This window comes from Mytilus edulis, chromosome 3 (genome assembly GCF_963676685.1).
Source record: "Mytilus edulis chromosome 3, xbMytEdul2.2, whole genome shotgun sequence".
Classification (NCBI taxonomy): domain Eukaryota; kingdom Metazoa; phylum Mollusca; class Bivalvia; order Mytilida; family Mytilidae; genus Mytilus; species Mytilus edulis.
Window position 1 is genome coordinate 96,951,100 of NC_092346.1, and position 144,179 is coordinate 97,095,278.

General features: G+C 32.2%; 4 protein-coding genes and 1 long non-coding RNA gene across 21 annotated transcripts; 2 read left to right on the forward strand and 3 right to left on the reverse strand.

Moving 5' to 3' along the window:
- Positions 1 to 5,070: 5,070 nt before the first annotated feature.
- Positions 5,071 to 79,471, forward strand: LOC139517869 (mediator of RNA polymerase II transcription subunit 12-like protein). Of its 12 annotated transcripts, none has more exons than XM_071309340.1 (43): positions 5,103 to 5,267; positions 6,268 to 6,333; positions 7,398 to 7,436; positions 9,886 to 9,990; positions 11,799 to 11,879; positions 13,085 to 13,244; positions 14,255 to 14,448; positions 16,298 to 16,408; positions 16,733 to 16,875; positions 17,412 to 17,782; positions 18,287 to 18,304; positions 18,647 to 18,783; positions 19,161 to 19,292; positions 20,057 to 20,183; positions 20,577 to 20,791; positions 21,058 to 21,096; positions 22,495 to 22,603; positions 25,185 to 25,753; positions 27,455 to 27,618; positions 28,046 to 28,154; positions 28,498 to 28,628; positions 29,288 to 29,404; positions 29,926 to 30,067; positions 30,802 to 30,928; positions 31,742 to 31,966; positions 32,643 to 32,769; positions 33,178 to 33,340; positions 35,174 to 35,350; positions 37,755 to 37,817; positions 41,888 to 42,006; positions 42,416 to 42,577; positions 49,715 to 49,847; positions 50,227 to 50,295; positions 50,778 to 50,887; positions 54,582 to 54,705; positions 55,371 to 55,526; positions 56,039 to 56,178; positions 60,439 to 60,541; positions 60,801 to 60,905; positions 68,254 to 68,374; positions 68,743 to 68,991; positions 74,332 to 74,530; positions 77,595 to 79,471. In XM_071309340.1, exons 1-43 carry the CDS (start codon positions 5,157 to 5,159, stop codon positions 77,914 to 77,916), a joined length of 6,384 nt encoding a protein of 2,127 aa, XP_071165441.1. In that variant the 5' UTR covers positions 5,103 to 5,156; the 3' UTR covers positions 77,917 to 79,471. The 12 variants fall into 12 exon arrangements, with proteins under 12 accessions (XP_071165452.1, XP_071165453.1, XP_071165441.1 ...); XM_071309343.1 differs by having other exon boundaries at positions 77,598 to 79,471; XM_071309342.1 differs by having other exon boundaries at positions 37,758 to 37,817.
- Positions 79,472 to 81,651: 2,180 nt separating this feature from the next.
- LOC139517871 (uncharacterized) lies at positions 81,652 to 85,465 on the forward strand. 3 transcript variants are annotated; one of them, XR_011663219.1, is made up of 4 exons: positions 81,671 to 81,818; positions 82,746 to 82,853; positions 83,871 to 85,246; positions 85,331 to 85,465. XR_011663219.1 is itself a non-coding variant. In XM_071309353.1 (2 exons), exon 2 carries the CDS (start codon positions 83,904 to 83,906, stop codon positions 84,915 to 84,917), a length of 1,014 nt encoding a protein of 337 aa, XP_071165454.1. In that variant the 5' UTR covers positions 82,534 to 82,650; positions 83,871 to 83,903; the 3' UTR covers positions 84,918 to 85,067. The 3 variants fall into 3 exon arrangements, 1 of the variants encoding a protein (XP_071165454.1); XR_011663220.1 differs by lacking the exon at positions 82,746 to 82,853 and having other exon boundaries at positions 81,652 to 81,818; XM_071309353.1 differs by lacking the exons at positions 81,671 to 81,818; positions 82,746 to 82,853; positions 85,331 to 85,465 and adding an exon at positions 82,534 to 82,650 and having other exon boundaries at positions 83,871 to 85,067.
- Positions 85,466 to 102,248: 16,783 nt separating this feature from the next.
- LOC139517872 (uncharacterized) lies at positions 102,249 to 117,186 on the reverse strand. 4 transcript variants are annotated; one of them, XR_011663221.1, is made up of 4 exons: positions 117,108 to 117,185; positions 107,370 to 107,452; positions 103,035 to 105,068; positions 102,249 to 102,999 (listed from the first exon to the last, which is right to left on the reverse strand). XR_011663221.1 is itself a non-coding variant. In XM_071309356.1 (3 exons), exon 3 carries the CDS (start codon positions 105,065 to 105,067, stop codon positions 104,063 to 104,065), a length of 1,005 nt encoding a protein of 334 aa, XP_071165457.1. In that variant the 5' UTR covers position 105,068; positions 107,370 to 107,452; positions 117,108 to 117,186; the 3' UTR covers positions 102,249 to 104,062. The 4 variants fall into 4 exon arrangements, 3 of the variants coding, with proteins under 3 accessions (XP_071165457.1, XP_071165455.1, XP_071165458.1); XM_071309356.1 differs by having other exon boundaries at positions 102,249 to 105,068; positions 117,108 to 117,186; XM_071309354.1 differs by having other exon boundaries at positions 102,249 to 105,068; positions 117,057 to 117,177.
- An 11,450-nt stretch (positions 117,187 to 128,636) lies between these two features.
- Positions 128,637 to 131,240, reverse strand: LOC139515523 (uncharacterized). The gene is made up of 2 exons (XM_071305099.1): positions 131,221 to 131,240; positions 128,637 to 130,914 (listed from the first exon to the last, which is right to left on the reverse strand). Exons 1-2 carry the CDS (start codon positions 131,238 to 131,240, stop codon positions 128,637 to 128,639), a joined length of 2,298 nt encoding a protein of 765 aa, XP_071161200.1.
- Positions 131,241 to 131,574: 334 nt separating this feature from the next.
- LOC139515000 (uncharacterized) lies at positions 131,575 to 135,646 on the reverse strand. The gene is made up of 2 exons (XR_011662793.1): positions 135,477 to 135,646; positions 131,575 to 132,197 (listed from the first exon to the last, which is right to left on the reverse strand). It is a non-coding gene; the product is annotated as an uncharacterized lncRNA (long non-coding RNA).
- Positions 135,647 to 144,179: the final 8,533 nt, after the last annotated feature.

Here is a 144,179-nt window from a genome sequence, read left to right on the forward strand (position 1 = left end):
GATTTCCTCTAAATGATTTGGTTTCAGAGTTGTAAGCAAAAAACTACATTTTACCCCTGTTCTATTTTTAGCCGTGGTGGCCATCTTGGTTGGATGGCCAGGTCATCGGACACATTTTTCAAACAAGGTACCTCAAAGATGATTGTGGCCAAGTTTGAATTAATTTGGCCCAGTAGTTTCAGAGGAGAAGATTTTTGTAAAAGATAACTAAGATTTACGAAAAATGGTTAAAAATTGACTATAAAGGGCAATAACTCCTAAAGGGGTCAACTGACCATTTTCGTCATGTTGACTTATTTGTAAATCTTACTTTGCTGAACATTATTGCTGTTTACAGTTTATCTCTATCTATAATAATATTCAAGATAATAACCAAAAACGGCAAAATTTCCTCAAAATTACCAATTCAGGGGCAGCAACCCAACAACAGGTTGACCAATTCATCTGAAAATTTCAGGGCAGATAGATCTTGACCTGATAAACATTTTTACCCCACTTCAGATTTGCTCTAAATGCTTTGGTTTTTGAGTTATAAGCCAAAAACTGCATTTTACCCCTATGTTCTATTTTTAGCCGTGGCGGCCATCTTGGTTGGTTGACCGGGTCACGCCACACATTTTTTTAACTAGATACCCCAAAGATGATTGTGGCCAAGTTTGGATTAATTTGGCCCAGTAGTTTCAGAGGAGAAGATTTTTGTAAAAGATTACTTAGATTTATGAAAAATGGTTAAAAATTGACTATAAAGGGCAATAACTCCTAAAGGGGTCAACTGACCATTTCGGTCATGTTGACTTACTTGTAAATCTAACTTTGCCAAACATTATTGCTGTTTACAGCTTATCTCTATCTATAATAATATTCAAGATAATAACCAAAAACAGCAAAATTTCCTCAAAATGACCAATTCAGGGGCAGCAACCCAACAACGGGTTGACCGATTCATCTGAAAATTTCAGGGCAGATAGATCTTGACCTGATAAACATATTTACCCCATGTCAGATTTGCTCTAAATGCTTTGGTTTTTGAGTTATAAGCCAAAAACTGCATTTTACCCCTATGTTCTATTTTTAGCCGTGGCGGCCATCTTGGTTGGTTGACCGGGTCACGCCACACATTTTTTAAACTAGATACCCCAATGATGATTTTGGTCAAGTTTGGTTAAATTTGGCCCAGTAGTTTCAGAGGAGAAGATTTTTGTAAAAGTTAACGACGACGGACGACGGACGACGACGGACGACGGACGACGGACGACGACGACGGACGCCGGACGCAAAGTGATGGGAATAGCTCACTTGGCCCTTCGGGCCAGGTGAGCTAAAAAGGAACAAAAAGCAATATGTCACACATCAACAAAAGACAACCACTGAATTACGGGCTCCTGACTTGGGACAGGCACATCCATACATAATGTGGTTTGGTTAAACATGTTAGCGGGATCCCAACCCTCCCTGAGAGTACTCGCATTTACTGACAGCTAGTTCCAAGCCACAAAAAACTGATAAAAAATCATGCATCTAAGACTAACTTATCAATCAGTACACATCCAACATCCAATGAATCAGAGAAAAATATGACCATACGCAATGCCAAGATACAGGTATTGACAGATTGTAGATCCATAAGTAGATCTTTTATACCTTATCAAATGCTATTTGTATATCTACGAAGCCAACGTTACTTTCTTGGGTTGGAAGGCATCTTGTACTACCTGCAATAGATGTAAAGTCTGGTCTTCTGTGCTTTTGTATTGTCTAAAACCACTTGTTCTCCGACTCTAAGTACATGTGCATGCGCTTGTTTATTATGTGCTCCAACAACTGACAACAGCTGCTTGTTATGCTTATAGGACGATAACTTGAGGCTTTTGACTAGTTTCTTTCCTTTCTTTAGTATTGGCATCATTATTGCTTCCTTCCAGCATTGTGGGACTATAATTGTCTGCAGCTAAGATTGAAGATGTCCAGCAAAGTATATAGTGTTGAGTTCCCTATAGGTGGTGAAGCATCTCATTTGTGATGTTATCTGGACCTGGAGACTTTTTCATCTTTAGCATTCTTATCGATTGTTTCATCTCACACATTGTGATGTCAATTTGCATGCATGATCTCATGTACAGGTGTTTTCTGTCTAACTCTTATTTCTGCTCTTACTTCTTTTTTACATAAAGTTGGGATGTTGGTATTGTTTTCTACCTCACAGCCTTTTGCAGATGCATTTGCAGCAGCTTTTCCTGTCTGTAGTTGTTCTTCCTTCAACTTCTAGAGTTATCTTTTGGCCTTTACTTCCCTCATAATTTAGTGCTTTTGTCAATCCACAGCTTTGTTGTATCTTTCTCCATTTTTAAAGATGATGTTTTTTGTCTCTCCATCCTTTTCACTGTCTCTCATGTTTTGTTCTAAGGTGTTTTACCTTGCTTTGTTAGAGTTTGATGTTATTCTCCTGGCTGGGGTTTCATTCAGCCTCTTTTCTTGCTCTTGTGAGTGCATCATGTGTTTCCTGAATTTCATTGGATCAGTATGGCTTGTAGTTCTTTCTCACACCCATTGGTAAACTTTCTTTTGCCGCTTGCATTGAATATCTTGTCTTGACAACATTGTCGATGTTCTTTCCTTCAATAAGTATGTCCTTTGTAAGTTCATTTGCTCTTGTTTCAAAATTTCCTTAAATTGTCTTCTTGGTAATTGAGTGAAAAAAATTATTTGAAAGAAAAAATCATTGTATCGACATCTTTCGAAACAAAAAGCTTGGCAAGCAACAAACCCTAAAGGTCTGTCAACTGGAAAAGAAGGAAAATTTAATAATCAAACATAATCAAAAGGTCTTTCCACGGAGAATCTATCTATGTATGTTAAAGTTTATATATTTACACAAATGAACATGAGTGAAAAGGTGTCTATAATGATTGGTTCAATACTGATATAAGATATAGTGTATTATGTAGATTAATAAGGTTAAATAAAATATGATATTGAAAGACTTATATCGGCACAACAAATGGCAATCGTCAGTGTTGATTTTAAGAAATAATTTTATCTACTTGTAGAAGGAAGATTTTGTCGATAAATATGCGGCTTGGTAAGAACTAAACTAGCATAGTCGGGTACAAAACTCTTATCAAATTTGTATGCAATAGTGTTTACGAAATCATCGGCTTATGACTCAGAGATCTTCCATAAGGGATCATGTTAGCTAGCTTGTGACCGGATTTACTCAATAACACGAATTCAATACCTCATATTGTCTTCCAAAATTCACATCAGCGGTCACCACAGTGTCGACCTTTTGCAAATGAGGATATGTAGTATTACTGCCACTGAGACAACTATCCACCAGATTTCGAATGATGTGGATGTTAGTAATCATATGTAGACGTCCGATCTTCATTAAAGAGAAAACCACAATCCATAAAGACCGCTAAACAGAAGCCCCCTTTTCATGTTAAAATAGTCCTCGTGTTAATATATGGATCTGAATGTTTCACTCATCACCCCTTTTTTTTGTTAGCTCTGGTGTTTTCTGTAGAAAGTGTAAGCAATTAAAACAAATAAAAATCATTGCAACTTTTCCTCATTTTCACTATAATTAGTGTAGTCAGCTTCATGTTCCTTCCTTAACTGAAGAAAAAGATGTTTTGTTTAAAACTAAAATTTAACATAAAGAAATTATGATCCATTCTTTTCACCATTGTCAGCCTTCAATTGCTATGTGGCGAAGTGTCGTATTTTCTGAGTTCAAGATCAGCGGCTTTCCTCGATAGGGAGTTATCTACAATTAAATTAAAATATAGAACGTTGATTTCGTTGTACTCTCATGTGCCATAGTTTCATGCTGCAGTAGAGATGCTATGTTTACTGAATTTTGTCTGTACCTTTGAAGTGCATTAGATGTTTAAAATTATAGGCTCTTTGTCAACATTTTGTTTTAAAAACTTAGATTGTTCTCAATATTATTTTTTTTTATCTCATATTGTTTGAATTGTATTGTGAAAACTATTGATGTTGTGATGTTACGGGTCCATAATTTGAAATAAAACTTCTCCTTCTTAGCCGATAATTTAAGATTATCTTTAATAGTTTAAGATTATCTTTAAATAAGGAATACATAATTATTAATATTATGACCAGTATTATGCATATCATTAATATTATAACTTTTATCATTAATATCTTTATACTGAATCATACAGCATATCCTTATTGTTGTGTTGTTAACTATTACAGCACTGAGACTTCACGATCAAATAATCTATTAAGTTGTTATTCTGTTTATAATTTTCTTAAGCTTCATTCCTGATAGTCTGGGGACTTCGTGTAATAAATATATACATTTGTTAAAAAAAAATCATTTGAAAATGAGAGATTGCTAATTATGAGGAATATATATATGAGGTATCACTGAGACTACTACCGGTATAACACATGTGTTATAGAAGTCTTGGGTATTATCAAAGAGTTGGGTATCAATAATACTATACAAATCCTTGGTAGTATTAAAAAAAAAGTTGAACATGAAATTGATGAATAAGCTTAATATTGTAAGCAAACCGATCCGTGCGCAGTCGACCCTGAACCTGTTTAAAAGTATGATCAACAACTGGAATGGCAACTCATGCAGATGTGGCACCTGCAGATCTTAGAGCTTTTATTTTTTTTATGTTTTCCATGCTACTTTTATTTTTACAATTTGCTTTATCTATTTCGTCTGCTTTGCATGTGCTTATCTAGTTTAGTGCTTTACTTGTTTGTGGTTGCTTTTTGTCAAGGATTTGTATACTATACAAATCCTTGCTTTTATATATCTTATTATGAACATTATAGTACTATTATTGCTTTTGGAATCATAGCTGTCTTACTTTGTGTATGTTTTATATGTCCTATATGTCTTACTATTGTATGTGTGGTTGTTGTTATTAAGGTTGGCAAAAACTCTACACAGCTTATGTTTGTAATGTTCATGTAACCCGATTAAAAATAAAATTTTCCATTTTATTCTATTAGATTTATATAAAGTAATTTGTCACGGCCTAAGAAAGATAACTCTTTATTTTAAGCGAGATCAATTGGGCGTTTCAATTACCAGCTGCAAAGAATACTACGGAAAAGACGCCGATCAACCCAGAAAATGTAAATTTCCCCAATCTGACAAATTTACGATGCAGATGCAGATGCAGATGTCTGCATATCCTTCACAGGAATTTAGACCTTTAAAAAAGCCAAGATTGGGACCGCCAGATGTATATCCACAAGAACCTAAACAGAAAGAGGTATTTATTTAAAGAAAGGAAGTAAATTATAAGGTTTTACACCCGATGAGCTACCGTCCATTATAGCAAATTATGAATGCGATTCATTGTTTACTTTAAAAGATTCCTGCATCACATCGAAGTTATCCACCGAAGGTCGCCGGTTTTTACCTGGAACTTCCTCAACCTATTAAAACTAACCGCACAAAATAATAAAAATGCTGAAAATGTCCAATCAAAAACAATGAACACAGAAAACTTAATTTACTATATCATATGTCATAATCCTGTGTCTAACAAATTAACCATAAGTACCGTGTTACGGAGAAATTTAGTACCAGGATGAAATAATCCAGCACAAAGAGAACAGTTGTGTCATAATATTGACATCAGGATTAGGTCAGATCATATATTTTCGTTTGTCACAGGAATTCGTGCTAATGCTTTTATGATGGAAAGTGTGGAGCCACTGCATTCTTATGAGATGAATATATATTTCATATTTTTCATGATTCCTGACAAGAACATTAAAATTATATTTTGGTATACAACTGACCAATGTACTATAAAATAACATTGAATTGCAAATCAATCTAATAAAAATTCATTGGTGTGAACAAAATCCAGGTATGCACATGTTATGGGAAAGAATGGACATGATACTCCTTTGGACTTTAGAATAGGTAAAACTGTATTGGCTTGTATTGATTGGCATAGACATAAAGAGCAGTCTGCAAAGAAACACTAGCCCTTTACCTTTTACTAACTGGTACACAAATGTAAATAGTGGTCCAGCATAAGTCACAAGGCAGATTGGTTCTTGTTGACTGGAAGGGCAATCATTTTCATTAAACCTTGATCAATGGACTTGTGAAAGTTACATCACAGAACAATACAAAAACAATATGAAAATTATTATATTTGAATATATAATTTATTAATATTTCGGGAGTTGTTTGCAGCAGTTACACTGTGTTTACAACCATGAAGTGGTTCATAATAATATTTTTTTATAATTTAGGATGAACTTACAGAGAAAAGTGTTAAACATGGCTTCAACAACACACAGATGTATAACATGGACGAGGTTAGTGTTAATTAAGTGATAATCAGTCACATGGATTATGTAGATGTCATGGGTATAGCATTTTCTTTCCAGTTGTTTATCAAGGACATTTTATGTGACTGATTACCTCCTGTCCCTTTTTTATAAGATAAAAAGTCCGGTTGCAAATATTACATTTATGTAAGGATTAGAAACTGTTTATGTGAAATGATATCAACCCTGGCTGATTATAACTAGACTGACATACTGAGTCACAACTAGTTAGACACACTTTTGCTAAAGTAAATGATACATTTCTGATCTAATACCTGCCAACTTTTCAAAATCTTTATGTTGGGTTTTAACAATGTTTAAGCACAATAGGAACAAATCTATCTCTAAGGGAGATGGATTTATATAAGTTCTTCTTGTCTCCAAATCCCTGTATTTCTATTGTATAATTGTATTTTGTGCACTTTCGAAAATGTAACAGTGTTTAAACTCAAACTAAAACCTATCTCCTGTATTAAGTGATTTAATCTTCATGTACTAGTATATTCTATTGTATCTCCTTTGAATGCTTGTTATGAGGTATTTAATGAAGGGAATGGAGAATATATAGAGGTTGGTCAACATATTCAATGGGGAAAATCGGCATAATTCTGTGATCCACAGTCAGTAGTGATAGTTTATTTTGAAATACATTGAACAAATTGTGTAAATTCTTTAGCTGGCTAGTTACCCATTAAAAAAAGATTTTTATGGAGTAACAGACTTAAAGTTGCTATTGTGAACAATGGGAACTACTCCGTCATTCTTTTTATTAATGCTTTGACATAAGCGAAAAAAAATTAATAGTTGTTTATGGTAAAAGTATATTTGTAAGATTTAAATAATAAGCTATATTTCAGTATTTGTTTTTAGTGTTTGGTCCAGAATTTCATTTTCTACATTATAAACCTGACAGGTAAATTTACTATTCAAGATCTATTTAAAAGTGTTCAAATAATAACAAAAATGTGTAACCCACTTTTGGGATTTATAATTTTGACTCCTTCTTTAATTCTGCAAAGATTAATCTAATAATTGATGTTATTTTGTTGTAGTATGGATCAGCAAGAAGAGAGAACATCAGTGAAGAAAAGGTTTGTTAATAAACTGAAGAAAATAACACTTTACTATGAATTATGGATATGTCATGTATATATAACATACATCTTCTTCAGTCACATAAATGCAGGGTTTCCCCTGGGTCAATTATTTTTTTCGCCACCTCTTTCGCCAAAACAATATATTTTTCGCCACTTTATTATTTTTTTCGCCAAGTAACATAACTATATTCATTGAATGTATTTTAAACAACTTTTCTAAATGAGGGGGCCACTTTACTTTTAATAATAAAGAAGATATAAGTCCTGGAATATAACAAAATTAATGGCCATGTTTTGATTATATAATACCAGTATAGTTCGTAGGGAAAGTTTCTTTAAAAGAAAAATACTGATGTGGCTTTTTGTACTAAGAAGCGGTTTTTACAACAAAAGAAAAGCTTTTATCACATGAAATTGATCCCTCATTTTATGTGGTCATAAAATTTAAGAGCTACTCTCATTCAAGGGGTTGTTCCCAACCTTTTGGATAGATTTCTTCATAACCACAGTTTTCTTTTCTTGACCATCGTAAATGAAAAAGTTGAGACGTAAAACTATGCTTGAAACACGTGTCACTCAAACGACTTTAAAGTAGTCTCCCTGATCAATTACCTATATTAAAGTCAAAGGATAATTAAAGTTTTAAATCGGAGATTTTTCTTGCTTTTGAACATTTTTCGTCACAACAACTGCTTTCTTTTATTTATAAAACTATCTTTAAAAGGAGAGGAGACGTCAAAAGAGTTCTTCAAACACGTGCATCGCAAAGTGGTAAATAAATTCTGTATGTGACATTTAGCGGAAGCCATTTAACCATATCATTTTGTCAATCAATTCAATCAACACCTTTATTAATTAGTCCTTTGTTGTCGATAGCTATAAAATGCAATCAGCTGATTATTGATTTTCTGTCCAAATCTTAATGAGGTCAAGGTGAATTCCGAGTATTGTCTGATAAGGTAAAGTCCGAGAAATTCGAAAAAAGTAAATAAACAAGATGGAGGAAAATAAATCGTTCTATATATTTCTTTCGCCAAATTCTTTCGCAAATGACGAATTTTTATCGCCACAACTATTATTTTTTCGCAAATTGCGAAAATGGCGACCGCCAGCAGAAACCCTGTAAATGTATGAAAATTGGTACTTTAAACAGTTACAAATTATTTTTTTAGAAGAAGCCAATGTAATACGTTCTCAAAGTAGATATTAGCCAATTTTATCAAGATACATATCAAAAATACTGTAGAGATTCCATTGATAAAAATCTAATTGACTAGTTCATTGATGTTTTTTTTTAATCGTCAATATAAGGATCTAATTCTTGCAATTATTACAAAATAACTGATTCAACTTTAGTATATGCTTGTTCCATTCTTGTTAAAATGTCGAACCAAATTCATCCAGTCTTTATTTTATTTATTTTTTATCAAATTAAAAATATGTTATTCCTGCCATTTTAAAATAAAGTTTACGATACTTTAATGATACATGTAATGATATTTATAGGAAAATTTGAATACAATGTTCAATAAATTTACTCATTTCTTTTATTGATCTTGGTTGTGGATGTCCCTCAATACAAATATAGGAACAACAAATGACATTTTACTTATTACAAATATAGGACCAACAAATGACATTTTAGTTATTACAAATATAGGACCAACAAATGACATTTTAGTTATTTAATACAAATATAGGAACAACAAATGACATTTTAGTTATTTAATACATATATAGGAACAACAAATGACATTTTAGTTATTACAAATATAGGACCAACAAATGACATTTTAGTTATTTAATACAAATATAGGAACAACAAATGACATTTTAGTTATTTAATACAAATATATAGGAACAACAAATGACATTTTAGTTATTTAATACAAATATATAGGAACAACAAATGACATTTTAGTTATTACAAATATAGGACCAACAAATGACATTTTAGTTATTTAATACAAATATAGGAACAACAAATGACATTTTAGTTATTTAATACAAATATATAGGAACAACAAATGACATTTTAGTTATTACAAATATAGGACCAACAAATGACATTTTAGTTATTTAATACAAATATAGGAACAACAAATGACATTTTAGTTATTACAAATATAGGACCAACAAATGACATTTTAGTTATTTAATACAAATATATAGGAACAACAAATGACATTTTAGTTATTACAAATATAGGACCAACAAATGACATTTTAGTTATTTAATACAAATATAGGAACAACAAATGACATTTTAGTTATTACAAATATAGGAACAACAAATGACATTTTAGTTATTTAATACAAATATATAGGAACAACAAATGACATTTTAGTTATTACAAATATAGGACCAACAAATGACATTTTATTTATTAATTATATCATGTATGTATTAGAAATAGCTTATCTTACTTTGTTATACTTAACAGTTTGGATCAGAATTTATTGCTCTACTTAACAAGAAGAAAGAATTCAACACATTTCAAGATACCTCCAAAAAGAAACAACAGCCATCCAAAGATAATTTCTGGCCAGTAAGTTCATTACATTACTCACATTATATTGGAACTTGTGGAAATTGAGTCAAAGTGTTTATTGATGTAAAATCCTAAATTTGGATATGAGACTATGCTAATGCATCAATGTTTCTGATAAGTTTTTCAAGAAAATATCAAGTTAATCTAAGTCACAATATGAGTTGTGAACCTTCAGATAGAGATTACTATGTAATACAAAGATAGAGATCACTATGAAACAAGGCTTCCAAAACGGTCATATATTCCGGTCATTTGTATAATGTCCGGTAAAAGACCGGCTGGGCAAAGCATGAAACGGTCATATACTTTTTAGTTTTCTAGGCTTTTTCGGTCATTTTATACACGATCTTTTTGACCCAACCTTTTGCAATAAACATCAACACATTTCCGGTCATAAACGTGACATGATGATTAATTACTATCAAAACAACACCTAATCCAATACTTTCTAATTTTAATCAAGGCTAATCAGTAGTTGGACAGCTGAAATCTACCTGTTCAGGTGACAGGTGAACTATGTTCAGTACCGGACATCGTATAAATTGATCGGTCTATTCACATTTTTTTTCCTTACTTTTCAGCGGTTTGTTTCTTATTGATTCAGTCCAAAAGATTTAAATTATTAGAAATTAGTTTATCAACATGATTTGATGAAAAATTTAAAAAGGTTTTAAATGAAAAATCGTCAGAACTACGTCGTATGAACTAGAACACGTGTGCGCATGTGCACAGGTGGGAAATTTAATTATGCATCCTACATTTCTTCAAAAATGCTAAAATTATCATTGATACCTGTATCTAACGTTCATTTCAAGTATTTTGTTGAAGAAATAACGCGGAAAGAGCTTCTTCACTCAGTCGTGCTTTGTAAACATTCACGGATTTTACGTATCCGTTTATGGTCCATGTTTTACCATTGTCAAGTCAACATCCGGTTAGAACAATGTGAAAACGAAACTAAAGATTTGATAATGTCATTTTGCACAAATAAAAAGTCTAAGGCAGATATGAGCATGCTAATGTGCACACTTTGAATGATGCACTGCCAATTTAACAGTTTCATCCGAACATCAAATTCATATCATATCAAAGTAAAGTTTAAAATCGTTTTTTTTATGCAATGTCATTCATTGGAATGGCCATCTGATTACCATAATTGCCTTTTGTGACTAAGTCTTAAGGAACTAAAATCGGAATCAGATATGAAATGTCCGGCTGGCTCAAATATTTTTTGGAAGCCCTGCTATGAAATACATATTAAATCTAGATTTTCATTTGTTTTCATATTCATTGTTGTGACATTGTCACAATAAGCATGTGCAGTAATGGATGTTGAATTCCATTAAAAAAATTATACATTATATACAATGTAGTTTTTGAATGCCTAATGAGTTTTGTCAGTCAATCAAAAGTACAGATTCTTATGAAATGTAGTGTAATTATTTCAGCATGCAACATGCACATTCTAGTACAGGTCAGGAGAACCAATCATTAATCAGCTTTGTCATATAACTACTAGGGATGCTTTAGGAATCCTTTACCTACCCATGAGATTCTTCTATAGTTAGATATAACAGAAATGTTGACAAAGTGGAAAATATTATATAGTGCCATGTTAAAAAAAGATAGTGTTAGTTGGGTGCTATGTTGTTTGAAAACACTACTAAATTGTTATTTGAAATATGCCTATGCTAGTTTGGAGAATTAATGCAAATTTGTCATACTCCTGTCTGTTTAAAATTAAAATAAATGTTATGTATTAATCTACTTGAAATATGATCTAATTTGTCTATGACTACTTTTAGGCTGCAAAAAACAAGAGTGCGATGGAAGCATGGTTCAAAGATTTAGCAGGAAATAAACCCTTACATCAACTTGGTAAAAAGGTATGATCAGATACATTACTTCAATTCTCTCATAACAAGATATTTCTCAGAGAAAACCCACACCCCTCCCGATGGTTCAAAATTTAGCAGGAAATATACATCAACTTGGTAAAAAGATATGAGAGGATATATTACTTCTTAAACCAACACAATTTCTTTATTAATTTTGCATGTATCAAAATGTACTAACTACCCCAAGGCAACCATAAATGAAACACAGTTTACGTCCAATTAGAAAATTTCTTTTCCTACATTTCTAACATTCAATTTAGTTGAGTTATTAATAATCATAGAAAATTTTCTTCTTTTGAATTCCATATAACATCAGTTATTCAGTAGGAAGTAAAAATTGAATATTATATGAAACCAGGAGCAAACCTTTTTGTTTCTTTTATTTTTATTTACAAATTTTAGAATGGATCTCAATTCCAGAATAAGAAGATCTTTAGGAAGAACCAATCATACTATGTTTAACTAATATAAAAAAAGAAGATGTGGTATGATTACCAATGAGACAACTGTCCACAAGAGACCAAAATGACACAGACATTAACAACTATAGGTCACTGTACGGCCTTCAATGAGCAAAGCCCATACCGCATAGTCTGCTATAAAATGCCCCGATAAGACAATGTAAAACAATTCAAAAGAGAAAACTAACGGCCTTATTTATATGAAAAAATGAACGAAAAACAAATATGTAACACATAAACAAACGACAACCACTGAATTACAGGCTCCTCACTTGGGTCAGGCACATACATAAATAATGTGGCGGGGTTAAACATGTTAGCAAGATCCCAACCCTTCCCCTAACCTGGGACAGTGGTATAACAGTACAACATAAGAGCGAACTATAAAAATCAGCTGAAAAAGGCTTAACTCATCAGATGGACAAAAATACAAGTGGACGTGGCCGGGTACTTATACATCCCGACACAAAAAAACACAATGAACAGATCAGAGAGTACTCGCAGTTATCTGACAGCTAGTTCAAAGCCACTAACAACTAATAAAAAAATCATGCATCTAAGACTAAACTATCAATCCGTACACATCCAACATCCAATGGATTTAGTGTAAATACGTCATAAACAGCCGAGAAAAACATGACCTTGTGCAATGCCAAGTTACAGGTATCGACAGAAACTGCTTTGAAACAACTTATTTTGATTTGCATGTATAATTATAGAGTTGCTTTGTAGGTGCCAACATTTAACAAGAAAGAAGAGATTTTCTCCACACTGTGTGAATACAACATACCCAATTATAAATGTGCCTGGTTTATAAAAATGACGGGAGCTTACAACGTCGCCATGCAGGAAAATAAAACAAAAAAGAGGCAGGCAGTTGACCAGTCTGTTGGTAAGGAAGTCATGTTTCAATTTACATTACAGTAACATGTATTTGAACAATTGAAAAATACTAGAATTGAGATGGACATTGGGAATGTGTCAAAGAGACAACAACCCGACCAAAGGGCAGATAACATCTCAAGGCCACCAATGAGTCTTCAATGTAGTGAGAAAATATGACCCCGTCTAGCCGCTAAACAATAATGTACACTAGTTCAGCGAATTGGACACCACACTTTAAAAACTTGAAGCACATAGAATAACCAAAATTAAAAGACAAGCAAAGGTTAAAGGTTTTGACTTGGGACAGACTAATAAGTGCAATATGTTTTGTGAGATCTCCCCCTCTACCTCTAGCTAGTGTTGAATAAACAAACATACAACAAAATGCACAGTAAAACTCAGTTTAAAAAAAGTCTGAGTACGATATTAGAATAGGTAACAGAAGAAACTAAGTAAAAGGACCATGATCAACATAAATTGATATGTAGTTTATATCATAATATTCACCTTACAAAAGATATGGTTTTTTTTGTGTGAATATTTATCCTAAGTAGATTAAAACATGTTCTTTTTCCCTAAAAAGAGCAGTACCATATGAGACTTTAGCTGAAGGTTTATATAGATTGCTAAGGGTCGGTGTGGATAATGATATCTTTTATTTGTTTTGAACACCCAATAAAGAGCTTTGCAGGTCAGTCCTGGAGACATTCTATGATCAGATTTAATATCCTTGGTAACGCTCTCTTTTGGGATTTTATATTCTAGGTAACTCACTGGGTCTGATTTGGGGTTCTTCAGAGAGATAAAAATGTCAAAGAATAAGCAAATACCATTACACTTTGTTCAAAATTTAATATATACAGCATGATGTTTCACAATATATGAAATAAGAATTGCTACTATGCAGTTTCATTCAAGTAGTTTGAATATGATATTAATTGTATGGCATAAAGTAGAATGATTGTTTCACAATACTTGCTTGTGTAGAAAAGCTTGACTATTTTATTGTGTATTTAGAATGGTCCCATTCCATGATGAAATATCTGAATGATCAGCTACAGAAAATAAACGAGCCTCATCACAGTGCTCCTGGTGGACCAACATCAGGGTTCCTAACAGTCCAGTCAGTACAGCCAGCTTATAAAGTGGACCAAGATCTAGCACAGAAACAGTGGCAGTTTGGTTGTAAATTGGCCAGACATTTGTGTGATGTAAATATGTGCAAATTGAATAAATGGATTATAATTATACCCCATGCAACGAAGTTGCGGAGGGTATAATGTTTTTGACCCGTCCGTCAGTCCTGTTTCTTGTCATCGCAACTCCTCTCAAACCACACAACAGAAATTCACGAAACCTTTTCAGATAATAAGGACATACTATGTAGTTGTGCATATCGACGGGAAATTGCGATTCAATTTTTTTTCTAGGAGTTACGCCCCTTTGAACTTATTTACTTTAATGTACTACTGCAACAGTTTGTCATCGCAACTCCTCTCAAACCACACAACAGAATTTCACGAAACCTTTTCAGATAATAAGGACATACTATGTAGTTGTGCATATCGACGGGAAATTGCGATTCAATTTTTTTTCTAGGAGTTACGCCCCTTTGAACTTATTTACTTTAATGTACTACTGCAACAGTTTGTCATCACAACTCCTCTCAAACCACACAACAGAATTTCACGAAACCTTTTCAGATAATAAGGACATACTATGTAGTTGTGCATGTCGATGGGAAATTGTGATTCAATTTTTTTTCTAGGAGTTACGCCCCTTTGAACTTATTTACTTTAATGTACTACTGCAACAGTTTGTCATCGCAACTCCTCTCAAACCACACAACAGAATTTCACGAAACCTTTTCAGATAATAAGGACATACTATGTAGTTGTGCATATCGACTGGAAATTGCGATTCAATTTTTTTTCTAGGAGTTACGCCCCTTTGAACTTATTTACTTTAATGTACTACTGCAACAGTTTGTCATCGCAACTCCTCTCAAACCACACAACAGAATTTCACGAAACCTTTTCAGATAATAAGGACATACTATGTAGTTGTGCATATCGACGGGAAACTGCGATTCAATTTTTTTTCTAGGAGTTACGCCCCTTTGAACTTATTTACTTTAATGTACTACTGCAACAGTTTGTCATCGCAACTCCTCTCAAACCACACAACAGAATTTCACGAAACCTTTTCAGATAATAAGGACATACTATGTAGTTGTGCATATCGACGGGAAATTGTGATTCAATTTTTTTTCTAGGAGTTACGCCCCTTTGAACTTATTTACTTTAATGTACTACTGCAACAGTTTGTCATCGCAACTCCTCTCAAACCACACAACAGAATTTCACGAAACCTTTTCAGATAATAAGGACATACTTTGTAGATGTGCATATCGACAGGAAATTACGGTTCAACTTTTTTTCTAGGAGTTATGCCCCTTTGAACTTATTTGCTTCAATGTACTTCTGCAACAGTTTGTCATCTCAACTCCTCTGAAAACACACAACAAAATTTCATGAAATTTTGTAGATAATAAGGACATACTATGTATATTGACAGGAAATTATTATTCAATATTTTTTCTTATACAATTTTTTTTCTTATACTTATTTAATTTCTCCAATGACAATGTGGGGACATGGGGTATGTGAGCGTGCTCACTAAGGTTCTTTAATTTATAGATGTAATGTTACCATTTAGATATGATTGAATGCTTGCCAATTTAACATTTGTCTACCAAACATGGCTGAAAAAATACAAATCACTTGTATTGCTTTCAATAATGGGCAAAACCTATACCTCAAAGTTTTTATACAACCGCAAAAATCTTTGTGGTCGTATATTGGTATGAACCTCCCCTCAAATAAAAAATATAAATATATATCTGTATAAAGTCATCACTAACACTAATTTACAAAACAGAAAATGAAATGATGGCAGGCAAATAGAAATTTCATATTTTCTAAAGATAAAAACTGTTTTGCATGCATAGGGTATTTTGTAATACAAGTGTGTAACATAAGAATTATTTGATATTTTCAGGAAGGATTACTAGACAGACATGAATTTCTAACATGGATAATTGACAGCCTTGAGAAACTAAAACAACCTGATGATACAGTTATAAAAATGATCCTTACACAAGTGTTAGAGGTAATATCTCATTATTCAGCTTCCAAGAATATTCAGCTTCCAAGAAAATTATCTAAAACAAAAGTGTAACAAACAATTATTTACAATTCATGGTCTAAAAATTCTAAAGAATCAACATTTATTGAGTATTTTCACGAGACAAGAAAAAAGATTTTTTTTCATTTTGGTAAAAAAGTTAAGATCTGCCAGTATTGAAATAAAAAAACAACATTACAGCAAATACATAGAAATGGGCTTATTTCAGAGAAAAGAAATCCATCTGATTAAAAAAATGTTAGATACTGTTTGAAAATTGTTTTGCTAATTTTTCTCATCATTTTTCAGTATTTAGATGAGATAACAATGTCAGTTCTACTGTCCAGGAAGTTAGCCCATTATTCCTGTAAAAAGATTGCCACTCTTTGTAGTGAATCAGAGTTGTCTGTCCCTAGAACAGATTCACCTATGTTGGCTGCAAATGGACAAGGGTATATTCAAAATAATGTTAATAGTCTGCTGATTTAGATGTAAGAAACTCATTCAAGAATAATTTTGAAACATATAACAAGAGTCTTGCACATAATAAATTTGAAAATCATTATTATAGGAATTTGTTTGCTTATATCTCAATAAGACTGTAAAATTGGTACTTGCATGTGAACTAGCAGGTTGAAACTCCGGCTCAACATGTCAGTCTAGTACAAAGCAGAGATATTCATATCACACTAACATAATTTTATTTTCCAATGGACATTAAACAATCATCCGAGAATCAAATCAATGAGACTTGGTACATCCACTCCTATGCATGCATCACTCACCATGCTAATCTAGACTCTGTCCAATTGTCACAATCTTGAAAAAGAACACAGTTGATAAATTCAATATTTAGATGACAAATTCTGTAAAGATAGTTCATAACACATAAATTTATGTTTTTTGTTAAAATTGTATATATTGTCTCAGTAATTTTCTCTGATAAATTGATTATATTTATGATTTTAATTGATGACTTGTATTTCAGGATGACCTCAGCCAATAATGGACAGATACTTCCACAACCCAATCCTCTAAATGCTGTATTCCAGCAGTATATCAACTGTCCACAACACCGTGGCATCATGCTGAGTCTCGGTGCTATTATACAATACATCACTCTACTCTGTCCTACTGCATTGGTGTGGAATAACCTTGGGGAGGGTCGTAGTACACATATCATGTGTGCATCCCCATTAGACTTGTTACCTTGTCCCCCATCAGCCCTTCCAATGCCAGATAATCCACAGCGTTCACAGATAAGGGCCCAGTTGAGGACAGCAGAAAACCAGATCAGGGTACGAGGAAGAGGTGCTGAGATGAAATGGTCCTCTGATAAATGTCAACAATCTACCAGGGGTAAGATATTAAAACTTTATCCACCAGGGGTAAGAAATTATAACTTTATATCTGGTGTACATAGATACTGTGCTCCCATTGTCTTGTTACCTTTCCTTGGCATTGTCCAGTAGATTTTATTTTTGGAATCTTATATGAAATAGGTCTAATAGTTTTCTACTAAATTAACATATGAATAAATAAGACAGCAACCCTATAAACCATTGTAATACTTTATCAGTTATCTTGGTTTAAATGTGAAGATTGAAGATAAAAAGTCTATATACAATTTTATAAATTCTCATACTATTTTTATTTTTGCTTATTTTTTAAGTGAATCCAATTTTATCATTCAAAATATACCAATTACCAAGAGAAGTTGCCATTTTTGTCACAAGGTTGACAATAAAAAACTTTTTTTGAAGTTCAGAAGGAGACCTTTAGTAGGTATATCCATATCATTTCAATATTTGGGGATTGTTGTCTCATTTGCAATCCTTATTTTTATATTTATTTGAATTTCAGGATGTGTGTATATTTGTGGTATGGACAAATTTACTTTGAATCTTTATTGTTTCTGTTGATTTGATCTGGTTTTTAGATTATTGTTTTCCTAGTTTTTTGCTGTATTTGATACTTTGAACTTTTGAATTAGTTAATATTATTTCTACAGATATTTGCGTTTTTAGAGAGTTGTAGGTGAATATTGATTTGTAATGATATGTACATCTGATCTCTTAACTTACAACTGTAAATTACAGATTTTAAACTGAAACAGTCTTTACATACAAAAAACAATGTCAAAAATTTTCATTTTACTTTGCTTTTTCATTAATGCTGTAATTAAATATGTAAATAGATAAGTTTGAGATATTTTACCTTTAGGTCATACTATTGCCAAAGTATTAGATGTTCTGGATACCTTGGATAGACATAATTTCCACAAAGTACAAACTGACAGCTCCTTAGACACATTGTATGATCAAATATTTACTGCAAACTTACACAAAGATGGAAACGAGGTAAATAGGATGGTAATGTTATGTGACACTTATTTTGGATAAGTTAAAACAAATATGACATTAGAAATTTCAATTAAATGTAATTGCTGTAACAGATATAGAACTACATGTACTTTAAAGTATGATTTTACTAATAGTTTATGATACAAGTGATATATGTACTGTGGCTTCATTGATTTTTGTGGTGTTAATTTTCATGAATTTAAGAAAAAACAGTATTATTGGTGTTATTTAATTTCTGGGATTTACCAGCATACTCGCCTGTAGAAAAGTGTTCCTCGTTCAACATTTAAATTCATGGTTTACCTATACCCACAAATGTTGTACAAGTCCACAGTTAAATTAATTTAGTTGCATTAAATATAAATATTTTTCAGACATTTGGTAGTTTGGAACCAATAATAAACCTTCTAATAGACTGGGCTGTCAGTACTCAAAGGAGTGGGAACTATAGGGCTGTTGTGGTAGCTAAACTGATGGAGAAATTACAGAATGAACTCAGGAGTGAGGTAAACCCAATGTTCTCTCCAGGAGAACATTTAATAGTAGCTTAATTAGAAGAAAATTTACAAAATGAACAATGGTTGTATGTTCAGTTTTCCCTCAGTACAATATTTTATAGATCTGGTAAATCATACGACTGACACTCTAGATCTTCATACCTGGAGATATAGTGTCAAGTCTGTAATCATATGACCTATCTTCATGGCTTCATGCTCTAAACCCAATTTAAGCAGAATTTTGTTTTTTAAATCTATGTTTATCAAAAATTGGGTTGATATATAGCTTTAACCCAGTTTTAATCATAATGCATTTGGAAATTAGCTCTTAATATTGGCAAGATTTCTACACAACAATACTTTTTTTAAATATATTATGCTATTTTCAAGTTCCTATATGAGCAAATGGGTGAAAAAATACCAAGTAGCTAAGTCAGTTCTCCCCAGATATTTCATTTAGCATCCTGGTAAACAGGGGAAATTAAAATACCATCTTGTTTCTAAAAATTATAGCATCACATCCATAACATAATCTTTAAGAAAACCATTTCAGATAGCATCACATTTAAGATTATAGCATCACATTACCCTAATGCTAAAAGGCCCTTGGGAGAACACTGAGCTTCTTAAATGCATATTACAATTCAAATATTATATCCTCACATTAATATAATAATGCCAGGTTTCCATAAGGTCATGTTTTAAATGTATAGTATCTTGCTTTGAATATCTGGCTTTTTATTAGGAAGTGACCGCTGATTTTTTTATTGTAGAAATATGGTGAATCTGATATGTTAACTGATAAGGATTCAGTAGCATCTGATACATTAGTTCCCATGGAAACACCTGTCTTCCAGAATATTCTGTTCCAGTTTCTGGATGAAAGAGCATCTTGTTTAGGTAACTAATTGAACTAGAGGATAATAGTGGGAGTCATTATAGAGAGAGGTCTGTTTGAATAAGACATAGTCTGATGTAATTTTAGAGGTTATTAGTGGGTTTCACATAACTTAAACTTATGAAAGGAAGAAATTTTACAAATCACCTCCTTATTTAGCTTGTAACGGAATGTTGTATATATGCAAGCATGGGTTAATTGAACTGAAATGTTTTACCATAACTTTTCTATATTGGAAGTTTTCTGACTTGTAAAAGGCACAGCTTCTGGTAGTTATGCTTATTACTGGAAATTTTTAATTTTCAAACTACAATTGTTTTAAAGTAAAAAAAATTGATAAGAAAAATCTTTCTGGTTATCTGATTGAAAGTGCATTTAACTTATTTTTTTTTCAGATGAGAATCCAAATGAGGAAAACAAACAAGGTTTTGCTAATTTGATAATGTTGTTTTGTGAACTGATTCGCCATGATGTATTTTCCCATGATTCTTACATGTGCACTTTGATATCACGAGGAGATCTATCTTCGTCACCTGACCTTATGTCGTCTATGGCAGAAAGTATAGATTTATCCAGTGTTAAAAGTCAAAATGAAAGCATCAGGAACGAGGTGAATAGTTATTATTTTATTTTTAATCTTAGCAGTATTTGGATCAGGTTACCTTAAGTAAATTGATTGATTGATTGTTGATTGCGTAATGTCCAGTGTAAGAAGTATATGAAGTCCAGATATAATGTTTATTGATGAAATTATTTTGATTTTGAGAAACTTCTTTAAAGTTAAAGAATCCTATGATGTGATGCTATATTGATGTAAATTGTGAATTGTTTATTTTGTTTGGCCGTGATAATGAACAACTTTTCTTCTTAATTAAGGTTGAGACAATAGATAATTACCTGAGTTTTTTGGAAAAGGTAAATAGTATAAAATTTGTTTATTAAAAAGTCACTTATTGATTGCATTTAATCAATTCATACACAATATGTACATTCAAAACCATATCCAGCCAAAGTTTGAATTAAGAAATGTTAAATTTCTCGATATTTTCCATAAGAATACACATTTTCAATTCAACATGTAAAAATTTTAAATCTTTTTTTACTAGATATTTATTATGAAGCACTTAAAAAAAATAAAAAATTACAGAACTTTCCAATAAATATGAAATGAAATTAAGGCTTTAAATACATATAAAAATTTAACCAATCATAAAGATGTTTAAAAGAACCTCGTCAGTTGTCATATCTTATATCTTGCCATATTTTAATAATGATAAGATCTTTGATAGTTTCTACTCAATTTATCTACAACTGTTATGGGCTGGATTATTATTAGCATGGCATAATGTACAGACAAATGTCTATTGTTGAACCCTATAAGTGTCCCTCTAGATGTCCCTCGGTTATTTTTTGTCATTGGGTTGCGGTCTCAATTATGTATAGGGGTACCTCACATCTTCTTTTATTCATATTACATAGATATATAAGGCAATCAAATAAAAACAGCAATGTCAGTACAAGAATCTTATTATTAATATTTTTATGCCATGTACTAGCAGAGAGGCAATAAGTTTCACCCTTATCCGTCTGTGTGTGCATTTATCCTGAAATTGGCTTCCATTGTCTAACTTTAGTTTGCCTCAACCCCATGATTTGAAACTTTGCTTATTACTACAAAATACAGATAAAGTTTGAATTTAGGTGGTGTCACTTTTACCTATCTAGAGTTATGCCCCTTTATAAATGGGAATAACAAATTTGGGTTAGCATCACTTGTACAGATCTTTAGTTATTTTTAAACAACTTATTCAACACTTTGTTTTATGTGGGTTTTGCAACTTTAAATCAACACTTTACAACAAAATTATGTGACAAGGAAAGCAATGTCACATGTTTTATTAGGGACATTGTTGTTTACTATTAATTTTTCGTCTGACATCTATTTTACTGTTTATTATTTTTTTGTCATCCATTTTACAGTAAATTTGTTTTCTGTCTTCCATCCCTGTATATTTCCACCACCTGAATGTCTGCTTATTTCCTTAACTCCTAGGCTTAGAATTTAAACCCTGGCATTAGATCCCTACAAGGATCCATAATTTTGATTCCGAAACAACAAGGGCAATGGTATATATTCCTGATTATAAGTTCCAATTCTTTATTAATTATAAAGCATCAAGAATTCAAATTAAAAAAAGATTTATTTAAGGTTGGCAATGGCAAATTAGTAACAAACCACACAAGTTTTTGCACTGATCTGACATTATGATGTAAAGATCTAGATTGATCATGATTGTATTCTTTATTAAACAGCCACAAGAAGATATAAAGATTGACTTTGATATTCACATGGACAGTGACTTTGGTAGTTTATTTGGTCCCGTGGTTAAGGAAGAACAGAAGACTAGTCCAGAACAACCTGGTAAGATTAAAAGTTTGTTATACCCATTTCAATGTGGAAAGTTGTATAGTGATGTAATATTAGTCCATTCGCTAGTCTGTATAGTGATGTAATATAAGTCCATTCGCTAGTCTGTATAGTGATGTTATATTGGTCCATTCGCTAGTCTGTATAGTGATGTAATATTAGTCCATTCGCTAGTCTGTATAGGGATGTAATATTTGTCCATTCGCTAGTCTGTATAGTGATGTTATATTAGTCCATTCGCTAGTCTGTATAGTGATGTAATATTAGTCCATTGGCTAGTCTGTATAGTGATGTAATATTAGTCCATTGGCTAGTCTGTATAGTGATGTTATATTAGTCCATTGGCTAGTCTGTATAGTGATGTAATATTAGTCCATTGGCTAGTCTGTATAGTGATGTAATATTAGTCCATTCGCTAGTCTGTATAGTGATGTAATATTAGTCCATTCGCTAGTCTGTATAGTGATGTAATATTAGTCCATTCGCTAGTCTGTATAGTGATGTAATATTAGTCCATTGACTAGTCTGTATAGTGATGTAATGATGTACTATTAGTCCATTCGCTAGTCTGTATAGTGATGTACTATTAGTCCATTGGCTAGTCTGTATAGTGATGTAATATTAGTCCATTGGCTAGTCTGTATAGGGATGTACTATTAGTCCATTCGCTAGTCTGTATAGGGATGTACTATTAGTCCATTCGCTAGTCTGTATAGTGATGTTATATTAGTCCATTCGCTAGTCTGTATAGTGATGTACTATTAGTCCATTGGCTAGTCTGTATAGTGATGTAATATTAGTCCATTGGCTAGTCTGTATAGGGATGTACTATTAGTCCATTCGCTAGTCTGTATAGGGATGTACTATTAGTCCATTCGCTAGTCTGTATAGTGATGTTATATTAGTCCATTCGCTAGTCTGTATAGTGATGTAATATTAGTCCATTCACTAGTCTGTATAGTGATGTAATATTAGTCCATTCACTAGTTGCAATGGTTTAAACATTATTGGTTCTGTCAAACATATTTCCCCTTGGATAACTTAACAATTAGATTTTATTTTGGTTTCCAGATGATAATTAAAGTACCACTTGACAAAATCTTTCAATTTGAATACAATGCATTCAAAATAAGGTTTTGACAATGAGTGTTATAGTGACTTTAGTAACACCAGTATCACTCGGATTACAATTCTACCTTGACATCTAAGTTTGTATTTAGCCTACAAAAATACTTATTTAGCTTTGAGAATTGAAAGGTCAGGTTACCCCATTGAACAATAGGAGTTGATAAATTTGGCTTCATGCCATTAACCTTGTCCAAAATTAAGGCCACTCTATTGTTATCGTGATATTATCAAAGTACAAAAGAACCCCATATTCTGACCAATACTTAAACTTTGTGCATCTTGAGTTACTTGTTCAAAATGTGTTATGTTGAATTTTTGGGGTTATTTTATGCCTTTTAATTGCATATTCCTGTACATGGTAGGTTTTTTTTTTTTAGATATAAAAAAACTATCTGCTTGACTGTTATAGAAATAGAATATACTTTCAGGTTTTCTATTACACTGTCTTCTTTACACCAAAATCTAACGAATAATTATTTAGTTGCAAAATATTTCAAATGAGAGCCGAAATTTGTCTATCTTTATATGTGCTTTGAAGGTAAAAAAAAATAATTATGTGAACAAGAATAACAACAACATCGTCATCCAGGATTTAAAATTCCAAATATTAATTTATCATACCAATATCAGTTCATATAAAATAAATTCAAAGATTATATTGATTCCTATTAAATTGAAATCTCATGCCACTGTTTAGCATGTTTAGGTCATGTCCCAACAGAAAATCAATAAAATATTAAAGTACAAACACATAAGGTCACTGTGAAATAGACATCTAGGGCAGGAGCAAACAGTCAGCTATACCAAACCAGTTTGACTAGATGTCTAGTTTAAAACCAGTTTGACTAGATATATAGTTTAGACTTGGAATAACAATGGTGTGTCCTATATTTTGACATGAATGTAAATGACGCGAGGACCTGGATGGTTTTTTTTTAATATCTGTATTCTTTAAATTTTTAGGGCATTTTCTTTAGCTATGAAAAATAACTCTCATTCTGTAAAATTCTCATGAAATTGATTTTTCTATTTAGTCTTTCTATTACAAGATTATTTATTAATTCTGTACATTGATTATTTATTTTATCAGTAGTGCATTACGGTTACCTAAGTTACCTTTTATTTTGCACAGTTATTCTTTTGATCATTTTCTCTATTCAATATTTTTTTTATTGCTACTACATGTATTCTCTATTCTGTAAACCCCTTTAAGACCCTCATAGGTAAACTTCTATTGTATGAATGGGATAAACTGACCTTTCAATTCTCAAGGCTTAATAAGTATTTTATAGGCTAAATACAAACTTAGATGTCAAGGTAGAATTGTAATCTGAGTGATACTGGTGTTACTCAAGTCACTATAAAGAGTAATTCCCCTTAATAACCCTGTTATACAAAATGTGATGGCACTAAAATGATATATATGTATTATGATTTATTTTTACAGCCTCAGTGAAATCGGTGAAGTCTGAAAAGGAACAGGTAACTGTTCAAAACCATGAATCTGTACAAACACCAAAAGGACCATCAAGGCACATGTTGTATGCTCAACATTTCCCCATTCCTCAAGATGAAATGTCCTCACATGAATGTAACCAAAGGATGACTGTGTTGTATGGTGTAGGTAAAGCTAGGGATGAGGCCAGACATATTGTCAAGAAAGTGACCAAAGAGACATTAAGATTATTCAGCAAAAAGAATTGTATTGATGTCAGCAGTGGAGATCTTGGTAAAAATAAGAAGAAGAAAGATAAAGAAGTGGGTGAAGCCAGTTCAGTGCAGTCTGCTACAAACTTTGAAAGTATTTTTGAGGGGATTTTTAACAAATTCCAGAAACTATCCTATTATGATCAACATGTTGTAACTCATTCATGTGTGACAGCTGTTCTAGAACAGATAAATGGATTTGTGAATGAAAACTCAGATTACCTCCCTTTAGTGGAGAATATTTCTTTCTTAATTGATCTTATGGAATATTCATGTAATATTTATGGCTTGCTGGAATTTTCTGTTCAGGTGAGTTGACTATGTTATGTCAATATTTCCCCAAATACATTTGTAGCCTTGTCACCAATATATGAAAAGCTTACAAATAACATGAATAAGAAAAGTGTTGAAAGACACAATCAGGTGTTATTGGTAGATGCTTGAATTAATCAGTATCTTGCGTCCTGTCCATCTGTCTTCTGCCTAGCTGCATTGTAAGCATAACTCTTCCTAAATGGTTTGATGGTTGTTGATGAAAATTTATATTGTTGTAAAACACTTGAGAATTTGCATAGGGGAATATATATATATAATAACCCAGGTCCTACATGTTAATGGAGAGATTATCAATTTTTAACCGGATTTTTGTGACAAAAATGTCGGTTATTGATTTGGGGATGTACGGCGGGCGGCCGGGCGGGCGGGCAGGCGGGCGGCAATCAAATGTTGTCCGTGCATTAACTCATGAACCGTTCAACCAAAGCTTTTAAAATTTTAATATGTTATTACTGACAACTATACGAAGGTCAAGTTCAATAATGGCGATTTTGACTTTTACCGTTCAGGAGTTATGGTTCTTGAAAGGCGGCAATCAAATGTTGTCCGTGCATTAACTCATGAACCGTTCAACCAAAGCATTTAAAATTTTAATATGTTATTACTGACAACTATACGGAGGTCAAGTTCAATAATGGCGATTTTGACTTTTACCGTTCAGGAGTTATGGTTCTTGAACGATTGAAAAATGGAGTTTTCAGTCGTGTCCGTGCATTTACTCATGAACTGTTTTACCAAAGCTTCCCAAATTTTAATATGTTGTTACTGAGGACAGAATGGAGGTCAAGTTCAATAATGACGATTTTGACCTTTACCGTTCAGGAGTTATGGTTCTTGAAAGATTGAAAAATGGAGTTTCCAGTCGTGTCCGTGCATTTATGCATGAACTGTTCTACCAAAGCTTCTGAAATTTTAATATGCTGTTACTGATGACAAAATGGAGGTCAAGTTCAATAATGACGATTTTGACTTTTACCGTTCATGAGTTATGGCTCTTGAAAGATTGAAAAATGGTGTTTCCCGTCGTGTCCGTGCATTTTCTCATGAACCATTCATCCAAAGCTTTTGAAATTTTAATATGTTGTTACTGATGACAAAATAGAGGTCAAGTTCCATAATGACGATTTTGACTTTTACTGTTCAGGAGTTATGGTTCTTGAAAGATCGTAAAATGGCGTTTCCATTCACGTTGTTGCATTTACTCATGAACCATTCAATCTAAGCTTTTCAAATATTATTATTTCAAAATGTTGATACTGATGACAAAATGGAGGTCAAATTTGATACTGATGATTTTCACTTTCACCATTCATCAGTAATGGTTCTTGTGATATTGCCAGGACACAAATAAATGTAAATAAATCCGGTTTGCTGTCGTTGTGACAGCCTCTTGTACTTACATTAATTCACTCCTGTTGAGAGTTGTCTCATTTGAAATTATACCAAGTCTACTTAGTTTTATTTAAAGAGTATTGTGGGATTGGAGGTTTAATTTTTTGAGTGCACACACCTTTTTATTTACCTACAAGCACATGTATGCAAGTGTAAAAATATTAACAAGAATGCAAATAAGTCACAATTAGTTTTTCTTCAGCTGCCTGAGAGAATAATAAGTGGACTTTTTTCATCAGATATTTACATTTGTTATTTATGATTCATATTATCTGATTTCAGCTATTAAAAGATCTGAGTAGTGCAGATGACAAGTTAGTAGAACTGAAGTCGGCCTTACGAGGAAGCTACACTACATCTCTATGTCTCTGTATTGTTGGTGTGTTTAGAAAATATCATGCCTATCTACTGGTGTCTAATGATCTGACTATACAAGCATTTGAAGGGTAAGGCCATCCAAACATGTTATGTTCAATAATAATAATATCTAAAATAGATGTAATGGCTGTTCAAACAGACACTAATTGTAGGGCAGCTAATAGGAAATAAATCAATAACTTATTGTTAAAGTGCTGTGCCTTTTGGATGTATTGTAAACCATTATGTATCTATTGATAAGTGAACTTGTACAAAACGTCTTCAAACTGGTTGGACTTTGTACTTAGTAAGTCTCCATCTTACAGTGTTATACTTATCAAAGCCTTACTTTATTTAGATACTCAACTTTGAATGAATAAACCAGAAATTTGAAATGCAAAGTTCTCTTTTAAACCTGATTATTTGTTACAGGAAAAAATGATGTGTAAGATGATAATAAATGATTGTAAAGATGTGCACATATCTTATGTTATGCCATGTGATATTTATTTACAGTTTGATTGGTGTAGTGAAGAATGTGTATAACCCTGCTGACTGCTCCTCATCAGAACGTTGTATACTGGCCTATCTATATGATGCTTATAGCTCCTGTTGTTACCTTGTTGTAAGTTATAAACATGACTATTGACTTCAAATATTTGTTATTAAAATTGTTCACTATGATACAAAAAACTTTCTTAAAAATACAATTTAAATTGTTTTTTACAGATCTTTTATTTTTAGATTTTATTTTGAAAGGTGATCATATTTTCAAATTTCTGTCTCATAATTACCTTCAGTTTACATAAAATTGGAAATGGGGAATGTGTCAAAGCGACAACAACCCGACCATAGAGCAGACAACAGCCGAAGGCCACCAATGGGTCTATCATACCTATTACATATTGGTTTTTTTCGACAATGTTTAATCTGTTATAATGCTTAGACCTTCATTTATGGTATTACAGGAGAAGTTTTCTGAGATGTTCCTAAATGCCCACCGTAAGATGAAGATGACTCTGTATGCTACTACTACTCCACTGGCATCCAATTCTTTATGGGATCCTTCATTTATGATAGATGTTATAAATAATACAAAGTAAGTTGTATACCTTATAGGTAGTGATACCCATGCTCCAAAGCTTAATTCTATCTATAATATATATTGACACATTTATTCTGTAGCAACATCATATCTTAGCCTTTTGATTTATATCACTAAGCTACACCTGGTAAAACTATACCATGTAATATAAAAAAAAAAGGCAGTGTGGTATAATCAGACAAATATCTACTAGAGTCATTAGTCAACCTTCAGCAATGAGAAAAATCCATACTGTAAAGTCCGCTATACAAGGCTAAGAAATGAAAATGCGAAACAACTCATTATACAGTACAATTCAGGAAAAACAAATATAAACAACATGAACTTATGACAACTATTGAACTACAGTCACCTGACTTTTGGACTGGTACATAAAGAATGTGGCAGTGTTACTTACACATTTTCAGTTTTACAATTTCCTGTTTGCCAAAAACATATATCTTTAAATTGATTAGACTAGTCTTCTCAATGTTTGTTATCCTTTCATAGTAAAAAACTTGTTCACTTTTTCTCTTGCTAAATTTTATTAACTGAAAAACAGAGTCAGCAAATTCATATTTTGCTTATATGTTTATCATTTGTTTATAATTAGAGAATGTTGTTATAAGATGATTAAAACAGTAGTTGAACCTGATGAATTGATCTCTTTACAGAGCTCATCATCAACATGAGTCCAGTGTTATCAAACATTTAACAGACACTCCAGCTAACCGTTATAGTTTTGTGTGTAATGCTGTCATCCATGTTTGTAATTCTCCATCTATAGAGAGGTAAGTCACATGATTGTCATGTGATTAAAAAATAGATAATATGACACTATGGGCAATAGTTACAGATCTGTAGAGATTTGTTTTGTAAAGAATGGTCTACAACTATCACAGCTTGTTTTTAGTAGATAAGTCTTTGAGAAGCATATTAAATCTGTCATGTTGGTGGCAACACCAATTAGAAATCTGTCATGTTGGTGGCAACACCAATTAGATAAGAGTATTGATTGTTGAAGGATTGATTAAAAGAGAACTCATTTTTAATACCATATATATTATTCACTTTTCTAATACTATACTGGTAAAACATTGTAAAATATCAAAATGTTCAAATTATACAGGAATTGTTGAATACTGTATGCAACATAGTTGCCAATGATTCTTGATGGTCAATTGTAGAATTGACTGCTGACATCGTCCAATTACAGTGTATGTAGCATTTAGATATTGCATTAAATTTCTCTTCTTATTTAGTGTTGTAAACTTGAAATATATTAACCCTGTATGATTTAAATGTATTTCAGACTGAATGAGATTTCCATTTTATGTGCTGAACTTACAGCTAGATATAATGCCTTGAGTTCTGATTGGCTAGGAGTTCTTCAGTCATTATGTTGTTCATCCAATCATAGTTGTGGATTTATAGATGTTTTAGCACAATGTGAAGTGAGTTTTAATAACCTTTTGGATAATAAACCAACAAGTAACATTCCACTCTTTTTAAGAACTGCTGTATGAATTTGGAACTACCAATTATTTTGATTAATTTGATATGGATTGCCTATTAATCATGACATTTTTCCACCACAAATAGCATTTTAGAAGACTTTTAAATTCATTCTTACTTTGTTTTCATGTTAGAATTTTAAGATATTTACTAGCTTATTCTAACTCAAAAAGCCATTTTTGACCCACATAAGGCACTGAAAATGACTTTTAAAAAGCACTAGATAGATTGAAATCAAGCATTAATGAAAAGTCCACCCCTCCCCACATAGTAGCATGTATTTTTCAAAATTATGAAGACAAAAGTCAGAACATTTAAGGATCAACAGGGTGGTGTCTCTTAGATATGAAGTATATTAGGGGTAAATATGAGTTAAGTAAAGAAGGTACTTAATATTTATTTATAATGTCCTTGATCACATGATGGTATGCTTGTATCTGTCCGAGCACATCTCATTATCACTAATTAAAACCTCACCATTTTGACCTCTGTTACAGTTATCTATATTTTACCAGTTTAAAAGTAGGTAAATTCAAACAACACATGTGTTGAACAATATATTTTTTTATGGAAATGGAATACAAAAGCTAGCAAATATTTTGCCCAAGTAACAGTATGCTAGAACCAGAAAATTTGTTTACCATGGCCTTATTATTTGTGAATATATTTGTAGGTCAGTGATATGTCAATTCACAACAACTTGGCTGTATTTACAACTATTTTGGTTGCCAGACATTGTTTCTCTCTACAAGATTTAGTTATTCATGTAATACTTCCCTCACTGCTGGCAGTAAAAACAGGTTGGTTTTCTTTATGGATGGAATTTTTAAATTGTTTTCTTGTCAAGCTCACTTTTACAAATGCATTAAATAAAATTTTGTTTTGAAGGCTTTACTGCAATATATATAATTATATAAATGTTACCAAAAACATTTTTCACATTCTACTACTTTTTAGATTAGAAATGATCTTATTTTCTATCTATTGAGGACTAAATGTTGATGGTTTAACATCACAAACATATTCAAAAGAAGAAAACACTATTAGTGTTAAATAAAGAAGAGTTGTTAACATTGATGATATCTAAAAAATCGTTTTAGATATTTTTAGTGGAAACATTCATTTAAATTATACCTATTAAACAACAGAAGTCCATGTGGGATTTATATATATAAAACACCTTGTAGTTTAAGCTTTTCATGTTTCATGTAATTCTTTTAGCCAAATCTTGTAGCTATACCTTAACTTTTATTTAAGAATTGAATGCTTCTTTTTGTAACTTTATTATGGTGTAAAAGCTTTGACCGAAGTACATTTATTCTAAATATGTGCCCACAGTCAACGCTTTTACAACTCTATGAAGTTACAAAAGGGAGCATTCAATACTTATAATTACATTTTTTAGCTAGGATCATGAAAACACAATTTTTATCAAGTTTTTATTTTATTTACCTGTGCACTTGATTGTGGGACCTCGTGTCATCATAAATGATAAATTTTATTGTGTAATGCAATTGACCAAGGAATAACGCGAGATTGCAGTGTAGCCAATCAGAATAACGTATTATAATGAAACATACATCTAATGTAATTATATTTAAATGATGTTTTAGCTTCAGGAGATCAAGATGCTGAACCAGGAGCCAGACTAACTTGCCAAATATTGTTAAGATTGTTTAAAACATCTGACATGAACACTTTCTCTTGGTGTGGTAATTATGGCAAGGCTAATGTGTGCAACATCAAGTCATCATGTGACAAGCACCTGTTGATAGCAGCCCATGACAGTATATCTGTAGGACCTGTTTTAGCTGTACTCAAAGCTATGTTAGTTCTAAGTAAGTATGTGATCTCTGTGTGTATGGATACAGGAGGGAAAAATAATTTGCATTCCTAGCTTTTAATTATACTGTTTGTCAGTGGGATTTCTCAAAATGTACCGCTTAAAGTAAACACACTTTGCACTTTAAAGTTTCTGATGTACACCATCTAGTTGACATTAATGAACCAAATTTATCAAGTCTCATTCCAGTTTTGATGTTAAACGAAGAAAAAGTATCTATTCTATGAAGAAAAACAAAAATACAATCAGAAAAAATAAAAAATCAGATTTTCATCATATTGATATTGATATTCTAAAATATCAGTAGCTCTAGAAAAAATGAATAGAAACAAAAAGATGTGGTATGAGTGCCAATGAAACAACTCTCAAGCCAAGTCATAATGTATAAAAAGTTATCTTACATTTATAATTTGGTTCACACCAAACATCAAGCTTAAGGACCCCAAAATAACTAGTGTAAAACAATTCAAACAGGAAAACCAACAGCCTAATCTATATAAAAAAAAACGAGAAATCAGAAACACTTATGAACGACATCAACAAACGACAACCACTTTTTGGACTTGTTTCCTCTACTCACTTGGCAAAAAGCTTCATATCATAACTCACAGTGGAAAATTTGTATTATTTCTGGAAAATCTGAAATATAAACAATCATCTTATGATTACAGGTGACTTGTGTAGTGACGAGAATAGAAGTAAATCTGGAGGAAAGAAAGACAGTATGAATGAAAGAGATATTATCAGTTCATTACTTAATAGTATTGGAGATGATGATGATGTAGACATGATGCTTGGGTATGTACATTTACACACAATGTTTTATTGATACACAATGTCTTATTGTGTATGATACACAATGTTTTATTGGTACACAATGTCTTATTGTGTATGATACACAATGTTTAATTGGTACACAATGTCTTATTGATACACAATGTCTTATTGATACCAGATCTTTTGTGACATCAGATCCCTGGTGGTCTCTGTTCAAATTAGATACCTGTTTGTAAAATGTTAAACATGATGACTTTAACTTTACTAATTCAAGTCTTGGTTTTGTTTCCCAGTAAGATTAAAAACTGTCTTATAATCCTGGTACCTTTGATAACTATTCCAATATGGGTTTTTTTACCCACAATCTTACATTATTAGAAAGTATAAAATGAATCATTAAATGTTATAGTATGTGATATATTTATTTAGCACATCGAAATGGAAAGGTAAAGAGTCGTCACTGAGTGATTTTGCCCGACATGCGATGAAGGAAATGTGTGGCCAGGAATGGGTACTGGAGAAATTCCTAAAAGACCCCGATGCTGTTCTTAGTTCAGACTTACTCCTTGATCAAATGTTGTCCAATAAACAGGTCAGTTAAATGCTCAACTATTCAGAACAAAATACCTTCATTTAAGGTAGATAACTGTATAATGCCAACTTGTATTGTAAAATAACAGATCATAATAGGTATAGTTCTTTGATTAAATCTGCAAATTTTGAGAAAGAACGGCGATTATTCGGTTAGACTGTATATTGAAATAGAAAAAGATAGGCGATTCATTGCATTGTACATTGATCAAATAAAATTATCAGATACCAAATGTTTGTGTTTGTTCAAATAAAATTGTCAGCTTAGCCATTTGAGAGGAGATAACTCAAATGGTAAAATATTTATAAAGGAATAATAGAGAACTTTTCAATTTTTACTTGTAGCAATTAAAGAAGGTCGGTGACACCATATTTTCTTTGTATTTTCTTAAAGCATATTTCAAATTCTTTCTTCTCATATTTTATATAAAAATTCTAACTCATTGATTTCTTGCTACTAACAAAAAAAGTGTTTTTTCATGAACAATCTCTGCAAATTTGGGCAATTTTGCACGACTTGTAAGCATGAAAATGAATGTTTCCTTTATGATAAATTATTTTGATTGGCTAAGATCAATCTCTCGTCCTTCTGAAATTGACATTCATTACACAATGAAATGTAACATCATGATGACACAAGGTCCTGCAATAGTGTGCACAGGTGAATTAAAGAAAAACTTGACAGAAATTGTGTTTTCATGATCCTAGCTAAAAAATGTAATTATAAGTATTGAATGCTTCTTTTTGTAATTTCTTAGGGTTGTAAAAGTGCTGACCGTGGGCACATTTTTAGAATGAAGCGCTCCTGCCCTACATGCAAAATGTACTTTGGTCCAAGCTTTTACACCCCAATGAATTTACAAAAAGAATTCTTAATAATAGTTTTCAAAAAAGCATGGAAAATTCTATCTAAGGAAATCTATACCAATAATCCATCCATTCAAATACCCTTAAACAAACAGTTTTCTCTGAAGAGATTCAAATACCCTTAAACAAACAGTTTTCTCTAAAGAGATTCAAATACCTTAAAACAAACAGTTTTCTCTGAAAAGATTTAAATACCCTTAAACAAACAGTTTTCTCTAAAGAGATGCAAATTCCCTTTTAACAAACAGTTTTCTCTAAAGAGATTCAAATACCTTAAAACAAACAGTTTTCTCTGAAGAGATTTAAATACATTTAAACAAACAGTTTTCTCTGAAGAGATTCAAATACCTTAAAACAAACAGTTTTCTCTGAAGAGATTTAAATACCTTTAAACAAACAGTTTTCTCTGAAGAGATTCAAATACCTTAAAACAAACAGTTTTCTCTAAAGAGATTCAAATACCTTAAAACAAACAGTTTTCTCTGAAGAGATTTAAATACCTTTAAACAAACAGTTTTCTCTAAAGAGATTCAAATACCCATAAACAAACATCTCTGAAGTTTTTATCTATTTCTTCTTCCGTTAATACCCATTTATCAAAACCACATATTATTCTCATAATAATAATAACAAGAAATAGTAAAAGGCAATACCACACGACAGAGCCGATGGCTGGTTTAAATATCATTTAATAACATAAACCATGAACATAATATAAACATCTTTATAATGTCCTCGTAAATACGAGGTATGGGTAAATACTCATAAGATATTGACATCTGTGGAAACATGAAGTATTGAAGGACCATAACTCCTTTTGCAGAAATAAAGTGGTAGGATAATATAATAAAATGTGTTTCACAAATGTTCTTCAAATATGAAAGCTATTGGACAAAATATCAGAGTTGTTCTTTCTTTACTAACAAAATGGATAGTTATTGATTGTTTCCTTTCTAATTTATTTCAGGCTCAGCAAATTCTGCATATGATCTGTTACCCTAATGGTGTTCCTAACCAAGTGGATGGAGCTGACATGGAAACAAAGCAGAACATTCATAGAGTTCTCCAGAATCTGAATCTATGGGACTTTAGAGTCTGTGCTCTGGAACTACAGCTAATGTTTAAACAGTGTAGTGCTATATCAGTAAGGTTATATAACATCTAAGATCATAGCTTATTTTTATCATCAAAAAGATTTTAGCTGCTCACCTGACTTTAAGGAACACACTAAGAATTTCTCATCATTTGTCTATCTGTCTCTTATCTGGCTGGGGTCATCAACTATTCAATATATTTATTGTCTCAAACCATGGGGATAATTGGTATAAAATTAATAGTAAAGTCACTTCCTTATATTCTGATGATATTGCTTAAAAACCAACATGGCTGCAAGAAACAGGCTTTTTTCCCCTGCTACATTTAATTTGCTTCATATATTTGCCTAATTTATAGTATGATAGTTATAGGTTACATCTGAGTTTTATTCCAGTTCATATATTTTTATAGCAAGTATTTGACAACCTTTTGGCTCCATAAACCTCCTTCCAGATATTCAGCAAATAATTGCTTTATGATTGTGTAACTAGGTTAAGTCAGTTCACCTGGTTTTGATCTATTTATGGACATTGGACAGACAATTTTATGAAAATAACAATTTTCTCCCCAATTGTCAACCTTCATGTAGATTTTGAGCTGATATCTGAAGTAAACTTGCATAAGCCCAAAGTTTCCTGAAATCTGAGTGAAACAGTAGTTACTTTAATTACACATATATGCCAGGTGAGCAATGCAGACTTCTTGAGCTGATACTAAATTTTATATTTAACAAAAAAATTGTTAATCAGACGGGAAAACGTGAACAATTTGCCATGTATTATGGTTTCGTTCTATGTCAAATAGTTTGAAATCAATTTATGATGTTTGAAGAAAAGGATGATTAATTATTTTGATTATAAGGTATAGAGATGTATTTAGTGAAACATTCCTACTATTGATATTTGTATGTAAATTTTTAATATTTTTAGTATTTAGTTACTAGTTCCTTATACTGTAAATTCAGACATTATTACGATGTTTTTATTAATGAGAATAATGCGACATTTATACCAGATTAATAAAAACTTCCATTCATGAAAACTCCCTTTCATAAATTCAGTAGTGATTTTACTTCACAAAATTTGTTCTATCCCATTTATAAGATCTTACATTTTTACTTGTATTTACTTTGATAAATGGTTGTGTTAATTTCTGAAAGAACAGTTTTGGATTACAAATAAGATTTCCCCTATATTAAATTTTACATTATATCAAATAGATTACAAATTTAATCAATTTCATTGTCTTCAATGTAGAACACTAAATAATCTTTTTGATATGCAGTCTTTGTATAAAAGAAATCAAGCTGGAACCACAGTTAACATAACTTAGCACCAACAACCTATTTCTGAGGATCGTTGACTATAGGTTGCTAGCCACTTGATTATTTGTAACACTCTCAATGTTTTAATTACCATCAAGCTTGTAAGTGTCTGGCTCACAAAAAAAGGGTTAAGAAATACATTTCCCATGAATAAGGAGGTAAATATATAAAATAAAACAGGCATAAAAGTTATAGCTTAGAAAGTAAAAAAAAATTAGTTTGAATCAATTTAAGAAAATTTGAGAGTGTTACATTTTCATACTAAGTAGGACAATTTGAATTCATTGAATTCAATTTACAGTTTGAATAGTACATGTTAAGTCTCCTACTTTTGAGCTAAAAGCCATAGCAAACTTCTAGAAATAGAGACATCCAGACTTTCTATATTAGTTATACTTTACTTATGTATCAGTCATGTATATAATACATTTGTTAAATAGCTATTACATTTAATTTATTTTTATGCCCCACTGTAGACAACAGGGGTAAATATTACATGTTACCCTTGACTACCCTTATGTATGTTTGTTCCATTGTAAATATTACATGTTACCCTTGACCACTCTTATGTCTGTCTGTTCCATTTTCTTTTCAACTTGTTAACTTAAGTTTGCCTCTTGCAAACTTTATGAAACTCATACACAATTCTAAGAACCAAAACAAGCAGACAAGAGTTTGAAGTTTGGCAGTTATATCACTTACTGTTCTGAAGTTATGCCCTTTATAGTTTTGAAAATTTCACTATTTTTTTTTCCACACAAACAAACTCGTTTTTCATTTTCATGAAACGCCAAAACAATGCTAAAAACTACAACATGCACACTGAGTTCTGACAATGAGTCAATATCTGATCAGAAGTAATGCCCATTTTTAACTTGGAAAATTGCAAAGCTTGTGCAGGGGCATTAGTGTCCTCATACTCATTCCTCTTATATTTTTCTGATAAAGGGGAGATAATCCGATTTCAATCCTGTTGCATTCCCTGTTCCATCCCTATAACCAATGCAATCTAGGTCTGATAACTACAGTAACATGTATGTCTCAAGTCTGGATGTCTCTTAAAAGTAGTAAGTAATAAAATTGAATAAAATGATATGATTTATGAATATACCAATTTCTCTATTTCTTGTTGGACCCTCCATCATCACAATCTGACAAGTCCCTGGTCAAGAAAAGCAGTTCTGTAACGGCAGTGAGTAAAAACATTGACAGCTGATAGACAAAAATAGGTTCTACGTTTGGATGGAAGAAAACTTTCACCAGTAAACTGGAAACCAGTAGTTTTTAAATTTCTGGAACAAATTTTTGCCTTTTAGCTGTCATCATTGAGCTGTGATAATTATAGTCTATTTATATTGTACACATTTTCCCTCACAAAACATGTATATAATCTGTCTTATCATCTTACTTTATGTAATGGCATTTATTGCTTATATTCAAAGGTTTTACTGTAGATATTATTACATGTAGTGTTATAAAATTTGTTTTGTTTGTAAAATTATATTTTCACTCTCAGTTGAGTTTATGATAATGTGGAAGTATAATTCTTATTAGGTATCAATTCTAGTTAATAGTTTCAAGCTTACACAATCAGGTTCAGTTAAAATATGTATTTTGTTGGGAACATAATTTTGTGGCTGAAAGTGCTCATGAATTCTTCCAAGTTGGTGTCTTAAAAACTATAATACTTGCATAGTTTATAACTAAAGTCAAGTATTTGAGGGATTTCATTTGGACCCTTCAGTGTAATTATACCCCCTAACAACAAGTTATGGAGAGAGTAATGTTTTAATCCTGTCTGTTTGTAATCACTTTGTTGTCACCATGCTAGCACCTTCTGTTTTTGTCAGATCCTCTTCAAATGAATGTTTCTACCCAACAAAATTATGGATGAGTTTTGATTCTCAGAAAATTCTGAAATGGTGATCAAATTCTTCAGGAGGGGAGTTGAAAAAATATCTCATATATGGTTTTTTACCAGGATAACAGTGAAAGGACTTACAATATATCTCATAATAATTATTGTCACCAAGATAGCACATTCATTTTATTTGATTATCAAACTTAACCAAGGTTTTGATGTGGTTATACTTAGTCATAAAATTCAACGAGATAGAACATGAGGTAGCAAGCTATAAAAGGTCCCAAAATTACAAATATAAAACAAGAAAACTAATGGCATGATTTATATACAAAACCAAAACAAAATGTACCAGAAAGGCTGTTATACAAATTAACACTGTTCACCGTTTACCATTCATGGCTACTAACTTTCCATTTTGAATATTTGTTATGAATTTTAGTTGTAAAACTTTACTTTAAAGCCCTAACTGCTGATAAAACTGAGAATGCCATTACACAAATTAAGGTTTTTTAAGACAGTCATAAAAATATTACTAAACTGTTGTATTTTTGGTAAAAAGAAAGTTCTAGTGTTGAGACATTTATTTAAAAAGTACTGATTTTCAAGTTTGTGGATGAAGGCTACACTTTTTATTTTTAGCACAATTCACCAATCAGGCAGGTTATTACCTCATTCCTAAAGTACCTGTTCAACACATTGAGTAATTCTTGCACATTAATCAGGTTTTAGAGTGCTGTGAACTTGTGTTAGTAATTTTTTTAATTAATGTTTCACTGTGTAGATTGGATGTTTTGATGTTTAATGATAATGTGGGGAATTAAATAGTATTTAGTTTAATATCAAATGCTCTTTATTTTATGATTTGTTTTTTTATAAAGATTGGTATCTTTATATTGGATGAGTAAATTTAAATTATATCTTTTAGACTTCTGGTAAAATTTTATTTGAATTCCAGTTTTATATTCTTTGATTTGATTTTATGCCTTGAATTTTAGATTTTATAGACTTGATTAGAATACAGGTTGTAATTGTAAATTAAGTTTACATCATAAGTCATTTTTCATAAAAATAATTGTATAGAACTATTGCTGATTGTTGTAACAAAATATGAATAGGTATCTATAACAGGCAAGTTAGCAATCTAATATACTGGTAGTCTTATATCTTGCTCTTTGTATTAGGCCATGTGAACTTATGCCATCAGTTGGCGTCTGTCGTCTATGTGCTCTTAAATTTCTTTTAAAATCTTCTCTTTGACCACATAGTCCAATGTTTTAAAACTAGGTAACAATAATGTGTGGCATGTCCTCTACTTAGAATTCCATAGGTAAAAATATGACATTGAGGTTAAAATAGAAAAAAAGTAAGTAATACAGAGTCTGTCTGCCTTCTATCTTAAATTGAAGCAGAAGGATTATCAACTGGTCAAACTCAACTACCATGAGTTTGTCAGAGACGGAGAACATATTTTTCAACTTTTGCCTATGAAATGGGAATTTTAATTTTGAAATAGTGAAAATGACCAGCAAACAAGATCTACAATTACATTCATGTTTATTTTCACAATTAAGGAATGCACTTCCCAATTTTGATGTCTTGTTCCATTTGCGTGATCTTGACTGTTGCTTAAACCCAATTATGTGAAAAGTGTGGTTGAAAAAATTGTTGGATTCCAAATGAAAATCATTATTTCTTGTGATTATAATGAAATGGAGCATTTCAAACACGAAAATTTCAAGCTTTTTAGGAACTTTTGAGTTATATTTCTCTGTCTATATGTCAGTATAGTTAAAATTGTCATCATTATGGAAAAATTTCAATATGCAAGAAGGTTCTTTAATCTTAGACTGTATAAGAAGAAAAGCGTGACTGATTGACAAATTGAATGATTAGGGTTATCACAATCCTCAAAGTCTGCAAGCAATAGGGACTGGAACATTGACAACAGTGGCCTGAATTTTGTTGTAAGAAGTGAAGTTTAAAGCATGCAAGGACTTTTTATCTTCATGAGAAGTCTTTTATAAATCTGGGCATTACTAAGTCTGGTATTCACTTGTTTATATGACCAGATGATTAGCAGTACAGGACGACCAAGCAAGTTCATGCAAAACAGAGAAACTGTAAACAGCTAAAATAATCACCAATCAATTTAGGCCTTTTGTCTGAATAATTCCTTTTATAAGAGATGTGATTTAAAATCAGGGATAAAACCTGGTCACAATCAAACTGTGTGAATGTTGTCTGACACTGTTTCTTATGATTAAATGTTGCAGATTTTCCCCAGGTGGGTGAGTGATTCAGGCTCCTAGGAGTGTCTTCTTAGGAGATATGTATTGCTCTGTCTGCATCAGATCCATCTTGGACATACTCTTTGTAGTGATAAATTGTATTGACATCCCATTAAAGCAGACAACTCTACAGCTATAAATAAGTGTGCACATTTTGTGATCTTGGAGTGAGGGCTAAATTGCAATCATTGTTCATCTGTTCTTCCAAAACTTATTTTTGTCACACTTTTCTCAGGTAATAATGAACAAAATGACATTTGGTATCATCATGGTAGTGATGGGTTGTTAAGTGAGGGGGATAATCAAATATTTTAGATGACAACTTCATACTCGCAGAATTCTTCAAATTAGTTAATATGTTGAATAAACTTAATATTATTGTCACTCATTTGTCCAGTACTACTGATCAAAAGGACTTCATACTTAGTGTGTAATTTGACTGTGCAATTTGTAGGCACTTTTTGTATAGATCAGACAAATACTTCCTTGTCTTCTGATACTTTGAATTAGAAGTAGGAGTTAGCATAGTGTACAGATATAATTGACTGTTCATGTTAATGACAAGTGATTTTCTAACTTTTGAATTAGTCTGCATGTTGTTTGACAATTGGTCTTCCAACAGTGTTATTTTCATTTAAAGTTATATGTGCAAATTATTTATCACTAGATGTTCCAATATTTGTAAATTTTGAGAGTTTCATGTTTTCTTCTACTTGATCTTCAGACTGTTATAATTTTCTGGGTCATTTAATATCAAATAAAGCAGTTTCACAAATTGTATTAGAATGGAAAATGAGAACAAAATAAAGACAAAACAAGAATATTATACAATTACTGTCTTTTGATGAGGTAAATATGCGGTTTTATTGACTTTTGAAAAAATGATATTCACTATATTCCGAGAAAAGAAAATGTATTTAATGACAAACATATACCAAAACAAATTTTACACGAAACATTTTACCATAACGTTGCATGTAAAAGCGTGTGACGTTTAGCGCAGTGAATAACACTTTCTCAGGTGAATATGCTTTTTTATTCAAAATCCAATTCATATAGAGAAACCTACTAAAATAATTCCAATATAGAATAATGTTGTTTATCTTTTAGGAAACCAATTACATTTTGGATCAAGTAGCAAGAGGGACTATTGAGTTACTGCACCAACAGACAGAGACAAATAAACCCTCCACCTACAGCATGATAATGGAACCAGAACAACAAAACAGGTATTACTTACCATCGGGTCATACAACTAGCAAGGTAGTCAAATGTTGGTGATCGAAGGGATTTATTAATATATACACTACTTAGAATATCTTCCTACAAGTTTTTCAAGTTCTATGTGTTAGCAGTTTATCTTACACATATGGAAAAATTATTTGTTATCTGAGGTTGTATAGTCTTCAGGCAAGTTGCCTGTAGATTTTGGACATGAGGCAAAGTTGATAGGATTTTGACCAACAAGCAAAGATGACTAGATTTTGGCCTGCAAGCATAGTTGATTAGATTTTGACCTGCATGCACAGTTGATTAGATTTTGTTTTTCTGGCAAATGAAAAGCTTAACAATAATTGCAGTTTAGATATTTCTTTTATAAGTGATATATCTTATTGATATTTTCTTTCTTTCTTATAGAGTAAAGATGGATAAAGACAGTGTTTGGATGTTTGGACCACTGATAGCAAAGTTACCAAGCCAGGTTCAAGGACGCATTTTGAAATTAGCAGCACAGGTGTTAGAGACTGGGAATAATGTCATAAATAAAGGAAAATTTGACAAAGAGAGAAATCTAAAGAGGTGAATATGGATTTTTTATTTATGAAATGCTTTTTACTACTCTTAGCTCAGCCAAGTGAGCTGTTCTCATCACTTGGCGTCCGTCGTCGTATTTAACTTTTTACATTTTGAACTTCTTCTAGAGAACCACTGAATGGAATGAAACCATACATGGCATGAATGTTCCTTATGAGGTGCTGACCAAGTATTGTTACTTTGTAGCCGATCCATCATCCAAGATGGCTGCCAGCGGGGACTTAGTTTAACATAGGACCCTATGGGAAATGCATACAAATGACTTCTTTTAGAGAACCACTGAATGGAATGAAACCAAACATAGCATGAATGCTCCTTATGAGGTGCTGACCAAGTGTTGTTACTTTGTAGCTGGTCCATCATCCAAGATGGCTGCCAGCGGTGGACTTAGTTTAACATAGGACCCTATGGGAAATACATACAAATGTCTTCTTTTAGAGAACCTCTGAATGGAATGAAATAAAACATAGCATGAATGCTCCTTATGAGGTGCTGACCAAGTGTTGTTACTTTGTAGCTGATCCATCATCCAAGATGGCCGTCAGCAGGGGACTTGTTTTAACATAGGACCCTATAGGAAATACATACAAATGTCTTCTTATAGAGAACCACAGAATGGAATGAAACCAAACATAGCATGAATGTTCCTTATGAGATGCTGACAAAGTGTTGTTACTTTGTCACAGATCCAACATCCAAGATGGCCACCAGTGGGGAGACTTAGTTTAACATAGAACCCTATGGGAATACATACAAATTTTATCTTTTAGAGAACCACTGAATGGAATGAAACCAAACATAGCATGAATGTTCCTTATGAGATGCTGACCAAGTATTGTTACTTTGTAGACGATCCATCATCCAAGATGGCCCCCAGCAGGGGGCTTAGTTTAGACATAGGAGTCTATGGGAAATGCATACAAAAGTCTTCTTCTAGAGAACCACTGAATTGAATGAAACCAAACATAGCATGAATGTTCCTTTCCTTATGAGGTGCTGGCTAAGTGTTGTTACTTTGTAGCCAAATTTTATCTTTTTCTATATGATTTCAAAAACCCAAATAGAGTCGGGTGAGCGATACATACAGGCTCTTGAGAGCCTGTAGTTGTTTTCTTCAGGCACATTTTTTTTTGCCTCTTTACTTGTTGAGGGAAAAAATGATTTGAAATTATCTAATTTTTCATCATTTGCAAAATTTGATTGTCAGAATTGAAATGATCAGGAATAATTGTAGTTATAAGAAAGTACAAAAGTATGGTGACTAAGCAATACATTAAAGGATAAACAGACTTTTTTCAGAATTCTGTCCATGGATTATTTTTGATTATTTCACACATCTTTGTTACTTATTGATTATATTTTTTCTATAATGTTGTGCACCTTCAACATTACAGTATGATAAGTAATTCAGTTTAGTTTATTTGGTTTTCCTTTCAGTATTTATGACTTTGTCACCCAATGACTAGGATGTTCTTTCATACAAATATATCTATAATATTTATATGTGAAGGAGTACTAATAGATAAGTGCAATGAATAAAATAAATAGAGCGACATTGCTAGTATGACGTTTGAATTTACCAACACATTCAAATTTTGTTATTACATGCAGGGTCATCAAATAATTTGGGATTTCCATATCTGACACCTGTTCTATCCTCATTCTTGTTCCGTGAACCTCTGTATGTCTAATATGCAAATTTTCTCTGAAGTACTGCTTTTTTGAGGGCCTTGGTTGGTCAAAGTTGTCTCCTACTTTGACCTTGAGATCAATCTTCTGATATCTCTCTGGTTTATCTGTTTCCACCGAGTGGCCCGGTGGTTCTCTCAGAGTACTTCAGCTTCCTCCACCATAATAACAGACTTTCCGGTGTCCTAACAATCCCTTTGTGTTGGATGGGGACTGATTGTCCTTGTAAAAATAATTGTCGTATAAATATATGTTAGTGACACATCTCCATTAATCCAGTTAGGGAGTGTACATGGATGCCACTGTACCCTCGCAGCTTTCGAGGGGTTCTTCGGATAACGGAGGCATTTACCAGTACATACATACTGCCAAATTTGATTTTCTTCATAGAAAGGAAATCAAAAGTTTGATCTTGATATATCTAATTAGAGGCTCCTAACTATAAAACTTCTATATCTGGTAATTTGCATATGTATAGGAAAAGGAAGTTATGAATTACTAGACCATTCATTATCTAGTAATAGTTTGTTACATACATGTGAATAGACAAATTGGTATTGATTAATTTGATTAATTTGATTGACACTTTAGGAGGTCGAGGGTATACAAATTTCAGAAAAAAATTTAACATTTTTTTTTTCATTACAAATTTTAATTATTACTTTATTAGTTGTTACTTTATCATATGGTACAAAAATCATTCCAATGAATCAATTTGTTTTGCCCCCAGATGACTTTTAAAATGTATATATCATTGAAAAAGCTCCAAATTATCTCCCTTTGGTGCAAAAATGCCATAATTGAAATAACTTTTTTAACTCATCAGTGAATTATATTTTTATGCCCCACCTACGATAGTAGAGGGGCATTATGTTTTCTGGTCTGTGGGTCCGTTCGTTCGTCTGTTCGTCCGTTCGTCTGTCTGTCCCGCTTCAGGTTAAAGTTTTTGGTCAAGGTATTGTTTGATGAAGTTGAAGTCCAATCAACTTGAAACTTAGTATACATGTTCCCTATGATATGATCTTTCTAATTTGAATGTCAAATAAGAGTTTTTACCCTAATTTCACGGTCCACTAAACATAGAAAATGATAGTGCGAGTGGGGCATCTGTGTACTATGGACACATTCTTGTTTATTATTATTTTCAAATAAGCTGTACTTAAACTAAACTATTGTAAAATTTTAGTGATTTCTGTAATTTAGTTCTTTTTTATGCCCCACCTACGATAGTAGAGGGGCATTATGTTTTCTGGTCTGTGCATCCGTTCGTCCGTCCGTCCGTCCGTCTGTCTGTCTGTCTGTTCGTTTGTTCGTCCGTCTGTCCCGCTTCAGGTTAAAGTTTTTGGTCAAGGTAGTTTTTGATGAAGTTGAAGTCCAATCAACTTGAAACTTAGTATACATGTGCCCTATGATATGATCTTTCTAATTTAAATGCCAAATTATAGTTTTGACCCCAATTTTACGGTTCACTGAACATAGAAAATGATAGTGCAAATTTCAGGTTAAAGTTTTTGGTCAAGGTAGTTTTTGATGAAGTTGAAGTCCAATCAACTTGAAACTTAGTATACATGTGCCCTATGATATGATCTTTCTAATTTTAATGCCAAATTATAGTTTTGACCCCAATTTTACGGTTCACTGAACATAGAAAATGATAGTGCAAATTTCAGGTTAAAGTTTTTGGTCAAGGTAGTTTTTGATAAAGTAGAAGTCCAATCAACTTGAAACTTAGTATACATGTTCCCTTTGATAAGATCATTCTAATTTTAATGCCAAATTAGAGAATTTATTCCAATTTCACGGTCCACTAAACATAGAAAATGATAGTGCGAGTGGGGCATCCGTGTACTGTGGACACATTCTTGTTTATTTCGATATTACCTCTTTTTCTCCTATTAGTTCAACGGAAAAAAGTACTTTTACAAAAATATATGCTTCTTTCGAAGGCAGATTGTGAGCTTACATGAACAGTGACCCCATCTTTTTATTTAAGTATAAGATCAAGTTAATTTGTAGAAAAATATAGCGAAATTCTATATTAAGAAAGAAAAAAATTTAGACCTGAGAGCCCCCTTAAGTAATTTATGGTTATAATGAAATAATAACTATGAAGTCAAGTTGGCCAAAATAGGAAATATTGTAGGCAAGCCTCAGCAAATAATTAGTACATGTATGTGTGAGTATTTTTAAGGAATATGTAAAGTTGGATAATAGTTATGTTTGAAAAATGGTGAAGTTCATGAACCCAACCCTAAAAGTTTGTGTGAATTATGACCTGACATCTTTTTTCTTTTCTCAGTGTAACTTTCAGAGGCTGACAGGGAAGTGTATAGCTTTATTGATGTTTGATTTAATTTAAAATTATGAAGGTGGGAGTGATCATTTTGTTTCTACATTTGATGAGATAGCTATTTTTTTCAACATTTTTTTTAATAGTATTGTTAGTGTCTGTAATATAGGTTCAATTAATATATTTCTGAATAAAAAGGCTTAAAGAAATCCAATCAAATTATCTTTTAGGATTGTGACTTGAAAAATAAAAATTTTAGCAAGGATTTTGGGATTACAAAATAATCACTAAATAAATGTGCTGTCTATAGTGTGTCAAAGCGATTGTTTCAGTAAGAATCGGTTAACTACAATGCATACATAAATAATAATAATCAAAATATAAATTCTCTACTTATAAGCAATCGTGTCTGTCTCTTGTGGTAACTGTAGATGTAGTGTTACTCCTTTTTCTAGAAATGTCAAAGTTTAATTTTAATTCTATGTCAATTTTGCAAAAATTTGAAAGAGGAAACCATTCTATATACTGATGAAAAATAACTTGTGAAAGAAAGAAAACACAAAAGACATACAATAAGGAACAAAATAAATGTTGGATGCTGATGCATAAACAAAACTCACAGAGGAAAAAACTATTAAAAACAATTAAATAAAAATAAGTTTCTGTTTTTTTCTAAATCATTTAATATATAATGTAAATTTATTTGATTTCTTAGATCCCAGTTTTCATGGTTAGACATTTAGTAAGTATAAAAGTAAGGTAATGTGGTATGATTGCCAATGAGACCATTCTCCATCGGATACCAACATTCATTGCTAATGAGACCATTCTCCATCAGATACCAACATTCATTGCCAATGAGACCATTCTCCATCAGATACCAACATTCATTGCCAATGAGACCATTCTCCATCAGATACCAACATTCATTGCCAATGAGACCATTCTCCATCAGATACCATCATTCTTTGCCAATGAGACCATTCACCATCAGATACCATCATTCAGTGCCAATGAGACCATTCACCATCAGATACCAACATTCATTGCCAATGAGACCATTCTCCATCAGATACCAACATTCATTGCCAATGAGACCATTCTCCATCAGATACCATCATTCATTGCCAATGAGACCATTCAACATCAGATACCAACATTCATTGCCAATGAGACCATTCACCATCAGATACCAACATTCATTGCCAATGAGACCATTCTCCATCAGATACCATCATTCATTGCCAATGAGACCATTCTCCAACAGATACCATCATTCATTGCCAATGAAACCATTCTCCATCAGATACCAACATTCATTGGAATGTAAACAACTACAGACCACCAGATGGTCTATAAAACACATACACTGCTGTGAAGTCAGCCTAAAAAGAGTTATTGCAAACCAAATGCATGTTTTCCACAGAGTCAACTGCTCTTGGTCAAGGTATCTAAACTTTTGTCTGTTCTATTGTCCCATTACAATAGTAATTGTTCTCTATGTAATTTATTCACTGGGACCTTTAAATTTCTTCCAAAGAGAAATCTATCACTCGTTGATTAATTTACATGCATAAAGAATGATCTTCTTAGTTGATGAAAATACATGTATTAATTAAAAAATCTGCATAGAGAACAATAGCTATTGTATTTATTGGATGGGCCAATAGAACAGACACAGGTTTAAATTTCTTTACCAAGAGGAGATGAGTCAGTGGAAAACTTTCATTTGGTTTGCAATAAGATGATAAAAAAATGTGTAACAACTCAAAAGAGAAATCAAAAGCCAGATAAATGCACTGTTAAATAAAAGGAATCAATTATTACAGATAGCAACAAACATGACAAATGACAACCACTGGATTACAGGCCCTTTGATTGTGATAGGCACCTTAATAATAATGTATGGGTAAACATGTTGGTCAGCCCATAACCCTCCCGGTAACTTGGGACAGTAGGTAAACATGTTGGTCAGCCCATAACCCTCCTGGTAACTTGGGACAGTAGGTAAACATGTTGGTCAGCCCATAACCCTCTTGGTAACTTGGGACAGTAGGTAAACATGTTGGTCAGCCCATAACCCTCTTGGTAACTTGGGACAGTAGGTAAACATGTTGGTCAGCCCATAACCATCTTGGTAACTTGGGACAGTAGGTAAACATGTTGGTCAGCCCATAACCCTCCTGGTAACTTGGGACAGAAGGTAAACATGTTGGTCAGCCCATAACCCTCCTGGTAACTTGGGAAAGTAGGTAAACAGCACACTAATAAAACAAACTGAAAATCAGTGGCAAAGAGTATAGACTTTAGATTGATATTAAGGACAAAAAACTAATCAAAATCACATAGAGTACTCACAGTTACTGAAATCTACTTCAAACCCCTGTTTTAATAAATGAATAACCCATGTTTTCCTAGACTTAAATATTAGTCAACACTAGTCTGATGACAAATTATCATCAAGGTAATGGTAAGTGTTATAATATTTTTATTATGCCCCATTTATGGCCATTATGTTTTCTGGTCTTTGCGTCCATTTGTCTGTTTGTCCGTTCATTTGTCTGTCTGTTCCTCCGTCTCATAGTTTTTGATGAAGTTGAAGTCCAATCAACTTAAAACTTTGTAAACATGTTTCCTATGATATCTCATTTTCACAGTTCACTGAACATAGTAAATGATAGTGCGGATGGGGCATCCGTGTACTTGGGACACATTCTTGTTTCTATCAAATGTGATTTAAAAATATGTTTGCTACTAAAGTTTGTGCTCTGTCAGCATGTAACATTATATTTTTTAGAACATGATATATTAGCTTATGCATGTGAAATTCAGGTAAATGTCAATTATATTCAGTTCAGTTCAGGAAATCTTATTGTAAAGATATGGTTGATGATGACACAAATATCATATAAGAGACAAAGGTTTTGTTAAGTGATAAATGCTAGGTTTGGTTAAAATACAAACTTTTCAGGTTAGACTGATTGATTGGGGCTTGTTGAATGTGCAGTGGAAAATATTTTATGTGTATTCTGTATGGAGGCAGGTAAGATAATTATAAACAACTGAATAATTATGAATTTCTTTTAATAAAAAATCCATTCTTTAACTTTTAATACCAATATATATTTATTTTATAATTTCAGTAAATCCTTATTAGGACACCAGCCTTTCTTATCACTAGTGCTGACTTGTTTAAAGGGACAAGATGAACAGAGAGAAGGACTTCTATGTTCATTACTTCACCAACAGTTCATCAATAATTGTAAAGATGCATTGGTTTGTACTTGTTTTAAAAATATGTATGTTATGTTGACACTTTGACAATGCTATATGAATATTAACCCTACTTTGTACTAGAATGATACATGAGCCAAGTTTTGAATGTAAGGTAACAGCTGGCAATCTACTCTACCAGATTTTTGCTGGAATTCAGGATTGGTCCGTTATTTTCAAGGGAAATCAGGATTACACTCATGAAGATTTAAAAATTAATTATTAATTTTTCGTGGTCTAGGAAAGATTTTTTTTTAAAGAAATCGGAATGTCTCCTCCTTCTTTCTCCTTTGAAGGGCCTATTTACAGTATGTTGGATTCCTAAAGGTTACCATATGACTAGAAAGTGCATACACTAACTTATTCTTAATTTGTATTTTAGGATAAAACCCCTGATGAATTCAAAGAAAGGCAGAACATCCATGAGGCTTTACAATTACGACTTTCCTTGGTGAGTGACATCACATTTTCATTTTATAGGTAAAGGGAGAAGATGCCAAGGTAGTAATTGAAAACAAATAAACCAAGAAAAACACAATATTATGGGGGAACACAAAAACACGGTACAAAAAAACTAAGGATTGAGCAACATGAACCCCACCAAAAACCAGGGAAAACTTAGGAGCTCATGTATAAAAGTATTTTTGCTTACTATAGACTATGCCAATAGGACTTTGTGAGGTTATTTGACCAGATCTAATTTTAATTTTAAAATGGTTCCGATTCGTGGGGGTTGAAAAGGGGGTGCCACTATGCACAGCCGTATACAGTATATATTTTTTTTTCCATTTTATACAATTATATTTTTCTCACAAAAAGTACTTATTTGACATGATTTGAAATTATGACTTAAATTCCTCTTGCTTTAAAAGAGTGACATCCTATACATGTTATACATAAAAGACCTTTGACAATATGTAAATATAATTGTAGGTTGGTGGTATGTTTGATACCATCCAAAGAAACAACTCTAATACCACGGATTGGACATTTCTGTTACTACAACTGGTTACTAGTGGTATTGTGGACTCCCAATCTAACAGGTAGGTACTCTAACTACACAAAGATCACCATGAAATGTGTAGTCTTCAACAATTGACATGTGTCTATAGCATATGCCAAATTCTACACATAGATCACCATGAAATGTGTAGTCTTCAACAATTGACATGTGTCTATAGCATATGCCAACTACACATAGATCACCATAAAATGTGTAGTCTTCAACAATAGGCATGTGTCTATAGCATATGCCAAATTCTACACATAGATCACCATGAAATGTGTAGTCTTCAACATTTGACATGTGTCTATAGCATATGCCAACTACACATAGATCACCATGAAGTGTGTAGTCTTCAACAATAGACATGTGTCTATAGCATATGCCAACTAAACATAGATCACCATGAAATGTGTAGTCTTCAACAATAGTCATGTGTCTATAGCATATGCCAAATTCTACACATAGATCACCATGAAAGATGTAGTCTTTAACAATTGACATGTGTCTATAGCATATGCCAACAACACATAGATCACCATAAAATGTGTAGTCTTCAACAATAGACATGTGTCTATAGCATATGCCAACTACACATAGATCACCATGAAAGATGTAGTCTTTAACAATTGACATGTGTCTATAGCATATGCCAACAACACATAGATCACCATGAAATGTGTAGTCTTCAACAATTGACATGTGTCTATAGCATATGCCAACTACACATAGATCACCATGAAGTGTGTAGTCTTCAACAATAGACATGTGTCTATAGCATATGCCAACTAAACATAGATCACCATGAAATGTGTAGTCTTCAACAATAGTCATGTGTCTATAGCATATGCCAAATTCTACACATAGATCACCATGAAATGTGTAGTCTTCAACAATTGACATGTGTCTATAGCATATGCCAACAACACATAGATCACCATAAAATGTGTAGTCTTCAACAATAGGCATGTGTCTATAGCATATGCCAACTACACATAGATCACCATGAAAGATGTAGTCTTTAACAATTGACATGTGTCTATAGCATATGCCAACAACACATAGATCACCATGAAATGTGTAGTCTTCAACAATTGACATGTGTCTATAGCATATGCCAACTACACATAGATCACCATGAAATGTGTAGTCTTCAACAATTGACATGTGTCTATAGCATATGCCAACTACACATAGATCACCATGAAATGTGTAGTCTTCAACAATAGACATGTGTCTATAGCATATGCCAACTACACATAGATCACCATGAAAGATGTAGTCTTTAACAATAGACATGTGTCTATAGCATATGCCAACTACACATAGATCACCATGAAATGTGTAGTCTTCAACAATTGACATGTGTCTATAGCATATGCCAACTACACATAGATCACCATGAAAGATGTAGTCTTTAACAATTGACATGTGTCTATAGCATATGCCAACAACACATAGATCACCATGAAATGTGTAGTCTTCAACAATTGACATGTGTCTATAGCATATGCCAACTACACATAGATCACCATGAAATGTGTAGTCTTCAACAATAGACATGTGTCTATAGCATATGCCAACTACACATAGATCACCATGAAGTGTGTAGTCTTCAACAATAGTCATGTGTCTATAGCATATGCCAAATTCTACACACAGATCACCATGAAGTGTGTAGTCTTCAACAATTGACATGTGTCTATAGCATATGCCAACTATACATAGATCACCATAAAATGTGTAGTCTTCAACAATTGACATGTGTCTATAGCATATGCCAACTACACATAGATCACCATGAAATGTGTAGTCTTCAACAATAGACATGTGTCTATAGCATATACAAACTACACATAGATCACCATGAAGTGTGTAGTCTTCAACAATAGTCATGTGTCTATAACATATGCCAACTACACATAGATCACCATGAAATGTGTAGTCTTCAACTATAGACATGTGTCTATAGCATATGCCAACTACACATAGATCACCATGAAGTGTGTAGTCTTCAACAATAGACATGTGTCTATAGCATATGCCAACTACACATAGATCACCATGAAATGTGTAGTCTTCAACAATAGACATGTGTCTATAGCATATGCCAACAACACATAGATCACCATAAAATGTGTAGTCTTCAACAATAGGCATGTGTCTATAGCATATGCCAACTACACATAGATCACCATGAAAGATGTAGTCTTTAACAATTGACATGTGTCTATAGCATATGCCAGCAACACATAGATCACCATGAAATGTGTAGTCTTCAACAAAAGACATGTGTCTATAGCATATGCCAACAACACATAGATCACCATAAAATGTGTAGTCTTCAACAATAGGCATGTGTCTATAGCATATGCCAACTACACATAGATCACCATGAAAGATGTAGTCTTTAACAATTGACATGTGTCTATAGCATATGCCATCAACACATAGATCACCATGAAATGTGTAGTCTTCAACAATTGACATGTGTCTATAGCATATGCCAACTACACATAGATCACCATGAAATGTGTAGTCTTCAACAATTGACATGTGTCTATAGCATATGCCAACTACACATAGATCACCATGAAATGTGTAGTCTTCAACAATAGACATGTGTCTATAGCATATGCCAACTACACATAGATCACCATGAAAGATGTAGTCTTTAACAATAGACATGTGTCTATAGCATATGCCAACTACACATAGATCACCATGAAATGTGTAGTCTTCAACAATTGACATGTGTCTATAGCATATGCCAACTACACATAGATCACCATGAAAGATGTAGTCTTTAACAATTGACATGTGTCTATAGCATATGCCAACAACACATAGATCACCATGAAATGTGTAGTCTTCAACAATTGACATGTGTCTATAGCATATGCCAACTACACATAGATCACCATGAAATGTGTAGTCTTCAACAATAGACATGTGTCTATAGCATATGCCAACTACACATAGATCACCATGAAATGTGTAGTCTTCAACAATAGACATGTGTCTATAGCATATGCCAACTACACATAGATCACTATGAAGTGTGTAGTCTTCAACAATAGTCATGTGTCTATAGCATATGCCAAATTCTACACACAGATCACCATGAAGTGTGTAGTCTTCAACAATTGACATGTGTCTATAGCATATGCCAACTATACATAGATCACCATAAAATGTGTAGTCTTCAACAATTGACATGTGTCTATAGCATATGCCAACTACACATAGATCACCATGAAATGTGTAGTCTTCAACAATAGACATGTGTCTATAGCATATACAAACTACACATAGATCACCATGAAGTGTGTAGTCTTCAACAATAGTCATGTGTCTATAACATATGCCAACTACACATAGATCACCATGAAATGTGTAGTCTTCAACAATAGACATGTGTCTATAGCATATGCCAACTACACATAGATCACCATGAAGTGTGTAGTCTTCAACAATAGACATGTGTCTATAGCATATGCCAACTACACATAGATCACCATGAAATGTGTAGTCTTCAACAATAGACATGTGTCTATAGCATATGCCAACTACACATAGATCACCAACAATATATAAAAAAAAAGGTTTTGAGGTTTTTGTTTCTAAGAGAAGTTTCCAAACTGCTAATTATCTATTAAAAATAAACACAGCTTTTGAATGAATTCCTAACCTCAATCAGCAAACGTAATTAAATATTTAATTTTTGATTGCAGTGAATTATTTACCAACATTTTGGATATGTTGTGTGTACTTATACATGGAACCCTTGTTAATGATGGAATGGAAAAAGGAGAAGAAAACACGAAGGCTTACACAACATTGATCAAAAAGCTGAGGGTAAGATAACACTATGAGCAGAGAGTTAAGATTCAGTCAGAAATTTTTTTAACATTTAATGTATATACATTCTGTTTGTGCTAATGCTGCGTAAAGCAAACAACAATCAATCAATATACATTCTGTCATCTTTTTATGCCCCACCTACGATAGTAGATGGGCATTATGTTTTCTGGTCTGTGCGTCATTTCGTCCGTCCGTCCGTTCGTCCGTCCGTCCGTTCGTCTGTCCGTCCGTTCGTCGGTCCGTTTGTTCGTCCATCTGTCCGTCGGTCTGTCTGTTCGTCCGTCTGTCCCGCTTCAGGTTAAAGTTTTTGGTCAAGGTAGTTTTTGATGAAGTTGAAGTCCAGTTGACTTCAAACTTGGTACACATGTTCCCTATGATATGATCTTTTTAATTTTAATGCCAAATTAGAGATTTTACCCGAATTTCACGGTCCACTGAACATAGAAAATGATAGTGCGAGTGGGGCATTCGTGTACTGAGGACACATTCTTGTTTTTTTTTTAAAATGAAAACAAGTTAATTATTTTAACTTGTTCACTATGAAAAGTTAAATAACAAAATTATAAACAAACTGGTGTCATCATGACTTATTTGCTATGTCAATTTTTTGTATGAATATAAAATGATTCTGTTTCTAATTCTTTTTATTCACTTTGCAGAAAGAGTTCAGTGACAAATTACAGTCCGAGTCATTAGATAAAATCAGACAATTACTTCCCCTTCCTAAGAGATATTATGAAGTTATTGTTTGCGAACCCCATGGTACACAGGTTGATAGTAAAGGCAATAAATTTGATGGATTTAGTAAAAAACAGGTTAGTTTTTAGTTTGTATATACAAGTTTAAAGTTGGTTTGTGTTAAACTTTTATAATTTTCTAAAAGAATTATCGATAACGGTACAGAAGAATGTCATATTTTATTCCCACTCCCATCCATTCAGACAATAAATAGTTTTGTCACCATGTTTTCAGAAACTTGTAAACAGAATGTCTACATAGGTTGCCAACCCTTTGGCAGTGATGAGTCGTTACCCAATTCATGTTTGCTAATACTTTGAATTTTCCAATACATGTATATCAAAATAAATATAAAAGATTTTCATCATACATTTCACCAATAATATTGAACAAAATGACTTGATATTTGGTCAGAAGTTAGAGATGTGTTGCAACATGGGAGGTTTGATTTATGAGTCCATACACGTCTTCCTATTTGAAGATACTTTGAGTTATGCTAGGGGTATGCATAGCACAAGATTGTATGCTTTCTTGGAGTTCAGGATGTTTTTACAAGAATAAAAATTTATTTTCTATTTATATATTTTAGGGATTTCAAGTATCAAAGAAGGAGAGAATAAGTCCGTGGGAAGTTATAGAGGGATTTAAATATCCACCACCGTTATCATGGACATTCTTTGGTGCCGTTAGGCTAGAGAAGAAACCACTGAAATATGAGGAACAACACAGGTAATATTCACTACTGTTAACAATCTCACCCATGTTAATAAAGACCAAAATATAATTCCTTTTGCTGGAGCTTTTTGTAGAATTGTTTTTTTGTGACTCCTTCTTTCAACCATCTCTTTTGATTTGAGTTTACTGTAATTAGGAAGCTTCCATCCATCATTAATAAACATTCAGAGGTCACTATATGGTCTCAAAAGATGGACAAATGACCAGGCCATTGTACTTTACATTTTTATCTGAATAAACTCAATATTGTTGGATTGCTGTTTATTGTTGAGTGGCAAATAAATCATGCACATTAGACAAGAACATGTTGATACATCATGCACATTAGACAAGAACATATCAATATACCATGCACATTAGACAAGAACATATCAATACATCATGCACATTAGACAAGAACATATCAATGCATCATGCACATTAGACAAGAACATGTCAATACATCATGCACATTAGACAAGAACATGTCAATATACCATGCACATTAGACAAGAACATATTAATATATCATGCACATTAGTCAAGAACATGTTAATACATCATGCACATTAGACAAGAACATGTTAATATATCATGCACAGTAGACAAGAACATATCGATATATCATTAGACAAGAACATATTAATATATCATGCACATTAGACAAGAACATGTTAATATATCATGCACATTAGACAAGAACATATCAATATATCATGCACAGTAGACAAGAACATGTTGATATATCATGCACATTAGACAAGAACATGTCAATATATCATGCACAGTAGACAAGAACATGTCAATATATCATGCACAGTAGACAAGAATATATCAATATATCATGCACAGTAGACAAGAACATGTCAATATATCATGCGCAGTAGACAAGAACATATCAATATATCATGCACATTAGACAAGAACATATTAATATATCATGCACATTAGTCAAGAACATGTTAATACATCATGCACATTAGACAAGAACATGTTAATATATCATGCACAGTAGACAAGAACATATAGATATATCATTAGACAAGAACATATTAATATATCATGCACATTAGACAAGAACATGTTAATATATCATGCACATTAGACAAGAACATATCAATATATCATGCACAGTAGACAAGAACATGTTGATATATCATGCACATTAGACAAGAACATGTCAATATATCATGCACAGTAGACAAGAACATGTCAATATATCATGCACAGTAGACAAGAATATATCATGCACAGTAGACAAGAACATATCAATATATCATGCACAGTAGACAAGAACATATCAATATATCATGCACATTAGACAAGAACATGTTAATATATCATGCACAGTAGACAAGAACATGTCAATACATCATGCACATTAGACAAGAACATGTCAATACATCATGCACAGTAGACAAGAACATGTCAATACATCATGCACAGTAGACAAGAACATGTCAATATATCATGCACAGTAGACAAGAACATGTCAATATATCATGCACAGTAGACAAGAACATATCAATATATCATGCACATTAGACAAGAACATATCAATATATCATGCACATTAGACAAGAACATGTCAATATATCATGCACATTAGACAAGAACAAGTTAATATATCATGCACATTAGACAAGAACATATTAATATATCATGCACATTAGACAAGAACATGTCAATATATCATGCACAGTAGACAAGAACATGTCAATATATCATGTACATTAGACATGAACATGTTGACAAGAACATTAATATATCATGCACATTAGACAAGAACATGTTAATATATCATGCACATTAGACAAGAACATGTTAATATATCATGCACATTAGACAAGAACATATTAATATATCATGCACATTAGACAAGAACATATCAATATATCATGCACATTAGACAAGAACATGTTAATATATCATGCACATTAGACAAGAACATGTTGATACATCATGCACATTAGACAAGAACAAGTTAATATATCATGCACATTAGACAAGAACATATTAATATATCATGCACATTAGACAAGAACATATCAATATATCATGCACATTAGACAAGAACATATCAATACATCATGCACATTAGACAAGAACATATCAATATATCATGCACATTAGACAAGAACATATTAATATATCATGCACATTAGACAAGAACATATCAATTCATCATGCACATTAGACAAGAACATATTAATATATCATGCACATTAGACAATAACATGTCAATATATCATGCACATTAGACAAAAACATGTCAATATATCATGCACATTAGACAAGAACATGTCAATATATCATGCACATTAGACAAGAACATATCAATATATCATGCACATTAGACAAGAACAAGTTAATATATCATGCACATTAGACAAGAACATGTTAATATATCATGCACATTAGACAAGAACATATTAATATATCATGCACATTAGACAAGAACATGTTAATATATCATGCACATTAGACAAGAACATGTTGATACATCATGCACATTAGACAAGAACAAGTTAATATATCATGCACATTAGACAAGAACATATCAATACATCATGCACATTAGACAAGAACATATCAATATATCATGCACATTAGACAAGAACATGTTGATACATCATGCACATTAGACAAGAACAAGTTAATATATCATGCACATTAGACAAGAACATATCAATACATCATGCACATTAGACAAGAACATATGAATATATCATGCACATTAGACAAGAACATATTAATATATCATGCACATTAGACAAGAACATATAAATATATCATGCACATTAGACAAGAACATGTTAATATATCATGTACATTAGACATGAACATGTTGATACATCATGCACATTAGACAAAAACATGTTAATATATCATGCACATTAGACAAGAACATGTTAATATATCATGCACATTAGACAAGAACATGTCAATATATCATGCACAGTAGACAAGAACATGTTAATATATCATGCACATTAGACAAGAACATGTCAATATATCATGCACAGTAGACAAGAACATGTTAATATATCATGCACATTAGACAAGAACATGTTAATATATCATGCACATTAGACAAGAACATGTTAATATATCATGCACAGTAGACAAGAACATATTAATATATCGTGCACAGTAGACAAGAACATATTAAAAAATGTTGATATATCATGCACATTAGACAAGAACATGTTGATATATCATGCACATTAGACAAGAACATATTAATATATCATGCACAGTAGACAAGAACATGTTAATATATCATGCACATTAGACAAGAACATATTAATATATCATGCACATTAGACAAGAACATATTAATATATCATGCACATTAGACAAGAACATATTAATATATCATGCACATTAGACAAGAACATGTTAATATATCATGCACATTAGACAAGAACATGTTAATATATCATGCACATTAGACAAGAACATGTTAATATATCATGCACATTAGACAAGAACAAGTTAATATATCATGCACATTAGACAAGAACATGTTAATATATCATGCATATTAGACAAGAACATATCAATATATCATGCACAGTAGACAAGAACATATCAATATATCATGCACATTAGACAAGAACATGTTAATATATCATGCACATTAGACAAGAACATATCAATATATCATGCACAGTAGACAAGAACATATCAATATATCATGCACATTAGACAAGAACATGTTAATATATCATGCACAGTAGACAAGAACATTAATATATCATGCACATTAGACAAGAACATGTCGATACATCATGCACATTAGACAAGAACATATTAATACATCATGCACATTAGACAAGAACATGTTAATATGCAATGAAGGGAATCTTTTTAACAAATATATCATGCACATTAGACAAGAACATGTTAATATGCAATGAAGGGAATCTTTTTAACAAATATATCATGCATATTAGACAAGAACATGTTAATATGCAATGAAGGGAATCTTTTTAACATGTTGGTTCACAAGAAAATAGAGTGCAGGAAGGCTTATCAATCTACTCAGAAACAATATTCTGACTCATATTCATTCTATCTTTGTTGCAGTAAAATCCAATTTTAGGTCATTAGCTTTCATCTTTATGGGGTCAAACTCATAAGTCTAGTTTGCTAGTGCTTCAATAGAATGAATTTAGACCAAATAGATATTTTAATCCAGAAACAGTTTAAATCAGATAAAAAGAGCACATTGTGTTGTACTATTTAGTGTACTATTTATTTTCCTTTCAGAGTACAACTGTACCATACACATGCATTAAGGAAGAATCTCAGCTATTTCTTAGAACCACCAAACTTGCCACCAGAAGATTTAGAACCACCTCAAGAGAAAGTGGTTAGTTATAAGTATAAATATAAAAAAAAAATGTATAACATTTAAATTGTTTTTCTCAAAACTATGGAAATTTCAATTTTCTCAAATAATCTTAAAGTAAAATTTGATGGTTAAAACAGGTTGCATAGTCCTTTGAACTGTAATTACGTTTGTACTACTAAATCAAATAGCAGAAGGTCATAGATTAATTAACTAGGGTATTTAATGTCAAGAAATCCATCAAAAGATTTTTAAGATGTGGTGTATCTGTTAATTTTAGGAAGAAAAGCCGAAAGAACCAGCAGAAACAACTGTTGCAGAAAAGAAAAGAGTAAAGAAGAAAAACAAAAGAACTAACAGTGGCAGTGGTGGAAGTTTCATCCAGGTTTGTATAACATTTAATCTCGTATCTCATTCAAGTGTTTGAGAGATTTTCTCAATTCTCTTTTCTCTTTATTTCATGCTTTTATCAGCAGTATAGAAGAAACTTGCTTGGTGTATAGAGAAACTAGTACTGAACACTTTATCACAAGTTTAAAACAAAGTACTTTAAAAACTAATGATACATGTAATTTGAGATATTAGCAGCTGGTATTTTGTAAAAAGAATGAGCCATATTCTTATAATGCCCCTGCTACAACAGAAGGGACAATACGTGCTACCCTTGTCCGTCTGTATGTTTTGAAATTAGTTTCCATTTTCTAACTCAAGTTTGCCTCAACCAAATGTTACAGCCCGTAACAGAGAAGTGATCGAATTGATGTTTCTTGACCGTCAAAATTAGCTACGTTATCGACAAACTTAATTGAGTAGTGACCGAACTATTGGTACTTTAACGTTAAAAAGATTGACAATGCTGACAAACTTTTATCTGTCTATAATCAAGTTTAATACCGATAATATTGCAAATAATTCTAAGAATATAAAACAAAATATGTCCATGCACCATTTCGATTGGCGAAAAGTAGTCATTTCTTCAAAGTCAGAACAGAAAAAAAAAGATTTATGGAAGGACATCTTGATAGTATTATTAGGGCCCCTATAGTGATCAGTCTGTCCGTCCGTCCGTCCGTAACACTTTGTGTCCGATCCATATCTAGAGAACCATTATGATTTCATACTTTATACTTTACATGTTTATTAACCACCACCAGAGGGCGTGTCATGATGTATGTACAACTTCCTAGGTCAAAGGTCAAGGTAAAAAAACTTTGGTTTCAGTTGACAACTCTGTGTCCTGTGGTGAAGATCGTGTCCGCTCTATATCTTGAGAACCGTTATGATTTCAAAGTTTATACTTGACATGTATTGTATATGAACCAACACCAGAGGGTGTGTCATAATTTATGAACGACTGCCTAGGGCAAAGTTCAAGGTCAAAAACTTTGGTTTCAGTTGACGACCCCATATCCTATGGTAAAGATTGTGTCCGCTCTATATCTTGAGAACCGTTATCATTTCAAAGTTTATATTTGACATGTATATAAACCAACACCAAAGGGTGTGTCATAATTTATGTGCAACTTCCTAGGTCAAAGGTCAAGGTCAAAAACTTTGGTTTCAGTTGACAACCCCATGTCCTATGGTAAAGATCGTGTCCGCTCTATATCTTGAGAACCGTTATCATTTCAAAGTTTATGCTTGACATGTTTATAAACCAACACCAAAGGGTGTGTCATAATTTATTTACAACTTCCTAGGTCAAAGGTCAAGGTCAAAAACTTTGATTTCAGTTGACAAACCCATGTCCTATGGTAAAGATACAATTTTTTTATGCACATTATTCACAGTGGGGCCCACAGAGATGGCTCCCATCTCAATGATATCTAGTTTCCTTTACAATTTTACCCAAAACTAAAAGAAATATACTGGTAAACAAGTAAAAAGGTGTTTGATAGGAATGAAGTCCTTTATTTTTTCGGACTACAATGTGTCCTCGTAGTGAACGCACCAGACTACACGTGCAGTAAAAAGTGTACTCTTACGTCGGATACCGGGCAGTTTCTTTGTTATATCTGTACTTTATCAAATACATGTACATGTTAATATTTACTTAATATTAAATAGGTAAAAATTATTGCTGAAAGCCTGTTCAGGGTTTCTTTCTTGTGTATGATTATATAATTTTTCACATGCCTGAACTCATTGACGATAATGTAAGGTGCTCTATTAGAAAAAAAATGGATTTCTAGTTCGGGTTTGAAAAAGAAATTTCGCCTTTTCTTGAGCCTGTTTTGTACATTTAGTTTAACAGATATGATCCAATTGAAATTTTCACATGGAACCTTCGGTAAATAGGAAAATGAAAAGATATGGAGTAATTTACAGAGAGACCACACTCCATCCATGAGAAAAACAGAGGGAATTTAAAAATCTAGAGGCTCAGGTCTCCACAAGGCTTTCAACAAGGGTGGAATCTCACTCCTTCTGAAAAGCTCTAAATCGCCCCAACGTGTACATACGTTTGGTCATCAAGAGATTCTGGTTTCTCTTTTTGTGTGTCATAAACATTCAATTTTGATTTGAATTTAATTTACCGAAACATTTCCGTACATTAAATCTTAATACGGTCAGAACATTTTAAGGACGCAACAGATCGAAGTACGATTTTAAGTAGTACATAGATGTGCAATAATTCAGCTTCCTGTACATGTTCATGAAGTTCTAAATTTTGAATGTTAATTTCTTTAAAAAAACATTTTTTTACAATAATAAATCTCAAAATGTCCGTTAACAATGAAAAAATTTGACCATAAAAATTCACATATCTAAGAAAGGCAGTCGTTTAATTTATTATAAGAAAGTTTCAGCATATCATGTCAAATTTCTTTAATTTGAGAGTTTTCCTTTGGTTACAAATGTAGCTCCATGTCTGATGGTGAAATAAAAATGAATGTCTCAGAAAGTGGTGAATTAGTTTCCATAAATGACAGATGAATCGGGCCAAGCTTAGTAACTTGTAGTAAACAGACTACTGTAACATTGACGCACTCGTTGAACTGTTTAAAAGAATTGTGTTTATGACCAAAAGTTTATATACAACTTTATTTATAAATTAATCTGAATTTCATAGCGTGTCGTCACAATAATGAAAGTTATAAAAAAAATCTATAACCAGCAGATCTATACTTCTATAAAGAAAGTATTCTTGTACAAAAGGGTATTTATTATAAAATGGTCCTAACAATAGAATAGATAGTTTACCACAGAAATCTTAAACGGAAGTTTCGAAAATTTTAAACAGAAGAGATTTGAAAATAAATTTAACTTTAAATAAACACTGAAATAGTTTGCGCAAACCTTTGCGTTGTAACGCAAACCTTTGTTTTATCTTATTTCTTATTCAAGGTCCAAAGGAAACCGTAGTTATTAATGGAGGAGGCTGTATATATTAAAATTTATCACCTTTGTAATAATTGCAAAGTAAAATGCTTGAATAATTATATCATATCAATGACTAATAATGAGCAGAATAATATAAGAAGATGTGGTATGAGTGCCAATAAGAAAACTCTCCATCTAAGTCACTATTCGTAAAAGTAAACCATCATAGGCCGAATTACGGTCTTCAACACGGAGCATTGGCTCACACTGAACAACAAACTATAAAGGTCCCCAAAAACGATATCCATGTTTCTACTAGTATATATGTTAGCGGCAATAAGTGAAATTAGGCATTAAGCTTAAATCCTAGGCAATAAGCTAACGCCTAGGCAGTAAGTCTATTGCCTAAATGATGTTAGGCATTAGTCTTAAATCCTAGGATTTAAGCTTAAATCCTGAAAAATATGTGCAGGCATTAAGCTTAATGCCTAAAACATAAATGCGAGTAAATAAAAGACATTTATTCATTTAAATAACAATATATTTGTAAAATAATAACATTATGAGAACTGGGGCCTGTTTATCGAAACTGTCCTAAGATCGATCCTATAAGATATTCCTAGGACAGAAATTATGATAAAATTAACGATATCCATGTTTCTACTAGTATATATGTTAGCGGCAATAAGTGAAATTAGGCATTAAGCTTAAATCCTAGGCAATAAGCTAACGCCTAGGCAGTAAGTCTATTGCCTAAATGATGTTAGGCATTAGTCTTAAATCCTAGGATTTAAGCTTAAATCCTGAAAAATATGTGCAGGCATTAAGCTTAATGCCTAAAACATAAATGCGAGTAAATAAAAGACATTTATTCATTTAAATAACAATATATTTGTAAAATAATAACATTATGAGAACTGGGGCCTGTTTATCGAAACTGTCCTAAGATCGATCCTATAAGATATTCCTAGGACAGAAATTATGATAAAATTAGGACCGACTTACGACATGTCTCAGGATGCACATTGAAGCTATCTGAGGATTATCTTAGCTAGGATGTCCTAACCGCGTATTGACGTAAAAAATAGCAAATGAAAAAAAAAATATTGTATCAAATTTTACCAACAACTTTAATTTAAAAACCGACTAATTATTAGAAAATAAATATTAGTTTTAAATTATAATAATTTGTACATTGTAAACTATATGAAACAAAACATAAGTAAAAAATATAACTACGTTTTATATAAGAATTGAACAAACTAACTGCAAATAGTTAAAATTTTACATATAATCAGTAAAATCATGCTTTGAGGGAGCTGAAATGGAAGTGTCACAACACTCCACAAGAGACTGGAAATAAAATCACTAATAAGATATGTTATCTATATTAAAATAATAATCTAAAAATATGAAAACTTGATAAAAATTTGTGTTCAAATAATTTTGTTATCACAAGTTGTGAAACTGTTAATAAAGAAAACTTACTTATCCTATAATTTTTTTTTGAAAAATGGTGTGAGCAAAATAATCACATATTAATTTTGTCTACTTTTGACCAGTTAAATCAGCTCGACTATAGTGAAGTGAAATTTTTTTAAATAAATATTAAAATCATTTTATAGAATCTCCCCCTTGTTTAATTGGATTATAACAATCCCTTTTTAAATCTTTTTAATATTTTGTAATATCTCAAAAACATGAAAAAAGTATGTGTAAATTCTGTTTTTTAACTGCTGAAATTACTAAATAAACTTACTAAATTTGAAGATCTGTCAAATAAAATTGAGAATGGAAATTCAAATGAATGTATATTTACACATGTTATATTAGAAATAAATTAAGTAACTCCTTTATATCAAGAATAAATCACCAAATATGCATTAATTCCAGATTTCACTTATTGCCTAAAATTATGTTCGGCAATAGGATGAATAATCATCATAAGATTTCAGGTAATAAGCTTAATGCCTGAAAACTTCAGGCAATAACTTAATGCCTAGGCGTTAGCTTATTGCCTAGGATTTAAGCTTAATGCCTAATTTCACTTATTGCCGCTAACATATATATTACAAAGAAAATTGAGTAAATTGAGGTTATACCTAAGAAAAAAATCAACCCTGGTAATATAGCTATAACCGAATATAAATATACTTCCAAAGTAAGCTCTCGTTTGAGAACTGTGTAAAGTAGGTTAGATTCAAACAAGCTACCCTTTGGCAATAAATGTATAGAATGAAGATGTTTTATTAATAAAATTATGTTCTCTCTATTCAAATTGCTACCCAAGCATCTTAAAAATACTTCATTATATTGAAATGAAAATTCAATGACCTTCTGTCAAAGAATCTTGATCATATTCTGAGATTTAAAAAAAATGTTTCCTTATTAATAATTCATTTTAAAGCAGAAAGATCATTTTGTCTATTTGACTTGGAGGTTGGTTTCACAATTGTATGACATTATTTTTGATCTTTCAATTTTAATATGACTATATACTAAACTATATCTATTTTCTTGTTAGATTATATACTTTTCTGATGCACAAATCAGTCTTAATTTATGTATAATTGCACTTCAATTATTCCATTATTCCTATGCATATTTCTTATAATGATTTGGCCTTGTATGTATGTTTCTTTTTTTTTATCTCTAATAGTAAATCACATCCGAAATGAATGACAGACGGACATATATACAAAACTTAATGAATAATTGAAATCAAGATATTTGCGTTAAACGCAAATGTTTGCGTTATATCGCAAAGGTTTACAACGCAAAGGTTTGCGTTATATCACAAAGGTTTGCGTTGTAACTCAAAAGGTTTGTGTAGAAAAGAATAAACCAACAATCTCAATCTTTAAAAGTGTCTTCATTGCACTAACCGACGAGTTCATGTTTACAGTAGAAACAGTGGATTTGACTCCAATAAATTCATTATCATTGTAGTCATGAATATTTATCGCTTATAATAAATTGATAAAGATTTTATCGAGGTCGAACCAACTGTTTCTACAGCTAAGATCAGTTACATGTAACATGATCTCGTCGATTCGCACGACGAAGCCATTGTTTATGACAAAACACACATTCTAGATTATGTATTTTTGAATCCATCAATTCATTTCAACTCCTTTGTATTTCATAATATGTGTCATGAACAAAGACATATGTTCGATTGAATAATGATTTCCTCGTAACAAATGATAGAAATTTCGGAGATCCCGTATTTGATCCTTTACTGTTTAAATGCCAATGACAATGACAGAGGTTGATTATAAAAAATGTTTTACTGTGTTAAAAAAACTTCGACTTAAACAATGAAAACTTACACGTTGGACATGAAATGTTTTGTCGATGAAGAAAATTAAATTATATCACTTCTGAAATAAGTTTGTAGATAACGTAACTTATTCTGACGGTAAAGAAACGCGAATTCGATCACTACTCTGTTACGGGCTGTATGAAACCTATACACAACTCATTTTACCACAAAACACAGATCAGCTTTGAATGTTGATGGCCTAACTTTTACTGTTCTAGAGTTATTATTATTATACAGTATTTATATCAGTGCATTATATAATATCAAAATTACCCTAAGCACTTTACAACATATTCATCAACATATATAAGTATTAACAATAAAATATGAAAGCCCATGTTAAGAAATCCTAAAACAAACAGATTTAAAATAAATGGCATATTAAACTATACTATTAAATTTACTGTTAAACAATCAAATTTATATAGAATGGGCATGGTAAAATATGGAGACATTGGAACTGTACAAATAAAAATAAGTTACTGTCTTACTTTAAGTATGCCTCAACCGATACTTAAACACAATGCTTATTACCACAAAACTCTGATCAAGTACAAATTTTGATAGTGTCATTTCTATGGTTCTTGAGTTATGTCCCTTTATGTTATATGCAAGACCAGGCATAATCAGTGTCCCATGGACACCTTCCTTATTTATTTTTACAAGACAAATTTTTAAAATTGTAAAGGGAACTAAGCAAATATGCTTACAGCTGCATACATTTGTGAAAGAATTTCATTATTATTGAATTTGAACTTCATCGAGTATAAATCGACCTCATGCAAATGAATATCAAATCATCTGTTAACCTTTTTCTGGTTGAAAAAATCTCTACGGAGAGTCTGCAGCTGTTTGAAAAAGGAGTTGCCCTACAAAACAGACCAAAATTTATCTTTTTTTTCGTATTCCATTGCTCTAAAATTAATCAAAGTCTACTAAATTTATATGTGCACTTGTGTATGGTCGATTTCTATCTTAAGCAGCTCAATTCTTTCATGATCTGTGTGTTATGGAAAATTACAAATGGTAAGGGATTAAACATTAGGTAAACATTTTGTATTGCAATAATTATTTTTATTTCCAGACGCCGATGGGTGGATATGGTAGCCGTATGGACTACAACAACCCTGGACCCCCTCCAAGTTGGGGATCTATGCAACAGCCAACCCCACCTAATTATTATTCTCCAATGGCACAAGGACCAGGTATGAACAAATTTCAAAGAACAATAAAATACCAAACTCAAAAGCATTAAGTGTTCAAACTTACTAAAGAAATGGATATGAGATAATGTCAAGTTACTTTCTCAAGGTCAATGACAATGCCCTTTCATGTGACCTTGACATTCCATGTGGGACCCTTGCAGATTCTTATGTCAATATTGTGTATTTATTATGTTTGTTAATAATAAATATTGAGTTTGAATTTACATTTTCAGATACATTATAACTCATCAGAAACAGGGAAATTAAGTATTATCCACAAAAATTATACAGTAAAGCTTCACACCTAACCATAAATAAAATTCTAGTATATTTTGTAATGTGAAGCATTTTAAAACATTTAATTCTAGGGCCTAGATTTGGACCTTCCCAATACAGTTCCAAACAAGCCATTCAGTCTATGTTACGTGGGCGGGGTAGTAACTACCCTATAGCAGGAACTAGTCAGCCATCTTTAAAACAACTCCAGATGATCCATCAACAACAGCAGTCTCAGATGGTTAGAGCACAGATTAGAAATCAAGTCAATCGCATGTCTGATATGACTCCATATGCTCGACCGATACCAGGGCCAGGAATGCACATAAATCAACAACCAGGTAATATTGTCTGTATAGGAAAACAGGAGCTCAAATTGTGAACACAGTTACAATATATTTACAGTATATTTAAGAAACCAATAACATGTCAAGCCTATCATTGGCAAGGTTTTGGGTTCTTTTTTAAGATGAAGTGAAATTCTAAAGGAGACATAATAACATCAACAGTGTTTGTGGTGGTTTGTTGTACTACTTAAAAAAATGCTATTTTGGTGACCTTTTCTCATCGCTTGTCTTCCATTGTCATCTGTCATTGTCCATACAATTAATAATATTTTTCTCTTAAAGTATTGGACCAATTTCAAACATATGGCCTCAGTCATCATTGGAGTATTCTGTTTTAATAATGTGTCCAATGATCTGACTTTCCAATCTAGATGGCTGACAGGGCTAAAAATAGAACACAGGGATGGAATTGCAAGTTTTGTCTATTATTTTGAAAACTGCTTTAAAGTAGAAAAAATCTGTCTGAAGCAGAAATGTTCAGAATATTGAGGTCTACCAATGGTTCATGGACTTCTCAACTGTCCTGCAACTTTTTATAGGAGTTATTGCCCTTAAATGTCAAATTTTACCTCTTTTTTTGGCATTTTTATACGACCGCAAAAATTGAAAAATTTTTGGTCGTATATTGGTATCACGTTGGCGTCGTTGTCGTTGTCCGAAGACATTTAGTTTTCGCACTATAACTTTAGTATAAGTAAATAGAAATCTATGAAATTTTAACACAAGGTGTATGACCACAAAAGGAAGGTTGGGATTGATTTTGGGAGTTTTGGTCCCAACAGTTTAGGAATTAGGGGCCAAAAAGGGCCCAAATAAGCATTTTCTTGGTTTTTTCGCACTATAATTTAGTTTAAGTAAGCAGAAATCTATGAAATTTTGACACAAGGTTTATGACCACAAAAGGAAGGTTGGGATTGATTTTGGGAGTTTTGGTTTCAACAGTTTAGGAATAAGGGGCCAAAAAAGGACCCAAATAAGCTTTATTCTTGGTTTTCGCACAATAACTTTAGTATAAGTAAATAGAAATCAATGAAATTTAAACACAAGGTTTATGACCACAAAAGGAAGGTTGGGATTGATTTTGGGAGTTGAGGTCCCAACAGCTTAGGAATTAAGGGCCAAAAAGGGGCCCAAATAAGCATTTTTCTTGGTTTTCGCACAATAACTTTAGTATAAGTAAATGGAAATCTATAAAATTTAAACACAAGGTTTATGACCTTAAAAGGAAGGTTAGGATTGATTTTGGGAGTTTTGGTCCCAACAGTATAGGAATAAGGGGCCCAAAGGGTCCAAAATTAAACTTAGTTTGATTTTAACAAAAATTGAATCCTTGGGGTTCTTTGATATGCTGAATCTAAAAATGTACTTAGATTTTTGATTATTGGCCCAGTTTTCATGTTGGTCCAAATCGGGGTCCAAAATTAAACTTTGTTTGATTTCATCAAAAATTGAATAATTGGGGTTCTTTGATATGCCAAATCTAACTGTGTATGTAGATTCTTAATTTTTGGTCCTGTTTTCAAATTGGTCTCTACATTAAGGTCCAAAGAGTCCAAAATTAAACTAAGTTTGATTTTAACAAAAATTGAATTCTTGCGCTTCTTTGATATGCTGAATCTAAACATGTACTTAGATTTTTGATTATGGGCCTAGTTTTCAAGTTGGTCCAAATCAGGATCCAAAATTATTATATTAAGTATTGTGCAATAGCAAGAAATTTTCAATTGCACAGTATTCAGCAATAGCAAGAAATCTTCAATTGCACAGTATTGTGCAATAGCAAGAAATTTTCAATTGCACAGTATTGCGCAATAGCAAGAAATTTTCAATTGCACAGTATTGCGCAATAGCAAGAAATCTTCAATTGCACAGTATTGTGCAATAGCAAGTATTTTCAATTGCACAGTATTGCGCAATAGCAAGAAATATCTAATTGCACAATATTGCACAATAGCAAGAAATTTTCAATTGGAGTTATCTTTCTTTGTCCAGAATAGTAGTTGAATCAACTTAAATCATTGTTTTATACAATGGGGGGTTCAATTTTTCTCATTTCAGATTTCATAAATAAAATAAAAATTTCTTCAAACATTTTTTTGAGAGAATTAATATTCAACAGCATAGTGAATTGCTCAAAGGCAAAAAAAAATTTAAGTTCATTAGACTACATTCATTCTGTGTCAGAAACCTATGCTGTATCAACTATTTAATCACAATCCAAATTTAGAGCTGAATCCAGCTTGAATGTTGTATAAAGCTGCGCCCTGCGGAGCATCTGGTTACTTATTATCTTGAAAATATAATAGATAGAGAGAATTTTTTTTTTAAGTTGCTAAAATGATCATCAAAAGAAAATAACAAATAAGTTTTTGAATGGTCAAAATCGTCAGTCAATTCCTTTTTCGAGTTATTGGCCTTTGATGACAATTTCCCACAGTTTAGCATGTTTGCCTTATATCTTAAAAAATATAATAGATAGATAGAAACTTAAATTAGCAGAAATAACCATCAAGATCATTTAATACAAATTAAGGAAAGTTTTCCATCACTTCTTCTTGGAATGCCTTTTAATGCTAAATTTTACCAAATTTTTGCTTTATATGATAAAAATTGTAATAGATAAATATAAACTTTGAATAAGAAAAATACGACTGTCACTCTTCATAGGAGTGATTGAGTATTATTTTACCCTCTTTTGAGTATTGACCAAACTAGAGAATATAGAAAGGAACTAAGACAAAATGATCAGCATTACAAGATCAACAAAAAAGATATTTTTGTCATGATTTATATTATTGTATAAAAGGTGGAGGGAGTCCATTGTTAAAAATGCACAGAGATATCAAATGGTTCGTAGTTAAACTAGATAATAAAAATCATAGCATTAAAATTTCACAATTAGCTGATGATGCTACTTTATTTCTCAGTAATACGAAAGAAATCAAAGCTGCTATGAATGAAATAGAAATTTTTGGATCATTTTCTGTGTTAACTTTGAATAAAAATAAAACAGAGGGTTTATGGGTAGGAAAACTGAAAAATAGTAAAGATAAGGTAGCTGGGATTAATTGGACAAACAAACCAGTGAAAGCATTGGGAATATATTTGGTCATAACACAGAAGAATGTGAAAATTTAAACTGGGAGAATAAAATTGAGAAAATGAATAAACTATTTCATATATGGGGGAAACGTAATTTAACTTTAATTGTGAAAATTCTTATTATAAAAACATTAGTTTTACCACTTTTTACATTTTTGGCAAGTGCCTGTACAGTTCCAGAGAAATTCAGAAAAGAAATAGAAAGTAAATGTTATAAATACATCTGGGATGTTAAACCAGATAAGGTTAAAAGAAATACCATGATAAAATCAAACGAAGGAGGGGGGGTTACAAATGATGGACATACAAAGTTATTTTATGTCTCTAAAAGCATCTTTGGGAAGTAGACTCATTAGTAATGACATTTCAAACTGGAAGTTGATTCCATTAAAATATCTCAGCATGGTTGGTATTAAGATGAATTTTGAAAAGAAGAAAATTCTAGAATATATCAAACATATCCCTGAATTTTATAGAGAAGTATTTAAATGTTGGGTAATATCAGGCGGTGGACAAACAAAAAAACCTACCAACTTGAAGTAAGGAAACAGGTAATTTGGGGGAACAAACGCACTAATTTTGAAAATTAAACTATTATTTTTATAGTCGTATAATGGTATCACGTCATCAGCGTCGTCCCAAGACAGATGGTTTCTGGATAATAACTTTAGTATAAGTGAATAGAAATCAATAAAATTTTAACACAATGTTAATAATCACAAAAGGAAGATCGGGATTGATTCTGGGGGTTATGGTTCCTAAGGTTAAGGAATTAGGGGCCAAAAGGGGCCCAAAACAAGCATTTATCTAGTGTCAGTACAAAAAGTTGTGTATAAGTATTTCAATTGTTCTGAAATTGTACCACAATGTTTAATACCATAAGTAGAAGGTTGTGATATATTTTGTGGGTTATGGGGCAAACAGTCTAGGAATAAAGGGCCAAAAAGGGACCAAAAACAGGCGATTTTGTAGTTTCAAGACAATAAATTGGAGTTATCTTTCTTTGTCTAGAATGGTGGTTGAATCACCTAAAACCAATGCTTATGAAATCTTCTTTGAAAATTGGATTTTTTTTCTTTGTCCAGAATAGTAGTTGAATCAACTTAAATCAATGCTATATACAATATACAATGCAATATTCACTTTACTACCAACTGATAAATTAAAGCCGTCTTTACCATTCAGTGATTACAAGCATTTTGATTACTGTTCTAGGGTTATGCCCTTTACAAATGGAAAAATTGAAGATTTTTTTAGTTTCTGTTCTCTTAACTTATGTTTGTCTCAACTTAATTTAATGAAATGTGTATATGATTCTTATTACCTCTAAACTCAGTTTAAGTTCATTTTTTGGCAGCTTCACTTTTAAAAATATATAGATGGAAACTTTAACATACCATGGAGAATATTTGGCCTCGCCCCTCAGTCACAGTCTAATGACTATGAAACTTGTAATCTTAGTTTACATGTATTAGTTTGTGATTAGATCAGTTTAAGATGAACTGCTAATGTTAAGACAATGATATTTGGTATGCAAATGTATTGGCATTTGCAAGTATTGTTTCCATGGAGATTATATAGCCCCACCCCCTCTTCATGGTTCATTGACTTTGAAACTTTTACATAGTTTACAAGTTAATGTTTGTATTTAGGTTTTGGAACGACTTATAATAAGTCAATGGTATTTGATATGCAGTTGTATTAGCATTGGCACATCTCATTTACATGGAGATTGTTTAGCCATGTAACTCAGTCATGGTTCATTGACTTTGAATACTTGCATAACTTGTGTAAGATGTTAAAGTATTGGTATTTTGATTTCAATATTTGCAAGTACTGCTATTGTTTTAACTGTTCGTATATTGAGATAAAGTAAAGTTTTAATAGTTTTATCAGTATCCTTTCAAGTAGTCATTACTTTTTTCTCAGTTGAAAGATACCATCCTTGAAGGATTTGGACAGAACAACATATATTATTTACTGTAAATTCAGAAATTATTGCGAGCATTTATAATTGCGATTTTGTCATTTTAGATTAGATTTTAATTTTCGCAATATTTAGAAAAATTCTGTTAGATTCATAAATTATTTTTTTTAATACGAGTTATAATTATTGCGATTAAAACTCTGTCACATTTTTCGGAATAACAAAAAACATCGCAACAATTTCAGAATTTACAGTATTTTGTTGACATTTTGCACATATTTAAAGCTATCCACATTTTATTTTAGGAATAACACAGCCCTATAATCAACCCTACAGTATGCCTCCACAACCAGCTGCAACAGGGGATATAACAGGGAACCAGATCATGCCTCAGGGCTTTAACCAATCGTATCAGAGCTCTCAGAATCCTAGTATGATACAGCCAATGGGGAATCAGCAGGGATACATGTCTCAACAACCTCAACAACAGCAGTTTAATACAAGGTAATGCCAAATCATTTATCAGTAAATCTATTCAGTAATGAACATTGCATAAAAAATGGAGTAGATATGTTAAATAATTTTTTTATATGCTGTAAATTCAGAAATTTATTTATGCAAATAATGCCACTTGTTGAGTATTGCACAAATAAGAACTCACATTCTGATAACTGAGATATTAATTGTATGCATATTTTACTGAAATCGCAATAATTAATCTGGCATTTTTTGGTGGAAGAAGACTTCAAGTCTTCTGAAGGCCTATGGTGCTGACTTTCAAATCATTGAACCTCTGTATGCTGCATTCGTTTCTGTGTATTACAATTTCATGACAACTTCTGATTCCTGACACCGATTTTTACACATGATTAAGTATCTGAATCATTTAATTTGTAAATTAGGATTGAAAAACAATCACTATCGTAAATATGTACCCTTTTATTTATGTAAATTATTAGATTTCATCTCATCTACATGAACGTCATTTGTTTACTTGTAACCAGATGTTTTTACTGTAGATATTTGTAGTACGCATGCGTGAATTTGGTATTGGGAGAACTTGCCCTGTTTACATGTTCGCCCTTGGTCTGTTCGTCCTGAGTTCTTTCGCCTGTATAGTACTGTCGCCCTGTGTTCATTCTCTTTACTCTTATCAGGGACGTTTTATAATTTGTCCTTGCATTTATTAAAAAATATTAATATTAAGGGTATCGTTAAAAACTCTAAAACACAATTTAGTGAAAATCATCTGTTCCTTATTTTGTTCCCAAGGTAACCCAATCGTGTTCAGCCAATCAAATTCTTTGTTTCTCACGATCAATTAATAAGCCAATCAAAAACTTTTTCTCTGAAGATTATTCTAACCTGCTAGATTTTCATTCCAATCCCAGTCACGTCTCAGTCATTACAGCTGAACGGACGTGCTGGGCCATCTCTCCTTTACCCACTATCTTCGATGAGGGTTTACAGTTAGATGATCAACGATTTACTACTACGCCGTACAGTAAACGTAATAGTAGGCGTATTCCCGAGTTAACATGCACTCCAAAACCCATTGTATCATAGGGAGTGTTATGCCGATTAACGTCCATCAAAATAGTAAACATACCAAGCCAAAACATCTCATAAAACCAAGATGGCGACCTCCAAAATGGCGTCCACCACCTGTTCCTGACCGATGCCGGCAAAAAATATTTAAATGCTTACCAAACGCCTTCGAGCAATGAGCCGACCGTGCGAGGGCTGTATAGCCAGTCAAGGTCGTTAAACACTTCCATTTGTTACAGTTTGTTTGATTTTGAACTTGTTGTTTCCATTTAGTTGTAAAATTGTGAACATGTCATGTGAATTTTCATCTGCAAGCAGGTTCTTACACAGCTTAAGGATAAAAGCATGGCTGATTGACAAAATTCAATGATGCAGTAGTACTACCATAAAGATAGTAAATAGTAATTTTTTTCACTAATTTATTGACATTATGTCATAATACTTGTTGTAACATATTTTATTTTTGTATTCAATTAAATCATTTAAAGGACAATATACTATTCTTTTGTTCACAAAGACCCAACAAACAGGTTGGGACCCCCCCTTTCCACATTATGAGTGGTGTTCCTTAAATGAGGGACTGTCCCTAAAACAAGGGGTCATTTTACAGTTGAAAAAAAAAGAAAGAAAATTTTAAAGATTTTTAACTCAAAAGTAGAATAATTCATTATATTTGGAACAACTTTTCTAAATGAGGGGTCAAATTAAAAAAGAAGATATAAGTTTAGAAACATAACAAATTCTTTTGACATGTTTTGACCATTTAATACTTAATAGATGCATAGTTCTTGGGGAAAAGTTTCATCAAAGTAATATGAATATAAAGGTGCTCATTTTTTACAGTGGGTTGTAATGTTCTTCCAATAAGGGTTACCCCTCATTTGGAGTGTTGTTCCCAACCTGTTAAAGGTCCATCTTTGTGCATAATTGGAAATTTCAACAAGCATCTAATATTCTTATACAAGAAAATAAACCCTGGTCTGCTAGCTACATGTTCATCTTTTCTACCAATTTAATAACTAGAATCATGCAAACAGACTTAAGAATAAGGCATGTAAGTTACAAATATGACACTTTTTCTAGACAATCCAGATCGTGCGAAATACTTCGCTAAAAATCGTAACCTTTAAAATTGTTTTCGCGCACTAAAAACCCCCATTGGAACTTTCAAAAGTTGGCGGGTATGTAACAAGTCTTACTATTTTTAAGCCCCATTTATGGGCATTATGTTTTCTGGTCTGTCTGTCCGTCCTGCTTCAGGTTAAAGTTTATGGTCAAGGTAGTTTTTGATGAAGTTGAAATCCAATCAACTTGAAACTTAGTACACATGTGCTCCTTATGATATGATCTTTCTAATTTTACTGCCAAATTAAAGATTTTACCTAATTTTCACAGTCCACTGAACATAGAAAATGATTGTACGGATGGGAAATCCATGTACTTATGACACATTCTTGTTTGAAGAAAAAAAAAATGTCATAACGATAATGGAACAAAGCAGGCTGGGTTAGTGGGGCTGCTTTTATAGTAATTCAAGTTACCTTTTATTCAGAGCTATCAGCTCTTTGATTGATGAAGTTGAAATCAAATCAACTTGAAACTTAGTACACAAGGGTTCCTTATGATATGATCTTTCTAATTTTACTGCCAAATTAAAGATTTTACCTAATTTTCACAGTCCACTGAACATAGAAAATGATTGTACAGATGGGAAATCCATGTACTTATGACACATTCTTGTTGAAGAAAAAAAATATGTTATAACGATAATGGAACAAAGCAGGCTTGGTTAGTGGGGCTGCTTTTATGGTAATACAAGTTACCTTTTATTCACCTTCTTCCACCTCAGAGCTATCAGCTCTTTGATTATCATTTAAATATTACAATAATAAATGCACACAATAATTTCTGAATTTTACAGTAATAGGATTGTATCATTTTTCAAATATGATCAGAGCTATAGATATTAACCTCATAAATTTTATTTTATTTTCATAAAAGTATATTTTAATATTTTCAGCAGAATTCAGCCTGGAATGCAGAATCCTAACACTGGAATGTCAAACATACCTAATTATAATCAGATGGGAATGACCCCATCTCAGGGTCAAGGCACATTTATACAGCAGCGCATGGTAAGGACACAACAACAACAGCAGCAGCAACAAAGACAACAAATGTTACAACAACAATTACGACTCCAACAACAACAGATGCCTCAGCAATCAGCACAGCCACCACACAATGCTAATCTCATGGCACAACTACAACAACAGATGGGTGTACGACAGCAACCCAGTAATGCATATAACCAGTATCAACAACCTCCACAATATCAGTAGAATCTTCTTTAACAATAATTGACACTAGAAGAAATCAGAGTCATTCTCCTTAGTGTTAGACATGCTAGGAGAATGAACATCCCAGTATAAACAGTTGAATTATTTCCACAGTTTAGGCATCTTTAGAAGGATGTTGATGTTATATTAGTTAAAACATACATACACTGTGTTCTAGGTTTACGGACAGTAAATGATTGACTATTGTAATCCGTTTTCATACTATCATGACATATTGCATGTATATAAAACAATATGTCTGTGCTCAATATAAGGACAACACTGCTGTCTGTAGTAAGGTTTTTTGAGGGACAAAACAGCTCTCTTTAACATAACTGATCAAGGAATAACAGCATCCATTGTGTGACTTACAATGATATCTACCTTGAGTTAATTTCTATTAAATAACATTTTAATTTTGGACCAAACATCTGGAAAGCAAAGAATTCAAAAGAGATGTAGAGGTTATGTGTTTTTTTATCAATGAAAATGTTCATCCCTTTTTAAAACAGACAGATTTTTACTTGGATATATGTCTGGATTAGTAGTCTACATAATGGTGCTTTTAATGAGCTTTAAAAGTGCTTCAAGAATATTTGTACATATGTATTGTTGAGTATGAAACATGTAAAATAATAGGTAAAAAATATAAATTATTTGTTTATTGTAAATTTGAAATAGGAAATTTTGTCAATCCGAAATCTGGTACTATTTACATTGATATTGATCAAGGTTGAGACAAGATCACTACAAGCAGGTACTGGTAGTAATTCACATCATAGGAGGATCCAGGGGGGACTGGGAATCACTGAAGAATAACTGGAGCAGGCCCCCCTTTTATGAAAAGTTCTGGATCCACCACTGCACATCCTTTTTCTATTTAGTTTATTAGATTTGATATAGGGTGTTCTTATAGCAAGACAAGACATTTCTTATTTAACATTTATGAAACATAAACACAAAATCTTCTATGGTAAACATTAAATGTTACAAAACTTGATAAAACTGCTTTATGTCATGAGCAGTTGTGCACTGAGATCAAATATTTTTTGTCTTTTTGCATCAGAATATAAGGTCCCATCCTAGGGGCATCCCCGAGTATACACGATTGACTTTAAAATAAAAATATATGATAATTAACTGAATAGGTGGGATGACAAAGATGTATCAATGTTAGGTAATTGTTATATGGTATGCTGTTTCATCAGTAACCATCGCTCAGTCATTGGAATAGGAATCTGTATATTATTTTAATTTGCAAGAATCAATTGTTTGTTACTACCTTCATACAAGACTCTTAATCAAAGATTTAAGATTGATATGTTATGTAATTATTATCATAAAAACTTTCTATTTATCAATTTAATATTTGTAACAATATACTATAATCATCCCAAATTTTAGATTTTTGTTGAATGTTGAATGTTGTATCTTTAATTCAGTAATTATTAAGAATTTTGTAATTATTTATTTACTGTGACATTTATGCTATTTAGTTGTTTTCTGAATGTAATATTTTGTACATTGTTAGTGTTATGAATAAATGTATTTATATGTGTATATGTCTGTTAATATTCCCTATCATTATGGGAGATTATTCCTTGAAGCACAGTTACAAACCTATAGAAGACCTCTGATGCTCAGTCAAAGTCTAGAATATCATTAGCTCACCAGGACCATACTTTACAAATGCCTTTTAGATATCTTTTCTGAAACCACTGGACTAATATACACAATACAAGACCACAATCATCCTTAGATATAAAAAAAAAAAAAGAAGATGTGGTATGATTGCCAATGAGACAACTCTCCACAAGAGACCAAAATGACACAGAAATTAACAACTATAGGTCACTGTACAGCCTTCAACAATGAGCAAAGCCCATACCGCATAGTCAGCTTTAAAAGGCCCTGAATGCGATGTAAAACGGTTCAAACAAGAAAACTAAAGGCCTTACTTATGTACAAAAAATTAAGAGTGCAAATTCAGAAATTAATGCATTTATTATTGTAAATGATTGATTACTGGTAAACATGCTAAATCTTATTAATGCCATTGCAAAAATTTTATGATGGAAAATCACTCCTGAAATAAAGAATGCAAATTTTGTTATGTGAACTTGTATTGAAACTGACGCATGTTTAGCATTAGTAAACATGAATGTGTCCATAGTACATGGATGCCCCACGGGCACTATCATTTTCTATGTCCAGTGGACCGTGAAATTGGGATAAAAACTCTTAATTTGGCATTAACTTTAGAAAGACCATATAAGGAACATGTGTACTGAGTTTCAAGTTGACTGGACTTCAACTTCATCAAAAACTAACTTGATCAAAACCATTTAACCTGAAGTGAGACAGATGGAAGCACAGATGAAAACACTATGACACTAGATGGAGCATTACAAATACAATCATTTCTGAATTCACTGTATTTAGTTTTAAAATTATATAGATTATGCTTGCTGACCTAATATGGCTGCTGTTGCATAAAAAACAACTTAAGATTTAATATATTTATTCGGAAGTTATGCATTTATGATTAATATAAAGTTATTGAAATGGTTCTGTAGTATTTATTGCCTTTGAGAACAATTACCAATATCCTTGATAACCAATCAAAATTTCAGCTGTTACTAAAAATATTAGCCTCTGAAAAAAGGATGTACAGTGATTAACTCTTATAATTTCAAATTATATATTTCTTGTTGATATTGTCTTTTTATGAAGTATCTTGACAAGCCTGGTAATTGTCCAGTATGGTTTCTATGGAGGAACTTGGGTTTTGTTAAAGTAAGTTGTATAATAAACATTTTTTTAAGTCTTGTCCTGAGACCAGTGGGCAAAATTACATCAAACTTAGCCTTGTCTATCTTTGAATTAGGGTGTCTACCTAAACAAACTTGTCTACGGTATTTTTGCTGGTTTACCAACTAATGAGTGGCCCATTGCAGGATAAGAACAAAAATCCCAAAGGGTCAATAAATGTAAATTTCTTTTGAAAAATCTGATAAAATTTCAAAGTTGACTGATTTGAATGAATTTTTGAAGAGATCTTTGTCATACCGTTCTCTATTAGAAGTACAAGCTCTAACAACTTTTAGGCATTTACTTTGTGAAAAATAATAAAGTAGTTCCATCTGACATGTGAATAGACCTTGAGTTTTTTTACTATTGAGTTACAGTGGACTAGTGAGCTTTTTAGAAAGTTTTTGTTGTCCGAATAGGATTGAAATACTTGCTACTGGACTAAATCAGCAAAACTAATTTGACGATAACGGTAGCCGAAAATTACCCTCACATAGCAGGTCAAAAACCTGGTGTGTTTATTGTTGTAAAGAGTATTTTGAATAAGGTCTGTAGCTTAGGTAACGGAAAGGTGAAAGATTTAACATAAATGGTATCTGTGTTATTGTATTGCTATGGGGTCGTTGAGTTCAACACAACATCTATTTTATTGTCATAATATTTAATAAGTGATTTATTCTATTACATTTTTTTAATCACTCAAATGTCCTAACCTTAAAATGATATTGCTTCGAACAGCGAAAACAATAACTAATAACATCTGATGAAATATGAGTGATTTTAAACCTTAAAATATCATTTTCAATTAAGTGAACAAACAGTCTTATATTGTATAATATGGTAACATATTGTCTTATCTTGGTCATTTTCCAAGTGACATTGGTCTGAATTATTTACACATGTCATTTTTGTACCCGCCCCCATACATATTATACCAAAGATCTGCACTTCGATCAAACGCCGCTTTGATTAAAATGTGCACCTAATACGGTTAATAACAGTGTAATTACATTGTTGAATCTAACCAAGTGTGGAAATAAGAAAACACGAACAGTGGGGAAATGGAAGAATGAATATGTTATTTTATTAAGAAGGTAAGTAAAGTATATTGATTTTCATAATATAAAATTATATGTTGTCTACTATCGATCGAGTTAGGAGATGCACAGCTGTGTAATCTATTGTTTAACTTAAACCACTCCGAAATTTTGACGTTCGGAATAAACTCAACCTTAAATCTAATATAAAAAGGGTTTCGTCTGTCATCAAAAGGAAGATAAGAATTATATATAGAGGGTTCAAATAGCTTTGATTTGTCTTGGTATGATTTTTGAAAGAAAAACTATCCCTATATTTGGTGATATAAAGCAGTAGCTGCTAATTCAAAACTGGTATTTCCATAGTAAAGAAAAACAGAAGGAAAAAATAACTTAACGTTTAAAGGTTCGATACAAAATATTGTTAAATCATTTAGTTCTTATCTACGCGTATATGTTTAACACCTTCGCAGTTTTATTCAACTTATCAAATTTGGCTCTGGTGACAGAGTTTACATATATTACACATACAAAATCATTGATTAATAGTTTAACGACCGTTTTATATATATGTATTGAATAATCCTAAACGACCAGTGTTCCGTAAGAGGAATTTAACCTACAATCCCTCACTGTTCCTTGTGTATGGTTACTAAACATAGATTGATTGAAATATTTGTATCAATTTCTATACTGTTGTACATGAGACCCTCAATTCAACCCCCCTTTGTCACCGTCAGTTACCCTAGATCCGACCCTTTATACCAACTGATAAAAAATTATGACGAAAACGTTTTACCGAAAATTTTTTAATATGTGCGACTACACCAGTGAAAACAATTGAGGCAGGACTTATACATTTAAAACTAATAGTATTGCAAAAGAAAAGGTATGTTTTGTAAATTGAATCATATTTTCAGGATATAGGAAGAACGCCAATAAGACCTCACCCTACCAATATACGTTTCGTTCATTTCATTTCAGTCTTTGTATTTTTACCTCACAATTTTGTCACTTATTTGACGGAACCTCTGGAAACAACACCAAGGATGTAATAATGGGTAGTCATTCATTTTCAAATTCTGCAATTTGGTAGGTAATTTTTCTGTATTCTTTATGTTTTTGGTTATTCTCTACTTTAATTCTTTATTATCAAAATCTAAATTATCCTCTAATCTGTATTTGTTCGCACTTTTCCCCCCTCTTTTTTTTTTGCCTCCTTTTCTGTAGTAATGACCCATTTCTCCATTCTGTAAAACCCAAACCAGCACTCATAATAACTGGTTTTAGATGTATATAATCAGTACCTAGGGCACTTACAGTGATGATAAAGATAAAAAAAAAATATAATTATATTCTCTGGAAATACCGAATAGTAATTATCCTCCATACCAAATCAGTTAAAGCCGGGAATGCTATTTTTTTTATATATAACATTTCTATAAAAGTGAATACTTTTATTTCCCACTATGGCTATCAAATTCAGCTGTAAGGTTTCATTTTAGACATTTTAAGGAGGTATTAATGCCAGTAAATATCAATTAAAATGTAAATTAGCAATTGATCATGAAATGGATTGTTTCAATCGGACAGAGTAAGTTTGAAGTTTGTAGGACAGCAGTTTTCATTTCCGCGCTTCATTTACTTATCTTTATTTATCAGGAATGCTTTATGCACAAATCAGAATTCACCTTTTATTAGGTAAAACAACTCTAAACGAAAATTTAACTTTTAAGTCGAAATACATCCTTATTTAAAGAAGTCATGCATTTTATTCGGAGAATTTTCGAAAGACAAGTTTTAAAACAGATAGTATGTCGATGGATAAGCTTTTTGACGTATGACTGTTGTTCATCTATTTGTGAACTTTCTTTTTTCTATAACTAGTACATACATTTTTATAGTTAATCTGAATGTTGTTGTTGCATATTATTATATTTGTATATTATAAATTATTTGATTTAGGAGAAGACTATCTAAGTTGTGATATGTGTGATAACGTTAAATGAAAAAATGCTTGTCTTCGTAATTATGATTATGTGTCTTTATGAAGTTAAATCTTGTTTTTTTATGAAAATTATTAAAAAGTTAACATTCTTTCATTTCTAGGAAACAAACTTAGACTGATCTCCCTATAGAAGAATGGTACATTTAACACCGAGATCCTCAGTCAGTTCGGGAGCCGTGACACCTGTTTCGCCGTATCCAGGATTTGACCAAAATGGTACCTTCCGAAACCCTGTTCCCGTGGCTCGATTGAAGTTTCAAGGTGTTGATTTTGCAGAGAAACACAGGGGTTCCATTGATAAATGGGTATTCAAGCGTGGCGATAAAGCATTTGAATCGCCACGACCTGTTCCAAGATGCCCGACTGCCGAATCATTTGAGAATTATAAACACGGCACGTATGGTTCGATTAAAACTTTAATAAATGGAGAAGCAACACCAAGACCAGATTCAGCTCCTTGTAGGATTAAATCTGAAGGAGAACCAATTGCTTCAATTAGCAGAGGGAAACGTATGAGGAAAATCGTACACGAATTTGGCCAATCAGCTCCATCGCCAGTCATACCCAGAGTTAAGCCAGAAGCGGAACAAACTGCAGAAGTTCATAAGGGCGGTAGAATGAATCGCTTGATCCATAGTTATGCCCAAGGCCCTTTATCTGCACGACCTGTTCCAAGAGTTAAACCGGAAGCTGAACAAACAGCATCGATTCATACAGGCAAACGTATGAAACCGATCGTTCATTCAGGACTTTACATGAACGGGATTATTTCAGAACCTGCAATCCCAAGAGTTAAACCAGAAGGTAGTCAAAACGCTGAACTTGCAAAGGGAAAGAGGATATTAAGATTATTTCATGATTACGGACAAATTCCTCTGTCAACCAGACCTGTTCCTAGAGTGAAGAATGAAGGTGATCCAAATTACGTATTAGATCAAGGCCATAGAATGGAAACTCTAATGCATTCGGGCAAAATTATGCGTAGCCCTAAACCAGATCCACGAGTAACCACACCAGACGCAACTCGAAATTTGAATAAAGGTAGATCTGGGAAACTAAAATACATTTTACGAGAAACTGGGAAGAAAACATGCGTACATATGCCAGGACAGCAAACGAAACTCTTTACTAAAACGAACACTATGTGACATGTCAGATATAAACTACAGCATTTCTCTTGATTCAGCTTGCTACATTATAATTCCATTACACACATTGCTTTTTGATTAAACCAGTATGATTCAAATTGTGCAGTATAACCTAACCTGCAATACCGTTGTTCGTGAAAGCAAATGCTGATTGAAAATAATATATACGGTTTAATCTAATGGTACCAATTTTGTGGACATATAATAACCACGGAAATACAAGTGGCCCTTATAGACTTTTTTGTGAAGATCTCGTTAAAGAACAAGTATGGCGAGCATATGTTTTCCTTTACGCTTTGTTTGTTGCATTAAAGCACAATAAGTCTACTGTATTATATAAACATTCACGAATATTAAAGCACAATAAGTCTACTACTGTATTATATAAACATTCACGAATATTAAAGCAACAGTTATAGGAGTTGCATTGAAGCACAATAAGTCTACTACTGTATTATATAAACATTCACGAATATTAAAGCAACAGTTATAGGAGTTGCATTGATATCATGGATGAATAAACAAATAAACAAATACACAATACACAATACCTTTATTCTTTACCTCCTTTTAACTTACCATTGACATAAAACAAAATATAGCAAATGCCGAATATTACCTACATGGACATTGGATACGGTTCATTAATAGATCAGTGCCAAATATACTGTATCGATACTAGGTTTCAATTGATCAGTGGGAAATATTACATCGATACAGTTCGCTAATTGATCAGTGACAAATATTACAACGATACAGTTCAGCAATTGAGCAGATAAAGTTGCAAGTCAGTGATTAAATTTTTTTGATTTTTAAATCTTTATTTCATTTTATATAGCTGGTTTCTAAATTGTAATTAATTTTTGAATAATTTTCTGTCTACATTAAAAATAACGAAAAAGGAAATTTTCAGGATTGATTGTTGTTGTTTAATGTGCAGTAGCAGATATTTCATGAATATCCAGGACAAGATTAAAAGAGCTATGAATACAATGGATAGGTTTTGGGAGGTAGGTCAACCATGATACAAATATTGGCATGTAGGATACTGATAAGGAAAATGACGAATTAAAAATGTATACTGTACATCACATGAAGTAAACTATTTAAACTCACAATTTCCTAGAGTACAATACAGTTCAAGGACTAGAAGTTTGGAAGGACAAAAACATCATAAAAATTTCAAAAAAAATATTGAATAATGAAGGTTAATGTAAGCTCTAACAATTTTTGTGTTAAACACACAAAACATAAAAGTTACGATACTTAAGCTAATTAATTCCAACAAAGTATGGCTCGAAAAGGAATAAAAGAATCAAATTACTAAATCTGAACTAACTTGTGTTGTATTTATTTACATATTTGAACACTTTTCTGTTACTTTATTAACTGTCATAGTACTGCTGCATTCCTATCATTGTCACATTATTTGGCACATCTGAAGGCTGTACAATCACATAACAAGTTAAACGAAACAATGAAGTATTAAAAATTGCATAGCATCAAAATATTTCATAAAGAAAGTAACCAAAACATAGCGGGCGATAATATACCATAAAACACTTGTGCAAGTAAAGCTTCAATTGATTAAGAAGTGACGTCTTCAGTGACCAAAAAAAAATATGTTTTTACAGACAATTATTTCAAGCTTTGCTATAAACTAAAAGAGTTATTGCATAAACAGTGGAGAATATTATCCCTCTAAAATGCATATTGTACAGCTCGTGAAATTAAAAATCTACCCGGGACAAAGTTCATATGCAATAACCCTTTTATTGTATAGAAAACTTGTAGCCATTATCCGTCGTGGCCAACAGTCGTTTTAAATAATATATGATATACATGTATACAATGCCAAAACGCTACAGGTTACACATAGCTGTATTGGCCAAAACACAAAGCGTCAGGATGGTAAAACAATAAATGGTACATTTTCATTAAACATTTTCGACTGTGTTCATTGAACGATTGCTTGTTCAAAACGATAATGACAATATCGACTACTCGGAGTTTAAAACTTTTTTTAACTATATATATATGAATTTGTATTGCTATGTTGCTTTCCCCTTGGCGTTTATCTACAATCTTAAAAATATGTTATAAAACAAAGCATGCTTCTTATAAGACTTTTTTGATAAACTTGTAATAGACGAAAATTGTCCTTTTTAAATTTTATCTAAAAAATAACAGTAAAAAACTACGAGATGGAATAGGAAACTAAAGGTTATTTGTTATCAAAACCACCGGGTATAGGTAGATACGTCAACAAATATTGACTCATGACCTTCTTTATCTCACACATACAAGAGCTAGTTATACAGCAATTACTCTTTTGCCATTATCACATTACAAACAAACATTATCAAATATGTTGAATGGCTATTGAAACTAACAAAATATGTCAAAATAAGTGTAAGTGTAAAGTTGTACCAAATTTAATCACCCTATATTTCTCCAGCACTAATGATCCACGTTAATATGTAAACCACTGCAGTATCGGCGTCAATTTTCACTTGTATGAAATATGATCTTAACAAAGACAAAACGTTGATAGAATCCAACAACAATTCTACAGATTGACAAAATGGGATCGACATGTTCTTGTGACAACTCTCATGAACCTACGACAGACATTTTTGTTGACAAGACAGTGAAGTATTTGATGGTTCCAATTGTTGGCATTTTATCCTTGATCTCATTGGTTGTCTTGTATCTCGGTAAGTACTGCTTGATCTCATTGGTTGTCTTGTATCTCGGTAAGTACTGCTTGATCTCATTGGTTGTCTTGTGTACCGGTAAGTACTACCTGATCTCATTGGTTGTCTTGTGTACCGGTAAGTACTGCCTGATCTCATTGGTTGTCTTGTATCTCGGTAAGTACTGCCTGATCTCATTGGTTGTCTTGTGTACCGGTAAGTACTACCTGATCTCATTGGTTGTCTTGTGTACCGGTAAGTACTGACTGATCTCATTGGTTGTCTTGTGTATCGGTAAGTACTGCCTGATCTCATTGGCTGTCTTGTGTACCGGTAAGTACTGCCTGATCTCACTGGTTGCCTTGTGTACCGGTAAGTACTGCCTGTCTTGTGTATCGGTAAGTACTGCCTGATCTCACTGGTTGTCTTGTGTATCGGTAAGTACTGCCTGTCTTGTGTATCGGTAAGTACTGCCTGATCTCATTGGTTGTATTGTGTACCGGTAAGTACTGCTTGATCTCACTGGTTGCCTTGTGTATCGGTAAGTACTGCCTGTCTTGTGTACCGGTAAGTACTGCTTGATCTCATTTGCTGTATTGTGTCTCGGTAAGTACTGCATGAACTCTCTCTTGCATCTCGGTAAGTACTCCTTAAACTCATTGGTCCATTGGTTGTCTTATGTCTCGGTAAGTACTGCATGAGTCCATTGGTTGTCTTGTGTCTCGGTAAGTACTGCATGAGTTCATTGGTCGTCTTGTGTCTCGGCAAGTACTCCCTGGAAAATCTCCCTGTCTAATTGGTTGTCTTGTACTGCTTGATCTCATTGGTTGTCTTGTATCTCGATAAGTACTGCCTGATCTCATTGGTTGTCTTGTGTCTCGCCAAGTACTGCTTGATATCATATTGATTGTCCTTTTTTCTCGGTAAGTACTGCCTGATCTCATTGGTTGTCATGTGGCTCGGTTTAAGTACTGTCTGAACTCATTGGTTTCTTGTCAATGTATATTTGTTCCGCCTAACAGAAGTTCCAATTGAAACTGTGTTATAAACATTGTCATAATATATATTCCTGTTGGAACAAATATTCTATACCATTTATTCCGTTAGGTACATATACTGTAATATTTATTCCTGTGTAAATAGTATTCCAGAATATTTTTTTCTTTTTGAAACTTGTATTATAAAGGAACTTCTATTCCGTGACACCCTTGTGTCTCTTTAACTACCTGATTTCATTGGTTGTCTTGTAATTTGGCATGTATCATTGGTTATCTTTTATCTCGGCAAGTACTGATTGTTGCTCCTGCATCTCAATAAGAAAGTTTTGGGTCCTTGTATTTCGGTAAGTACTACTGAACTCATTGGTTGTCTTGTATCTCGTTAAGTACTCAGTGAACCCATTAGTGGGCTTGTATTTTGGCAAGTACTGCATGATCTCATTGGTTGTCTTGTTTCTCGGCAAGCACTGTCCGGTTTCATTTGGCTTTGCTGTCTAATTTCTCGACAAGTACTGACTAGTCTCATGGGTTATCTAGTTTCTCAGCATGTACTGTCTGGTCTCATTGGCTGTCTTGATTCTCGTCAAGTACTGCATGATTTGATTGGTTTTCTTGTTTCTCGTTAATTACTACCTGCACTCATTGGTGGGCTTGTATTTCTGTAAGTGCTGCCTGAATTTCTGATATCAATGATTGTATTCTAACTTGTTTAGAACTGCCTGGTCTCATTTGTCTTGTATCTCGTCAAAAATAACCTGATTTCATTGGTTGTCTTGTTTATTGGCAAGTACTGCTTGGCGTCATTGGTTGTGTTGTTTCTCGACAAGTACTGCCTGGTTTTGGCGGTCTTGTTATAAATGAAAAAAGCTTTATTTAGAGTCGGTAAAGTATACAAACAAAGAAAACATAAGTTCCAATGAGCTTTTAACCGACATACAAGACATTTATAACAATACAACACATAATACGCATGCAATAAATTACACAGCACAAAAGAGGCACTAAAAGCATGGCGGTAATTAGCAGAATATAAGCACGATAAGCTATGCATTGAAGGTAAAAGCATTCTAGGTATTAAAGCTAAAAGCCTATAAATGTAAACTAGGCATGGTTAAAAGCTGATAAAATGCATAGCATAAAATATTTGATATACATTGTAAAATTCAGCATTTTTTCCTTCAGTTCAGGGCTTAACTCATGAACGGTACAGGTGACGCCACCAAAATTCAAACTCGATCTGTATTTTGTGGTAATAAGCGTTGTGTATAAGTTTCATATCATTTGGTTGAGACCAAATTAAGTTAGCGAACGGAAATGAAAATTCAGCAACGTTTCCATTTGTTAAGGAGCATGACTCAAGAAAGGTAAAACGACGCCACCAATATTCAAACTTGGTCTGTGTTTGGTGGTAATAAGCATTATGTATAAGTTTCATAATATTTGGTTGAGGCAAACTAAAGTAAGAGAACGGACACTAAATTTGAGACGTACGTACGGGCGGACGGACACTGAGGGTCTTCGCTTCGGCGGGGGCATAACTAGAAAGATCATATCATAGGGAACATGTGTACTAAGTTTCAAGTTGATTGGACTTCAACTTCATCAAAACTTGAACTACCTCGACCAAAAATTTTAACCTGAAGCGGGCACTATAACTTTCTATGTTCACCGTGACATTTGGTCAAAACTCTAATTCGAGTCTATGTGGGGTAAAATAATTGCAAGTGATTTGGAAGTTTGCAGGTCTTACCGGGCACTTGCATATTGGAGAACTTACAAAGGGACAGATATGTTCGGATGTACTTGTACTTTATACACGAGACTTAGTAGTATGTAGTAGACCGAACTCAAGGTTACCACGAATTCCGGTTTTTGACGCTTATATATAACTATATATATACATCTTAAATGGGTTAACGAAAAAGAAAAGAACAAAGTTTATTTACTTTCATAGGCTGTTCAAGGTATGAACATTGTGTTTATTTTCTATTTGTATTTGGAAGTATTTAAAATATCTTGTATTCAAAGTGTAACTGTAATTTGTTTCATTTGTAGTTGATAAAGTCAAGTGTTATGCAACAATTTCAGCACGATGGTCTGGTATTGATGTGAACGACTTCTGCTGGAACAACTTCACTGCCTCAGTCGAGCTTCAAACGGGACATTTTACATCTGGAGACTTACTACCTCATAAAATATTCCCTGTTATAACATTATGTGAGGCTTTATCTATGGTGTTACCTTTGCTCATCTGGTCATGGTGTTTCGGGAAGAACCTGAAAAATCAAATTACAGCGGTAATTGACCAATCAAATACACTTACTGACTACTACCGGATGTATGATAAAGGCATACGACGTCAGACAGTTAATGAAACAACGCTTCACAGGGAGCTAGACAACTTTCTAGAACTTATCTTGTCTATCCTTATGGTAAAAATGCCAAAAATTTACGTTTTATACACGTTGAAGTGGGTTGTTGTAATTATTTTTTGTCACGCTTGGATTATTGGTCAAGTGTTTTTACTATATCCGAATCTAGTTATATTCGAAGATACATTTCTATGTGTTAAAATGATTAATCCTGGTACTTATGCTTCTGCACAATGCAGTATCCCAACATCAACATTTCTAAGAGCAGTTTGGTATATAAATATAGCCTTTCTATCACTCGTCTTAATCTGTACGTTCTTCTGTTTGATTATGATAGGAAAACGGGTAAAATATTCCTCAACGTTTTTCTATATACATGTTCCTGGTGCTATGGATAGCAGACTTGCGGACTGCATCCAAGAATCATTTAACACAACATATTATTCTCTACTATCGCGATTCTGCGAAGATAACACACATCTTTGCAGTGATTCTGGACTTGCCCGATCCTTGTCTAGGAAGTATGGAGTCCCTGATGGGACCACGCCAGGAAAAGAAACAATGATGGACAAGCATTTTCCAGTTCTACAACCAGAACAGCTTAAAAAGTTTCGACTGACTTGTGAACAATATAAAACTAGAAAGCAAGACCGAGGAAAAGGACGCAATAAATCGAAAGTTCGCTTCGCACATAGGAAAGATAAATCGGATACAGTTTCCATGATAAGCGCCACAGATTCTGTCATGAGCAGAATGAGTATTCGATCAAGAACGGACAGACCTGCGAGAAGAAACAAGGTACGTCATTACGATCCAGATGTTTATCTTACCCCTCGTTTAATGACCAGAAAAATGGTCCAAGATTTAAAGACTATAAAAAATTCATCTCGACTGTCAAGTCTTAACAGTTCTCAAAGGACACCAAGAAGCGTAAGCTCGGTAGACATTGGTAAATGGACGCCAAGAAGTTCAACTCCAACTCCGAGAAAACAAGATGTACAGGGCAGACGACCGGTTGTTAAATATATGGACGTCAATCCACAGACCACCGGACATTATCCTGTGTTTGCTAGTCGTAACAGAGAATATAATCCTTACGCCTACAGACTTCATACTATGATAATGCAGGCAAACGCAAAAAATAGTACCGCATGGAAATAGTTGTACATAACTTTAACTTAACTATGTAAGCCACAGTAGCAAGCTACAGCAAGGTGATAGTGTTAGATCTATCTAAGTATTGTATTACACGTGGTTGTATAGTTAAACATGAAATATTTCATTCATTTATTTACATACTAGTATTTATCTTTTTATTATTTTTATTTTAAAGAAACATTTGCCTGTTTGTTTACGAGTACTACATACTCCGTCTGCATTTATTCGAATTTGCTTGTCATGCCAATAGCACTGGTCTCTTATTTGTTTTTATCTATATATCGTAAAATTGATTTAAAAAATTAGAGTAAAATGTCTGTGTTTCAGATCTAGGGCTGCAAGGAGGTGTAAATGCATGTAGCCACTTTGCATTTGGGTACCTAGACAATCCATTTAAACAATAAGACCATTAATAAATGTTTTTTTTTAGACTTGATGTACAAATTCACGGCAAGACTAAACACATTCGACAAAAGGACGATAAATCTATAGTGCCCTGTTTTTGAGAGACGGTAGCCCATGAACAATGCAGATTTATTCTAATACCCCCAATAGTTTGCACTTTCACAACAAAATGTGTTATCTTGTAAAACATGTTGACCAGTGTGATAAAATTTCTCAACCATCCCTTTAGTTCTCCTGCATACTTGATTTTATCATAGTGTTGGTTCTTTTTATGCATGTAATACTTGCCGCCAAACTATACAACAGACAACAATGAACTGCAAGTCAATCTTAAATACTAGACTTTCTACAATTATCGAGAGATCTTTTAAAGGTTTTTTTTATGATCAAAGACAAAAAAAAAGCTCAGATGACAATTATTTCATTCCTATTAAGGTTTTGATCTAATTCTATTTTCACTAAATTGTAAACGTCTGTTAATACAATATGTGTTGAAAAAGAAACTAATTATATAGATAAGGACTAGTGAAATGATTTATACTTAGTGATGAATTCTAGTAATACTACATTTTATTTTGTTTTTGGTAGGCCAGAGCTTGTATTGTGTGTTTCATTCCTCTTGAGTGTTTTCCAAAACTAATGTCGTGGTGTTGGTTTCCGATAAGTGTAATGTCAGAGCATGCATTGTGTTGTTTGGTTCATGACGAGTGTAATTCCTGACCATGTATTGTGTGTTGTTTGGTTCCTGACCAGTGTAATTCCTGGCCGTGAAATGTATGTTTGGTTTTTGGTGAGTGTAACTCAAGAGCATCGTTTGTGCGTTTTGTTCCTGATCACTGTTTTCTAGAGAATATTGCATTGTGTGTTTGGACACTAATCATTGTTATTCAAGAGCACCTACTAGTATTTCGTGTTCCGTTCTTTAGTGTTATTTTAGAGCATATCATCATGATTTCGTGTTTCGTTCCTGAGTGTTATTCCAGTGTTTTATAATAGAGCATGTATAATGTGATTGTTATTCCAGAGCATATTACGATGATGTTTGTGCGTTTTGTTCCTGATAAGTGTTTTATAATGGAGCACATATGCTTGTTATTCCAGTGTATGTATTATTCGATAAGTGTTAATTCAGTGTATGTATTGTATGATGGGTAATATTCCAAAACAGTTATTGAGTTTTTGTTTCCGAATGTTTGTTATTCCAGAACATGTTTTGTTTGATCGTTTATTTAGTGTATTTATTGTATGATGGATACTATTTCACATCATATAGTACGTGTTTGATTCCTGAAGATAGTTATTCCAGAGCGCATTGTGTGTTTTATTCCTGATCACTGTTATCCCATAAAATGTATTGTGTGTGTTCTTTTCGGGGATACTTATTCAAGAGCATGTAATTCGTGTTAGGTTACCGAAGATATGCATTCCAATGAATGTATTGTGTGTTTCGTTTCCGATAAGTGCTTCGTCAGACCATGTATTTCGTATTTTGTTATTCCAGAGCATGTTTTTTTTTTGTTTGTTTCTGGTAAGTGTTATCCCATAGCTTGTATTGTGTGTTTGGTTCCTGATAAATGTAACTTAAAAGGTTGTGTTGGCTATTTTGTTTCTGCTAAGTGCCGTCCCAGAGCTTAATTGTTTTATGTTGTTGGTTCCTGGTGAGAGGAATTCCAGTCAATGTGTTGATTGCTTGGTCTCTGGTTAGTGTAAATCAAGAGCCTGTTTCGTGTTATTGCATCCTGAAGATGGTTATTCCAGAGCATGACTTGTGGTTTTTTTTTCCAGAGCATGAATTGTCTTTTACACTCCAGAGCATGTATTATGTGATTGTAATTCATGACCACGAATTGTGTTTTCAAGAGTATGTTTTGTGTGGTTGTTACTCCAGAGTAGTTTTAGTGTGAACATGTTATTCCGGGTCCTACTAAAATGCGCCCGGGAGCGCCCGGGTAAAGAAAAAGCGCCCGGAGGAGAAAATATAGCGCCCGGGGAACAGAAAAAGCGCCCGGGGAAAATATATTTATATTTTATTGGCATGAGACACCTTTGTTAAGTTATGAAAATTGATTTTTTTTAAATTTTAGACAAGTAATTTGCCAATTCAGATAATACATACGTTTGTAATAAAGCACAAAAACAAGTATGAATATTTCAATTTTAACAATAATATATGAATACTATTTCGAAAGACTGATAATAATGGATCACAGTTTATGCGGAAGACTTATAACATGTAAGACATCAAAAGACATGTTTTTCAAAAACGATACATATCCAGAAATCAACGCCACTTTGCTCATTTTAATATTATAGTAATAAAATCGGATACGGGTCACGGAAATTATATTGAAATGATAGGGATTTTTGAAAAAATGTCTATTTTAACTTTAATTTAAGTGATAGACAGGTTGCCGGGACAGAAAATAAATATACACAACAATATACACCATTTAAACGAAACATAATGACTGTCGTTGCAAAAATCAAGGTTCCTGAGCTATTTTGAAAATCGAAGCGAGAGGCTTTTAACATTGCAGTATAAAATACAGGCTAAAATGGCTGAAACGACAAATTTGCAAACTTCGTGTTGAAAATTGGCTAACAAAGTCATTAGAAAAACTAGTTGCCGGGGTACAATTCTCATTTACATATTATGAATATTAATTAGCAAAAGCACTACTAATTTCTGGCTATGATGTACCGTAGTTAAAACAAGGGGGTAAAAAGCAGAAGTTTGGCTTAAATTTAAGTCTAAGCATTAAAACCCTGATAACCATAGCCATTTTTAGTTTTATAAAAAGATATAATAAATCTATCTCAGCATCTGTATAAAAAAAGTGTTCAACCATGCCGTTGCGAAAATATCAGACCTCAGGCACCGATTATTTTTAGTAACAAAATATACATTTTGATCGAGGACAATGTCTTTCGTGATTCTTCTATATACTCTTATTTATATTTATTTACTTACTTTAATATACAATTTTGAAATCTAAAATGTAAAAGTACAACAACACTTTAGATGTAGCATCGTACATATCCCCATTTATATTAAGGACAAAACAAGCAATGATTAGTTATTTTTTAAGGAAAAAAAATATTGTTTTAAAAAATTATTATTTTCTTCTCCCGGGCGCTAATTTTCTTCTCCGGGCGCTAATTTTCCTTCTCCGGGCGCTTTTTCTTTTCCCCGGGCGCTTTTTCTTTTCCCGGCGCTTTTTAGTAGGACCGGTTATTCCAGAGCAGTTATAGTGCGAATGTTAAACCAGAGCATGAATCACATTATAGGTGTTATTTCCGAACATGTATTCTGGGTTTCGTTTCTGAGTGTTATTCCAGAGTATGAAGTGTTTCGTTCCTGATAAGTGTTATTCCAGAGCATGTCTTGTATAATGAATGTTATTGAAGAGTATTTATTGTGTATTTTAATCCAGGGTATGTATAAAGCGATAGATGTTATTCCAGAGAAAGTATTGTGTGATTGTTGATCAAGAGCGGTAAGACTATTACTTTAGAGCAAGTATGATTGAAAATCCAGAGTATTAATTGTACGATGGGTGTTATATAAGAGCATGTATTATGTGTTTTGTTCTTGATGAGTGCTATTCAAGAGCATGGTTTGTTTGTTTTATTCCTGATCATCATAATTCATAGAGCATGTGTTAATTGCTGGTTCCTATGTGTTATTCCAGAGCATGTGTTACTTGCTGGTTCCTAGGTGTTATTCCAGAGCATGCATTGGGTATTTCTTTCCTCACGATTTTTATTCAAGAGCATGTTTTGTTTGTTTGGTTCCTGATCCGTGCTACTCCAGAGAGTATTTATGTACTGTGTGTTGTCCATAGTGAGTGTTGTTCCAGAGCATGTATCGAATGATTCGTTCCTAATAAGGGAGCTACCATTTGATTTTTATGGGGGGGCTAGGATGAAAAATTTTGTCCTGCTTTTTTTTTTAGTTGTAATCTCTGTCCTGGCTTTTTATTTTTTACTCTATTCGGTCCTGCCTTTTTTTTTACTAGTTTATCCTGACTTTTTTTACACAAATTGTCATCCTGCCTTTTTTTTTTAACAAGTTTCTCATCCTGCCTTTTTTTTTACTCAAAACTCCTGTCCTGCCTATTTTTTTCAAATTTCATCCTAGCCCCCCCCATAAAAATCGAATGGTAGCTCCCTAAGTGTTATTTCAGATCATGCCATGTGTTATCAGTGTTATTCCAGAGCATGTTTTGTGGTTTTCAAGAAACAACATTAAATTTGAGTTGAAAACAAAGAGATGTGCTATGGTTGCAAATGAGACATTCATCCACCAAATACTAAAGAAGAATGTAAACCACTACAGGTCACCATACCACCTTCAACAATGCACAAAACTTACACTGTAAAGTATGCTGTAACAAAAATGTGTCCATAGTACACAGATGTCTCCCTTGCACTATCATTTCGATGTTCAGTATACCCTGAAATTGCAGTCAAAACTCTAATTTTGGTATTAAAATAAGAAAGATCCTATCATAAGGAACATGTGTACTAAGTTTCAATTTGATTGGACTTCAACTTCATCAAACACTACCTTGACCAAAAACTTTAACCTAATGCAGGACAGATGAACGAACCAACGATTGGAAGAACAGACCAACTAACTAACTAACCCTCCCTATAATCCAGAACAATAGAACAACAGTAGAGCAATAGTACAAACTATTAAAGTAAGATAAGATCAGATACTCTTTATTTCAGACTCAAAAGGGTCATACATATATACAGGACACAAAATACTCTGTGTTAACAGAAGAAAGGTTAAAATACTCATAGTATTCCTATATATTAAACACTCATTGTACCTTATAAGTTGAAAAGTGACTAGACTAATCAGATCGGTAAAATAAAAAAAACAACTAACAAACCAGATGCTACGCAGGGCGCAGCTTTACACGACCGCAGAGGTCAAACACTGAACAGTTGGGGCAAGTATGGACACAACATTCAAGCTTGATACAGGTCTGAATTTGGATTGCGATTTTAAAATAGTTGAAACAGCATAAGTTTCTGACACAGAATGAATGTGGTCAAATGAACTTTAAATGATTTTTTTTGCTTTTGAGCAATACACTATGCCTTTTGAATATTCATCCCCTAAAAAAAAAAAACATTTGAAGAAATTTTCTTTTTAATTTCTGAAATCTGAAATGAGAAAAATTGTACACCCTCCCACCCCCACCCTCATTTTTTTTCACCTATACAAGTTCCCCTTATTCCAAAAATAATCTCAATTCAAATTTCTAATGGAGCTTGCAACAATAACCATGATAACTTCTCATTTACATACATCATAAAGTATTGAAATATAAAATGACATACAGTCATGGTTAAAATAATTATTGATTAAAAGTAACTTCTAAAAATAAATTTATAGCTAATCATCTCAAGACAAGCATCATTTCTTAATACATTATTTTCAAGCAGTGTAAACATATATATATATATAACAGTAGTCTTTAAATGGAATTAATATTGGATTACTTCCCTTACACTGCTTTTAAATTGTATAAATTGTCCTTTAACCAGAGATATTTATACATGTACACTTAAACATAAGTTGTTGACTGGAAACTACAAAAATACTCATTTGGGTGCCTTTTTTGGCCCCTAATTCCTAACCTTTTGGACCATAACCCCCATAATCATTCCAAGCATTCCCTTTGTTATACGGAATTTTGTGATACAATGGCAGAGAGATCCATACAGTTACACACAAGTTATTGTCCTTAAGCTAGAAAAATACTTGTTTTGACCCCTTTTGGCCCTTAAATCCTAGACTGTTTGCCCCATAACCCACAAAATAAATGCAAATCTTCTACTTATGGTATTAAACATTGTGGTACAATTACAGAGCAATTGAAATACTTTTTTTTTTAAATACACATGTACAACTTATTGACTGAAAACTACAAAATGCTTATTTTGGCCCCTTTTTAGGCCCTTAAGTCCTAAACCTTTGGGACCATAACCGAAATAATCAATCCAAGCCTTCCCTTTGTTATATGGAACCTTGAGTTACAATGTCAGAGAGATCCATACAGTTACACATAAGTTATTGTCCTAAAACTAGAAAAATGCCTGTCTTGGCCCCTTTTTGGACCTTAATTCCTAGACTGTTTGCCCCATAACCCTTAAAATAAATCAAAATCTTCTACTTATGGTATTAAACATTGTGGTACAATTTTAGAGGAATTAAAATTCTTATACACAACTTATTGTCCTGAAACTAGATAAATGCTTGTTTTGTGCCCCTTTGGGTCCTAATTCCTAAACCTTAGGGACCATAACCCCCAAAATCAATCCCAAGATTCCTTTTGTGGTTAGAAACATTGTGTTAAAATTTTATTGATTTCTATTTACTTATACTAAAGTTATTGTCCAGAAACCATCCGTCTTCGGACGACGACGACGCGGATGTGATACCAATATCCGAAAAAAATTTGCAGTCATATAAAAACACTAAAGTCTCTGTAAATGCTAAAATAAACCATATCCTAAAAATGTATACTATATTTTATCTGACCGCATTCAAGTTATCCATCTATTAAATAATTTGCTAAGTAAAAAACTTCCATTACAACCTCTGTAAAGATAACATTTATTGGCAATATATGTTTACCACATCCATAACAAATAAAATCTCATTGTGGCATTCAATTGAAAAAAAAATTATATATATGGATATGAGTATATGTCAGTACAAAAAATTATCATCAGGTTGAGACAGATTATTTGCATTATAAGTCTGCAATTTCACTTAATCTAAAAAATTAAAATGTGGTTGCCAAAAGTCTCTAATGTCCCTGGATTTTATTTTATCTTCAGTTGATCAACATAACAGGCTTTGATTATTTGTACCAACAAGCATTCTGTTGCTAGATCATTTTCTATAAAAGCCCTCAATTCAAAATAAAAATCTGTCCATAGAACTCTATAATATTATTAATTTTGAGTTAATCATTGTATAATTGGTTGGTCTTTTTCCTATTTTGAAGAATCCTAGTGTATGTCAATTTAAAATATTTTCAAGGCTCATATTGTATTTACAAGGTTTTTGTTTTTTTACTATACAGAAAATTGTTGACCCATTTTTGTAAATTTAGCGGTATCGGGAGAGATAACTTAGAAAGTCTAACTTTCATAAAGGAATGTTCAGTAAATTGACATTTTTCTATGTTCTGAAAGCCCATTGTAAGAGCTATCTTCTCAAATCTTATTCTATAATTATATTGCTAATTTCTATTCACCTAAAAGTCACTTTTCATGTTTATTTTGTACATTTTAGCTTGAAATATGCCTCTTTAGAATAAAAATGTTATCATGTTTTTGAAATAGCCTTACATACTCATTCATACATGTAACATTTTCTCACTGGAGTAGTTTATAAAATATAAGAATTAGCCCATATATTCAATAGGTCTTTTAATTTTAATTACCTCTATAATCATATAAAAACTTCCCTAAATATAACTGTTCAATAAATCAAATGTAAGCTAGATTTAATGTCTTCAAACAAATAATACATGTACAACATTTGTTAAAAGTATAAAATTATTCCACATGTTTAACTAATAAATAACAATATGTAGACATTAAAAATGTAACAAGTTTTACAATTCTTTCTGTTCAATGAATAAATGCACACTTACACATTTATGTAATATTTTCAATGAAATCTTTTTTTTAGCATTGCTGTAAAATTAGGTAATTTTTTCTGAATACAATATTTTTGACTAGACTGTATACAACTATGGAATCATTATTATTTGTGGGATACCAATTATCATGGTTTTCAGTGAAACAGGTGAACCACAAATTTGCCATCAGGTATAATACAGACTTTGACAAAACCACGAAATCAAATATCCAAGAAAATACAAGATTTCTTTAATCCACGAAAATTGATATCCACCAAAAATAAAAGAATCCACTATATATGTTTTTCGATACACGACTTGAATTGAGTATTTAATCTAAAATATCTACAAAAATGTTTATGCAACTTCTAACAAGTGAATGGCAAAATGAGCATTTATAACTGAAAATCAAACCTGTCACAGTTTTTAAACTGAAAATAGGTTATTTGTTTAATTTCTGACAAATATTCCTAATGAGTATTGAAATATGACATATTTAAGAGTATTACATATTGAAAAAATCTCATAACCAAAGTGATCTTAAAAATAATACACTGTACAATAGAGTACTCATTTAATCAATAATAAAAAAAAAATCAAATTTAATTTAAGAAATAATAAAAATATTTTTTAAATTGTTTAAAAGGAGAAAACACTTTTTATTCATAAAAATCAGATTGCTTCAAGGATATTATGCATTTTGTGATAAAAATATAAAAATAACTTTAAAAAAATTAATTAAATCCATTTCTTAACAAACAAAGTAACTTTAAAAAAAAGGATTAAGAACACAAAAAGGTTTATTATAACGACCCTGAATATCCAGAACATTTCAAGATATTTAGTATGAACAAAATAACATAGCACCATTACTTTAACCTTTTAAAACATACTTATAACACATTTTTGTCTTTTTCAAAAGAATTTCCTATTTGAGAAGAAGTTGTTGCATTGTCTAATTTCATATCATGGTTAGAAAGTATGGCAAATATCATGAATATCTTAACCTTAAATGCATACAAAAGCCGTAACAAAAAAGATATTATATATACTACCTTCAAAATCATCCCCTAATATATACTCCACATTGTATTGTGATCTTAAATACTAAACCAGATGCTCCACAGGGCACAGCTTTATATGACCGCAGAGGTTGAACCCTCAACAGTTGGGGCAAGTATGGACACAAAATTTAATCTTGATACAGCTCTGATTTTGAATTGTGATTAAATAGTTGACACAACATAGGTTTCTGACACAAAATGAATGTGGTCTAAGAACTTAAACTTAAAAACTTAAAAATTTTAAATTGGACATTTACCTATTATAGTTCAATATCCAAAATCTAAATACATGGTTAGATTCAGCATATCATAGAACCGCAAGAATTCAATTTTTGATGAAATCAAATAATGTTCAATTTTAGACCCTTTAGACCTCAATGTGGACCAATTTGATAACTGGGCCCAAATATTAATAATCTAAATACATGGTTAGATTTAGCATTTTGAAGAACCCCATATATTCAATTTTTGGTGAAATCAAACAAAGTTTAATTTTTGACCCTTTGGACCTTAATGTAGACCAATTTGAAAACGGGACAATACTGTGAAATTGAATATTTTTTGCTATTGCGCAAAACTGCAATTGAAAATTTCTTGCTATTGGGCAATATTGTGCAATTGAAGATTTCTTGCTATTGCACAAAACTGTGCAATTGAAGATTTCTTGCTATTGCGGAATACTGTGCAATTGAAAATTTCTTGCTATTGCACAATACTTAATATAATAATTTTGGACCCCGATTTGGACCAACTTGAAAACTGGGCCCATTATCAAAAATCTAAGTACATGTTTAGATTCAGCATATCAAAGAACCCCAAGAATTCAATTTTTGTTAAAATCAAGCTAAGTTTAATTTTGAACCCTTTGGACCTTAATATAGACCAATTTGAAAACAGGACCAAAAATTAAGAATCTGAATACACGGTTTGATCTGGCATATATCAAAAACCCCAATAATTCATTTTTTAATGAAATCAAACAAAGTTTTAATTTGGACCCTTTTAGCCCCTAATTTCGTTGGGACCAAAACTCCCAAAATCAATCCCAACCTTCTTTTTATAATCATAAACCTTGTGTTTAAATTTCATGGATTTCTATTCATTTTTACTAAAGTTAGAGAGCGAAAATCAAATGCCTTCGAACGATGCCAACGTGATACCAATATACGACCAAAAATGTTTGCGGTTGTATAAAAAAAGATGACTTTAGGGCTATTATAGGTAAAAATGGTATGGGAGGGTGGATAACTCTTGATATTTTTCTTTATGGGAATAACATCTCTATTAAAAATGAAAATACATTTTTTTAGGTGGTGAGGTGCTGTCAATAAATTGACTTAATAGGTTTTAATCAACATGATCAACTAACAGTTATATAATAAATGATCTTGGCATATAGCTGGTAACCTAGTATATTTTTGTGCAGTCTTTATCCCTATTATTTTGAATTAAACAGTTTCCCCTTCTACTAAATAATGTGTGTTTTATAATACACAAGTAGTTTCATTGTTTAAATAAACAAAATAAGGTCAGATAAAACATACAAATATATATCCATACAAATATTCAAACATATAACTTAACTAAGAATACGTGCTTATGAGTCACGACCTTCTGATCTATGAAATTTAAGCAATTTTATGCACACACATGTTGTATTTATAATGTCTCAGTCAATTTACAACAAAATAAATGCATGACAAACAGTAAAACCTACAATAAAATTAATGCAAGACAAACAGTAAAACCTACAACAAAATTAATGCAAGACAAACAGTAAAACCTACAACAAATTATGAAAAAATATAACCTTTAATGCTAAAATCTGTAAAAGCTGACTGATTTGTAAACATTAAATATAACCATGACAACAGTATGATGAAACATAAAACATTAAAACAAATAAAAGTTGTACTTGTATGTCCCTGATTGCACTAAAAATAATGCCATGAAAACAGTAAAATTTGTAAACTGAAAATCAGATGGACATTATTATGACCAACAGAAAAATACAACCAATTATTTATAAACATGACCAGGTCATACTTGTGAATGTCTTCATATCATTTAATAAAGATCAACAGGTACTTAATGCATCTTGAAAAATGATCTGAAGGTAATCTAGTGTGACTAGGTTAAAGCTATTTCCATTTATCTTAAAATGAAATGTAAAATATGAATCAATGGATACATGTAAGTATAAAAAAGATTTAAACAAATATCTTCAAAGAAAAATTAAATAGGTTTGACTATAAAAGGAGTGTTACATTAATGAGTAAGTACCACACCATGTAAAAGATACAAAACAGGTTATTCCAAGGTGGAAAGCATACAAATTATTATATATATATTTTTGACACATCAAAGGCTACTATTTATCTCTACTTTAATCTCTGTTGGTAGGAAATCTATGATAAATGACATGCTCTATGACAATTCTGTAGAGGGAAATAACTCAATAATCTCTAGCGCAATTATTCATGACTTTCATTTTCTTACATGATGGGGCAATATCAGATGAACAATTTCCTTTATCATGGTGTGTACCTTACAGTTACAAACAGAAAGAGGAATAACAAAATTAAATGTCTGTTGGCTTGTTACGCCTGAATCATGATGTTTATATGATTGTTATACAGACTGATAATTAAAAACACACAAGATTCACAGATTGGTTATATATGTATAATGAAACTAAAATTAAAAAAAAATTATCATCATATAAATGCTGACATGAATAAATGTAAGACAACTCTAACAATGGAATGTACATGGACTAAATATCTTTTAATTTCCAGGTTTCCCATGTAAACTTATATTGATATGTTAACTTGTGGGTCCTACTCAACCTTTCTTGTATTTGGCAATATCTTCTGACAGGATCGGCAAGATTTTTCAGCGTTGGATGAGTACCAAATTGAATATGTTTAAAGTGATACACAAGGTCGGTGGATAAAATTGTCTCTAACAAATCATATTCACAACCCTCACAGTTTATGGTAATTAGATCAACCATGAAGTTACCAACACCAAGTGCACTGAAAAAGTCAATTGCATTTATAACCTTGAGAGAACAGGTTCCTTCGCCGGAACCAAAAAATGGTGAAGAAGCATCCCCAATGTTACCTTCCATTTTGATCATAAATTTTTCATTTCTTTTACCAAGTCCAACATTATATGTGATAGCATTTGTGTAATTTTTAAATCGTTGTTGAAGTTTTCGGTATAACAATTTTAAAGGTTCTAACATGATATAATGCTTTGGCATGTAAGTGTCTAAGTAGTACTGAGCATCCTCGCCAACATTTCCCCCTACTTCAATCATAACATTGTCCCCAGGAATGAGATATTTGTGATGGGTGCGTCTTATATACTGTTCATCTCCATCCCAGAAATCACTTTGGCCCTTCTTCCAATCACTTTTGAAATTGTTAATGCATGAATGTATGCGGCTCTTTTCAGCTGGAGTAAAGTTTAAATCATTTCTTGTTGATGGTCTGTAAAACTTTTTGGCATGAACTTTTCCACCTGAACTTTTATCTATAAAGTAGTTGTTTTGATAAACTAGAGGTAAAGGTTTGACATCTTCTAGTCCTGTTTTATTTTGAGTATCTGGATCTTCAATACAGATGTATTCTATCTTCTTCTTTATGTCAATGTATTTACAATAGTGTGGACCAGCAAATTGTAATATTACAATCAGTACAACCAAGATCAATATAGCTATCAAAATATGTCGTTTCTGTATTGTGGACTGCATGATTTTTCTCAAGTATGACATTCTGAAAATATAAATATAAGATATGATAAACCTCTGAAGCTATAGTTGACAGAGACTAATTTTACCACTCCAAACACTTGAATTTAGTGTCACCATGTAATTCACGTTTCATTTCCTAAACTACTCATAGTAAATAATTCTATCTAAATACAACTTCTTGCTAAATGACTTGCAGTTTGCAGAATATACTAATAATCAATAAAACACATGATCATATGGTCTGAAAATAATATTCATATTATAACATGTACTTGTACAATATATAGCTGATTTAATCAAATTTAAAACTTGAATTGATGTGAATCATTTTTGAGATTTTTAACCATTTGTTATATATAACTGGACGGGAAATGACACCATGGAACAAACAATTAGTGGCATTGAAAAGGTCTAGTTATGGCAAACAAGAATATATATGGCATTGGGGCAGTCAAATAAAAATCTATTATTTCACCTTGAAGGTCAAAGCCATGAGTCATCTTTCATACTTTATTATGGTCTAAAAGAGGAAGATGATTGTTTGACTGTTGGTGTTGAACACCATTTATTCCAGTCTTGGCTATACCATGGTAGAGAAAAACTAGTGACCTTCAACTGGGAATCCTAGTCAATAAAGGTCAGAGTTAACCTCATCTGCTGCCACGCACCTGGATCGAACTCATTAGAATAACTACTTATACCACTGGGTCATAAAGGCTCCAAAACAAAAAGAAGAAACACTATGGGTTTCTCCATTGCAGGAAGATCAAAATTTAAATGGCAACACTTTTTAATATATATATATGTAACCCATATAAAACTTTCAAAATATTAAATTGAACCATAACCATGTCATATGGCCTTTATAATCTCAGATTCTCCAAGGAAATGAGATATCTTAATGATATTACAACTGCATTCTTATTATCTTATTGTAAGTGGTCCCCTTTGATTCATCTTATTTTATACATGTTTTACAAAACAATTAACAAAATATATTAACTAATCAGAATGCTCTCTATCACTGAACAACATATATATCCATGACAAAACATTTAAGCATGATATTATATTTGAGGAAAAGTATTAGTTCTACATCTTAAAACTATTTAAATACATTTTAAAAGCCATAAGAATTAGCACTGTAGTGATATTTTGACTTGTACATAAAGTGTTTGATGTAGCAAGAATATTTGAATAATAATTAAATCTGCATTAAAATATCCATTTAAGATATCCTCATTCAAAGTTACGTTTTTGATAATGTCTGCTTTCCTTATATCTCTTTTTGTATACCAGTCACCAACAGCAAGCTATAACAGTCATTGTAATATTATCAGTCACCAAAAGCAAGCTATAACAGTCATTGTAGCTCTGTTTTTATACCAGTCACCAACAGCAAGCTATAACAGTCATTGTAATATTATTAGCAATGCTTTTCTGCTGCAGACTGTTACTTTTTGCATTTTAATGCAAAATTACAATAATTAAATGAAGGTGGTGAGATTAGAGAAATTTACACTAATCATTAATCCCCTCTGTTAAGATGTCCAAATCATCACCTACATGTATATTACCAAGTGTTTATAGAAAGGAATTCATTGTACATAAAATATTCAGTCTGTGTAACTTTAACATTAAGAAGTCATGAATCTTATTAGTTGAATGAAAAATCACTAGGTTCATATAAACTAGGTCCAATACTATTACCGGGTACATGGCAATTGCAAGCTGTCAGGTCTTTTTAGAACCAGTCAACATTCTCATATTGTAATACAATGTATGCAATAACTTGTGATATTAACAAATGCAATTTAAAACTATTTATACAGGTATGATATAAAATTCAACACTTACCCCAAAAAGCTAAGCTTTTATAAAGTATTTAGATGTGTATATTTAGCCATTGTTATATGGTCAGCATAAATAATACATTTGCATATGTATTTCCTATAAATATCCAGTACTGTATTCAAACTTTAAATAATAGGCTATTATATATAATGTACTTACAGCATACAAGAATTCATATATACCCCTCATATATAAATATTACAGTCTATCTGCACATCATCTAGACAATGTAAATTTCATACAATGTATGAGAATTTTATATTTTTAGCTACTAAAAATTATCACCATTCTATTGCTACATGTAATAGTTTATAAAGCTGTTCCTAATAAAAGCTACTTACATGATAAGATTATATGTTTACATCAGGACACTTCTTGTGCTGGTACACGTACATCAGGACACTTCTTGTGCAGCTGGTACACAGTCAAAATACAAAAGAGTTTTGTGAAAATTTATTTAATAACCTACCAGTTTTAACATCTATCTGTATCTTGCATTTAAATACCATTTATTCATACACTCATACAATAAGGACACATCAAAAGGTGTACCTGCAAAACAGAAAGGAAATAATAAAAGTCAGGAGTTGTGCAGTGAACTGTTATTGAAAAAGATGATTTGTATACTGTTTGTAGTATTCTTATATTATCAATCTATAGCTATTTATATACAGATTTACATTACTTCTATTTTACACTTGTTAGATGTTAAACTTAAATGTAAGTTACCTGTTATTTGTTATAATTTTCCATACCAACAAAGTGTTGCTGTTGCAGAAAGTTATCTTACACTGTAACATAAATATAACATACAGAACTAAATCAATCTGGTTTTATGTCATACATTTAGTTTTACTCACCAATTAACAGTTAAAATCTATTTTTATGTAAATCAATTGGTTTTGTGTGAAATAAAAATCATTATGATTATATATGTACAATTACTTTATCAAGTGTGAAAAATAAGTTTTGTATGTCTAATGAGGGGGATGTACCTCCAAGGTCTATAACCAGCTGTCTATAACAAGTATAACTGAAGAAAAGGTTGGAGGAGTAACAATACAAGAGTAGGAATAATTAGTGAAATCAATGTATGGACTCTCAAAGGTTACTTTGGGCAACCAATCCAAGTTAAACAAAGACTGGGTTAATACTGTCATCTTAATCATTTTGAAAAAGAAAAACATATTTTAAAGGGAAACTTCGCAAAAAAATCAAAAATTGATATAATGTTCATTCTGTATAAAAATGCTCAAATTCATAGATATTAAAGTTTTATTCCGCTAGATAAGCGATCACCATCGATTTTAAATTTAGAGTATTAATTCTCTGCGTTCCGCCATATAAACCGTCTATAAACCACAAAGAAACAAAACTACAGTAACCGATGTAGTCGTAATTGCGTGTCGATATCTTGTCAATCGTACGGTTGTTTTATCCGACTAACTAACCATGGTCTGTTGTTTTTAAACTTGATATTGGAATTAGGTGAAAAGTCAAAGTTGAAATCATAAATAAGTGTTCCGTGAAAATTGTTTTCGAAAATCTAATTTGTTCATAATTCTTTAAAGTAATAAACTGTTTTCAAATAAATTTTGATCTTCCCTCTTCTGATCACCAGCATGGCTAAATGTATTACTTTCAAAGGTATTGTGAGGGGTGTGAGGTGACACGTCCAGGTATTCAAGCGATTTCCTGTCGGGCTTGCAAGTTCGCGCATCGTTTCACTTCTGCAGGTATTGATCAGTGTACACGGCTGATAACATTTAACTTTCCATTTTGAATTATCAGATGTATAATATACAACTCTGTCTTACTTGTCATTACCAAACTCATACGCTTGTTTATAAATAACATTTCTGGTGTAAAGAATATTATTCATAAAAATATAAATAATACCCAAAAAATAAGATTTGATGAAATTAAAATCTATTTAAATATTTTTTCCAAGGGTGAAATTGGGAAAATGTAATATATAGTGAAGGACAGATTGGAACATACCAGAAATATTTATTTAAAAAAATGTACGCACTTGCCGACGATTCGTTTATACGACTGGATAGAAAGTTACGGAACTATAGCGCAATTTAAAATATATACATGTATACATTGAACATAAGAAAAAAACATATATTTTGAATAAATAGGGGTAAAAGTGTTGTAAATAGACTAGTCCACGTATGCCAACAGTATGTAATCATCGAATGTCGATAGACTATAATTGTATACCAGAAGAAGAAGAGAACCAATTTGATTTAAATACAGATCGATGTATAACTTTTGCTTTGGTTCATTGAAGTTGTGGACATAGTAAAATCACAGATTTATATTTCAGTAAGATTGTTCTCGAACAAAGGAAAAAATTCGTCATCACAATTGTTATATATGCCACTGGACGAACACTAATTATCCCGAAGGGATGTGAATATTTTGCTGGGAAACTTTTGAGTATCAAAGTTTCAAATTAATTTCGGGATTTTTTTCTTCTTCTTGGTATTCAATAACAGAAAAAAGAATAAATTACTTGTCCGCTAAATAGGGGTATTCTTGTCAGATGAAAGACTTTTAGTTATATTTAAAAAAAAAATAGGGAAATATGACATTAAATTGGTTCTGTCTTTTTTTTAAACATCGTTAAAAAGATGTGTGTCTAAGGTGAACGCCACAAGAACCCTGTAATACTAGTACGAGAGTATAGCATGTAAACATTCCTTCTCAATAATATGGTTGTATTGGAAATCTTTTCATACAGATTGACAACTCATTTTCCGATATGCATGTAATATTTGCCACATGACGCCCATAGTTCTTTCTACCATCATCATCTTATTCTTTGATATTGCTGTCAACATCGATGTTTCACACCCAAACAAAATGGGATTAATGGACCTTCAGAGCTTCTCCGTGTTATACACTTGTGAAATATATAGACGAAATTTCTGTATTGAAATGAATATACATCTCACAAACAGGATTTTCAAATAACGATTTTGAGTAATAACCTTACAAACCAATATAAACGTATGGCAAGATATAACCATGAAGGAATTTAGTTTTTGTCAGACACAAGAACTCATCACTATCATAAACGTATACGTATATATGCATACAATTTCAAATATCAAGAACAAGCGGTCGATGTCGATAGTCCGTTTTCTAACTGTTCGAGTTAGACATGTCACTTGTTCATTCTTGTAAGCCTTCATATTCCCCATCTAACGATGGGAACTGTTTCTGATTGTGTTGGCTATAAATGCTTGTATGGTAATTCTGTTGTTTATCTGTACAAGCGGTTGCATTTCCTCTCCTTTCCCCAACAAACAAACGAACGAAACGCTACTAGTCTGCTTTCCTCGATGGCTCTTATACGTCAGGAAACTTACATGTATACTAATAATGATTGTTTCAAGAACAACGATGTATGGACTAACTATTCTAAATTCGTCAATATCAGTTATGCATGACTAAAATATAACTTTTATTACAACTACTGTATTACTTATTTGGATTAATGACGGCTATCATGTTCAACATTGCACAACTATTATCATAGAATTAAAAAAAAAATCCTCAAAAATCCTTAAAAAAAAATACTGCCTTAGCTTAGATAATTGGTATTTTTTCACAAAAAGTTCGTGTAAATGATTGTCAAATGAATTTAATTATGTAAGAATAAAATGTTAAAAAGAAACTAAAAAAAAATCATGTATGTTGTATTTTTTTTGTCAATTAAAAACTTTAAAATTGCAATAGTTTTATTAGCATTTAAACACAGCCAGATTTGAATACAAGTTAAGAAATTCCGGTAAAGTCAATAATATCAAACAGATGTACAATGGTATATCAAATTGGGTAATATTGCATTTAGTTTTTATTAAAGATTAAAACTACTATTTTTTACTTCATATTTGAATCTTTACGCCAATTGCCGCTAAGAAAGTAATCAAAAATTGTTTCCTTTTATTTTTATACATTTTCGGATTTACGAATCTGAATTTTATTTTCAATTAATTTACGCAATTTAATTATTGAATCTTTATTCTCATCGTGTATTAAATCTTAGTGTATTAACATCGTGACATCATACTCGTTCTAATCCTTTCTGTATATCCTTTCCAAATAACAACATTTATACCTGTGTACGCTTGAACTCACACCTGCGGCTAAATAGCTACAAGGTAAACGAATTGACCTCAAGCCGAGAAATATACAGTGACCTTTACAAAATAATATACACACTCTGCTCAAACATTAGTTGCATTGAAATGATTATCAAAACAATAACGGTAAATAGACAAGTAAATAGTAAAAATGTTCAATAAATATTTTATGAATAAAATCTCAACAATAATTAATTAAATTTATTCAAAAACATTTACTAGAGACAGACACATATAATTTTATAGGAGTTTAATTCAATGAATACAAAACGGTATATGCATATTCATTTTCGTTCATTATTATATTGTGGTTAATAACTACGACCATTCGTCAGCTGTGCGCTTTTAATTACGTATATTGTCGATAAGCTATAAGAGTTAAACAGATTTTATTTTTTCCCAGAATTCAATAAATCGGGCTAATACGTCACGACCCACTCGAGAATTCAACCAAAAAAGTTACAAATACTTGATTTTCTCCGTTATTAGAAGGAATATAAATTTAAAACTTTGCAAATGTGTTTTTTTTATGTTAAGATGAACATAATTAGATGATAAGTATAAAATCGCGGAATTTCCCTTTAATGAAATGTCCATTATATTCAGACTTATTTTTATATATATACTCTATGAGAGTGCCAAATTCATACCCATCTTTGAAGTTACACAAAGATGATTAATTCTGTATGTAAGAGTAAGAACAATTTTATTCTGTGACATAAGTTTTTCATCTTAAAAGAAGTTATTTCCATGAATATTGTTTTGCCATAAAGCAATCAAAACCAGCTATAATAGTTGACCCAGTCACCCAAAACACAGTTTAACAGATGTTCCATACATAGCTACAAAATGTTAAGAAAAAAATAATTGGTTAAACATTTATATATTCATACAGGTATATACAAAAGAGGGATGAAAGATACCAGAGGGACAGTCAAACTCATAGATTAGAATAAACTGACAACACCATGGCTAAAAATAAAAAGACAGACAAATAATAGTACAGAAAACAGAACATAGAAAACTAATGACTAAGCAACACAAACCCCACCAAAAACTGGTGGTGATCTCAGGTGCTCCGGAAGGGTAAGCAGACCCTGCTCCACATGTGGCACCTGTGGTGTTGCTTATGTTATTACAAACCCGGTAAATAATCTAATTCGGTAGGTAACATTTGTGAAAAGGGAAGGGTATTGTAGTTACGACATAAGGAACATATCAAATATCATCTATGAAACGGTTATTCCATAACAGTCAACCAACTTGTGATGGCATCTGTAAAATTTACGAAGGGATGATTTTAACTTCACCATTTGGAACTCTTGGTTTAATAGCTTCCTTTTGAGCAGCAATCCTCTATCAAGGAAATCATGATAGGAAATAAAATCCCTAGAATAGGGTATCAATTGGGAGATATATACTTCCTATGCAAGTGCTGCTGGAATGTTGCTACATAGAAATGGAAAGCTCACAATTACGAAGCTGAAATCATATCTTTTGTCATTAAAGTTTTGTTTTCAACCGACCCTCACCGTCAATTTCTAGATGTTAGTCAAGATATGAGGCAGACTTAACTGTATTTGTTGTATACAAAATATTATTGACTTGCCATTCATCAATTTCCCAAAGAAGCCTTATCACTAAACATAAAAACTTGAACAAATTGTTGATGTATCAATCTGTTCCAAAAACATCATTAACAGTATAATAAATCTTTTTATAAAAAAACACACAAGTTCAGAAAAAATCCAAATCTATCAATCATATTAGTGTATAACTGAGTATTAATTCTATATGTGGAGATCCAGTATATCTAGACCTTCAAAGCAGCAAAATATAATAAACATTTCAAACTACATGTATATAATTTTCCAACCTTACCAAATATAAGAGACAATGATATTCTGGAAAAGGTATCCAACTCAAAAATTCAATTCACTATATATTCTTCAGGGTTACAAAAATAGTAAACTAAAAAAATTCAATTCACTATATATTCTTCAGGGTTACAAAAATAGTAAACTCAAAAAATTCAATTCACTATATATTCTTCAGGGTCACAAAAATAGTAAATTGATGACAAATCATACACATGTCCAACAAAATTATATATGTAATACAAATATTAAATGTAGAAAGCCTCCTCAGGCATCTTTTAACAAGCTTATCAACCATAACATACTTAGGATTGGGAACAAATTCCTTGGACGAGACATACATGTACACATATATCTAGCTCACTAAATGAGGCACTGTCCCTCAATGAGGGAAACATTTTGATTTGTTTTTTTCAACAAAAGACAGCAAATATTCATATAAATTACTGAATCTTTTCAAATATTAAAGAAAAAACATACTGTGAATTCATTTTTATTTATGGGATACCAATTTTCAAGGATTTGCTGGGTATACATGTAGGTAAACAATATATTTACAGTAAGTGTTCAACAAAATACACATCTTCTTTAGGCTTGTATGTAGACTCTGGCCAAACCACAAAATCATATATCTATCTCTTTTTCTCTTGCCATGAATATTGGTACCCACAAAAATAAATGAATCAACAGTGACAAAATATGTTTTTGAGTAACAGACACGCCATAACGTTTCCATATTAACATAATATTCCATTATAAACAAATGGGTATATACTTAAAATGAAATGTCTTAATTCAAAAAAGGATGACAGAAATAACCATTATAAAAGAATATATATACATGTACATTGTAGTTGGAAAACATGACAGAATATAATCAATGAACATAAAGTATAGGAGAGAGATTAAGTATTAGTAGTGACGTACAGGAGAGAGATTAAGTATTAGTAGTGATGTACATTTTTTACAGGAGAGAGATTAAGTATTAGTAGTGATATAAAGGAGAGAGATTAAGTATTAGTAGTGATATAAAGGAGAGAGATTAAGTATTAGTAGTGATGTACAGGAGAGAGATTAAGTATTAGTAGTGATGTACAGGAGAGAGATTAAGTATTAGTAGTGATGTACAGGAGAGAGATTAAGTATTAGTAGTGATATAAAGGAGAGAGATTAAGTATTAGTAGTGATATAAAGGAGAGAGATTAAGTATTAGTAGTGATGTACAGGAGAGAGATTAAGTATTAGTAGTGATGTACAGGAGAGAGATTAAGTATTAGTAGTGATGTACAGGAGAGAGATTAAGTATTAGTAGTGATATACAGGAGAGAGATTAATTATTAGTAGTGATGTACAGGAGAGAGATTAAGTATTAGTAGTGATATAAAGGAGAGAGATTAAGTATTAGTAGTGATGTACAGGAGAGAGATTAAGTATTAAAGTAGTGATGTACAGGAGAGAGATTAAGTATTAGTAGTGATAAAAATCAAAGCAAAAATGTTGTTATCTCTCTTGCATAAAATATTGAGTTTGGTCAGGCCATGGGATTTAATATAAGCCATGGGATTTAATATAAACTACAAGTATGCCAAAAAAGAAACTTGGTCAGGCCATGGGATTTAATATAAACTACATGTATGCCAAAAAAGAAACTTGGTCAGGCCATTGGATTTAATATAAACTACATGTATGCCAAAAAAGAAACTTGTTCAGGCCATGGGATTTAATATAAACTACATGTATGCCAAAAAAGAAACTAAGTTTCTACAAATCATATTCAAAATACTGACAATTCTAGATATATGCTAAGGGAGTGACAGTGGGGTTTAAAAATTCAGTTTGACAACTTCAGACATACTAATTTTTTACCTTTTTTAACTGAACATAAAACTTTCAGCACCCACATTTTTTAACATGTAATTTCATCCCCTTGCTTAATCATGTTAATATTTCATGTATAAATATAAAGAAATGAATTTGGAAACTGTTGCAAGTTATACACTGTCAGAACTAGGGATTATATTTGTAGACAATGAAAATCTAAGGACAATAGCTGTGTCATTGAACCTTATTAGTTCCTTTTTAAATATTTCTCCAGTGCTCATATTGATTAAGTAATATGAGGCAGGCATTACCTGTAAATAGGGACAAAGTCTGTATGAATTATTTTTTGTAACTTAAATATTTGTTAAAAAAAAGAAACGAAAATACCGTAATGTTTCTGATTTTAGTTGTGACGTTATTTAAGTTATGATGTCATCATTTTTTTTGCTACTTTTGCTACTTTATCTTTACTTAATATAAAATAAAAGATAGTTAATTTTGTGTACTAGATATTGAGTTTTGTATATATACAGGTTGCACTATAATAAACTATTCATTCATTTGACTTATTGTTGGGTAGCTGAAACCACATATTTATTTTGTTTGGCACAAAAGGAAAAAAATAATTCTGTAACTATAAATGAATAAAGAAAACATAAACTGAAACAACTGTTTTTGTGGTTATAGTTTAATTGTATTCTCAGTTATGAATTGAACAATATAAACTAAAACATTTAAAGGAAATAGAGCATCAACGCGACGCGACAAATGACATTAAAATAAATACAGTTATTTTTTTTACGCAAAATGGGATGCTATCCAAAATTTCTGGGGAGAACACTGTCATATGCAATGTAAGCAAAGTAAAGCTATCATCAGGTAACGTTTTTTCATATCAAGGAATTATTCAAAATGAAATTGGTATTGCGTTCCTTCCTATTTTATACTAGACTGATAAATATATATTTTACTCAAAGTTTCATACAAACGAAACCGGAAAAGGAAGTACATTGTAGATTTCTATGCAGATGCGGGAATTCAAAACATGACATCAAAAAAATTGAATGATTTTGAGTTCATTAGTACAATGAAAATTTCGGGAAAATTTTTCCGATTCTTTTTTTTTATTGATTTTTCTACTGTTTAGTTATTGGGAACTTTGTCCCCATATAAATATTTAAAAAAAAATCAAAACATTTAAAATTTAGAACTATTTTACTCTTACAACCAACCAGAAAGGAGCAGAAAACAACCCAAGGCCACCTATGGGTCAACAACATAGCAAGAAAATGCACACAGACACAAGAACAATTTGGAACTTTAAGTCAGTATGCATAGATTAAGTTACTGATTTAGAATCTGTCTACTTACAATGACTTAAGATTAAAGTTAACTGATGATTTTATCATTTGCTATCATATCTTGACGCTTAATTCAAATGAAATTAATTTACTTGTTGCTAAATTCTTTTTCTTGTCGCTAATACGTTAGACCCTCCCAATCACAAGTGTTTCAACATCATCTGTTCATAAACAGTCTACAGGATAAACCTTAAAATCTACAGGCCCATGGTTCAATGTAAGATGAATTTTGGTTAGATTCTGTTGGTCTGTTGAGATGATATATCAGTGGCAGATCCAGAATTTTTTTGTAGGATGTGAGGGGGCAATGACTGACCTAAAAAGGGAGCGCTCTAGTCATGCTTTAGTGATTCCCTATATATTCAAACAACTTTTCCCACAAGAGATGGACCTGGGCTCCATTCCCTGTATCCGTTTATGGTATTTATAAGCATCAGGCACGGATCCAGGGGGGAAGATCAATGCATTTGAATGGGGACATGTAGTTGGAACCCTCCTTTTTAAAATGGCTGGATCTGCCCCTGAGCTAGTCCAAATAATTATGCCGTCTAGAAAGGCTATTTTTGATTTTGATGTTACGCCTTCCTACGACGTTAAAGGAAGGCCAATTTTTTTTTATCAAAAAGCCGTACTAAAACGTCATAATCATTTGGACTACCCCTGAGCACAACCCTAAAGCAATTTTACACACATTGATGGGCTGCTGCGACTGTGAGTTTTTTAGACATTGTCAATACCCAATATGCAGCATTTATTGCTTATGTAATATGAAAGTAAGATCGTTTTGTAAATAATTTTATGTAATAACCCTACAATCGCCATCGCCATCGTCATTCTAAATAGATCTAAATATGTAATACACCCCTTCCCGTTTTCCCGTTTCCTATTTGACAATTAGAAGAGAAAAAAATTATGATGCACAAAGAAAATTAGATACCCTCAAGTTGTAGCTATATTGTGCCGCTGATATAAACGGAGCTTTACATACAAAAATATATCAGGCCTTTTTCATCACTTTCTGTCTTCTCGCTTCACTGATCTTTGTTACAGCAGCAGATGTCTCTATATTTACTCTGGCTGGTCCCGACCAAATAGATGCAATTCCAATATTGCTCAATATAAGATTGAAATCATTTTAAAAATATGAGAAAGTGTAATATTTAATTTAAATGCTTACACTTTTGTAAATCAGTTTAAAAAAATGACTTAAGGATGTACTTGGGTGAGGTTTTGGAATAAGAGTAAATTATTCAGAATCCTTGGATTTTTTCCATACGATTTTTAAAAGTAAAAAATGCCCCATAACACCTATTTATCTTTTAACATACGACTAAATAGCTCATAAAAGGTCATTTAACAAAATTTAAACAGATTCTTGATTTTCTTTCTTTTGATTTGAGACCCAAACAATACCAATGCATAGCATATATAAGGTAAAAGTCCGAGTCAGCCTTTTCCCGCCATATTTTATAAATCAAATATCTCGAAAAGGAGCTCCATGACCTATCAATATTTTTAGCTTATTTTGATCCTTAACTAATACTCTTCCAGCTTAAGTATCAATTTTGAATTCTTGATTTATTTATTAGTTTTAACTTAGATCACCTAAGTACATCCTGAAACTCGTTATAAAATGATAAAATCAATAGTTTTAAGCATAGCCTGGTACTGGGAATCATGGCGAAATTTTAAAGTTTCTGAAACGATAAATCATCATCATCTCGATATTTACACAGATTCAATTAAACACAAAGGCAGAAATACAAAAACAAGTATTTTTATGAATGCTACTAACAATCTACAATAGATCTACAATTCTGCTGATAGAAATTGTATCAAAAGGCTTATTTAAACCAGCAGTTTTGATAGGATAATATGTTATTTGCAAACTACTTAAATTTCAACATGTCATAATCTCTCTTTATAACATCAACAATGAAAAACCGTAAATTTACGTGATAATTCTGAATCATAATCTATTTGTTCTCAGTTTGTCACATGCATTAATATATATATGTGATGTCTGTATGTTTGTGTTGTATGTGTATCTGATGTTTAATATTACATGTATGTTTTGTTTATTAATATCAGTCGGTTAAAGAGCTCTTAAGAGCTCATAATCTTTGTTATTATGTATATATCGTCGCTGGGCTTCTAAAAAGTTGTAAATTACAAATTTTTCAAGAAAAAAATATCTCACAAATAAGCTTTGAAAATTTTGGCAAAATGCATGCTTCCAAAATATCGTATGTAAACTTGAACATTTTTGTAAATAGCAGTGAAATAAAAACTTTGACATTTCTGGATTATCCAAGAACTTAAATTATTTTCACAGAAATAAAGAAATGTACAATTATTTTTTTCCCGAAGCCATTCTACAACGATTTTCAAGTTTTCATACAACATTTTGGAAGCAAACTTTACAAACAACTGACATTGGCAATTTTGTAATATGTCTTATTTCACACATTTTGATTGGTCTAACTGCATGCTATTTTGTAATATCATAGATTTCCTCCCGCCCAGACCAGTGGTGTCAAAAAGTGTTTTTAGCCAAAAAAGTCATATACGACCTTTTAGAAGCCCAGCGACGATATGCAAACCGACTTTAAATAAAGATTACTTACTTACTTTACTTATGCAAAACATTGTATTAGGTAATATTGTAACGTTATATCCCTACAAATTTCTTTTGTGCATGACAACTTATAATAATTCGAAAGAAATCCAAATCATTGTAGAAATAAAAAGATGTTGTAGTACGATCTTCACTGAATGAGACAACTCTCCACCAAAGGCCAAAAAGCGAAGAAGTTAACAACTATAGGTCACCGTACGGTCTTCAACAATGAGCAAAACCCATATACCACAATAAGGTATAAAAAGCCCAAAATAATAATGTAAAACATTGCTAAAGAGAAAACTAACTAGCTAGCTTATCTTTTCTACAGATGGTGTCATGTATATTCACCCATGTTAAGCTTTAAAAAATGTATCTTAGAATTGGGTTTACATATCCAATTTTAATCGGCGTTTTTATTTTCATAATGTCTCGTAATGTCTCACTGGGTATCTGAAATTATAATTTATTTTTTTGGTCTCAGAATATTTTCCAATGGACCTCTTCAGCTTTGATTTGCTAGGGTTTTAACTTTATACATATATATTGCCATCCTGGATTTATCTGCAGTAAAACCTATGTCAAAGAGGGGATCCGATTGGCTTTTCGGGCTGTGTAAATAAGCAGCCACCGCCAGTGATAATTGATATGCTATGATGCACTGCTGGTGTAGGAACATTTGTGATGTGACATGCGAGCAGCTTGGAAATATACTTAAGATAAGAAAAAAATAAGGTCTGCTTTTGGAATAAACTTATTGCCAATCAAAACAAATTAAGCAGTGTTCTATATAGAGTAATGTATAAGCTTAATCAATCAGGTAATACTAGTTTTAAGTGGATAAATCAGTTAAAGTCTATTTTTTGATAACACGGGACTCAGCTATATGTATGGACACAGCACTGAGTTTCCCGAGTTAATTCAGTCCAATTAAAACTTACTGTAAAGCAAAGGCTCGTTGATCAGTTCATCCAAAAATGGTACAGCCAAATAGAAAATTCTTCAAGAGGAAAATTGTATGGTCAATTTAAATTAGAATTTTATCTGGAAAACTACCTTCTTAAATTATTTCCAAGAGAACGACAATTATTAACAAAATTGAGGTGTTGTAATTTAAAAATACCCATAAAAACCGGAAGGTGGACAAACATTCCAAAAGAAGAAAGAATATGCCACTTATGTCATATAGGAATTGGCACTGAATTTCATTACCTTTTTGACAGTCGTAAAAATACGAAACACACATATTCCTATTTACTTCACTAGATATCCATGTTATCAGAAAATGATAGGCCTGTTGTCACTGAGTAATGTAAAAGTGTTTTAAAAAAAATCTAACACTTTTTATTAGTAAACTTAAGAACATTCTGTAAAATGATTGTTTAAAAATGTATTTTTGATGTGTTTCCCTTTGTTATACCCACCATTGTTTTGTATTGTTTGTATATATGTTACAGTAAATAGGTGAAATTAGGAATTACACGTAATTACTAAACATTTCAGTAAATACCTGTAATCACTAGTCAATTTAGTAATTACATGTATTTACTAGTTGTTTCAGTGATTACAGGTATTTACTGATTTTTTTTGTCATTTTTACAGCTATTTACTAACTTGATATTTTTGTTTAAAAATTAAAGACATAATTCAAGATATCAAATAAGAAAGTAAGGGGTAGGGATTTTTAGGGCTTACTTAAGGATCAAGGATTATAAGGCACATTAAAAGTGCATGCGCTTCAGTGTTTGTGAATTGAAACTGGAAAATGGTTGTTTTATAAGTTTTGAAACTCTCTAAAAACCATTTTGAGCATGCAAGACAGTGATATCAATCCAAAATTGAGAAAAACATTTTTGGGAAATTTAATTTATAGGCAACTTTTAAATTAGCCAGCTATTTTTTTAAGATAGACATTAGATTATGGCAAACTTGGTTAAATGATCTTGATAATTCTTAAAATCTCATAATTTTGTTATATAAAAATCTCCATCAGGCATACTCTGCATATCAACTTGGCCAATAACATGAGTTAAATTCCTTTTACTAAATAGGTTTAACTACGACTTCTTTTGTCAGACATTTGCGATGAAACTGACATTCTTCACAAACAAATTTATACAAATTAATGGCGTTAAGATTCACATTTTCATATTTTCGTGTTTTTATGAGTTCTTCAAGACCTTCAAACTTAAGCTTATATACCCCCAACTAAATTTTATCATCGTTTCTTCCTGTATAAGAATGATCTTTTTGTGGATCGTATAAGTCAACTAAATGGTCCATCCCTTTTGTTTTACTTTTAATGTTGACATTCTTTTCCTTTTTGTCGAGCCTGCGGTTTTTTTTCGCAAAAGCGAGACATAACGAACCAACCTAATAATTCCGTCGATAGCGGCGTCCACAAATATTCGCACTGTGGTTATATTTTTTAAACTTTGATAAGTTTCTCAAATTATCCTGGATTTCTACCAAACTTGAACAGAAGCTTCAGTTGTTATGATCAAAAGAAAAATTTCAAGTAAATTTTGTAAAAATAAAATCAAGTTTTTCCGTATTTTACTTATAAAGGGACTTAGTTTTTATGCCAGTTAACATTACATTCACACTGTGGTTAAACTTTCTCAAAATATCCTGGATTTCTACCAAAATTCGACAGAACCTTGTTTATGATCATAAGATAATAACTAGAAATAAAGTTTGTAAAAAAAACTATCCTTTTTCGTATATTACTTATTTAAACGGACTTTTTTTTTTTTACAGTTAACATAACATACACTCTGCAGTTAAAGTTTAGATTTCATAAACCATCCTAAATTTTTAACAAATTTTGGTAGAAGATTCTTACAGAACTAGTCAAAAGATAGTATCTAGAGGAAAATTATAAATATTTTTTTCCTATTTTTGTTGGGCCTGCGACTCACAGCAAAAGTAGGCGAGACACTGGGTTCTGCAAAACCCACAAATTTTGATAGCCGAATACTCATTGATTATCTAATTAGTATTACCATAACTTTTGATCAGTTGACCATATTACAACATTGTTTTAACAGTTAGTAAATAGGTGTAAAAATTCATTCTAAAATCAGTAATTACTTGTAATTACTGGGCAGTTTTAGGAATTACTTGTATTTACTAAGTGCATCGGGAATTACATGTAATTCCTAAATTTTAGTAATTACATGTAATTCCTAATTTCACCTATTTACTGTAACATATATATGTAAATATAGTATTCCTCTTGTTACACGTATGTATTGTGTCTGAGTGATCAAATAAAAGTTGTAAAGTTGTCAGAAAAGTTGGAAAACATACAGTTTGATTGGTCTATTGAATTAGATCGGCTTTACATACTCTTTTTACATTAGAAACCTTCGGTACAATTTTTGGTCCTTCGGAGACTGGTTACATCGTTGACCCATCACAGTTACAAGTTTTTTTTGCTGACAGAATAAGCAATCAACTAAACAGAAAGCTAAATCTACATTAGATACAAAAGAGTACGAAGTAGTCGAACTTCCTTTTTTAACAGTCGAATCGACGGTCCAATGAGCAAAATCTTCCTATCTCATACAAACGATGAAAATTCAAGACAAATCATCTAGTTAACTACACTGAGTAAGGTACATTATTTCATTAACTTGATCCTTTCATATTGTTACTTTGATTGTATTTAACTTAACAACTAGAGATAATTGCTTTGAATACCTCCATTTCATTCGGAGATGGCCGGAAAATTCTTTTTATGATGTCATGATAATTATTTTTATTTCTTCCTGTGTTCAATATGCAAACGATATGTTTATTTTAATATTAATATAACTTTGTTCATGATATTCACCATCGATTATGTACAATATTACAAAAAATACCAGTAAAAATGTGAAAAACTAATTTTGAATGTAGGGCCATCTTGCTGAGCTGAATTTCCACAGTTAGGTATATCTATTTCTTTTGTCTCCTTTTTCAATGTGAGTTATTAAAGGGGAATTATGGCAAGCCGTTCTCGTCAAAACTATGTTTAAACCATTTTTCGAAAAATTTACACACTGAGAATTACAACAAAGCACACTGAGATTTAAAAACTTCAAAACTCACACTGAGAATTGAAAATTACACACTGAGAATTGAAAATTACACACTGAGAATTAAAAATTACACACTGAGATTTCATAAAGACGCACTGAGATTACAAAAATGAAAAACGCACACTGAGAATTGAAAATTACACACTGAGATTTCAAAAAGACACACTAAGAAGAAATAAACTGAAAACACACACTGAGAATTTGAAATTACACACTGAGAATTTAAAATTACACACTGAGATTTGTGCGCACTTTTTATGCGCACATATCTAATTAGCATACTTAATCTGAATCTATTACAAGCTTAAAACAACAAGGGGACATAACTCGTTAGTCCTTCGATTTGGTTCCAAATTATTAATAAAAAACCTTTAAAAATACAAGAACAAGAAAAATACCCATGCACTTACTCTTATTACAAAATATAACCAAATGGTGAAAAACTTTATTAAAATTATAAGTAAAACATTGGAACAATTTGCAAAAGAATGCAGTGAAATTTTTACTCAAGTGTCTATTATAGCATATAAACGTAACAAAAATATAAAAGATTAACTAGCGAAATCAGAGAAACAGTTGGACACATGTTTAATTACTGGTAGTAATGATCTGAATTATAGGCAACAAACTTATGAATATGAGCGATGTTAAGTCTTGAAATTTATTACGAATGTTGGTTGAAGGAATCGCATTTCATTATAATGACAAGAGTCCTTGAGATCAAGATATTAATCTGTTGAATTATTCATCTCATGAATATTCATTAGTAATTTGCATATTAATCTCAGTGTGTATTTTTGAAATCTCAGTGTGTAATTAACAATTCTCAGTGTGTGTTTTTCAATTTATTTCATCTCAGTGTGTCTTTTTAAAATCTCAGTGTGTAATTTTGAATTCTCAGTGTGTGTTTTTTATTTTTTTAAATCTCAGTGTGTAATTTCGATTTCTCAGTGTGTTATTTAAGTTTTTTAAATCTCAGTGTGTATTTTTTTCAAAAAGAGGGTTTAAACATAGTTTTGACGAGAACGGCTTGCCATAGGGAATTACATATAGCTACGAAGTCGAGGTTGGACCTCAAAAGAAGATGGGTGTGCTAGTTTTCACAATGTGGCTCATTCATCCAAAAGAAAAGAATATCGACATTTAAAGCGAAACAAGCTAGGAAGTCAACAGGAATATCATGTTATTACTGATCCGGCCAACAAAAAAACACTCTTATACTGGAGGGTTTGGATGGGGTTAAATGATTAGAGAATAATGCCCTTAAAAAATGAAGATTAGAGAATAATGGGCAAAAAAAAAAGGAAGATTAGAGAAATGCGTGGTCTAAAAATATAATGAATATTGAATGATTAATAAAAGAAAACGCTAAAAATTAACTGTTAACAGAATTTTCCCTTCTTAAAATTTAAAGAAAATTATCAAAATTATCATTGTAAAAATATGATAAAAGTGAAAACAAACTTGGTAAACATTTTTTGGTTTCGTGATAACAGACTATAGGATTCAGTCAATGTGAAATGGTTTCCGATACTCCTACTCGGACTTTTAATTCAGTGGCAGATCCAGAGGGGGGGGGGGGGGGGTGGCGTACTCGGATTTAAAAAAAATATTCTTGACTTATAAAGATATTTTTCGCTGGAATTTAGCTGATTATCAAAGTCATGTGATTCGATATAGTGGAGTTGACTTGCAGTGCGTCGAATAAAACGTCTCTCAGTCATTTTGAAATTCAAATTACAGGAACACATTGCGTAGGCTGAGGATAACAATCATGACACAGGATTTAGCAAGAACATATTGACTTCTATTTCACTATTCCACCAAACAGGAAGTAATGCTCTATAGACTATTACACTCTCATGAAAAAAAAGTTCCACAGCAATAGTATCTAACTACTGAAACATGTTTGACCCCAAACGCCCCAGCCTATTTTAAAATAATATAGCGGAATAATGATCCCCAGTTAGTATAAGCTCTATATATATTTACAGTCGTAAGTACGAACCATTTGATTTGAGGAGACAGTCTTGGATATTTGAGAGAGAAAAAATTAACTCTGATTTTTTACTTAAACAAAAATTCTAGACGCAAAACAAAAAACTTGTCCCCTTTTTAGCTATTAGAAACGAAAATTCCCAACAGAATTATTAAGCATTAAATGAACATGATGAATAAAAGTGGGCATATTTTTTGTGGCAGGGGTTTTCATGTCTGACCGGAATGTCTGTTTCGCCGAACTGATATATATGGAATACTTTTTTCAAGACCAGACTGCAACCTGCCTGCTGGGTGTGGCCTTTATGTCTTCATTTGTCGGCCTGCATTCATAAATTCGTTGTCATTTCAGACTCATTCTTAGCCTTTGATTGATTTGGAACCCTTTACTTCCCTTAATGTTGTTGGGTGAAACATATCAACCAAACATTTGGATAAAAATTACTTGTTTGTCTTTTTTAACTCGTGTCGGTCGTATTTCAAATTCAATCGAATAGCCCAGCGTATATCTTGTTAACAACAAGAACTCTGTGAGGTTATTCTAACTTAACTTGGTGCAGGAAAATTGGTTCGTTAATGATATTACAACAAACGTGCGAGAATTTCCCATGCCTATGTTTTACTGACAAATCACACATTAAATGTATCAGTACATACAGCCCGTAACAGAGAAGTGATCTTTACCGTCAAAATTAGCTACGTTATCGACAAACTTAATTGAGTAAAGACCGAACTATTGGTTCTTTAACGTTAAAAAGATTGAGAATGCTGACAAACTTTCATGTGTCGATAATCAAGTTTAATACCGATAATATTGAAAACAATTCTAATAATATGAAACAAAATATGTCCATGCACCATTTCGTTTGGGCGAAAATTAGTCATTTCTTCAAAGTCAGAACAGAAAAAAAAGATTTATGGAAGGACTTCATGATAGTATTATTTTCTTCACAATTTTACCCAAAACTAAAAGAAATATACTGGTAATCAATTAAAAAGGTGTTTGATAGGAATGAAGTCCTTTATTTTTTCGGACTACAATGTGTACCGTATGTGTGATGGATTTGAATTCAATCAATAACTTTGAAATGTTTTCTCATATGTATACACAAAAGGGAGGACTGGTATTTGTACTTCTGTTAGAATATGTCTTCGTCCGTTTCACATGCCAAACTACCAGGCCCCTTCCTCCATGAAAATTAAATGGTCCGTGGCAAAAATAAAAAAATCCCACATGTTCAACTTCAAAATTTGATTCTATTCTTAACTGTCGGATAATATACTAGGATACCATAGAAAATGTCCTCAGTATGGGACGATTCTGTACTCATACTTCACGCGTAGTTGGGTACAAGTCTCCTCGTAGTGAACGCACACGACTACGCGTGCAGTAAAAAGTGTACTCTTACGTCGGATACCGGACAGTTTCTCTGTTATATCTGTACTTTATCAAATACATGTACATGTTAATATTTACTTAATATTAAATAGGTAAAAATTATTGCTGAAAGCCTGTTCAGGGTTTCTTTCTTGTGTATGATTATATAATTTTTCACATACCTGAACTCATTGACGATAATTAATGTAAGGTGCTCTATTAGAAAAAAAGGGATTTCTAGTCCAGGTTTAAAAAAGAAATTTCGCCTTTTCTTGAGCCTGTTTTGTACATTCAGTTTAACAGATATGATCCAATGGAAATTTTCACATGGAACTTCGGTAAATAGGAAAATGAAAAGGTATGGGGTAATTTACATAGAGACCACACTCCATCCATGAGAAAAACAGAGGAATTTAAAAATCTAGAGGTCTCCACAAGGCTTTCAAGAAGGGTGGAATCTCACTCCTTCTGAAAAGCTCTAAATCGCCCCAACGAGTACATAAGTTTGGTCATCAAGAGATTCTGGTTTCTCTTTTTGTGTGTCATAAACATTCAATTCGGATTTTAATTTAATTTACCGTACATTCAATCTTAGGACGGTCAGAACATTTTAAGGACGCAACAGATCGAAGTACAATTTTAAGTAGTACATAGATGTGCAATAATTCAACTTCCTGTACATGTTCATGAAGTTCTAAATTTTGAATTTTGATTTCTTTAAAAAAAACACCATTTTTTGACAATAAAAAATCTCAAAATGTCCGTTAAAAATGAAAAAGTTTGACTATGAAAAATCACATATCTAAGAAAAGCAGTCGTTTAATTGATTATAAGAAAGTTTCAGTATATCATGTCAAATTTCTTTAATTTGAGAGTTTTCCTTTAGTTAGAAATGTAGCACCATGTCTGATGGTGAAATAAAAATGAAAGTCTCAGAAAGTGGTGAATTAGTTTCCATAAATGACAGATGAATCGGGCCAAGCTTAGTAACTTACAGTAAACAGACTACTGTAACATCGACGCACTGGTCGAACTGTTTAAAAGATTTGTGTTTATGACCAAAAATTTATATACAACTTCATTTATAAATTAATCTGAATTTCATAGCGCGTCGTCACAATAATGAAAGTTATATAAAAAAAATCTATAACCAGCAGATCTATACTTCCATAAAGAAAGTATTCTTGTACAAAAAAGATTTTATCGAGGTCGCACCAACTGTTTCTACAGCTAAGATCAGTTAGATGTAACATGATCTCGTCGATTCGCACGACGAAGCCATTGTTTATGACAGAACACATATTCAGACAGAACGCACATTCTAGATTATGTATTTTTGTTTCCGTCAGTTCGAAAGTATTTGATTATTTCAACTACTTTGTATTTCATAATATGTGTCATGAACAAAGATATATGTTCGATTGAATAATAAATTCCTCGTAACAAATGATAGAAATTTCGGAACCCGTATTTGATCCTTTATACCGTTAAAATGAAAATGCCAATGACGGAGGTTGATTATAAAAACGTTTTACTGTGTTAAAAAAACTTCGACTTAAACATTGAAAACTTACACGTTGGACATGAAATATTTTGTCGATGAAGAAAATTAAATTATATCACTTCTGAAATAAGTTTGTCGATAACGTAACTTATTCTGACGGTAAAGAAACGCGAATTCGATCACTACTCTGTTACGGGCTGTAGCTCTTGGATCCAACCTATCATTTAATGATAGAAATTAATAGGGAGATACAGCATCTAAAATGTCCAACCCTTACACCTTACCAGCAACTACAAAATATGCATGCCCCACGCCAGGAACCGTTTAAAAAGTGCACCTTTCACTTATTTTATGTTTTTAGTCCTAAAAAGGGGCCAATTTTTTTTTAGCCTCGCTCAATTCGGCGATCTTTACAAACTACAGCCCCTCTTTCAAAAAACCTGAATCCGCCCCTGTTTATAGCTGACTATGCAGTTGGCTTTTGCTCATTGTTGAATGTCGGTAGAACCTCGCCCTTCCCTAGTTTCTCAGCCTCATACAAAAAAGTTTATATTTTCCTGACATTGACCTAATATTGTATATTTATACAGGTATTACGATTATTCACACATTTTGTTTTCTTTCAACATGAAATAAATGAGATCTAGAATAATGGTATTGCACGTGTACGTTATCTGTTATACATATGTAAGACATGTTGATACATCTGAGAGAGCCCGTTCATTGCTAATTGTTGCCTTTTTACACTTGGTAATTTGAATATTCGTTTTAGTATGTTAAAAATGAAATATGAGAATTTGGGTCAAATCGGCGAACATGAATTCGAGTGCCCTTTAGATATTGGTTACGAAATACTTTTGTTTCAGACATCATCGATGAGACATATACAAGTCCAAACTGTCACCGAGGACACATTATTTGGGATACATTTTTCAAAAAGAATGGCGAAAGATACCAGATTGACATTCAAACTCATCTGAATGTATTCTTGGCGATATTAACGTCGAGATACCAGATGGACATCCAAACTCCTCTGATTGTATTCTTGGCGATATTAACGTCGAGATATCAGATGGACATCCAAACTCATCTGATTGTATTCTTGGCGATATTAACGTCGAGATACCAGATGGACATTCAAACTCATCTGATTGTATTCTTGGCGATATTAACGTCGAGATACCAGATGGACACCCAAACTGCTCTGATTGTATTCTTGGCGATATTAACGTCGAGATACCAGATGGACACCCAAACTCATCTGATTGTATTCTTGGCGATATTAACGTCGAGATACCAGATGGACATTCAAACTGCTCTGATTGTATTCTTGGCGATATTAACGTCGAGATACCAGATGGACATCCAAACTCATCTAATTGTATTCTTGGCGATATTAACGTCGAGATATCAGATGGACACCCAAACTCCTCTGATTGTATTCTTGGCGATATTAATGTCGAGATATCAGATGGACATCCAAACTCATCTGATTGTATTCTTGGCGATATTAACGTCGAGATACCAGATGGACATTCAAACTCCTCTGATTGTATTCTTGGCGATATTAACGTCGAGATACCAGATGGACACCCAAACTCATCTGATTGTATTCTTGGCGATATTAACGTCGAGATACCAGATGGACATTCAAACTCCTCTGATTGTATTCTTGGCGATATTAACGTCGAGATACCAGATGGACATCCAAACTCATCTGATTGTATTCTTGGCGATATTAACGTCGAGATACCAGATGGACACCCAAACTCATCTGATTGTATTCTTGGCGATATTAACGTCGAGATACCAGATGGACACCCAAACTCATCTGATTGTATTCTTGGCGATATTAATGTCGAGATATCAGATGGACATCCAAACTCATCTGATTGTATTCTTGGCGATATTAACGTCGAGATACCAGATGGACATTCAAACTGCTCTGATTGTATTCTTGGCGATATTAACGTCGAGATACCAGATGGACATCCAAACTCATCTAATTGTATTCTTGGCGATATTAACGTCGAGATATCAGATGGACACCCAAACTCATCTGATTGTATTCTTGGCGATATTAACGTCGAGATATCAGATGGACATCCAAACTCATCTGATTGTATTCTTGGCGATATTAACGTCGAGATACCAGATGGACATCCAGACTCCTCTGATTGTATTCTTGGCGATATTAACGTCGAGATACCAGATGGACACCCAAACTCATCTGATTGTATTCTTGGCGATATTAACGTCGAGATACCAGATGGACATTCAAACTCCTCTGATTGTATTCTTGGCGATATTAACGTCGAGATACCAGATGGACATCCAAACTCATCTGATTGTATTCTTGGCGATATTAACGTCGAGATACCAGATGGACACCCAAACTCATCTGATTGTATTCTTGGCGATATTAACGTCGAGATACCAGATGGACACCCAAACTCATCTGATTGTATTCTTGGCGATATTAACGTCGAGATATCAGATGGACATCCAAACTCATCTGATTGTATTCTTGGCGATATTAATGTCGAGATATCAGATGGACATCCAAACTCATCTGATTGTATTCTTGGCGATATTAACGTCGAGATACCAGATGGACACCCAAACTCATCTGATTGTATTCTTGGCGATATTAACGTCGAGATATCAGATGGACATCCAAACTCATCTGATTGTATTCTTGGCGATATTAACGTCGAGATATCAGATGGACACCCAAACTCATCTGATTGTATTCTTGGCGATATTAACGTCGAGATATCAGATGGACATCCAAACTCATCTGATTGTATTCTTGGCGATATTAACGTCGAGATACCAGATGGACATCCAAACTCATCTAATTGTATTCTTGGCGATATTAACGTCGAGATACCAGATGGACACCCAAACTCATCTGATTGTATTCTTGGCGATATTAACGTCGAGATATCAGATGGACATCCAAACTCATCTGATTGTATTCTTGGCGATATTAACGTCGAGATACCAGATGGACACCCAAACTCATCGGATTGTATTCTTGGCGATATTAACGTCGAGATATCAGATGGACATCCAAACTCATCTGATTGTATTCTTGGCGATATTAACGTCGAGATACCAGATGGACACCCAAACTCATCTGATTGTATTCTTGGCGATATTAACGTCGAGATACCAGATGGACACCCAAACTCATCGGATTGTATTCTTGGCGATATTAACGTCGAGATATCAGATGGACACCCAAACTCATCGGATTGTATTCTTGGCGATTTTAACGTCGAGAAACAAATATGACAGACAACAACCAACGACAATCACTGAATACGTTATTATTATTTTGAGATATCTCAGGAAGATAAGTTTTAACTAATGGGAATATGCTCTTGAAATATAGATTATTTATACCGTCACCAGGTTCCTTACTTTGGGCGGATTCATAAAGATTGTGGCGTGGGTTAAACAAACCCTATAACCTTGGACAGGATGAAACAGCACAACTGTAAAGATCACTTGGAATGGGCTTGATTCATCGGCAACTATAGTACAATTTGATTCATTGACAACTATAGTACAATTTGATTCATTGACAACTATAGTACAATTTGATTCATTGACAACTATAGTACAATTTGATTCATTGACAACTATAGTACAATTTGATTCATTGACAACTATAGTACAATTTAATACAGATCCTAAAGCCACAAAGTAACTATCAAAGAGTATTCACAGTCACTGAAGTATTCACAGTCACTGAAGTATTCACAGTCACTGATGAAGCAAGTTTACATTCACTGTATTTAATGCTTTTTTTGTATTTTGTATTCTGTACTTATACAGGATTATGAAAACAAATATCGAAAATGTAGTGTTTCATTGATTTGGACAAAAATATTGGATTTATTTCAACAAAAATACAAATATGAGATAACAATTCTAAAAAAATAAAATAAAGTTGTTCCTGAAAATCAAAAAGACATTCTTGGCTTTGTTCCACTCATTCAATAATATACACGTTAATTACATTCATTCAAAATAAAAATGCATTCCAGTGAGATTCTTGAGAAATATTCTTTGGTTTAATCTGATATGGTGTTTTTCTCTGAATTATAAATTCCGTGCCTTTGTTATCATCAGCTATACACTTGTATACAAAACTGCTCTAAAACATCGTCCTCGGCCTTACAACACTGGTCATATAAATCAAGACTATCATAAAATCTTCCACAAAAGTAACATACAGCGTTATAAGTCTCGTCCACAAGACATCTTGTAGTTTGTATTTTACTAAACACAGATCTTTTCACTCTTGTTGAAAAAACTTGTTCATTTCTTTGTAAAAGGGCTTGTTCTGATGATTGACTATTGGATTGCATGCCTTGTCCTGGTGTTTCTTTAAATGACGAGCGTGTAGGATGACTCGACACAAATGTCACTATTACTGCCAAAAATAAAATAGTCCATAACTCTAAACACGGTACTTTTAACTGAAATGAAATAAGAAAATAAAATATAAATAAAGGTCTATAAAGTTTAAGAGTCTGAAAAGTATATACAAAAAGACACTAAAAAGTTTATAAAAACCGAGTTCATTCAAGGCGTATACTTGCTTTCTTCACTTTTACGTTTTTTTAAGTATGCGTACCCAATAACAAAATATTGAATAATCAGAAAGCAAAGTCTGCCTAAAAGCGAAAGATCATAAAGGCTTTTACGATAGGAAATTTCATTATGTCTGTAGACACCTTGTTTAGCTTTAATTTCTCAGTAACGGAAGTCTCTTTTCTGAGATGTCTTTTGGACAATGGCTAATTAAACAAACAGAATTGCAAAACGGATATCGACTTAGCTTTATTATAGTATCAATACATAATTATTCACAATCTGAAATGCTATCCAAATCATAAAACAAATAGAGTTGATTCTAATAAGTACGATTTGTTCGATTAATTACTTGTTTTACCATAATGGAGTTTAATGTCCACTCGTAAGTGTTTATTTAGTATCACGTGTTCTACTGATGACAAAATATGAGACAATTTACAGACAAGAATTGTAAATATGATCAGAATTCCAGTAACAACTAAACAGCCCATCCTTCCAAAACCACGCGGCGTGTTCGACTCGTGAGAACAATGTTTACAATTCACTTCAGATACAAGAGGTAAACCATGTTTCATATCTTGTTGCAAAACACAAAAATGCAGTGAATTTATACCTTTGGTGATTAAATATTTAACATTTATCAGGTAGAAATGTGGTTACCTGAATAGTGTGAAAAGTGTCTCTGTTTAGCTATTCGATCTTACTTTGAAAATAAAGACACAAAAAAATTTGTTAAGTAATAACTTATTTCCAATGAAAAAAATTATGCTACATTCATTGCAGATAGAATCTACCAGTGAGTGTAACTTTTGGAGAAAAATAGTATATAATTAATCTTTTTTTCTCAAATTTTTAATATTTTGTTCCATTGAACGTCTCCCTTTATTTATCAAGGTGCAATGTTTGTGGACTTTCGTGTGACTGTTCGACTTTATTCTTTAGGACATGGTGCTGTTAGTCTGTCTTCGACTTATGTTTTTTTCCTTTTTATATAGTATGAATAATGAACAAATCGCTTGTCTTTTACAGTCATTTATCTATTTGAAAAGCAACAAGACTGTTTGGGATTATAACACTAGAATAACTATTGTATGAAGGTATATCCTTTACACTTTAAATAAATTGCATAGTAGCCCTCGCGATTAATATAGATAATAAGTGATTTTATTAATACAATTGCTCTTTGTAGTTTCCTATAAGTTTGAGTTTAACTCGTAGTAGAAGGCAAGGCAGATACCTAAAAGTGTCCACTCTCTGTGCTAGTTTGGTCTTTTTGATATTTGTCTCTTTAGCAGATCATATAAAATCTTCTTTTTTTTCATTTCTTTTCTTTATCTATGTAAAGAATTGCAATTAAGGGAGTTACCATTTGAATTTTAGGAAAGAGAAAAAATGGGGGAGGGTGGTGGCTGGGTGAAATTTGAAAAAAGGTGGGACAGGAGTTTTGAGTTAAATATAAGATGGGACGAGACACTTTGCAAAAAAGGTAGATGGCAATTTATGTAAAAAAGGTCAGGATCGTCTAATAAAGAATTTATAAGGGTTTCGCGGAACCCAGTGTCTCGCCTTCTTTTGCTTTTAATCGCAGGCTCAACATAAACGAGGAAACAAAATAATAAAAATATTCCTTCTGATACTATCTTTTGATGATAAGAAGCTTTTGTCCATGTTTGGTAAAAATACAGGATATTTTATGAGTCTAATAAATGTTTTAAAAACTTTAACTGCAGACTGCATGTAATGTTAACTGGAAGAAAAACTAAGTCCATTTATAAGTAAAATACGAATAAACGGGTACAAAATTTGAACAAAATTTCCTTCTAGATACTAGCTTTTAATCATTAGCAAGCTTCTGTCCAAGTTTGGTAGAAATCCTCACAGTAGCTTTTACTCATAAACAAGCTTATGTCCATGTCTGGTAGAAATCCTAGCTTTTAATCATAAACAAGCTTCTGTCCAAGTTTGGTAGAAATCCAGGATAGGTTTAAGAAATTTCCATTTTTTTTTTAAACTTTAACCACAGAGGGAATGTATTGTTTCCTGGCAGAAAAACTAAGTCCATTTATAAGTAAAATACGGAAAAACAGGAATTTTATTTTTACAAAATTTACTTCTGGATACTATCTTATGATCATAAACAAGCTTATGTCAAAGATTGGAAGAAATCCAGGCTAGTTTAAGAAAGTTATTAAAATTTCAAAAACTTTAACCACAGAGTGAATATTTGTGGACGCCGCCGACGACGACGGAATGTAGGATCCGACAAAAAGACTGGACCGAATAGATTGAAAAATAAAAAGACAGGACAGAGATTACAATTTAAAAGAATGCAGGACACTATAGTTATTTAGGAAATCACTTTAGCATGCCTGGAGCAGGTCCCCCTCTTTATGAAAATTTCTTGATCCGCCACTGCTTGTGATCTTTTTTTTTAATGTTAAGTCATACACTTACTAGAACATGCTGACTTGTTCTTTTTATTTGTCTTATTTGTTTAAACAATATTTTTATAGTTTAACTGAGAATTATACACTTTGTACTGTTCAACAACTTTAATACTTAAATCTTTCTCCTCTTCAGTTACAACATTTAAGATAAAACAGTAAGTCTTAGACGCAGGTAAAAATAAATTTGTTTTAATATCTGTTACGTTCATTCAACGTTAAATTGAGGGACGATTATTTCCCATATTCTAGCAAATGTTTTTTTCTCTCTTTTTCTCTCTCTCTCTCAAAAAGAATGTAATTGCAGTGTAACGAAATCAGTTTGCTATATAAAGTAATTTAACGTGTCATATTTGCCCGTGTGAGTTATAACATATGACCATGACATTTACATTCTAAATATGTTTCCAGTGGTCTCAAGAGACAACCTCTGGACATTGGTTCTCTTACAAGGATTCTGTGTGCAGATGATTTGTAAAAAAACAAATTATCTTTAAAACTTCGTAATAATTATAATATATGTAAAGAAATGTATTTTGACTGATCTCGAGAGAAGAATTTAAAAGATACATATAAATTTACAATGAATAGAAAACATCGTATTTTTTCTTTCTTCTTTTTTTAATTTCATTTAAAATAAATTTTAAAATCATAGGTTGTCTGTTGATTCTTTAATGAACTACTTTTCATTTAATTTAAAATAGCCAATCTACTCACCATGACTATATACACTTTGATAACGTCCTACCCTTTAGGTGAATGTCACTTTACCACAGATATTTAAGATATGATCTGATGCAATGTCTTTATATAGATGGATTCGCCCATTTAATCCATGTGAGCAAACAACGAATACCTCTCTCCAACAAATAGGGATAATGCATTCCACCTATTGATAACCAATAGAACTATTAGAACTGTGCGGATATTACCCGTATCCGATTCCTGATTCAATATTAGACAAACATATTCCATCTTCCATTAATTTTGTCATGCATTTTGAAACAAGTAAATACTGATCTAGTGGAATCAATGCTGTAGAATCAGGAAATATTTAAGAATGTTTAAAATAAAATGTATCGACTTCAATGATCTCATTATTTTGTAGTGTTGAGAAAAGAAAATATTTGATAACATCTGCTTCATTATTTTTAAAACTATTCTACCATACTGTCAATGCTTTGATTTTAGAAACGTATAAGGCTTATATTTCATGCGAAACTTTTGGAAATAATTTAAACATTTGTAAATGCATGTGATTCTTCGTTTATTTTTAGTAGTGAATGTATGCTATGGTAAAGGTATATATATATGGCTTTTATAGGATAAAAGATATGTAATATTTAGGAAAAAAAATTACATTTTAATACATATCAAAGTTAGTTCAATTGTGTTTGATATAAATCAAGATATAAAAGAATGATTCATCATTTTGTATCTCGTATGTCAACGCTCGGAAGATCGAATATTGACACACTACACTTGACTGAATAAAATTGTACCGAATCTGACGAAACAGTGAATTTCAAGGATTCGAAGAATAGTTTTTAAAAAAAGGAGTTACACGACGAGGAAGTAGAATAGTCACAACACCCATTTAATTGCCGAGTAAGATTTACAAGTTTCCGAAATAAAGTATAACACATAAATAATCTTATTTCTATGTGATTTATTATTTCTGTCTATACAATTATATCATACACAATTTGTGGGTTTTTACAATACTTAGAATATACCAGAGACATTCTTCGTTTATCGTAAAAGTCTCCTGCTGACTTCCTAACAATGTCAACTACTATAGGAGTGTTGATAAAAAAGAGTAGGTGAAGAATTCAAACTCATATATCGAGAACAAACTGATAATTCAAAGGCAGGAAACAAAAAACGATGAAAAGACCAGACGTTTGAAAAAAATATATATAAATATTCAGTTATTCTTAACTGAAACGTAAATCCAACTCAACTGATTAATTTTCAATAGGATCACGAATATACATATTTTTGTAACTTTTCAACTACTGGAACTGGAGTTCAAAGTCCATGGTTGGGGTTCAGGGCTTTACCAGGTGTCTCCTGTCCAATATTTGGTCCTATTTAACAATCTAAATAGTTATCTATTTTTACAATTGCGTATTAATAAATCGAAGGAAAAAATAGAATAGAAATCAAAAATAGAAAAATCTTGTTATCAGCAAGAAGGTCGCATGATTCAGTCAATGTGTAAATACTTTATGGTGTTACTTTAGTTTGAAGGGCAAATTGATAGTGTCATCTGAGGACCTCACTGGTCATGTGACCCAGACACAATCCTTATGTTATACGCTCAGATCATATGATAGGTACATAAAAATATGATCTTTATATTATATTTTTAGGGGAAATCATTGTTTATTAATTAAGCCTAGAATCCAGATATAGTAAATAAGAAAACATGTAAGCCAAACATCAGCATTATGCAACATAATGTAAATCTCTAAGTTACATGGTAAACAATTATTGTTCCAAGACAGACACCCGTGCCTCCAACAATAGATGAATGTTCAGTGCATCGTTTTCGAATTAAGTTCTATAAATACCCATGACATTTTCTACTAGATGTACGGTATATTGGCACCAAAGGTATAACATATTGTATTTTAACTAAAACGTAAGGAAAACGCACCTTAATGATATTGAATAGGATCGAGTTTACGATATATTTGATTTTATCTTTTTAACTTCAGGAAATGGACTTCAAAAGTTCATGGTCATAGTTCAGAACTTCAAATTTTAAGGTTCCGTCCAATATCTGATTTATAAGAAAGTACATAAGTCCCAAAATAACGTTTGAATCGATGACTGACATTCACGCATGAATTATGTGATTTCCTTCTATTTTCAAGGCAACATCAGTTTTGATCAATATGTCAATGAACTTTGTTTCCATGGATGTGTTGCCGCTAATTTAGTATTTATCCTAATGCATAAACTTTATTAACTATTTTATTTATATTGTTGAATGGATGATCATGGCCATATACACGAGAGTATGCTGAAATCATGTCTATCGCAGTGTAAAAAAAAAAATATTTAAGGGCCTTCGAATGTTACTATGAATCTACTACTCTTAGATTTCACTGTTCAACATTTGCCGAAGGATTCATTTCTATAAAAATATGGGTTGTTAAACAAAAATAAAGAATTGCAATCATTGATTTCAAAACAAAAAAGAAAGAAAGAAAATAAATAAACTGCTGACAATTCCTGCCTGATAATGAGTTTGTTTCTGTTTAACTTTGACTTATTCACCAAGTCAAGTCACGGCACCAGGTTTTCTATGATAGCTGAGAAACAGGGCCCATCATCGGAAATTGGGAAAATGTACTTCTTATTGTGTTCGGGTTTTTTTTATTGTCGGTGTGTGGGATTTTTTTATGCATATATCATGATTAAGCAAGTCATTTCCTTATAATTTTGTTTTACTTTTTTCTCTCTTATTTTTTGAAATACGAAATGTTTAGAATTAAGAAAAGAACGAACAAGGGTATCCTATGTGAAGTTTAAAAGAAATGGTATACCAGAACATACTGTTTACACAAGCATGAGTCACATGAGTAAATAATCTATCGAGTAAACAGTACGTCAGTATTTTGATTACAATATGAAATGTAATCCTGAGTCTGCTTGATATGTTGTATGGGTTTCGCATCCTCTTCCTTAAGTCTCTGGTGGTATAGATGTCTCGTACCACATATACTTATTTCTATAGTAAACTGAATTGTTCGAAATGTACACCGATTATAAACTCATACATACGTTATTTATCGAATCCTTCACACTTTATTTAAAATCGTGTTTAATTATTTATTATTTGGCTTTTATGTGTATTTAATATCTCGTCAAAGATACATACGTCTCTAAGATTTTTTAACTAATACCAAATTAATAAAATACGTGGGATTCAAGTTTTTCTATAAATATTGATCATAACCGCAATTTACACCATGGTTTATACTTTAAATGCAAACACGGACAGTTGAATAGAATAAATCGGACACACATGTAAAAAGTATTGAAATTTCTCCTAAGCAACTGGGAAATAAAGACGATAAAAATTTAGCGAAAATTGGGAAAGCATTTCTGGTTAAGTTTTTTTTTTCTTCAAAGATCTGAAATAGATAGAAATAGTTAAGAAAAATACTTATTCGAGGAAGATTTTTTGAATCTCGGGGTTGGGGGTTGGGGGGGGGGGGGGGTGGAGTCAGGTTACGATATTGAAAATGAATCCTGGCCAGTTATGAGATAAACATGAATAATCTGGCATGAGACAGGTTGTCAATGAATATTCTGCAACTCATAATGCAGGTATTTATTATGTACACATGTGGATAGAATTAAGCATGCGTAGCACCAGATGATATTGAATATCAAATCCGCCAAAAAATTATACCCAAGAATATCAAATGTTCGTCCCGAAAAAACAGAAAAACAAAATATGTCGAACAATGCATTATATATCAAACAGTCTTGTTTCGTCTATGTGCAGTTTTAAAAACAAATAGCCAGAGGTCTGCTTAACATGAGGTCCCTATAGTGGCTACTATGATTTGAGGGGACTCTTTCTTAGATTAGAAAAAATGATATTTTAAATACTTTGCCAGAATTATTTTGTTATACCATGTGATTGTCAAATATATAATATGTATCAACCACAGAGTTTCCGTTCAAGCTATAGAGGTTGTGGCAAATTGTCATATTTTCATTTTTGATTATATTTTATATCCATGGAAACAATTTTGTGTGTGTGTGTGTGAATAATGATAATATGAAATTTGGAAATAAATGAAGAGAAGATACTCTTAGCTGTTATAATGTGTTTTCATTAAGGAAAAAGTCTTGATACAAACATACCAGCCAAAATAGAAATATTAGCAACACATTCCTGTATAAAATCAAATTGTCTGAGTTATGTCCCCTTATATAGATGAAAACAGATTGAATCGAAAAGAAACTAATATGTTTGTGTTAACACAGTCAAAATAATAAGAATGAACTGCAACACGTAATTTCTTTATTCTGATGAAAGTCTTACAAATTAAGGATGTATTCTTCTGATTTTTCAGTCTCGTTCAGTCTCGTTGAAATCTCGTTCTTGAATTATTTCCAAAACATGTGATACAAGTGAAAAATATCAATGAATTTAAAAAAAAATGTTATAATCAAACTTAACTCTGTGAAAAAAATGTGTATTTACAATGAATGGTGTTTGAGTAATCCAGTTTTCAAATTTTACGACCAATCAAGTCAGTATTTTTAGCCAAAGTTTTGAGAAAATGGGTGAGGGATACAAAAAATGATTTTACAAGAATCATGTACATCCCATATCATTTTGTCTTTTCAAATTTCTTAGATATGAATCTTTTCAATCATTCATAACAAAAAAGCTGAAATAATATGCATTTTGTTCTGAAAACAGAGAAAAATCACAAAAATAGAAAATTGACAGCATGGTAAATTTTACACAAAAAAGCGTCAAAATATGATAAAACTTTCTTATATCAACACCTACCTATAGTTTTTTTTAAATAAAATTTATTCAGATTGGTCCACTTCATCTTTATAGAAAGTATGAAAAAAAGTTTAATTGTGGAACTGTGATTTTTTTCACGATTATAGCCCAATAATAGGTAAAAATCGATGAAAAATGGGAAATTTATCAAAATTGGGAATTTTCAAAGGGCAGCAGCAAAAGAAGAAGCACACGACCATATGATTTTTTCTTCACCAATTATTTTGCTACAGTCTTATAAACCCAAAAATCAGGTTAAGAAAAATTTGGCTCCTCAGAGGTGTACATCCTTAAGGGAGCTACCATTTGATTTTTATGGGGGGGCTAGGATGAAAAATTTTGTCCTGCATTTTTTTTTAGCTGTAATCTCTGTCCTGCCTTTTTATTTTTCACACTGTTCGGTCGTGCCTTTTTTTTTTTTTATTCTGACTTTTTTTTACCTAAATTGTCGTCCTGACATACTTTTTTTTGCAAGTGTCTCATCCTGCCTTTTTTTTTACTCAAAACTCCTGTCCTGCCTATTTTTTTCAAATTTCATCCTAGCCCCCCCCATAAAAATCAAATGGTAGCTCCCTAATTGCATTCATTTCTTAAAACTTGCATACTTCATTAAAGATCTCGAACAATTTTTTTCTGCTTTTATATAAAAAAAATTAAATAAATAAAGCAGTGGCGGATCCAGAGGGGGGGGGGGGGTTCCGGGGGTTGGAACCCCCCCTTTTGTTTGGCCGATCAATACATTTGAATGGGAGCATATAGTTGGAACCCCCCTCCCCCTTTTACTCTGGGTTGGGAACCCCCCTTTTTAAAATGGCTGGATCCGAGCCTGTAAAAGTAGACTGGTAATACTCATGATGTATTGTTTTATGGGTACATGCATGTCATGCTGCCCATCACGGGCTTTTGATTGGAAAATAAATATTCTTATTCTAATTCTTATTATAAAATACTTAACATAATTCAGAAGACAAAAGACATAATGTACCAAAGTCAATCTAAGAAAATTAATATTCTGCACTACAAAATGCAAGAAACAATTGTATACAAAAGCAATAAATCTTCCTCCCACGAGATTTGTGACATTTGTGGTCGTACCCTAGCTATCAAATCTAAAGACCTTGTGACCCCAAGACAGACATACGTTCGTTCTCAATTTTGACCCTTTGAATTAATTCTTGTTCTATATGACGTCAGATCGAACACGACGCGGCATTTAACCTCAAGACAGAATCAAACATTGCTCATCCCTTAATGATAAAAGTAAATAATTTCCAGATAAACAAGGTTAACAAGAGCAAACATCATCACACCTTTAAATACCAATCATATTTCTATAAGTGTCTATAAATATTCTTCAATCAATTAAACAAACTAAAATGGGTTCTAATATTTATTCTAAAAGTTAAGATTTATAACCTATTGTATATTTTACGGACAATTTATAGTGCAGATAGATTATAGACATTATAGAACTGTGCAGAAAAATCACAAAATAAATCGGCACGGGACGTTTGCGCTTTTTCATAGGACATTTGCGCTTTTTTTTGTGGACACTTGCGCTTCAAAACATAGGACATTTGCGCTTTTTAAAAATGGACATTTGCGCTTTTTACATAGGACATTTGCGCTTTTTTTATATATATATCTATAACTTCCCAGCCTCCTCTTTTATCCGGGCTTGGGACCGGTAGGTTTGACCTGGCAGAGTTAAAGTCATTCTTTATGGTTAAAAGTTTAAAATTCATAGCACCTTCATATGTCATAGCACATTGTTGATATATGTTTAAAGTGTATGTACAGAAATAAAATCAAGTACTGTCATCACAATTACAGGTCAGTTTTAGCTTGATATTTGAAGCCCAATGAGTGAACAAATTTTGCTCTTGTTAACTGTCCTGATTGGTACTTAGCCCAAATTTCAAATAAATGATCGAGTTTCTCCTTTTCAACGGTACATCTCCTTGAAAGGTCTCCAATTTTTAGGGTTTGGTCGAAGCGATATAAAAATCCATCAAGACATATTCATTTTTTTTCTTTAGTAGTAACTATAACTTTAAAATCCATGTTCACTGTGTAAATGTGAACTAACTAATGACAAATATAAGTTAAATTTATTTACGTAATGATTTACTTCTCATTAAGATTACAGGTAGTCGACTATAGGTAAAAAGCGCAAATGTCTGGTGAATTTAATACAGGTGAATCAAAATTAAAAGCGCAAATGTCCATAGTATTTGAAGCGCAAATGTCCTATCGTTTTACAGGTAAAAAAGCGCAAACGTCCTGTGCCCAAATAAATAGCCTGATAAATTCAGTAATAAAGTAATTAAACACTTACTTCATTAATTTATAGGCATGTAACATCATACGCTATTTCAATTGATATTTTATGCATGTCTTTCTATGTTGTGATGCTACAATATTGTTTCAGGTAAGGGTGAAGGTTGGTACCTATTAAAACGTTTAAACCCGCTGCATGTGTTTGCACCTGTGTTCTGAGTCAGGAACCTGACGTTCAGTGGTTGTCGTTTTTTCATGTGGTTAATACGTGTTTCTCGTTTTTTTTATATTTAGATTAGACAGTTGGTTTTCCCGTTTGAATGGTTTTAAACTAATCATTTTGGGACCCATTATAGCTTGCAGTTCGGTGTGAGTCAAGACTGCGTGTTGAAGACATTCTTTCACGTATAATGATTTACTTTTACAAACTGGGAGACTTGTCTCATTGACACTCATATCACCTCTTCTTATATCTATCAAATAATTCATAGATACATGTATATGCATAAATTTATTTATAAATAAGTAATGATAAAAAAAATGCTGACTAAGACCACTCGACCACCGAGGACCCTCAAAATAATTGATATAAGACTTACATTTTCGGATAGATTTTGCATTTAGCAGCCAGTTTGGTTCGATTTTGTCAAAATAAGCTAGGAAGGATCGATGATGAATTATTCACTATATGAAGTTAATATTTTTATCTCATTAGATCTCCAAATATAAAATATAAAAAAAAATACTACTCGGGACAATATTCCCCAATATTCATGCAAAAACCCTATATAATCGAGCATGCATGCCTTGTAAATTGTTTATCTTTAGACTTTTTATCATTTTGATATAAATTTGAGTATGTTATAAATCAAATATAAGAATTTGAGTCAAGTCGGTGAACATGAATTTGACAGCCAAATTAAATAAAAAACTTATATATATATGGATTCCGCGGAACACCGTGTTTCGTCTACTTTTGATGTTAGTCGCAGGCCCAACAAAAATGGGGGAAAATATTTGAGAAGACGAAGGAATGTATGATCGCTATGTCTACAAATGTCGCAAGCTCAACAATAAGGGGGGGGGGGGGGATTTTTAAAATTATTAAAACTATTCTTTTTTTTCCGGAAGATACTATCTTTTGATTGTAAAAAGCTTCTGTCCAAGTTTGGTAAAAATCCAGAATGGTTTATGAATCTAATAAATGTTAAAATAAAAACTTTAGCTACCAACTGTATTAAATGTTAACTGGAAGAAAAACTATAAGTCAATTAAAACGAAACCCAGGAAATTATTTTTTAACAAAATTTCCTTCAAGATGCATTTGAACTAGCTTTTGGTCATAAACAAGCTTCTGTCCAAGTTTGGTACACATCTAGGATAGTTCAAGACAGTTAGTGATTTTTTTAAAACTTTGACCACCGAGTGAATGTAATGTTAACTGACAGAAACACAACTAAGTCTATTTATAAGTAAAATACGGATAAACATGATTTTTGTTTGCAAAATTTACTTCTGGACACTATCTTATGATCACAAACAAGCTTCTGTCCAAGTTTGGTAGAACTTGAGGATAGTTTAAGAAAGTTAAT

Excerpts from the sequence above, each read along its gene's own strand:
- LOC139515523 (XM_071305099.1), bottom strand. The coding sequence starts at position 131,240 with ATGAATCAAGCCCATTCCAA. Across the intron at positions 130,915-131,220 it reads ATGAATCAAGCCCATTCCAA|AATACAATCCGATGAGTTTG; the intron begins GTGATCTTTACA and ends AATATCGCCAAG.
- LOC139517869 (XM_071309340.1), top strand. The coding sequence starts at position 5,157 with ATGCAGATGCAGATGCAGATGTCTGCATATCCTTCACAGGAATTTAGA. Across the intron at positions 7,437-9,885 it reads AGAACATCAGTGAAGAAAAG|TTTGGATCAGAATTTATTGC; the intron begins GTTTGTTAATAA and ends TATACTTAACAG. Across the intron at positions 32,770-33,177 it reads GATGTAGACATGATGCTTGG|CACATCGAAATGGAAAGGTA; the intron begins GTATGTACATTT and ends ATATTTATTTAG.
- LOC139517872 (XM_071309356.1), bottom strand. The coding sequence starts at position 105,067 with ATGTCATACTTGAGAAAAATCATGCAGTCCACAATACAGAAACGACAT.
- LOC139517871 (XM_071309353.1), top strand. The coding sequence starts at position 83,904 with ATGGTACATTTAACACCGAGATCCTCAGTCAGTTCGGGAGCCGTGACA.